This window comes from Plecotus auritus, assembly GCF_963455305.1.
Source record: "Plecotus auritus genome assembly, chromosome: 1".
Lineage (NCBI taxonomy): Eukaryota > Metazoa > Chordata > Mammalia > Chiroptera > Vespertilionidae > Plecotus > Plecotus auritus.
The window spans coordinates 121,908,585-122,052,289 of NC_137770.1; the positions used below are offsets into that span (position 1 = coordinate 121,908,585).

Sequence of the window (143,705 nt, forward strand, 5' to 3'; positions counted from 1 at the left end):
CTAGATTTAGGTATAGGGCAGCTGCCATCAACCACTTCTCTGTTGCCTGGGTCTCAGTCTTAGCTGGGCCAAGTCTCTTGTTTGTAACTGGGTCTCAGTCTTAGCTGGGCCAAATCTGCTTGTTGCCTGGGTCCAATCTGAGCTGGGCATGGGAAGCACGAAGCAGCCATGGGGCAGGAGACCTTCCTCAGAAGGGGCGAGTGTTCAAGCCCCTGTAATGTTGGGGGGGGTGAGGATCTGTGCCACACCTCTGTTGACCCCCAAGTTTTCTCCTGATGGCCCCCTGCGACTGTGCCTGTCTTAGGTTGCCCCTCCCTTGAGGAGTCTTACCCGTCATTGACTAACCAGCCATCCTCCGGGGCCAAGCAGGGTGATGTAAGGTTCAGTTCTGTTTCCTTGGTAGCCTATGCCCCTATGGCCTCCATGCCCAGCACCTGCCTTAGGATCCCCCCACTGGTGGGGGGCCCCGGCATAGATCATATATCTTGGGAAACCCAGGTTTCTTCTCCATGGAGGGCCCAGCTCACACCATTGTGCGAGAGACAGATCTATGGTACCATCCAACATGAGGTTTCAACCTCAAAATGAATTGAAAACTCAAGCAACAGCTGTGGGCAATTGAATTGTGAGAAGAGGGTTCCTTTTGACAAAAAGGGCCAATATAGAATGCTCAAGTACCTTCCCAAGGGGCCTTTCACACAGTGGAAGGAATTGAATCCTTTCATGTCCCTTTTAAATTGCTGCCAAACATTAAAAAAAATTTAGACTTTTAAGTTTGTTTGGATTAATTGTACAATATGCTGTTTGTAAAATATCAAAAATTATAATGACATTGTAGAATAATACCATGCAATTTCAAGTATATTAGATGTTTTAAAAGGATTTCTTTTAAGAAGAGGGAATAATTTTCTTGTATTACTCTGGGCCCTTGGAGCTTTACAAGAATCATCTCTGTTAAGGCCTTGAAATTTTAACATGGAAAAAAAAATCAAACAAATATTTATATTCATATATGATTAACTAGTTTTTGCATCCGCCATTCATATGCAAACTTGTTATCTACTTCCTGCTGGTTACTTGCCTCAGGGCAGGAATTTCAAAAGGGGCTGCTTAAAACGCCTTGGGAAACTAGCTTTAATTTGTCTCCCAGTTCATCTTTGCCATCTTTAAAGCTAAAATCTCTAGGGTTTTTATTCTGTACACAGAAAAGTGTCAAGCCCAGCTCAAAAACTATGCGCACTCGTTTTTAAACTGGCCTTTTCGCTTTACATGAGCACAGAAATCCCCGATGCATTTATGAATTTGTAAAAACTTTAATTCATTAGCTGGAAAAAGGAAAGATGGCGAATATGAGGCCTCTTATGGTGGCTTTCTTGGGGAGTGGTGTCTATATTGGATCGCCACGTGTCTCTCCCTTCCCCTACATCCTGCTTACTTTAGGGGAAGTTTTTGCAACAGATCTGGCCACATTTTTTCATGCTTAAAAGACAGATCTCAAATTTTTTCTTTATAACTAACACCCAATTTTGCCAAGATCAGAATCTTCCTGCGGATTATTTTATGAATTTTAAAGAAAACTTTTAAGTAATCTCATTGCAGGAGAGCAGATAGCTTTGCCCTCTCCTGCCACCTTTAAACTTCTCTGCACCAGAGGCTGTTGGCTGAGCTGAGATTATCACCCGAGGTGTGATATTCAGCTTCTTGAATAGTGGGATGAGTTGTTTTCCAGGTCTATGGTGGTGACGTACTGCTCACTCTGGCACCCAGATGGGGTTAGAAGCACCTTTTGGGAAAATACAAACGTGCCCTCTTCCCCACATCATTACTGGATCTGGCCCTTTCCACTGTCCTGTTTGTAAATCCTTCCATTGTGCCATACCAGCAGATGCTACGGCACCAGGAGTTTGATGCCTCTCGGCTGCTGTGTGACCTTCCTCGTCACAATTTAAAAAATTTAAAGTGTAAAGGGCATGATTTAACTGATTCTGTGGAGTAGGATTATACCTCTCTCCCCCTTTGTTTTTGTAATTGAGTTTTTAACGTTCGATTAGCTCTTTCTACAATTGCCTGTCCCTGAGGATTATAGGGAATTCCTGTTTTATGCACAATTCCGTATTGCTTACAAAACTTCTGAAAGGAGGAACTAGCATATGCAGGTCCATTATCTGTTTTTATCTCTAGGGGCCATCCCATTACTGGAAAAGCTGCTAGGCAGTGGTTAATTACATGCTTTGCACTTTCCCCTGTTTGGGGAGTAGCAAAAATGAAACGTGAGCATGTGTCTATGGAAACATGGACCCACCGAAATCTGCCAAATTCAGGCACATGAGTAACATCCATTTGCCAGATTTGATTAGGTTTAAGTCCTCGGGGGTTTACCCCTAATGCTGGTACAGGGAGGAAGATAACACACTGAGGGCATTGCTTGACAATTTGTCGAGCCTGCTCTCGAGAAATATGGAATTCCTTGCGCAAGGCAGAGGCATTTTGATGATGCAGGGCATGCGAGGCCTGTGCCATGGAATATGGGGTGATCTCCTCTACTGAGGCAACGAGACGATCTACTTCCTCATTACCTGCAGCCAAAGGACCTGGAAGGCCAGAATGGGATCTAATATGGCCAATAAAACATGGGAATTGCTGTTTTTGAATAACTCTTTGCAAGGTGATAAACAGATGGAATAGCTCTTCAGAGTTTGTATGCCCAACCGTAGCAGTTTCAATAATTGTAGCCATTCCGACTACATAAGCACTGTCACTGTAGATATTGACAGGTTCAGAGGCAAAGTTTTCTAAAGCATAAATTAAAGCTTGGATTTCTACTCGTTGAGCAGAGGAATAATTTGTCTGAATTACTTTAGAACTCTTTACACTATAAAATCCTGCTTTCCCTGAGCTGGATCCATCAGTGAAGACGGTTAGTGCTTGGGGAAGAGGTTGCTGCTTAACTATTTTTGGAAATATAAAAGTTGTGACAGACAGAAACTGCAAAATCTTATTAGCAGGATAATGACTTCCAATTTGACCAGGATAATTAGCAAGAGCTGTTTGCCAATTAATAGAGTATTGCCATAGCCAACTTTGCTGTGCTGTGGTAAACGGCACTATAATGAGGGAAGGTTCTTGCCCTACCAATTGAACTAGTCTGTGCTGTACTTTTGCTATGAGCTGAGAAACCAAATCATGGAAAGGCGTTAATACTTTGGCTGGAGAATGAGCCAGGTGAAGCCATTCTATTACACCTGGGTCCTGCCAAATGACTCCCGTGGGAGTGTGAGTAGTAGGGAAAATCAATACCTGAAGGGGTTTAGTTAAATCTACTCTTGCAAGCTGAGCAGCTTCAAGGGCAGCTTCAACTTTGGTTAAAGCAATACCAGCTTCTGCAGTTAATTGTCTAGGAGAAGATGGTGAGGAATCTCCTCGAAGAATACTATACAAAGGAGCTAAATCTGCAGTAGTCAATTTTAATGATGGACGAACCCAATTAATGTTCCCAAGTAATTTTTGAAAATCAAAGTTACCAATGAATCCGTCCGAATTTGTAAGCGTTGAGGACGCACAGTACGTCCTTCAATTAAACTACCTAGATATTGAAAAGGAGAACTTTTCTGTACCTTTTCTGGTCCGATACACAGTCCCAGAGTTAAGAGAGAGTGTTGTAAATCTGCAAAAACTTTATGAAGAGTGTCCACATTCTCATGAGCCAACAAGATATCATCCATATAATGGATGATGTATGCTTGGGGGTGCTGCCGTCTTATGGGGCGGATAGCTGCATCTACAAAATCCTGGCATAACGTAGGACTGTTAGCCATTCCCTGCAGCAGCACTTTCCAGCAGTATCTCTTTGCTGGCTCTTTAAAGTTTATTGTAGGGACACTAAATGCAAATCGTTTACAGTCATCTGGATGCAAAGGGATAGTGAAAAAACAATCCTTTAAATCTAGAATGAGTAGCTCATAATTAAGAGGAATAGCAGTAGGTGAGGGCAGCCCCGACTGAAGGGGGCCCATAACCTCCATGGTCTTATTTATTGCTCGGAGATCTTGTAAAAGTCTCCATCCACCTGATTTTTTCTTAATTATAAAAATAGGTGTATTCCAAGGACTATAAGTAGGTTCAATATGACCAGCTTCAAGCTGTTCTTGTACTAGAAGTTGTGCTGCTCTCCAGTTAAGGGCCATTGATCAACCCAAACAGGGTCGTTAGAGAGCCATGTAATCTTTGCAGCAGTCTTCTGGGTTGGAGAGATGACCAAGGCCCCTAATGAAAAAGCTGCGGCTCACTGTATCCTAACCCTCTTCCCCCTGGCTGGGTAGACGTAGGGATAGGGGATAGGCTGCCTTGCCACCTTTTGCCTGATCCTTTAAAGGGATAACATCCTTGATTTAACGTTTGAGTTGTAACCACAGCATTGGGACTCATTAGTAATACTCCCATTTGCTCTAAAACGTCCCTTCCCCAGAGGTTAATAGGTAAATGATCAAGCACATAAGGTGTAAAATATCCCGTATTTCCTTCTAAATCTTCCCATTTGATAAGCTGCGCACTCTGTTGAGGCTGAGAGACTTGGCCAATGCCTTGTAGATTGGCAGTAGCTGTATTAAGAGGCCATGCAGGGGGCCAGTGCCTGGAGGCAATCATGGAAACATCTGCCCCGGTATCTATTGTTCCTCCGTAAAATTTCCCATTTAATTTTAACTCTAGCTCTGGGAGCCCTTGTTTAACTAGCTGTGCCCAGTACATTTGATTAGAGGATCCAAATCCTCTTTCTCCCCGAAGCTCTGTGGAGAGAAGTTTCCCAGCCGTACAATAGGGCAAGATTACAATCTGGGCTATCCTAGTTTCTGGAGAAATTTGAATTATGGTACTTGTTATCTGTGCTATAACTTTAATTTCACCAGTATAGTCTTGATCTATCACACCTGGTAAAACTTGAAATCCTTTCATAGATAAGCTACTTCTTCCTAAAATAAGTACCATGGTGCCCTTAGGTAATGGTCCATAAATCCCTGTAGAGATTGCTTGTGGACCCATATCGGGAGTTAGTACATATTTGGCGGTGGGACAGAGGTCCAATCCTATACTTCCTGGGGTGGCGCGGTAGAGTTCCCTGATAGTGGACCAGTTGTAGGCAGGCCGGTATGGTACGACAGTGCCCCCACTGTTTGGCGGGGCCGGGGCAGGCTCCATTTGCCGTTAACCTGATGTGGGTCAAGAGGCTGGCCATCAATGCCTCTCTGGGAGAGGCAGTTATTGGCCCAGTGTCTTCCCCTGCCTCAGCGAGGACAAAACCCCAACTGCGGAGCAGGGAGACTAGGAGCTGAACTTCCTTGTCCCCCTGAGGCAACCTGTTGCCAGCAATTCTTTGCAATATGGCCTGGCCTTCCGCAGTGAAACAAGTCCGTTTTTCTTTGCTCCCTGAATGGTCCCTTTGCAGAGACTCCTTCAATGTAGCAGCCAAAGTCACTCCCTGAACATAGGATGGCCCAATATCAGCACCAATACGGATGAACTCAGAAATTGACCCCCTTTTTCTGTATGGGCGTAGAGCCTCCTGACATGTTCTATTGGCATTCTCAAAAGCCAGTTGCTTCACTAACAGGGATCCCGTATTGGAATCTCCAACCACTCTGTCTACTGCCTGAAGCAACCGTGCCACAAAGTCCAGATAGGGATCCTCTGGGCCCTGTATAATTTTTGTAACGTCCATGCTTTTTTCTCCCTTAGTGGGCAACTCCCTCCAAGCCTTAGGGCCACAAATATTTATCTGCTGATAAGCTTGCAAAGGGAACATCATCTGAGCCTGTAAGCTGCTACATGTTCCAGTTCCTCTTAACATTTCAAGAGTGATAGGCACACCTTGTTGTTGATTTTTAGCTGCCTGTTTTTCACTAATTTCAGTCCAATTGGATTTCCACAGTAAATACTCTCCAGGGGAAAGACATGCCTTAGCCAATGTTTGCCAGTCTTGAGGAGGCAGAGCTTCACTAATTACAGTGTCAATCAAGCTCAAGACAAATGGAAAAGTGGGGCCATACGTGGAGACAGAGGTTTTAAACTCCTTGAGGGTTTTAAAAGGAATGGCCTCGTGCACTCTCAGTATCTTCCCTGGGTTGGTAGGGTCTGGCCTTTCTAGGATCGGATACATTGAAAATCCTGTAACATCCTCTCCAGCTCGTCTTTGCCTCCTATAAGGTCAGCTGTAAAGGGGATAGTACCGGCGGCACAGCAGTTGTAGTTACTTTCATATTTGGCTGTGTGCCAGTTTCTGGCCGTAAAGGCCGGGGGGTTAGGGTCGTTTTTTCAAAACTGTGAGCAAGATCTTCCTCATCATCTAAATCATCTCGCTCATGGTAATGTTTGTATCTCCTTTTCTCAATCTCTGGCTTCCGCTCATATTTAGGAGGTAAATACTTGTTAGGCCGACTCTTAAGAGCAGCGGCAGGAGTGGCAGCGGGTGAAGGGGGGGGGGGGGAAGGTGAGGGTAAGAAAAAGGAGGTGGAGGAGGAGGAGGAGGAAGAATCTCCTTTCCGAGACTCTGAATTACCCATGTTTATACCCGGTTATTCAAGTGAATTCACAATTCACAACACACAATACACTTCCCAAAAACTTACCTTAATCTGCGCGCACGTCGTGGAAGTGACCCCCTCGCCTATTTTCCCTCCGTACTCAGGTCCCTGTTCGGGCGTCAAATGTGGTGCGGTGTTTCTTCCTTTTCCGCGTCCCACACGGAAAGGGAGAAAGACAGGTTCCTGAGGGGAGGAGCTGGGGATTAAGAAATTAGAGAAAGAAAGAGACAAGAGACAGAAATAGATTCAAGCTGGGTGCCGGGTGGCTTCCTGTCCTCTGATACAGAGACAGTCACACTCACCTCAGACAAAAGGGATTTTATGATCAAAAGGAGTTTCGGGTGTGCCCAAATCCTATTCATCAGGATCTGAGTAAGCTCCTTATTTTGGGTGGGTCAAGGTCCTTTTTGTTCCTCATTCCAAGTACGTGGGTACTGATAACAGGATTCTGCCAGTGCCCTTGGGCTCAGCTGATAAGAATTAAAAAAGTATCCATGTGCCTTCCCAGACAGCTCTCTACATCAACCTACAGTTTTCAACTTGAATCTAATTCTACTATCAGGGTCTCCCAAGGATTTCAAAAAGGCCAGTCCTTTTTTTTGTGTGTGTAAACCTCCTTCCAGCTCCTGGGGGCTTCCCTTGCACCAACCTCACCCCAGTCATCAGGCAGACTAGTAACTGGTCAGTACAGATGGTCTTATGCAAAACCCTGTTGTCATTGTGTTACAGCCAATGAATGTATCAATAAGCCTGATTCTATCCCATCTCTGATATATCCAAAGATATTTTCTAACAGTGTCTTCTGTAGCGGACTGGTGTTTGTCCACTAGTCTGAATGGGCCAATTAGGTGTCTGGGAGACCAATTCTCAAAATGACCCCCAGAACACCTGCAGCTATTGGCAAGGAGAAACTAATATTAACTGGAAATTCCTTTACCAGATTCCCACAGCACACAGAGCCCCCACAGGGCCATGGGACCCACTCCTAAAGGGGGATCTCTCTCCCCTAACTGCAAGGGAGACACCTACTGGGGTCTAACCCTACGAGATTGTTGTTTAATAATATATCCCAGCAAAGGTATACCCCTCATGGATTACTCTTCCTTTGTGGACAACCCCAAAATAGCCTACATTATGATAGCAGACCTTATACCAAGTTCTATCAGCCATTACCTGCTCTAGCCTACTCGTGTGTCATCAACACATAATTTCAAGGCCAGCACACTTTAGATTTTCTTGGCCTCAAGGGATTTCCGTCACTGCTCATAACGCCACTCATCTTCAAATAAAAGGGCCATTGGTTTCATTGTAGCTGGCACAGGGGAAGCCGTCAGCCTAGCAGCCCCATAGGGAGGATTTGCCTATCATGAAGCCACCTTAAGAAATTTAACAGATAGTATAACTGCCCTAGAAAGAAGTACTAGTGTCTGCATTCTTTTATTTAATTCTTGCAATTATTTACTCTGTGAGTTACCAATTACTGTCATACTTACTACCTTGCAGATGGAGAAATAGAGTAGGTAGAGGTTAGGTAGCTTGCCCTCAAAAACTTACAACAATTTTTCTTGCTAACTTTGTGCTAGATAACAGATTAGACCTCAATTACCTACTAGCAGCAGAAGGACTGGGAGCAGTCATAAGCACAACTCTTCAAGTCAAGTAGAGGAAGACATCAAAAAAAATTTATGACCAGGCCCCCTGGCTTCATAACTTTGGAAAGGGGAACCCTTCTGCTAGCTCAATATGGGATTCTGTAAAGTCTGCTCTCCTCTCCATTACCTGGTTTTTATCTCTCCTTGCTCCTCTAGTAGTTATAGTTCTCCTCCTCATCTTTGAACCATGTCTTTTTTTTTTTTTTTTTTACCATTTATTTATTTTTAAATCCTCACCCAAGGCTATTTTTCCATTGATCTTTCAAAGAGAGTGGAAGAGAGAGGGAAAGACAGAGAGAAACATCCATGTTAAAGAAACACATTGATTGGTACCTCCTGCACGAGTCCAGAACAGGGCCTGGATCAAGGAGAAGTCTGCAACCGAGGTACGTGCCCTTGACCAGAATTGGACCCGGGACCCTTTGGTTCACAGGCCGATGCTCTATCCACTGAGCCAAACTGGCTAGGGCTGAACCATGTCTTTTTAATCTTCTTGTCAAAATTTTCACCTCTAGGATACAATTCCAAGATGATGATGCTTCAGGGATTCTGGCCCATCCCTACTTTAGAAGAATCAGCTAACAGCCTCTCTATTCCAGTCTCAGATTCCATTCCCTTATCTCCCTTAGACCAGGCAAGGAAAGACTTCCATACTCTATGCAGGCAGGAACCATGACCCTTGTCGCTAGGAAGCAGTTACTGAAAACAGACCCTCCTCCTTCATCACCCCTAAAAGACTTCAGGGATGGAAGTCTCTGAGGGGTAAATGAAGCAGGTTAGTAAGAAGCTAGGAAAATTCCCTGACAAGTGAAATTGGGAAACTGAGACAGATAGCTGAACAAACTGGTCAAGCAATTTACAGCCACTATCTTCCCTAACCAAGTACACTTAGGATCAAATGGTTTACACATTCCAAACCATGCTAGGGCAGACCCTCCTGGTCCCAGTCCCTCTTTAGTGGCATTCTTTGGAGGTAAAACTGACCAGAGAATGACCCTGATCCCTCTTTACACTCATTTTGATGAATCAGCATATTGAAAGGCACACCTGGAAAGCTGATGAATATTCTATTGCAGGGGTGGGCAAACTTTTTGACTCGAGGGCCACAATGGGTTCTTAAACTGGACCTGAGGGCCGGAACAAAAGCATGGATGGAGTGTTTGTGTGAACTAATATAAATTCAAAGTAAACATCATTACATAAAAGGGTACGGTCTTTTTTTTTATTTATTTCAATAGTTTTATTCAATTCAAACATTTTAAGAAGAAGAATGTAAACACTAATTATTATAATTTGAAACTTCAAAAAATGGAGGAATCATAGCACAATAACATACCTTATATTGAAGATGGCAAAGGCAAAATAAAATTGCCTAACAAAGGAAAGGTACAAAAGCCTTTCAAATTAAAATTAAATATAATAAAATAATTTAAAACTAAAACAAATAGAAAAGAACAAAATGTGTAAACAGTAAATTAAACATTTTCTTTAGTGCAACTTCCAAATTATGCCCGGGACGTAGATGTAGATGGCAATGTAGACTGGGTTGAAAGGTCTTTGGTCTTTAAAACATCAACTTCAGTGGGAACAGTGTTGTTGGTCTCCTTTTTAGCTAATGCTCTGGTACTGTGCTCTCCAGGGGCGTGTCTCCCTACATCACCACGATAACGTGTCTACACATTCCCAGGGTGATGTCGGGGGACGCGTCCACGGGCATTACGAGGAGCTTCTGGAAGATTGAGAGGTTGTTCCTTCTACTGAATGGGCGGATATAAATCCGCCCACTCAGAAGAAGGAGCTGCGGCCGTGTTTCCCCGACGTTGCCGTGTTAACACTGCTGCTGGTGAAGGAGCGGAGGGGAGAGCAAGAGAACCCTCCACTCGCTGAAACCGGTTTGGCTCAGTGGATAGAGCATCTGCCTGCGGACTGAAGGGTCCCGGGTTCGATTCCGGTCAAGGGCATGTACCTTGGTTGCGGGCACATCCCCAGTGGGAGGTGTGCAGGAGGCAGCTGATCAATGTTTCTAGCTCTCTATCCCTCTCCCTTCCTCACTGTAAAATATCAATAAAATATATTTAAAAAAAAAAAAAGAGAGAGAACTCTCCGCTCTTTTGGCTCCGCGGGCCGGATAGAATAGCCGAACGGGCCGGATCCGGCCCGCGGGCCGTAGTTTGCCCACGGCTGTTCTATTGAGATCTTTCCAAGACCAACCCTAAAATTCCCACTTTTAAAAAACAGATAAAACCCCTCAAGGTAAAGGAAGCCACCATGTGCTTTCTCTAGAGCATGCCTGAACCACAGCCAGGGGTGAACCTGAGGAGGGGCAGTGAAGGATTAAAGAAGACAGACAAGAGAATACAGTTGGAACCAGGTGGGATCACTGTGCCTGGATGAGGAAACAGTGACACAGCCTGTAAGCCAAAATTTTATTTTATAGTCAGATCACACAAAGCAAAACAAGGGGAGTGGTCAACATGTTTACAATGTTCTTGTGAGTTTCAAATCTATTTCATTACTTAAGCCTTGTTTTGGCAGTACTTGCTGCACCTCCCACAGTCCATTAGCTACCTAGAAACAAGGGAGGACTATAAGTTCAAGCTTAATTGTGTTAGGAGGGCTCTGCCCTCCAAGCTGGGACTTATATGTGGCTCTGCCACAGGTCATTCCGAGGATTGACCCTATAGCTGCTCCCTACACATGTGCACACCCCTCTTTTCCTCAGATGTGTATTTTTGCTCTCTTTCTTCTAAAGTCTAAGGGTCTGGACAAAGCTTGCAACCAGGGAAATAGCAGGCAGTGGCAGCTCGTCCTGGGCTTACACTTTGAACCTGTTTCTAAGGACCCTTCTTTTGTCTAACTTTTCGGTGAGCTGAAAAGCAGCTCCACCTAAGCTCATTCCTTGCCTCTTTTATCTTAAGCTTTTCCTTTGTTACACTGTCCCCAGCTTTAATAAATGTACTCTCCAAATCACCTAGACTCTAATTACAAAATCATTCCTGCATGAAGTCAAGAAGCCACACATTCCAGACCATGCTAGGGTAGATACACCTCAATCCTTGTCCCTTTCCAGTGACAAGGTTACAACCCTAACCTTGGTATTGTTCAAGGGTCAACTGTATGAAATTGCAGGTATTAGACTCTATATCCTACAAAACAGCACTTTCATATGGCTCAACCAACTATCTAATTTCATCCTCATCACAGCAGCCCCATTAAATAGGTATATTTTTCCCCACTTTACAGATGAGGAAACCGAGATTCAGAAATGAGGTTGAATAGTCAATGAATACTGAAACCAAGCTTTGAACCTGGTTGATCCTTCTTGTGGAAAACTATAAGAATTTGAGCCAAGATTTTATTTTCATTTTTTTAATCCTCAGCTCCTTTATAGGTAATGAACTACTTTTCTCTTGCTGCTTTTAAGATTCTCTCTGTCTTTAAAGAAAACTTTAGGCATACCAACATTCACATCATAAGGATGCTGGAAGAAGAAGAGATTGAGCAAGAAATTAAAAATCTATTTGAAAAAATAATGACAGACAACTTCCCTAACTTGGTAAAGGCAATAGACATATAAGTCCAGAAAGTGCTAAGAGTCCCAAACAAGACACAAAGAGGCCCATACAAGACATATCATAGTTAAAATGCAAAAGGTTAAAGACAAAGAATCTTAAAAGCAGCAAAAGAAAAGCAGTTTGTTACCTGTAAAGGAGTTCCCATAAGACTGTCAGCTGACTTCTCAACAGAAACTGCAGACCAGAAAGGAGTGGCAAGAAATATTCAAAGTGATAAATAGCAAAGACCTACAACCAAGATTACTCTACCCACCAAAGCTATCATTTAGAATCAAAGGTCAGATAAAAAGTTTCCCAGACAAGAAAAAGCTGAAGTTCATCACCACCAAACTAGTATTACATGAAATGTTAAAGGGTATTCTTTAAGAAGAAGAAAAAACAAAGATCAAAAATATGAACAATAGCCCTAGCTGGTTTGGCTCAATGGATAGAGCATCGGCCTGCAGACTGAAGGGTCCCAGGTTCAATTCCAGCCAAGAGCACATGCCTGGGTTTTGGGCTCGATCCCTAGTAGGGGGCATGCAGGAGGCAGCAAATCAATGATTCTCTCTTATCATTGATGTTTCTATCTCTCTCTCCCTCTCCCTTCCTCTCTAAAATCAATAAAATATATTTTTTTAAAAAAGATAAGAAATATGAACAATAAAATGGCAATAAATACATATCTATCAATGGTTAAATATAAAAATCAAAATAAACAAGCAAAACAGAAACAAACTCAGAGATACAGAGGATATTTTGATGATCACCAGATGGGAGGGGGGTTTCAGGGATTGGTGAAAAGGGTGAAAAAATGAAGAAGTACAAATTTGTTGTTACAGAACAGTCATGGGGATGTAAAGTACAGCATAGAGAATATAGTCAATAATCCTAATAAAGAGGGGATATGCAAATTGACCATCAAGCCATCACAAAGATGGCGGCGCCCATAGCCACAAGATGGCGGCGCCCAGTCCCCTCAGCCCCGCCAGAGTCCCCCAGTCCTTTCAGCCCTGCCCAGGGGGGTGGCAGGTGCAAGGAGTGGCTGGACCCACAGTCCTTTCAGCCCAGCCAGGGGAGGGGGGTGCGGCAGGCACACAGTGTGGCTGGACCCGCCCTCAGCCCCCCAGCTGCCCAGGGCCGGCCTGAGGTGCAGGCAAGCCTCGGATGGTGGCTGTCCAGCCACCCAGGGCCACCTGAGGCTCAGGTAACCAGGGCCCACTGAGGCTTGCACTGCCGGCAGTGGCAGCAGCAGAGGTGTGATGGGGGTGTCACCTTCCCCTGATCACTGGGTCGCCTCCTGACCCTGAGGGCTCCTGGACTGTGTGAGGGGACAAGCTGGACTGAGGGACCCCTCCTCCAGTGCATTAATTTGTATGCACCAAGCCTCTAGTCTATATATATAAAAGGCTAAGCGACTATCCAATCGCCTGGTAGGTATGATGCGCACTGGTCACCAGGGGGCAGATGCTCAATGCATGAGCTGCCAAGCTGTGGTGACTTGGCAGTGGTGGTTCTTGGGTGACACACCCTGGAACCAGAGAGGAAGGAACCCAATTCCTCGCAGGGCCCCACGATTCCACCTTCAGCCGTGGGTTATGTTGTTGCTGGGGCACTGTCGGCCCTAATCTGGTTTACTGCACACTTGCGTTTGCGTTCCACACTTTGCAGAGTGCCCTCTCGCAGTCCGGGACCCCTCTCGGAGAGCTGGTTTTGGCCCAATCCTGCAGGCCAGGTGAAGGACCCTACCTGCTAGAGGAACCCCGCTCACTCTGCAGATGCCCTTCGAGCTGCAGCACCACTCCAAGTGTGCCTGGCCGGGGAGGGACCAAGGGAGGTTGGCTCTAGGGAGTGTCCTACCAGTCTAGCCCATTCCCATCCGGCCCCACAGGCCACCTTCTAATTAATTTCCTTTCAATGTGCATGAATTCTTGCACCAGGGCCACAAATATTCTATTAACAGTGAATGGTGTCAGGGGGTGCAAGATTTAATAAGCGATCATTTAGTAAATTATGTAATGTCTAATCACTGGGTTGCAAAATAATATTGAATGTCAACTGTAATAGAAAAACTTTTAAATGATTAAAAAACATTTACAGTGAATAGTAATGGTACGCAGGCAACAAGATAACAAGGAGGAATTTCATGGTCTCCTGTTCTAGTGGTCTTGTGCTCTGTTGTCAGCTGTGTCTCTGAGGGGTTATGGAAAAGGAAATTACTCTGACAATTCAAGGGTATGTTATCCCAGATGCGTAAGTATAATGGACAGGGCTCACTTAAGGTAAAGCTTGACCTTCCATGACCTACCTAGTTAGGAGTTCTCAATCAGACCATCCTGTGTGGTTACTTTGGGTCACTGAGTATTTCAGGCCTGCCAAGTAGCCCCCTGACCTTGTCCCTTCTACTACGTCCCGCCCTTTTCTCCACAAACCCACTGTCGGAATAGACGGTCAGAGTGCTTTACAGCACAACACCACAGCTGCCAGGGGAGTAAATGTATTAAACTTAAGAATTAAAAAACTGAGAGAAACCAAAATGGCGGCATAGGTAAACACCTAAACGGCTGCCTCGCACAACAATTTCAAAACTACAACTAAAAGACAAAACGGTCATCATCCAGAACCACAGGAAAGCTGGCTGAATGGAAATTCTACAACTAGAAGGGAAGAGAAAAGCACATTGAGACTCAGAGGAGCTGCAAAAAGCTGAGATAGGGAGACGAGAGCGCGGAGAGGACTGGTGGCTGAGTGCGCTGCTGGCTTTCTCAAGCGGGAGGGAGATGGAAGCCCCCAACTGCACTGAACTCCAGTTCCAGGCAAGACTCTGGGAACCCAGACTCATTCGGGGGGAATCTGGACTGTCAGGAAAAGAGAAAAGCACACTGAGACTCAGGGGAGCTGCGGAAGGCAGAGGTCCGGAGACACAAGCGCGCAGAGAAGACTGACTGCTGAGTGCACAGCTGGCTTTCTCAAGCGGGAGGGAGACGGAAGCTCCCGATTGCGCTGAACTCCAGTTCCGGGCGAGACTCTGGGAACCCAGACTCATTCGGGGAGAAACTGGACTGTCTGGCAGCAGGAGAAACTCGAGGGCGGCTTTCTCCCAGAGGTGCTTGCAGCGATTACCGAGGGACACTGAGACCCAGGGGCCTCATAGGGCAAGGCTGACGGGAAGCCATTGCTGTCTGCTCCACCCTGAGACTCCGCCCCATCCAAGCTGAGCACAGAGGCTTTTGCAATTTAGCAATTCTTCTCTCATAAGGGTGTCTCCAGCACAGAAGTTCTCCCAGCGTAGACACAGCTGATCCTCACAGCCAATTGGCCTAGAGGTCAATTCCTCACAGTGATACCAACAACAATCAAGGCTTAACTACAACAAGACTGTGCACACAGCCCACAAAGGGGTGCACCAAGAGTGTCCACCTCAGGTAACTGGGGAGGCTGAGCCACTGGGCCCTATAGGACACCTAGCACACAAAGCTACTCTACCAACTCAGGGAAGCAGTGAAAATGCGGAGACAAAGAAACATCACAAATGAAAGAAATGGAGGAAAGCAAATGACTGGATATAGAGTTCAAAACCACGGTTGTAAGGTTTTTCAAGAATTTCCTAGAAAAGGCTGATAAATTTAGCGAGACCCTTGAGGATATGAAAAAGGAACAACTAGAAATTAAACATACACTGACTAAAATAAAAAATATTATACAGAGACCTAACAGCAGACTAGAGGACCGCAAGAATCAAGTCAAAGATTTGAAATACAAAGAAGCAAAACACACTCAACCGGAAAAGCAAAAAGAAAAAATAATCCAAAAATTTGAAGATAGTGTAAGGAGTCTCTGGGACAACTTCAAGCGTACCAACATCCGAATTATGGGGGTACCATAAGAAGAGAGAAGCAAGATACTAAAAACCTATTTGAAGAAATAATGCCAAAAAACTTCCCCATTGGTGAAAGAAATAGACTTACAAGTCCAGGAAGCGCACAGAACCCCAAACAAAAGGAACCCAAAGAGGACCACACCCAGACACATCATAATTAAAATGCCAAGAGCAAAACACGAAGAGAGAATATTAAAAGCAGCAAGAGAAAAACAGTTAATTACCTACAAGGGAGCACCCATACGACTGTCAGCTGACTTCTCAACAGAAACTATGCAGGCCAGACGGGAGTGGCAAGAAATTTTCAATGTGATGAATAGCAAGAACCTACAACCAAGATTACTCTACCCAGCAAAGCTATCATTCAGAATTGAAGGGCAGATAAAGAGCTTCACAGATAAGAAAAAGCTGAAGGAGTTCATCACCACCAAACCAGTATTATATGAAATGCTGAAAGGTATTCTTAAAGAAGAGGAAGAAGAAAAAAGTAAAGAGAAAAATTATGAACAACAAATACATATCTATCAACAAGCGAACCTAAAAATCAAGTGAATTAAAAACCTGAGGAGCAGAATAATCTGGTGAATATAATAGAATCAGGGGCATAGAAAGGGAGTGGACTGATAATTCTCAGGGGGAAAGGGGTATGAGGGGTTCATGAAGAGAATGGACAAAAATCATACACCTTTGGATGAGGACAGTGGGGGGGAGGTAAGGGCAGAAGGTGGGGTGGGAAAGGGGTGGAGGGGAGCTATGGGGGGAAAAAGGAGAAATAATTGTAATAATCTGAATAAAGATTTATTTAAAAAAAAAAAAAAGAAATATTCCAAGTGATGAATAGCAAGAACCTACAACAAAGATTACCTAGCAAAGCTATCATTCAGAATTGAAGGGCAGATAAAGAGCTTCACAGATAAGAAAAAGCTAAAGGAGTTCATCACCGCCAAACCACTATTATATGAAATGCTGAAAGGTATTCTTTAAGAAGAGGAAGAAGAAAAAGGTAAAAATAAAAATTATGAACAACAAATACATATCTATCAATAAGTGAATCTAAAAATAAAGTGAATAAAAAATCTGATGAACAGAATAAACTGGTGAATATAATAGAATCAGGGGCATAGAAAGGGAGTGGACTGACAATTCTCAGGGGGAAAGGGGTGTGGGGGGTGCGGGAAGAGACTGGAGAAAAATCGAACACCTATGGATGAGGACAGTGGGAGGGAGGTAAGGGCAGAGAGTGGGGTGGGAACCAGGTGGAGGGGAGCTATGGGGGGGGGGGAAGAGGAACAATTATAATAATCTGAACAATAAAGATTTATTAAATTTAAAAAAAAAGACTTAAAAACCTGAGGTGTTTGACTTCCATTACAAACCAGAGATCCTTGGAATCAGCAGGGCCTCAGAAGGCCCTTCTCAATCTCCATCTGCCTGCCTGTCTTCCAATGCCCAGATGCAGCTGCGGACTGCGTGCCCTGTTCACTCCTCCCAACCGCACGGGGCGCCAAATGCCAACGTCTCTTTTGGAGGGCCCTCCGCGCACCCGCAGAGCCCCTCTTGTTTCTTCACGCACCCACCTTATAGTTAGGGACCACCCACACCCCCTCCCAATTGCACCCCCTTCCCCACCACCCACCCAACCTGCCAGCACTGCGCAGGCTCCGCGAGCCAAGCGTTCGCAGCAGCTGCGCGCCTAGGGGGCAGGCCGCGTGGTGGTTGGTCCGGAGCGGGCCACGTGGCCACGGTATCGCCGTGTGCGCATGCGCCCGTGACGGAACGACAGGGCGTGTGGGGGGGAGGGAAGCGCGACCTCGCCCGCCCGGCCCGGCCCCCGCCCCTCGCTCTGCCGCTCCGCCCCCGCGGGGCGTCCCGGGCCGCTCGTCCCCTCTGTGGCAGCCGCGCGCGGCCCGGGGTCGCCGTGAGTACTCGCGAGGCCGACCTGTGAAGCGGCTTCCATGGGGAGGGGCAGGGCGGCCGGGACGCGTGAAGGGTGCGGGGCCCGCCCCGCCGGCTGGGGAAGATGAAGTGAGGGGCTTGAATCGGGGGGCTCTGAGGGGCTCTCCTAGGCTTCACAGGCTTCGCTCCAGGCCGGGCGGCGGGCAGCACAGTTCGGGCATAGACCTTCTTCCCCCGGGAAGCAGGAGTCCTTGGGGCCTCTGGAGGAGCCCGGAGACTCCCCCAAGGGAGGCCTCCGGGCCTGTCCTGTAAGTGCGGTGGCGGCTAGTGTTTTGGGGGCAGACCCCGTTTTCTCCCTCCACGGGGTACACCCGAGATAGCGTTGTTCTGCGAGAACCGCCCTCTGTGGGTTCTCCTCCGCACTCTTTGTTCGGTGGCCTCGTCTTTCTGAGAAAAGAGCACTCGATATGGAGCAGAGTTACCTCCTTTCCCAAGACGACAAAGCTGGGAGTCAACCCCAGAGTTTAAACGTTGAGATTTTTGACTAGATGAAGTTGTCACACCGAGAGCCCCTGTGGACCAGGGAAAGACCTTGGTGATCCAAACTGAGGTTTACTTACATTTGGTCTGTTACCAAGAAAATTCATAAAGCATTCTATGTTAGCTGCCATCATCCAAACTACACTGAGCTGAAGGACGCCCTTCTCTGGACACTGTTCACACACATTTGGCCCAGCTTCTTTTGAAAAGGGTCCCTCCTTTACCTCATTTAGAGAAGTAAGGTCTTTCTTGCTTAACTCATTATGAGCCCTTTAAATTAGTTAAAATCACATCATGTAAAGATAGATATAATTAAGACCTGTCAAATATGCTTAAGTTTCGGTTCCTCTATGCAAGTTGCTTGACCTCCCTACACCTGTAGTCTACGTATAACACGAAAGCTTTGAAATAGGTCATCTCTCAGGTTTATTCTTGAAAAATGTCTCTGAGTCTGAATTTCATGACTCACCACTCCAATTCCCCCACTCTTCGCCCTTTAAACCCATTTTCCATCTCTTGAGAGGAATGGGCATTGACAGTAGAAAGTGGCAAGTATCTTTCACTGAAACAGCCTGGTTTGGAAAAGCTGGTAGTTTCTGAATTATTTCTTCCCTGGACAAGAAAAATCCTCTCTGAACTACTTTTTTCTCCTTGTGTTAACAGCAGAAACCAAGCAACAACAGCCCTTGGAGAGAGGCTGTTTCTTGACTTCTACAGTGACAGAGACCTGGAGGAAGTTAGTACTTCTGACTCACTCTGCCAACATCCTACCACCCAGCCCAAGACAGCCTAGGCTGGACATTAGTGCCTCCTTTGTTCCTCTGTGATCATCCAGATTAGCATCTGACTGTTTATTTTCAAGTCTCACAAACCCAGCCCCCAGATCTTCATATTCTGGCTCTCAGCTGCACTTTAAGGTGAATGGAGTCTTGCTTTTTAAAATCATTTTTGAATGATTTTGTCTATGTTTAGGTGCATTTAGGTGCTTAGATGTATTTGCCCTTTGACTTAAGTATCCAGCAGACAGTTGATTCATTCATTCATTTAATAAATATGTGTTGAGAATCTGGCAATAGAGGCAGTGAAAACAGTCAAAGCCTATGCCACCATAGACCTTACTTTGTGGTGGAAGATAAACACAATAAACAAACATTTTGTATGTCAAAGCATGATAAGTGCTGTGAAACAAAATAAAGCAGGGAAGGGGGATAGAGTGTGCAAGTATGTTTGTGTTGGGGTTTTGCTGTTTTATATAGGATGGTCAAGGTGACCTTAGAGTAGAGATCTGAAAGAGTGAAGGAGCAAGCCATGTAGACATATGGCTGAAAAGCATTCCAAGAAGTGGGGACAGCAGGGGACTGTGGTGGGAATATGGTTGGTATGTTTGAAGAATAACAAGGATACATTTGTGGAGTTTCAGGGATAATCTTCCTGTTTACCTTTAGAGTTGACTTTTTAGGGAGAGCCCCTGCAAGAGTCCAAGAATAGCCTCTGATTTTTTTTTTTTTAAGACATTGAGAGTACAAGAAGCCCTCATGTACCTGTCACCTAGCTTCATCCATAATTGGCATTTGCCATTCTTATTTCATCTATCCCTCTCCTTTTTTGTACTAGAGTGGTATTTTTTTTTTAATTATATTTTATTGATTTTTTACAGAGAGGAAGAGAGAGGGATAGAGAGTTAGAAACATCGATGAGAGAGAAACATCGATCAGCTGCCTCCTGCACACCCCCTACTGGGGACGTGCCCGCAACCAAGGTACATGCCCTAGACCGGAATCGAACCTGGGACCCTTCAGTCCGCAGGCTGACGCTCTATCCACTGAGCCAAACCGGTTTCGGCTAGAGTGGTATTTTAAAGCAGATCTCAGAAATCAGGCTATTTCATCTTCAAGAACCTCACTTTCAATTTCCTTTTGCATATTGTCTTTTTATTTTTATTTTTTTATTGTCTAAAGTTTTATATATGTCTCCTTTTTCCCCAGTTGACCCCCTCTCCCAGCCATCCCCACCCCGGGCAAGCCCCCACTGCCCCAGTGTCTGTGTCCATTGGTTATGATGCATATTGTTTTTGATGGGTCAGGCAGTGTTGGCTGGGGGACTGCTATGCTGTTTGTGTTGGCTTTGTGCCTTAGGTCGCCATAATGGGTCAGTTACCAGGCTTAAGTTGGTATCTGAGGAAAACACCACAGGTCCTTGGAACACAAGGATTTAGAACAGTAATTCTCAAATTTTATGCACCAGAATAACTTGGAGGGCGTGTTAAAAAACAAATTACTGGCCCTAGCTGGTTTGGCTCAGTGGATAGAGCGTCCGCCTGTGGATGGAAGGTTCCTGGGTTCAATTCCAATCAAGGGCACATGCCTGGGCTGTGGGCTCGATCCCCAGTAGGAGGTGTGCAAAAGGCAGCCAATCAGTAATTCTCTCTCATCATTGATGTTTCTATCTCTCCCTCTCCCTTCCTCTCTGAAATAAAAATATAGTTTTAAAAAAAACAAACAAACACAGATTACTGGCCCCTCCACCTCTGGGGTTTCTAATTCAGTAGATCTCAGTAGGGTTCCTTGGATTTGCATTTTTAACAAGTTCCCTGGTTGTACTGATGCTACAGATCCACAAAGCCCATTCAAAAACCTCTGATCTAGAAACCAAGAAGGTTCAACAGAACCATATTAGAAAACAAGAAGCCCTCTGTTTAAGGTTGGAGTGGGTGAGACATACAAGCAAAGCCAGAAAGGCCCAGATAGTGCTTCTCACTTTTTTGAAAGGACTATGGGTTCATGTTTTTCTGAGCATTTATTGGGATCATTATTGCATTTTGGTTTGGGAAAAGGTTCCAAGATGAGTCCAGGGCATTATTTTGGCCATAACAGCTCAGACTGTGCCTACTAGAGGGTATTCAGTATTATTGAGGAATTTTTAAATTAGCTATGATTGTCATATAAAGGTTTCTAGTGATACTGATGTGTAATAAGAGATAATGATGACTTGTAGAAATAATTGGGGGTAAAAAATTCCCAAACAATATGATTCTGATATGGAAGTTGGTACTGTGAAATATGGAAGTTGGTACTGTGAAAAATGTCCCAAATGAACTGATGTAATAGAGTAGCGTAAGCATCTGGTTGCCACCATCACTTTTGGCTTCAGGATTGGTACAGAGTTATGAACTAGAGCAGGAACTTTCTCCACTCCCAATTCTCCAGCTTAAATAGAACAGTAATGTCTTATATTTCTATAGGGTTTTCAGGGTTCATTATCTATAAAGAACTTGTGTGTACAAGTGTATGCACATGCATGCAAGTATGCCTCAATGTGTAAGTGTCTGTACATATCTATAATAATAAAAGGGTAATATGCTAATTAGATCTGACGTCATTCAGGATGTCCTGGACGAAGCTGGGGTGGAGAGAAGCAGCCCGGGTCCCGGGTGCCGGAAGGAAGCAGGTGCCGGCAGCCGGGGGAAGGAAGGCCTACTCTTGTACGGATTTTCGTGCATTGGGCCTCTAGTGTATAATAAATGTGTATCCATAAACGTGTGGCTGTGTATATACACCAGCTTTTATCTGGCGATGAAACCAATTGTTGTCTACTTTCTACAGGACAGTGACTTGTTACCACCACAGCAGCAGAGCCTACCATCCCCAGCAGATCTCCAGTCAGCCTCTGACATCACTCCCCTCCCTTGTCTCCCTTTTTGACCTCCTAAATGCCCATCTCGTTGGCCTGGGTTCAGCTGGTGGTATGGAGGGGTGCTGCCTAGCACTGACGGAGTGTGTGTGACCCATTGACCCAATGGTGAGGACTGACTGCCCACCTCTGCAACTGATAATCCAGGGGATAGATGGGACAAAGTACAGACCTCATCTTTTCTGGTGTTTCCTTCCCATCCCTTTGGAAGGTAGACTGGTTCTTTGAAATTAAAGGACGGAGACGAGGCATGGACCCAATATTACTTGATGTGTGTATAGGTGGATTTTCTTGGGAAAGAAAAAGATAGAAAGGGAGTTATGAGACAAGAGAGTTTAGGTATGCTTTGGAGCTGCCTTGGGTCGCTAGATGATTCTAGAGGAGGCTAGCTTACACTAGAACCTAGATATGCCTAGGAACCAACCCTGACATTGAATTCTTTTGCATCCTTCCCCCCCTCTGGCTGCCAGACCCTCAATCATACCTGACACTTAAGAAGGTCAAAATTCCCTATTGTTTTTCTCCATCCTACCAAATGAGAGCTAGGCCATGGTTATGACCAGATTCAGGAGAAGACTTAGATGCTCGCAAAGGATGAGGTAGAGGGAATAAAGGGATTAGTGACTCAATTATGCTATCCCAAGGGGCCTTCTCCCATTCTTTGTGGGGATCTATTTCCCACTCTGTCACCCCTCTCTGTTCCATGGGGTAACAGGGATCAATAAAGGGTTATATGCTTCTTTCTCATTACTAGGACATCAAAGGACAGTTTTGGAATGATGATGATTCGGAGGGAGATAATGAATCAGAGGAATTTCTCTATGGAGTTCAGGTGAGATTTCAGCGCCTAACATCCATGTTGGGTAGTGGAAATGTGCTTCTCTGGATATATCAGGAGTGAGAGAGGTTATTCTGGACCAGAGATACAATGTTGGTGTGGTTTGTGCATTATCTTGTCAGAGCTGATATATCCTTGGTCTTGCCTGGGACTCATACATTTCCTAGAGTAAACTACATCCTCTCTACATGGAGACTACCCAAATGTTCTTTTTTGTTGTTAATCCTCACCCAAGGATATTTTTCCATTGATTTTTAGAGAGAGAGGGAGGGAGGGAAGAGGGGAGAAAGAGAGAGAGGGAAGTATCGGTTGCCTCCTATATGGGCCGACTGGGGATTGGACCTGCAACCCAGGTATGTGCCCTTGACCTGGAATCAAACCCATGACCCTTCAGTATGTGGGCTGACTCTAACGACTGAGGAACACCCGCTAGAGCTACCCACATGTTCTTTGGAAATAATTATTTTATGACTTCCCTCACTAGCTAGTGGGATCATTTCAATCATTATGGGAAAATTTTGTTAAAAATTACCCTGCCAGCCCTAACCGGTTTGGCTCAGTGGATAGAGCATCAGCCTGCGTACTGAAAGGTCTCAGGTTCAATTCCAGTCAAGGGCATGTACCTTTGTTGCGGGCACACCCCAAGTAGGAGGTGTGCAGGAGGCGGCTAATTGATGTTTCTCTCTCATTGATGTTTCTAACTGTATTCCTCTCTGTAAAAAAATAAATTATATATATATATATATATATATATATATATATATATATATATATTTTTTTTTTTTTTTTTTTTTTTTTTTAATTACCCTGCCAGTGCCCTGGCCAGGTGGCTCAATTGGTTGGAGTTGTCTCATGCACCAAGAGATTGCGGTTCAATTCCTGGTCAGGGCACATGCCTAGGTTGTGATTTGATCCCCTGTTAGGGTGCATGCTAGAGGCAACCAATCAATGTTTCTTTCTCTCACAATGTTTTTCTTACTCTCTCTCAAAAAAAAAAAAATCAGTAAAAATATATTCTTGGGTGAGGATTACAAAAAAAAAAAAAAGTACCTACCAATGATTGCTTAATGCCATCACTACCCAAGGCATGATCTTGAGCAGGAATGTTGGACTCTTCAGATAGAACCAATCTGAGTTAAATTCTGTACTCTTCAGTCTGTTCTGAGTTTTCATAGAAGGAACACCTAAGTATTCTGGTCAAGGTGTGAGAGGAAAAGCTGAGACTTAAGGATGTGAATTCCTTAAGCAAAGCCTGCAGTTGTCTATTGAAACTTCTTATACTGGTGATGGAGGGAGACTGGTCTGTCAATGAAATCCCCAGCTAGGGCTGCCACCAAAAGCCCCTTTGTATACATAGCTTTTTGCTTATATGTACTGCTACTGTTTAATTTTTCTGCTCCTGGTGTTTCTTCATTTTATTTTTCACCTCTCTCTTTACCCCTTTGTCTTCCTCCCTACCCACTTCTGTTTTTGCTACTGACTCAGGGGAGCTGTGCAGCTGACCTATATCGACACCCACAGCTTGATGCAGACATTGAAGCCGTGAAGGAGATCTACAGTGAGAACTCTGTATCCGTCAGGTGGGATTCCACTTCAGAGATGGCAGTGGACAAGCCACTTCTTTCTGAGCTGTTAAAAGGATGGAGATTTTCTATGGTATGGTAGGGGATCTGTGGACATTGATAAATTATGAGCTTAGTGATCGTGAGAGTTGCTCAGAGTATTTAACCTTGGCTGACGGTTAAGTAAGGAAGTGTAGCCACTTTTCTTAGACATTCCCTCTTATCCTAGACCCCTCTAGACTGATAATTTCAACTTGGAGGTAAGAAAGGCTTCTGGCCTGGAGAAGGCTCTGATTATTAGGTGGCTTGAGGCTGTAGCTAAGAGCCCAGGTACAGAGATACCTTCTACAATCCCTCTCCCCTGGCCCTGGCTCAGTTCTCCTTCCACCTCAGTCTCTGTTCCCTTCTTTCTCCCTTAATGAGTCTCACCTGTGATCACCTGTATCTCTGTAGAGAATATGGAACTATTGATGACGTGGACATTGACCTCCATATCAACATCAGCTTCCTTGATGTAAGTGGTGCTAATACCTGCCAACAACATATCTAGCTGGACTTAATGGATTTTGTCATGTAGCCCAGGAGTCTTATTCCTGAGTGCTATATTTGGAGCATGTATTTTCCATCCCTGTCTTTTTGAACATCAGTACACAGAGGTGTGTACTGTAATGTGCATGTGTGTGTCGCATAGGAAAAATTTCAGGTCTATTTCTCTCTGTTGCTAAACTGGAAACTGTTTTTCTTACTCTCCTGTTCTTTTTTATTTACTTATTTATTTTGGTGCTGTGACTTGAGTACAACCTTATTTTTTAGGAGGAAGTTTCTACAGCCTGGAAGGTCCTCCGGACAGAACCTATTGTGTTGAGGCTGCGATTTTCTCTTTCTCAGTACCTTGATGGACCAGGTAAAGGCAGTGACTTTGAGCAAGTATGAACTAATCCAAAGTCCTAAATTAAGAGAAACGAGAAAAACTAGGAATAAGGCCCTTGGGCATAATCTGCAGGCTATTGGTAGGGGCTTTTCAGCCTCCTCTCACTCGTGTCTTCATTCCCTGTCAACTGATAGTAAACTCTCCAATCCTTCTTGGTTATTGAAATTGTTTTCTTTGGTTCCCAGGTATTATTTATTCTTCCCCTTCCCCTCAACTTCCTCACAGAAGTTGAGGATATTTGAAATTGGTCAGTCAGCTCCCAGACTATACCCTTTGCTGCAAATGTTTATCTTCTCCACCATTATTGTTTAGAGTATCGGTTAGAATCTGAGTAAACTAGTCCACTGAACTGGGGCTTTGGACTCCCAGGAGTATAGAGACATATACATACTAGGAGCTTTCTCTTCTCTTTGCAGAACCATCAATTGAGGTTTTCCAGCCATCGAATAAGGAAGGATTTGGGCTGGGTCTTCAGTTGAAAAAGTAAGAACTTTGATCTTTCTGGTTATAGACACAGGTGGGTGGACAGGCAGATGGAATGTTTGTCCATCCTTGGGTGGAATGTTTTCTTCCAAAATGTCTTTCTGAGATATGCCCAAAAAAGACTAAAATAAATTTAGGGTGCCAAATTTATGGTTAGGCAGAGGAGCCTGTGGTTCTGGGGTGTCTGGCCTTGAGACATCTTAAAGGTAAAAAGATAGGTTCATTAGTATTTAGTATTTAAGCAAAAGTACAAACCTGGATTTAGAGCCATTCTCTTCACATTTCCTCGTGTAGTTTTCTCAAAGTGGGGTCTAGAAGCTCAGACAGATTTAATTTATTTAATGTGTTGAGCACCTTGCTAAGTATTTGGTATACAAAGAGATTTGAGCTACAGAGTCTACCCTCAGTCAATTCCAAATAGAGTCCAGTGAAGATACGTGTTCTAATACAAGTGAATACATAAGTTTTAGAAAGAACACAGAGGAAGGAGTGACTCAATCTGGTGGCAGGAGGAGGACTATGAATGAATGAAAGGGAGATGAATAATGGTTTTCAAGGATAGATAAGAGATGCCTATGTAAACAGACTCTAAGAGTAAAAAACATTTGCTAGGGCACAGTAACATGAGGCAGCATGTATGTAGGAAGCTTCAGGCAGTTAATATTGCTAGTGAAATGCAAGGGAAGAGTGGCAGGAACTGAAGCCAGAGAAGCAGGAAAGGGTCCAAATCAGAGAGGATCATGGGCTTTTATGTGGTCGGGAGTATTACAGGGTTTTAGGCAGAGAAAGGACATAATTGATTTAACTTTAAAAACACTGTTCTGGTAGCACTGGGCAAAATAGGTAGGAGGGGTGAGACAAGAGATCAGAACTAGTTTATTAGGAGGCTTTTATAGAAGTCCAGACATGAGATGATGAGGGCCTGAACCAAAGTGTGACTGCAGGTAAGAATAGAGATGAGAGACAGACTGGAGAGATTTATGAGGTATAGAATCAATAAGACTTGCCTTTTGGCTCTCTGAGCAGCATCATTGCAGTCAGCAAGAACAAGTGCCTTATGAAGGGCAGCAAAAAGGGAGCAAAGAAGAAAGTGGTTGATCCATTTTCTAAGAAGGATAGGTGTGATATGAAAGCACCAGCTATGTTCAATATAAGAAATATTGGAAAAACACTAGTCAGCAGAAGTCAAGGAACCTGGAGGGTTGTGGGGTTTTTTGGTTTTTTTTTTCTGTAACTTTTTAAAGATATATTTTATTGATTTCAGAGAGGAAGGGAGAGGGAAAGAGAGAAACATCAATGATGAGAAAGAACCATTGATCGGCTGACTCCCACACGCCCCCTACTGGGGGTCAAGCCCACAACCCAGGCATGTGCCCTTGACCGGAATCGAACCCGGGACTTTTCAGTCCACAGGCCAATGCTCTATCCACTGAGCCAAACCAGCCACGGAAAGGGGGTTGTGTCTTTGAAGCAAGCCTAGCTGATCTGCAGAATGATGAAATTGCACTTAGAAAATTCAAGTTAATAATTGAGGATGTTCAGGGCAAAACTGCTTGACTAATTTCCATGAATCTTACCTGTGACAAAATGTGCTCCAGGGTCAAAAAATAACAGACCATGATTGAAGCTCTTGTTGATGTCAAGACTACTGATGCTTATTTACTTTGTCTATTCTGTGTTGGTTTACTAAAAAAAAAGAAAAAATTCAACAATCAGATTCGGAAGACCTCTTATGCTCAGCATCAACAGGTCCACCAAATCAAGAAGAAAGTTATAATTGCGACCTGAGAGGTGCAAATGGCTTGAGAGAGGTGGTCAATAAACTGATCCCAGATAGCAGTGGAAAAAGACAGAGACAAGGCTTGCCAATCTATTTACCTGCTCCATGATGTCTTTGCTAGTAAAGTCAAAATGCTGGAGAAGCCCAAGATTGAATTGGGAAAACTCATTGAGCTTCCTGGTGAAGGTAACAGTTCTGGAAAAGCAACTGGGGATGAGACAGGTGCTAAAATTAAACAAGCTGATGGATATGAGCCCCCAGTCCAAGAATCTGGTTAAAATTCAGACATTTAATGGTGACAAATAAAAAATTCTATTTGTGATATATTTTTTTAATCAGTAAGACTTGAAGATTGATTTGGATATATTGTATGTGGTCATAAGCCAAGGAATAGTGGAAAGTTACTCATAGGTTTGCATCCCAGATGTCTGGGTAAATTGTAATACCACCAGTTTAAATAGGGATTTAAAAAAGAGGAGCAGGTTTGTGGAGTGAGGATAAATAATTAGTTCCATTTTAAACATGTTGTTTAAAGGTAACCTTGGGATATTTAAGTGGCTATGCTTAGTAGATACATATGTAGATTTGGTACTTATAGGAGAGGTTAGGATTGAAGATATATATCAGTCTATGGGTGGAGATTACAACCAGTGTAGAATTGGAGATTGCTAGAGGAGAGCATGATGGAGTGAAAAGATCAAGGGCAAAACACCCTTTAACATCCAGACAAAATACCCAAGAAATTAGCAGGATAAGCAGAAGAATAAGAAACACAGAAGGTAGGTCAGAGAAGTTGGAGAAGAATGGGAAGAGAATGGTGTCACAGAAGGCAAAGATAAGAGTTTCTACAAGGAAGGCAAGGTGGAAGAGAGGATAAGTAAGAGAACTTAGAAGTTTCTGTTGGATTTAGCATCAAGATGGGAGCAGTTGTGGTGGAGTGGTGAAGGTAGAATATATTGATAAGTGAGTAGTTAGAAATGAAGTAGAAACAATAAGTATAGATTGAGAAATTTGCAATAGGATAGGAGGGAAAGAGGGAGAGGTAGCTAGGTAGCTAGACTGAGGGGCAGAAACTTGAAACTTTTTGTAGACTGGGAAAGAAATTGGTAATAGAGGGGGATGATTGATGGATCAAGGTCCCTAAAGAGAAAAAGGGGCTGAGATCTGGAGCACAAATAGAGGCATTGATCCTTAATGTAGGATTACCTTGTCTCCAAAGAATGGAGGTATTGTGGTAAGGGTGAAAATGGAAATAGATTTGGTAGTTAGGTTGGAAAATTAAGAGAGCTGATATTTGAGGAGAAACCAAGATGGCGGCATAGGTAAGCACCTAAACTGCTGCCTCGCACAACAATTTCAAAATTACAACTAAAAGACAGAATGGACACCATCCAGAACCACAGGAAAGTTGGCTGATTGAAAATTCTACAACTAGAAGGAAAGAGAAAAGCTCACAGATAATTGGAGGTACGGCAAAGGGTCTTTGTGCATGCAGAGAGGAAAGGCGGCTGAGAGCCTGGCTGACTTTCTCTGGCGGAAGGGGGAAGGAAGCCCCCGACCGCAGTGAACCCCAGTTCTGACTGCACTGAACCCCAGTTCTGAGCGAGCCCCTGGGGACCCACGCTCTTATGGGGGGAATCTGGACTCTCGGGCGGAGACTCGGGAGCCAGGGAAGGCAGAGGTCTGAAGGCGTGCGCGTGCGCCCAAGGGCAAGGCTGACTGGAAGCCAAGACTGTCTGCTCCGCCCTGAGACTCCACCCCATCCAAGCTGAGCACAGAGGCTATTGCAATTTGGCAAGTCTAATCCTATAAGGCTGTCTCCAGCATCGAACTTCTCCCAGCATAGACACAGCTGATCCTTACAGCCAACTGGCCTGGAGGTCAATTCCAGTGATACCAACAACAATCAAGACTTAATTACAACAAGGATGTACACACAGTCCACAAAGGGGTGCACCAAGAGTGTCCACCTCAGGTTAACTGGGGAGGCCGACCCACTGGGCCATATTGGAAACCTAGCACACAAATCTACCCTACCAACTCAGGGAATCAGTGAAAATGCGGCGTCAAAGAAACAGATCACAAACGAAAGAAATGGAGGAAAACAAACGACTGGATATAGAATTCAAAACCACGGTTATAAGGCTTTTCAAGAATATCCTAGAAAAGGCCGATAAATATAACGAGACCCTCGAGGATATGAAAAAGGACCAACTAGAAATTAAACATACACTGACTGAAATAAAAAATATTATACAGAGACCCAAAAACAGACTAGAGGAACACAGGAATCAAGTCAAAGAATTGAAATACAAAGAAGCAAAAATCACTCAACTGAAAAAGCAAAAAGCAAAAAAAAATCCAAAAAGTTGAAGATAGTGTAAGAAGACTCTGGGACAATTCAAGCGTACCAACATCAGAATTATGGGGGTTCCAGAAGAAGAGAGAGAGCAAGATACTGAAAACCTATTGGAAGAAATAATGACAGAAAACTTCCCCCACCTGGTGAAAGAAATAGACTTACAAGTCCAGGAAGTGCACAGAACCCCAAACAAAAGGAATCCAAAGAGGACCATACCAAGACACATCATAATTAAAATGCCAAGAGCAAAAGACAAAGAGAGAATATTAAAAGCAGCAAGAGAAAAACAGTTAATTACCTACAAGGGAGCACCCATACGACTGTCAGCTGATTTCTCAACTGAAACTATGCAGGCCAGAAAGGAGTGGCCAGTAAATTCAAAGTGATGAGTAGCAAGAACCTACAACCAAGATTACTCTACCCAGCAAAGCTATCACTCAGAATTGAAGGGCAGATAAAGAGCTTCACAGATAAGAAAAAGCTAAAGGAGTTCATCACCGCCAAACCACTATTATATGAAATGCTGAAAGGTATTCTTTAAGAAGAGGAAGAAGAAGAAAAAGGTAAAGATAAAAATTATGAACAACAAATACATATCTATCAACAAGTGAACCTAAAAATCAACTGAATTAAAAACCTGAGGAACAGAATAATCTGGTGAATATAATAGAATCAGGGGCATAGAAAGGGAGTGGACTGATAATTCTCAGGGGGAAAGGGGTATGGGGGGGTTTCAGGAAGAGACTGGACAAAAATCATACACCCATGGATGAGGACAGTGTGGGGGAGGTAAGGGCAGAAGGTGGGGTGGGAAAGGGGTGGAGGGGAGCTATGGGGGGGGAAAGGAGAAACAATTGTAATAATCTGAATAAAGATTTATTAAAAAAATAAATAAGCTGATATTTGGTGGCTTCTATTTTTCTCTAGAAAGAAGGGAGGTCATTTGTTGTAGGTGAAGTTAGTTGCTTAAAGAAGGTGATAAGGATTTAAGATAATAGCTTAGAGCAGCGATTTTCAACCTTTTTCATCTCAATGCACACACTAATTACTAAAATTCTGCGGCACACCAAAAAGTATATTTTTTACTAATCTGACAAAAAAAAGTATAATTTTGATTAATTCAAACCAGATGGCTATTGTTGTGTTGAGTGTTGTCATTTTAAATTTGACAATCTAAGGAAAAAGAGGTCAGTGCCCCTGACTAAATAGTCAGGTATTGCATGTTTTAAAAATTCTTGCGGCATACCAGTGTTGAAAATCGCTGACTTAGAGTAATACTAGAGAGACTGATCAAGGGCAAACAAAAGGATTGACAAGACTAGCTGAGGGCCCAGCTCAAATTGAAAATCATAAATTTGGGGATGTAATTTTTTACCTGACAATGTCAGTACCTCTCATGTCCCTAGTTTTTTTCTTAACTATTCACAAGGCAGAGGGTAGTACTTACCTCTATACCACTGTTTCTGTTTCACTCTCAGTATATAGTCATTCTTGGCAACAAATTCCAAGGTTCACACCTTTTGTATGCTTACCTTTTGTATGCTTACCTCTAAAGGCAAAGCATCTCAGAATTTTTTGGGTTTATTAGACTAGGTAATGGGAGTGGGTGTTTACCCCCTAGGTAGGTAAAGAGGTACTTTAGGACAGTATATTTTCATGTGCTAAAGTTATATGGGGAGGGGATTCAGACACATTCCCCCACCACAACTACTTTTGCAGTACCTGGGTCTGAATTTTAGATTAGTTGCCTTTCATAGTCCTGTTTCTTGACCTATTCCCCTGCCTGAGCTTTCCTAAGCCCTTTTTCTTTAATTCCGTAGGATCCTGGGTATGTTCACATCCCAACAATGGAAACATCTCAGCAACGATTTCTTGAAAACCCAGCAGGAGAAGAGGCACAGTTGGTTCAAGGCAACTGGTACCATCAAGAAGTTCCGAGCTGGCCTCAGCATCTTCTCACCCATCCCCAAGTAAGTGCTTCCCTGGGAGCTAATCATCTCGAGTCACCTTAGTCTTGTCTAATCCCCCACCCCACCTTCCTGATTACCTAAATATATCCTGTCCTCTCCTTGGGTCCTCTGAATTCTGTACCTTTAACTACTAAAAGTATCCACATGTGCTCCTTGTCCTTCTACATCTGATTCCAATTTTTATACCTCACTCTTCATGTAAATCACAATACCTAACTGGTATGTATTTGGAAAAATATATGCTAATCTTTCCGTATTTATTTGACCCTTGTCCTTATTCCCTATCCTAAGGAGGCAGAGTCAGAGAGCAGACACCAACTCCTTGCTCTTATGCAAGGGTACATTGATTTATCAGTTATCTAATAAATAAAGCATCACCCCCTCCTGTGCTTTCTGATCTTCCCAAAGGCAAATACAGGCCCAGATTTGCAGCTTCCCAGGTACTGTTGTTGATAGTCAGGACATCAGGCTCTTTGGGATGAAACTAATTTTTGACTAGTACAGTATTTAGCACTTAATCATATGTATATACCAGTAAATACATACACACATAAACAAACACACACACACACACACACACACACACACACAGTGTGTAAGTGAAACGCATCCTTTCCAAGGGATCATTCCATACCTGGCCTAGATGCCATAGAATTATCTAGGTTTGGCCTCTGCCTAACCCTCCAAGTTCCAACCAGAAAAACACATAGATAATGACATAAAAATCAATTCAGATGTGTGATCTATTTACTTATTTTAACAGTTTTTAGATCCAGTAGAACTTTCCTCATATGTCCATCTTTGACTTAGGTTACTTCACTTACCCTGTTCTAGGACCCACTATCTCTAAACCTCTCCTAGGGCTCATACTGAATCCCCAGTTTAATCACTTCTTCTTGCTCTCTCTCCAGGTCTCCCAGTTTCCCTATTATACAGGACTCCATGCTGAAAGGCAAACTTGCTGTACCAGAGCTTCGGGTTGGGCGCCTCATGAACCGTTCCATCTCCTGTACCATGAAGAACCCCAAAGTGGAAGTGTTTGGCTACTCTCCCAGCCCCCAGGCAGGTCTCCTGTGCCCCCAGCACTTGGGCTTCCCTCCCCCAGCACGGACCTCTCCTTTGGTACATGAGCTGGGGCGGGTTTGACTTGGGTATCAGGAGGGTGGGAGTGGAATTGTGGGAGTATAGCTTCTTAAAATGGGATGGAAGAATGGTTTTCCAAGCATCATAAATCAAACCTGGGCATGTGCCGTGACTGGATGGAATGGAACACATTTTTTAATAGCTGAAAACTTATTTATATCTAAGCTATTGAGCAGAAAGTCTAGGGTTGGGTATCCCAATGAAATATTTTATGATTTTATTAGGTATGGTTAAGACTTGATAGCTGCTGTACTAACGTATTCCACCAACCTTGAAGAAGGTTAAGGATGGGTCAGCTCTTTTTTTTTTTTTTAAACCCTAATTATGAGATCTTTATTTCTTTTTTTTTTTTTATTGTTTGAAGTATTACAAATAGTAGTACATATGTCTCCTTTTTTTTTTCCCCATTGACCTCCCCCCGGCCTCCCCTACCCCCCAGTACATGCCTTTACCTGCCCCCTCCCCAGTGTCTTGTATCCATTGGTTATGCTTATATGCATGCGTACAAGTCCTTCGGTTGATCTCTTATAGCACACCCCCAGCTCTCTCCTTTTTTTTTATTGATTTCAGAGGAAGAGAAAGGGAAAGAGAGATGGGAATATCAATGATGAGAGAGAATCATTGATCGGCTGCCTCCTGCATGCCCCATAGTGCAGATTGGGCCCACAACCTGGGCATGTGCCCTGACCAGGAATTGAACCAAGACCTCTTGGTTTATAGGTCAAAGCTTAAACACTGAGCCAGACCAACTGGCTAGGCCAGCTCTTTTTAAGAACCTTTCGCAAAAATGTCTAAATGTGTCTCCAGCTTTGGAATTACTTAAGCTGACTGGAGCTAGGGCTTAGCTACTTTAGGAGAATCCTAAGTGAGGGCGTGAGTGATGTCTACACAGGTGCCAGTTTTATAGGATGCTCATGGGGTCTGTCTTTTTACTCTTACCAGGTCAGTGGTCACTGCAAGAACATCCCCACTCTGGAATATGGATTCCTTGTCCAGGTAAATCAAGCCCAAAGTTTCATTCCAAAGCGTTTTCCCTGTTGTCTGATCCATCTGATCCCCTAACATCTCCTAGCTCCTCAGTCCATTAAATATTTCCTGAGTTACTCCCAGAACTATACTAAGTATTATGTGGATAAGAGAAAAGAAGATATAGTTCCATCCTCAAGAAGCTTAGAGCATTACTGGAAAGACTATTTACAGACCATTTACAATCAAGTGCCAAATTGTGCACTGCAGATTTTAAATGCCTAGGTCTCAAGATGAGAAAGTAATTGACACTAATTTCCTTAAGATCCCTAACATTCTTGCTCAAGTGGTCTTCAATTTTCCTTGTAGTTCTCTTTCACTGCTCAGCCATTACTGGTCATTTCTTCTTTTTTAAATCTTTTTATTCCTGTACATGCTTTCACTTTTACATCCCTGTTACCTTTGTTCGTGTCATTTCTTACACTGGATTTCCTCTATATCTGCAGTCAAGACTCAGTTTCATCTTTTCCATAAAATCTTCTCCATCACTCCAATTATATTAATTAATTAGTTGAAAGTGATGTCTCTTTTTGAGCTCTAATGATGCTTTTTGTTTTTTAATGGCACCTATATGTCACATACCATATGCTGCCTTGAATTGTAATTTGTATACATACCATATTTCCCCTATTGGAGTATAGGTTCTGAGAAGACAATCTTTTATATTATTGCACTAGAGGTCCAGTGCATGAAATTCGTGCACTCAGGGAGTGGGGGGGAGTAGGCCTAAGCTGTCAGTTGGACATCCTTAGCACTGCCGCAAAGGTGGGAGAGGCTCCCGCCACCACTGTGAGCCCGGCTTCTAGCTGAGCGGCTCTCCTGTGGGAGTGCACTGACCACCAGGGGCCAGCTCCTGCGTTGAGTGTCTGCCCCCTGGTGGTCAGTGCACATCATAGTGACTGGTCGTTCTGCTATTGGGCCGAAACTGGCTCTCCGACATCCCCTGAGGGGTCCTGGATTGTGAGAGGGCGCAGGCCAGGCTGAGGGACCCCACTGGTGCAGGATCAGGGCTGGGGAGGGATGCAGGAGGTTGGCCAGCCGGGGAGGGGCCGCAGGAGGACTCCAGGGCGTGTCTTGCCCGTCTCGTCCAGTCCTGACTGGCCGGACTCCAGCAGCAAGCTCACCTACCAGTCAGAGCACCTGCCCCCTAGTGGTCAGTGCACATCATAGCAAGCAGTTGAGCGGCCTTAGCATATCTTTAGCATATTATGTTTTGATTGGTTGAATGGCTGACTGGACAACTGGACACTTAGCATATTAGGCTTTTATTATATAGGATAATCAAGGAGACTTTTACTTGACCTGGAGACATAATAGGCATTCAGTATATTTGAGTGAATATAAGCCCTTGCATGTCCCTTTACCAGCCCCAAAGTATATGAAATGGGAATAACTTTATTTATACACAAAATGTACCTGGTTGAAAAGCCATGTTAAGACAGAATGTTTTAAAAAATACTTTAGGATATTGTATTCTGGATCTATTCTCCCTTTCCAGTGCAGAGTTGTATCTGTGGTGTGACCAGTGGATAGGCTGATTGTTCTAGGTAGCTGAAATGGCTTCTCAGGATCCCCTGCCATCAGATAATCTGTAATTACTACAACTAATGTTAATAGTTTTATTAATAGTTTAAAAGATACTTTCATAGAAATCATCTCATCACTCTTAATACCTCTATGAGGGGAGTAATGTTCCACTTTAGAAATCAAGGCCTACATTAACTGACTTGCCTGAAGTTATATGTGGTATTAAGTAGTGAAGAGGGAAATCTTAACCCAGGTCTCCTTCCAGGGTGGTCTTTTTTTTTACTTTTAATATATAGTCTTAGCTCTGGAGTTAGGCCGTTAGTTTAACTAAGTGCAGGGCCCAGGAAAAGATTCTTTTCTAGATACAGGACTGGGAGGAAGGAGAGTAGCTGGAAAAGAAGTTCAAAATAGTTCCCATATCTGTGTCTGTGCTTCCAAAAGATTTAATAGAATCTCTTCTCTCCCCAGATCATGAAGTATGCAGAGCAGAGAATTCCAACATTGAATGAGTACTGTGTGGTGTGTGATGAGCAGCATGTCTTTCAGAATGGGTCCATGCTCAAGGTATAAACCCTTGCTCTGTGACCCTCTTCCTTGGACCCTTAGTCAAGACCCTTTTCCTCCTCATCTCTCCTTTCTTCCTGGTACTATGGTAAAGGTGGAATTCTGTCCTTACTCCCTGAGGCTCTAAAAATAATTGTTTCTCTCAAAAAATAAATGTCAGCAGTCCTACTAGGAAAGATGAGGCAATGTGAATATTTTCGAAGATATAATCTCCACCCAACATTTAAAAGGTAGGTATCAGATATTGACCAAGATAATTGGGTATGATACTGTCCTTAGGGACTCCAAATCTAGGTGATTAGACAGACACTTCACTATCAGTGTATAGAAGAGATATGAGCAGTGTTGTGAAGCTCGAAGAGAGAGCATCTAACTCCCTAGGGAGGTTATGGAAGGCTTTGTATAAGAGACAGCATTAATTTTCAAACTTATCAGTAAGTTTGACACAGTGGGCCCCAAACTCCTGCCTCATTATAGAGTTGTCTGAAGTCAGGATTGTCTTTTTCTCCCTACAATACTTTTTTACTGCACCTCCCCTACCACCATTGTGTGTTTTAATATGTCCATTTAGCCAGCCGTCTGTACTCGTGAACTGTGTGTTTTCTCCTTCTACACACTGGGAGTCATGTCTGGAGCTGCAGAGGAGGTGGCCACTGGAGCAGAGGTATCCCTCATCATTGATGTTTCTATCTCTCTCTCCCTCTCCCTTCCTCTCTGAAATCAATAAAAAATATATTAAAAAAAAAAAAAAGGCTGGGGAACCTAGCAATTTCATTCCTTAGAACTTAACCTCTGGAAATGCTTTCATATGTAAGGATATTCATGATAGTATTATTTGTAATAATAAAAAAAAAAAAAAAAAGGATACGACTCCCATCTATAGAGCATCCAGTTAAATTATGGTATGTCCTGACAGTGGAAATACGATATTCAGCTATTATTTATGGATAGAAAATTATAACATATAAGGAAACACATCAGTATATATAGTATAATTTTTTTTTAATTGCCTATATAATAAAATAACTATTTCCATAGGAAAAATATCTGGAAGGATGTACATAAAACTTAGCAGTTTACCTGTGAGGAATGAGATTTGTTTGGGGATGAATTTTATCTTTAATCACTTTTTTAAAAATGGATTTTTAGAGGTGGGGAGAGAGAAAGAGTAAGAAACATTGATTTGTTGTTCCACTTATTTATGCACTCATTAGTTGATTCTTGTATGTGCTCTCATTGGGGATCAAACCGGCAACCTTGGTGTATTGAGTCAACACTCTAAGCAACTGAGCTATTCTGCCAGGGTTTTTTAATCACTTTCTAAATCATTGTTACTTGAAATTTTATGAGTTTATATTATATAATGAAAAACCATAAACATACTTGCTTTTAAAAAGAAGAGCAGAGAAAAATGCTGAAATTCCAAAAGGTAGACTTAGTCTGGATACTACGTGTCTTCTAGAACTGAAAAATCATTTGGCTTCTACTGACCCCTTTCTCTTTTTTCCCCTAAGGTGGTGGATCTGCTGGTGGCCATGTGTAGGGCAGCTTTGGAGTCCCCTAGAAAAAGCATCATCTTTGAGCCTTATCCCTCTGTTGTGGACCCCACTGATCCCAAGACTTTGGCCTTTAACCCTAAGGTATAGTTGCTTGGGAAGAAAGTCAGGGCTAAGGAACAGAAACAGTAGAAGATAGTGGAGACTATGGGCTGTCATTCTAGTTACACAGCATCTTAGAGTAAGGATCAGAAGAAATGAAAGACTTGTTTCTTGGGAACTCTTGACCCCTAAGTTTTAGCTGTTTTAGTGAATAAATAACTGACTTTGTCAGAAGAAGGAGAGAAGAATTAATATTAATTATGGCATGAAAGGGAAGAATAAAGACTTTGGAGCCAGGCAGACTTGGATTCCACTTGAGACTCTGCTGTTCCCTAGCTGAGTGGTGTTAGACAAGTCAGTTAACCTTAATGAACCTCAATTTCCTTATCTGTAAAAAGGGGGTAATATCTACCTTGCTGATTGTTATAAAAATGAGGGATAATATGTAAAATATTGCATTGGATAGAGTTCTCCAGAGAATCATAACCAATAGAAGATTTATTATAAGGAATTGACTCATATAAATATGAAGGCTCAGAAGTCCCAGGATTAGCAGTCAGCAGACTAGAGACTCAGGAGAGCCAATTATTTAAGTTCCAATGCTAAGGTAGCAATTTCCAGATCCAAGTCCAAAGATAGGAAAAGACCACTGTCCCAGCTTCAAGAAGTCAGACAGGAGAAACCTCCTGCTTGGCCTTTTTGTTCCATTCAGACCTTACACTGATTGCATGAGGCCCACACAAATTAGGGAGGGCAATATGCTTTACTTAGTCTACTGATTCAAGGGTTAATCTCATCTAGAAACCCTATCACAGACCCTCCCCGAAATAATGTTTGACCAAATGTTTGGGCATTCCTTGGCCCAGTGAAATTGACACTATTAACGATTGACACAATCATTATAGTACCTGACTATTACTCATTGTTATATGTCACACACTATACCACGTTCTTTACATATATTATTTCAGAACATCTAGGTTAGGGTAGTGGAAATGTTTATCTTTATTTATTCACAGGATTACTGGGCTTCTAAGAGGTTAAGTAACTAACCCTATTACTCTCAGTTGGTAGAGAGAACTAGCATGTGATACCAGAACTATCTGACATTAAATCTGTTTTCTTTCCATGATGTACTACCCTTTCCCTAGGGCCTAAACTTTTTTTTGTATATCTGGTCCTGCTTTTTTTCACATCTTGACTCTCCATTTTTCTTCATTTCATTTTTCTCTTCCCATTGATCCCCCACAGAAGAAGAATTATGAACGACTTCAGAAAGCTCTGGATAGTGTGATGTCCATCCGGGAGATGACCCAGGTATTCCACCCTTTGCCTGTCCCTTGCCCTCTGCCTGTGCCACAAGTGTTGTATTCTGTTTGGAATTCATGGAAGTGGAGTGAAGACTTAGAGATGCTACTCAGATTCCTCACAGTGTTTACTTTAGTCTTCCCTCCTGTTCTGTTTTGTTTTATTAACTATGTTACTACTCTTCTTTCTTACTCTTAATGTCTCCCTCAACCTTTGCTTTTGCTGCTAATTCCTTAACAGGTTGTTCATATTTAATGTTTATTTTTTCATAATTCTTAGGGAATTAGGTAAGGGAAAGACCTCTGCCCAGGGTTGGGAGGTTTAGAAGGGGTTCTTGGAGGTAAGGAACTAGACCCAGGGACCTCCATCTTCTATCCTTCTAGGGGTGGGGCAGCCACATGGAGCAGTGACAATCCTTTGACTCAAGGCTGTCCCTCACCAGACTTCCCCACCCCTGGTCTGCAATCTCTGCATGAATAGACATTCATTTGTGCTCATTTACAGGTGGGCCTCTTAGCAAATCCTTTATATCACAGTTTATATTAATACATAAGATACACCAACAAGGGATGATTTGCTTGTCAGAAGAACTCTTTGCTTTATGTAAAGTTTTACCACAGGATTCCTTAGCCTATTCTTTCTGACATTGACTTCATTTATTTTTTATTTACAATCAACTTTGTAGGGTGGTAGGAATTGCATAAAATGAGGGAGACCCACCTACATGTTGTTTTGTAAGCATCTTCATTCATTTTCATATTTATTTATGAATCTTCCCAATCTGTCTTGGTTCCTTGTGGGTGGGAACCCATCTCTTCTTGCCTTTGTATGGCCTTCGTTACCTACCTTGCCCTGGGCCCTGATAGTCATCTGTGGAAAGTGGGAGGGCTCCCACTGCTCCTGGAAGTTAACCTTATGGCTCTTGTTTTATAGGGATCATACCTAGAAATCAAGAAGCAGATGGACAAGCTGGATCCCCTGGCCCATCCTCTCCTGCAGTGGTATGGATAGAATGGTTCATCCTTCCCAGAGTGGGGCAGGGACATGGTATTAGACGTGTAGCCTACACCTTCTCTTAGAGACAATTTCAGCTTCCTTCCTGAGGTTATATATATATAACTAGAGGCCTGGTGCACGAAATTTGTGCACAGGGGGGGTCCCCTCAGCTCAGCCTGCACCCTTTCCAATCTGGGATCCCTTGGGGGATGTCCGACTGCCGGCACGATCCTGGGGAGCGGGCCTAAACCGGCAGTTGGACATCCCTCTCACAATCCTGGACCGCTGACTCCTAATCACTCACCTGCCTGCCTGCCTGGTCACCCCTTACTTCCCCCCCCCACCAGCCTGGTCACCCCTAACTGTCCCTCCCCCTGGTCTGGTTGCCCCTCACTGTCCCCCCTGCCAGCCTAGTCGCCCCCAACTGTCCCTCCTGCCAGCCTGGTTGCCCCCAACTGCAAACCTCCCCCCCGCCCCGCCTGCCTGGTTGCCCCTAACTGCCCCCCCCACCGGCCTGGTCTCCCCTTACTGCCCCCATGCCGGCCTGGTTGCCCCTCACAGCCCCCCGACCGGCCTGGTCGCCCCATGCAGCCTGCTGTTCAGTCGTTTGGTCGTCCCTTTCTAACCCACCCCTCCCCCCGCCCACCTGGTCGTAGGCAGCCATCTTGTGAGGGTTAATTTGCATATTACCTCTTCGTTCTATAAGATGGCTGCTTTTTCTTGTGGTTTTATTGACACCAGGCTTTGACAAGAACTCAGATCCTATAGAGAACCCACAAATTCTGAGATGTCTCAACTTCTTTTTAGGGGTTTCTTATTTCTCAGTAGGTTTTTGAGTGCCCCTTGCATATAGGAATTAACACCTTTCACGTCAGATAACTTCAGTTCACCCTTCTATTCCCTTTTCCTGTTTGAAGGTCTTCCCCATTGACGTAGACTGTCCAGAGCCTTTCAGCAAAGATTCTGACCATTCTCTACAGCAAAGATTCTGACCATTCTCAACCCCCACCCTCCCTCTCTGATTTATTTATTTATTTATTTATTATTTTTTCATTGTTGACAGTATTACAGATGTCCTCCTTTCTCCCTCCTAGTCCCTCTTTACCCAGCCCCTGTCTCTCATCACACTATTGTCTGTTCTTTGGTTAACCTCTTCCAGTCTCCTTCTTCCCTCCCCCACACCCTCACCTCCAAAATATGTCAGTCTGTACCATGCATCCACGCCTTTAGACATATTTTGTTTGTCAGTTTATTTTGTTGATTAGATTCCACATATAAGTAAGATCATGTGATATTTGTCTTTCTCTGACTGGCTTATTTCACTTAGCATAATAATCTCCAGGTTCACCCATGCTGTCGCAAAGGGTAAGAGATTCCTTCTTTTTTACAGCTGCATAATATTCCATTGTGTAAATATACCACAGCTTTTTTATAGACTCATCTACTGCTGGGCTGTTTCCAGATCTTAGCTATTGTAAATAATGCCACTATGAACATAAGATGCATATATTCTTTCTGGTTGGTGTTTCAGGAGTCTTAGGACATATTCCCTAAAGTGGAATTACTGGGTTAAATGGCAGTCCATTTTTAATTTTTTTGAGGAAACGTCAGACTGTTTTCCACAGTGGCTACACCAGTCTGCGTTACCACCAGCAGTGTACTAGGGTTCCTTTTTCTTCATAGCCTCACCAGCATTTGTTGTTTGTTGATTTATTGAAGGTAGCCATTCTGGCAGATATGAAGTGATACCTCATTGTAGTTTTAATTTGCATTTCTCTGATGATTAGTGACGTTGAGCATTTTTTCATATGTCTATTGGCCATCTGAATGTCCTCTTTGGAGAAGTATCTATTCAGGTCCTTTGCCTATTTAAAAAATATATTTTTTTATTGATTTTAGAGAGTGAGAGGAAGGGAGAAGGATAGAGAGATGAGAGAGACACATTGATTGACTGCCTCCTGCATGCACATCCCCCTCTCCCCCTTCCCCGCCACCCTACTCCCAGCCCGGGGATCGAGCCTGAAACCCAGGCATGTGCCCTAACCAGGGATTGAACTGGTTCCTCTCGGTTTATGGGTCAATGTTGAACCACTGAGCCATACCAGCCAGGCCTTTGCCCATTTTTTAATTGAATAGTTTGTCTTCCTGGTGTTGAGTTGTATGAGTTGTTTATATATTTTGGAAATTAACCCCTAATCAGATGTATCATTGGGGAATGTTCTCTCATACAGTGGGTTCCCTTTTCCATTTTGTTGATGGTTCCCTCCCTGATCTTGATTCCTGTTCTGTTTTCTTGACATGGCTTTTCCCTTTCTTCTTAGTCAGCCTTAGACATCAGTAGTTTCTCAATGCAGCATGCTCCCTCTTTAACATGAGGAATGACCAGGCATAGATCCTCCAGAATGGCATCATAAGTACATGGGTGAAGCACAAAAAAACTAAACCATCCACTATAGGAGATAATGCTCCTTTGCTGATCCCTCAGTGTTTTATGCCTTTGTTCTCTCTTGTCCTCTGAGTCCAGCCTACATATAGCCTAGTCTATCCTTGAATCCTCATGAAGTTTGTTCTAGTTTCGTCTGCTTCTTCTCCTGCCCAAGTAGTAATATTCTATCCATTCTTCACCATCCCCAAGAGCCTTCAGGCTTCCTCTGAGTTCAAGTGGGATGGTCCTGAGCTCAGTTCTGAGTTTCTAAATCCCAAGAATAATTCACCACCATTCTAATACAGACTGCTCTCTAATTTATTTAGCTGACCTCTTGTTCTCTTCCTTTTGTTCTATTCTTTTCTCTCCCTAGATGTAGCAGCTTACCTCCCAACCCTCTCTTTCATCTGTTACTTAACTATCAGTAACTAGCTTTTTTTTTTACATTTTTATATGCAAGCATTACTACCGAAGGGAATATCCAGATGGTGGCCGGGGTATTTCACACAATTCAGACAACCCTTGCTTGTTCTCCCAAGGGCACAGCAAGGCTGCTGCTTTGTTCACAATGGCCTAACCACACACTTACTCTGTCATTTTCCTTATTTCTCTCTTTTGTTCTAGGATCATCTCTAGTAACAGGTCACACATTGTCAAACTACCTCTCAGCAGGGTAAGTGACCTTTTTCCCTCTAAACTTAAATATCTGATGAGAGGCAGGGAGGGGCCTCCATTACCAGCCAACTACATTGGTCCTAGATTTTCCTGATTGTCTCTCCCCATCAATAATAGTCTTTGGGCCTAAGCATATTTCCTTTATTTGGGGTCATTGTAAGCCTTATTTGCTCCCTATCCCCAACCCTTCTCTCCCTGATCTCCATTTCTGCTCTGTTTTTCTAACCCACCCCCACCCTGGCAGCAGCTGAAGTTCATGCACACCTCACACCAGTTCCTCCTGCTGAGCAGCCCTCCTGCCAAGGAGGCACGGTTCCGGACTGCCAAGAAGCTCTATGGCAGCACTTTTGCCTTCCAGTAAGAGGGGGGTGGTGGGGAAAGCAGAGGGCAACAAATGTAAGGTGATGGGAGAGTTCATTTGAGATTAATGAGTTTGTGTTACCTATGTTCATCACCAGTCAACAATTAGTTATATTGTGGTAGATTCTGTAGAACAAGCATGTCAAACTCAGCCCGCAGGCCGCAAGTGGCCCACAACGAATATTTTTGCAGCCCAACCAATATAACGGTATGTCAGAAATATTTTAATAAAAATTTCGTAACCTGATTTTTACAATATCCTGTTATACATAATTATTAATAATGAACTACAACGTTCTCTAATAACTGATTACTATAGTCATGTTGCATTCATTTCCCTTACGCACCTTGCACAGGCGCACCATTTCTCTCCACTAATACTAGCAACAAAAATTTTAGCAACTGATTGCCATGTCATTAGTCTTTTACTGACTTGTTTGGTGTGCACAACAGGAAATATTTCTCTTTCGGAGAACAAGAAAAATAGGTTTGTTTTATGCTTAATTTGTGCAGTTATTCAGTGTCTGGTAAATTAATGTTCAAGAAAAAAATATTTTTATTAAAATGTTCTATTATTTTATGTTAACGATTACTCATTTATTTCAGACCTTTATATTCAGCATGTCTCTATCAAAATAAACCTATGTTTCTATGAAAAATGAAACTTTTGTTTTTTGCGGCCCATAAACTTAAACCTTTTTATTTGGCCCATGTTAGCCTTTGAGTTTGACATGCTTGCTGTAGAAGATAGAAAGATAGCATATGATATGGTCTTTACTCTCAAGCTATTTATGATGTAGTTGAGGAGAAATGGCATTTGTATATAAAAGGGTGGTTGAAAAAACAGATTAGAGGGATTAGATTTGAAAACTACTTTGAGGAAATCATAATTGTGGGAGAAAAGAGAGAAAGAAAGAGCCATATTAAAGGTAATGCAAAGGGAGTGGTGGTACCCTTTTCCCAGAGTACACCTGAATTCAGGACTGGAAGCCATATTTGCATTCAGTGATAAGTTTGTTGAGTTTGAGAAGAATTCAATTTGAAATATAGGGGAATAGGCCATTGAAAATACTGAATCAGCAGTTGAGGATTTAGAATGCAACTAGCTAAAGCATGGAAGAGATGATGGGACTGGAAATTAAGATATAAGAGGTTAGTCACACACATCCATCTGCATGCCTGTGACTATGTCCATATGCATGCCCATCACTAAGTATATGTGTCCATCTTCATGTCCTGTGTGGGTGAGAGTGGGTGGGAATGGTATTCTTGAAAGTACTCCTGGGAACCTCATACTGTGAAGAGATATGCATTCTACCCTGCCTTACAGTGGGTCCCACATTGAGAATTGGCATTCGATCCTGCGCAATGGGCTGGTGAATGCATCCTACACCAAACTGCAGGTGAGGCTGTGCCCCTTTTTTCTTTTTCTCCACCCCCTGTTTTCTGCCCCACTCGGTTTTGGGAAAGTCTGCCCTAGAGTACTCAGTTGTTTTTGCCTCAGCATTCTTAAATCTAGTCTGCGTGTGGCTTCCCTAGGGAGGAAGTTGGAACTGTATGTATAGAATGAATGTAGCTTTTATATATTTTACCTCCAATGTTTTTCGGTGGTTTGGCAAATGGGAATGTAGCTGTAGGCAGGAGTATGAATTGCTGATTGCAGCCATTAGATGAATTATCCTATTAGAACTTTTCAATATATGTGACTATTCATTCAGAGTTGTATAGTATCACCAGAGAATTAAATTTCTCCTATGCTCATGGGTGTGGGGTGGCTCTTGATGTACCACTGAAATAAGCATTTTCAGAAGCCCCTATGGGAGAATGAGATATGGTAAAAGGCTTTATTGGCGGGAAGCTACGTTCCTCAGGTTCCAAAGTCCCATGCTCCTTAAAGCAGTCCTGAAAGAGTGCAGCTGGGGTTCCAGTAGAGCCAAAAGGAGGGCCAGTGTCCAAAGTGTTCGTTCCATGTTGAAGCTGGGTCCAGTGCATTTAGTCCAGATTCAGTCCATTAAGCCATTGTGTGGGTCCCACATGGCCATGAGCCACGTGAGTGCAGGGTAGCTCGCCCCTGAAACAGGATAGCCAGGAGCCCAGCTGTGTGTGAGAGAGAGGCTCCTTTATTCAGAAGCTTAAATATTCAGGTATAGTGCTGCAGTGGCCACACGCATTCTGGCCACTGATTCGCTCCCCAGTGTGACTGACAGGTAGGTATCTTCCCACATCACTCAGACCTTACTGCGCATTAGTCCAAACTGCCTTTGTTCACTCCCTTCCCACATCTCTCTTGGGGAACAGGCTTGGAGAGTGTTAAATTAGCAAAGCTGTATAAATGACATGCCTATATTACCTAGTCTTCCCTTTACTCCTTTTCTGTTAAATAATAACCCGGTTATTATAATGGTATCAATAGGAGACTTATTTCTTCGCCCTGAGAGACCCCAAGGAACAGTTATTGCCCTCTTCCTGGCTATCTGTTCTGTAGTTCTTTTTTTTTTTGGAATCTGCATATATACCAATACCTGGGGATAGGAACATGGATTCTGAGGGACTGACTCAGTGGCTATGCTATTTCTCACTCTCCAAGGCTTCAATATTTATTATTTCATAGACAAAGGGGTTAACCTGCAACCGATGTTCAGCCAATCGGCATTTTAAGAGTAGGTGCCTAGATCCATCTGAATGAGTGATAATGGAGGGAAGAGAGGGCTGGCTAAGCCTTGTGGCCTCTAATATTCAGTCATGGGAGGGCCTAGGCTCATATTGCTCATCCTGGTGTTTCCCTGCAAGCTGCATGGAGCAGCCTATGGCAAAGGCATCTACCTGAGCCCCATCTCCAGTATTTCCTTTGGATACTCAGGTAAGAAATACTTTCTGGCCACCTTGACTTTATTTATACTGCACCCATTTTGTGAATACACCATCTATGCTGTCTCCTCCTCTTCTACCATAGATACTTGGTCTATGTCAGCTCCTTCTTCAGTCATGGATACAAACTCTGTCTTTCTCAGTTTTCTCTCATTAGAAATTTGGATTCTTCCTTTTTTCATGGGAATATGGCACTGGGAACCGGTGAGGAAATAATTGGGAAATGAAACTAGGCTTTTGGTAGACAACATTTTTGGTGTTAGCACTAGCCCGTCATCATAAATTGTGTATGTGCACATGTGCATGTGTGTTTACCTGTAAATACACTTGAAGGCTTGAGTCCCTTTTATTGGCTTACATTTCTGGAGACATTGTTCTCCCTGTCAACTATCTTTTCAACAATGTATAATTACACACTACACTATCAGTCACATTGAATGTAAGAGAAAGCATTTCATTCCAAAGATAAGGCATGAGTGAGGTCCAAAATCTGATTAGGAGATGAGTCTAGTTTTGTCCTGCTCAGAAAATGATTCTGACTTAAAACTCTCTGTGTTCCAGGTTCATGTCTTCATTCCTTTTCTGTTTTCTTTTGTTCTTATTCTGTATAGTTTCTGTATAAAAGAGAGCCACCGCCGAAACCGGTTTGGCTCAGTGGATAGAGCGTCGGCCTGCGGACTGAAAGGTCCCGGGTTCGATTCCGGTCAAGGGCATGTACCTTGGTTGCAGGCACATCCCCAGTGGGAGCTGTGCAAGAGGCAGCTGATCGATGTTTCTCTCTCATCGATGTTTCTAGCTCTCTATCCCTCTCCCTTCCTCTCTGTGAAATATCAATAAAATATATTTTTAAAAACGTGTTTAAAAGAGAGCCACCATGTAGTTGTATGTCTACCATATGAAGGAGACAGTGCTAGAGTCTTTATAGATTATCATTTAGTATTCTCCAGTAATTATAACTGTTAAAAATATTAGAAACTTGCTCAATAGGTGCAGAACTAAAAAAGTCTCTAACAACACAATAAACTAAAAAAGTAGAAAAAAAAAAAAAGAGAATACAGGTAAGAACTGAAATTAACCAAATAAAAATAGGTACAATAGATAGAACCAAACAAGCAAAAGTTGATTCTTTTTAAGAACTAAAAAAAAAAAAAAAAAAAAAAAATACCAAACAGGTACAGCTGGTTAGAGTGAAGAAAAAGAGCACAGATAACTAAAAAAGGGAACATAACTACAGATGTAGCAAAATTTAAGAAGCTAATGGGACAATTTTTTCAACTTTATGTCAGTACTTTGAAAACGTTGACAAAATGTATAAATTCTTAGAAAAGTATCACTAAAAAATGATTCGATAAGAAATAGAAAGCATAAATAGTCCTAAAACTGTAAAAGACATTGAAATGGTAATTTAAAATTTTATACCACACTCCACACTGCCCCTCCCCCCCCCCCCACACACACACACACAAAACCCAAAAAACCTACCTAGCTCAGATAGTTTTCAAGTCAGTCTAAACTTTCAAGGAACAAATTATTACACAATTTTACACAGAATCATCCAGAGAATGAAAACATGGATTTATGAGTCATAAAAGATTGGTAAATTTGACTTTATTAAAACTAACAACTTCTGTTTATCAGAAGACATCTTTAAAAAGTGAGAAGATGCCCTAGCCGATTTGGCTCAGTGGCTAGAGCGTTGGCCTGCGGACTGAAAGGCCCCAGGTTCAATTCCGGTTAAGGGCACATGCCCGGGTTGTGAGCTTGATCCCCAGTAAGGGGGTGTGCAAGAGGCAGCCAATCAATGATTCTCTCTCATCATTGATGTTTCTATCTCTCTCTCCCTCTCCCTTCCTCTCTGATACCAATGAAAATATATATATATTGCCCTAACCGGTTTGGCTCAGTGGATAGAGCGTCATTCTGCAGACTCAAGGGTCCCAGGTTCGATTCTGGTCAAGGGCATGTACCTTGGTTGTGGGCACATCCCCAATAGGGGGTGTGCAGGAGGCAGCTGATGGATGTTTCTAACTCTCTATCCCTCTCCTTTCCTCTCTGTAAAAAATCAATAAAATATATTTTTTTTAAAAAGAAAAAATATATATATTTTTTTAAATATATTTTATTGATATTTTACAGAAAGGAAGGGAGAGGGATAGAGAGCTAGAAACATCGATGAGATAGAAACATCGATCAGCTGCCTCCTGCACACCTCCCACTGGGGATGTGCCCGCAACCAAGGTACATGCCCTTGACCGGAATCGAACCCGGGACCCTTCAGTCCGCAGGCCGACGCTCTATCCACTGAGCCAAACCGGTTTCAGCAGAAAATATATATATTTTTAAAAAGATGCAAGATGGCCACATAGGTATATGTACTCACCTTCTCCCACAACCATGTCAAAATTACAACTAAAGTACATCATTCAAAACCACCTGTAATTGAGCTGAATGGAAGTCTTACAACTATGAAATTGAAGAAGCCACATTAAGACTGGTAGGGCAGAGACATGGAAGGGCTGGTCCCACACCCATGTGTGGCGCATAAAAATCAGGAGAGATCTCGGTGGTGTAGGCCTGCCCTGAGGAGTGAGGGGCCCCAGTCCCACACCAGACCTCCCCACTGAGGGTTTCAGTGCCAGCAAGAGAAGTCCCAGTAACTTCTAGCTGTAAAAACTAGTATGGCTTGAGGCTGAGGAAGGCTGACACTGCTGGAGTCCCAGGGAGTTTCTCTTAAAAGGGACTGCACATGGACTTACTAGGACTCACTATTTCTGAGCTCCAGCATGAGGGAGCAGCTTGAAAGGCACCAGAGATATATGAGGAGAAATTGCATTGTTTGGCATCAAGGTGAGAGCTGGAGGGACAGCTCTCTCCCAGACAGAAGTGTTGGCAGAAGCCATTCTTTGATGAGCCTTTCCCCCACAGAGCTATCAGGTGCCTTATCTGAAACTCTACCAACCTACTTTACACTGTTTGCCCACCCTAGTGATTCCCTGAGGCCCTTACCACCCAACTTTTGCGCCCACCCAAGCTGTTTCCAGTGGCTTTACCATAGGAGTAGCCTGTCTTGACTGGTGCTTCAGATTTCCCTAAAATCTCTCAAACAAGCAGCTTCTAGCATCAATGAGCCCTTTACTTCTCATTAAGTGACCCTAGGCCTGGTACTAACAGCAGCCAGCCTTGCCTGGGCACCTCTAAGCCCAGCACAAGAAACAGCCATCTGCAGGTCGCTTTGTAGCTTATGCCTGGTGGCCCTTGGCAGAACGCAGGTAATGGCTGGCCTTGACCTGCAACTCCTAGGAGATCCCAAAGCCAATACACCCAGTGGATAGCTTCAGGCAACACTGAAGCACCACCACTCAAATACCTCCACAAGTGATACACTGAAGTGGTGGAATCAGCGGGTACCAGACCCCTGCTGAAGCAAGTCTTGCACTGTGTGGTGGGCTCTAGCACAGCTGATCTACCAAGGTGATTAGAAGTTGGTGGTCAGCTGATCAGCATGAGTAAATCCTTTCCATTGACATGCCAACAGCAATCAAGACTCAATTACAACAGAAGGGTTTACAGCCCACATGCGGGGGGAGGGGGGCGGGACGGTACACCTGTAGTGCCAAACTTGTGTGATCAGGAAGGCTGTGCTGCTGGATTCCACAGGTCACCAACTACATTAGGCTATGCTACCATGCCTAGGAGACATAGCAGCTCTACCTAATACACAGAAACAAGTACAAGGAGGCAACCAAAATGAAGAGACAAACATCCCACATGAAAGAATGGAACAAAACTCAAGAAAAAAATAAAATGGAGACAAGCAATCAACTAGATTCAGAGTTCAAAACACTGGTTATAAGGAAGCTGAGGAAACTTAGTGAGAACCTCAGCAGCATTAATAAAAATAAAAAAACCTAATTGAAATAAAGAATAATTTACAGGGAATCAACAGTAGAGTAGGTGAAGCCAAAAATCAAATCATCGAGAGAAGGAATAATGGCGGCGGAATAGACAGACGTGTTCCGAGCCTTGTCCCGGAGCAGAAAGAAAGAACAGCTGAGGGTCGCACAAGGAGTGTTTGTTGGCTGGTTGGGAGACAGCTGAATTCCAGAAGGAGGTGGGGGACTGCTAAACGGGGTTCCCCTGACCTGGCAGCACCAACTGAGGCTGGGTCCCCTCCCGGAGCTGCGGGGTTGGACGCGGAGTCTGCGCCATCTTGATCCGGAAAGTGGAGCTTATCGGAAGCCTGAGAATCCACAACTGCGGCACCCAAGGAACAGCTGCGAGCCCCAGAACAACGCTCCCCAACTGGCGCAAACACACGGGTTCAGAGGAGCTCTACACTCCACCACGGAAAGGTCAGATTTCGCCTGGGATAAGGAGAGAGAGAACTACATAACCAGACACCCAGAGAAGAGAGACCATGGGGAGACAAAGAAGCAGCCCGCATATGAAAGAAAAGCAGGCAGCACCAGAAAAGGAAGTAAACGAAATGGAGGCAAGCAACCTTCCAGAAAAAGAATTCAGAGAAATGGTCATAAGGTGGCTGAAAAGAATGGAAGACAAATTCGACAATATGAGCAAGAACCAAGAGGAAATGAAGAAGAACCAAGAAGAAATGAAAAATGACATCGCTGCTGTAAAGAACTCAATAGAAAGCATCAAGAGTAGACTAGAAGAAGCAGAGGACCGCATCAGTGAGCTAGAAGACAAGATGGAAAAAAAATACACAAGTAGAGCAACTTCTAGAAAAAAAAAAATTAAAAGGCAGGAGGAGAGTCTAAGGGAACTTTGGGACAACACGAAACAAAACAACATCCGCATAATAGGGGTTCCAGAAGGAAAGGAAGCTGAGCAAGGAATAGAAAACCTCTTTGAGCCAAAACCGGTTTGGCTCAGTGGATAGAGTGTCGGCCTGCGGACTGGGAGGTCCCGGGTTCGATTCCGGTCAAGGGCATGTAACTTGGTTGCGGGCACATCCCCAGTAGGGGGTGTGCAAGAGGCAGCTGATCGATGTTTCTCATCGATGTTTCTGACTATCCCTCTTCCTTCCTCTCTGTAAAAAATCAATAAAATATATTTAAAAAAAGAAAACCTCTTTGAAGAAATAATGACAGAAAATTTCCCTGATATAGGGAAGAAAAAACCCACACAAATCCAAGAAGCTCACAGAGTCCCAAGCAAAATGAACCCCAAAAGACCGACGCCAAGGCACATTATAATTAAATTGGCAAACACCAACGACAAAGTAAGAATCTTAAAAGCAGCAAGAGAGAGACAGAAAGTTACATACAAAGGAACCCCCATCAGACTAGCAACTGATTTCTCAACAGAAACTCATCAGGCCAGAAGGGAATGGAATGAAATATACAAAGTCATGAAAGGAAGGGTCTGAATCCAATAATACTGTACCCAGCAAGGCTGTCAATCAAAATTGAAGGTGAAATCAGGAGCTTCACAGACAAAAAAGGACTAAGGGAATTTATTACCACCAAACCAGCAATGCAAGAAATGCTAAAGGGTCTGCTGTAAAAAAAAAAAAGAAAGAAAGAAAGAAAGAAACAGGAAGCGAAGAAGTAACACAGGGGTAAAGAATAGGAATGGCGACAAATAAGTACCTATCAATAATAACTTTAAATGTAAATGGATTAAATGCCCCAATCAAAAGACATAGGGTAACAGATTGGATAAGAAAACACGACCCATATATCTGCTGTCTACAAGAAACCCACCTCAGAAAAAAAGACGCACACAGACTGAGGGTGAAGGGATGGAAAAAGGTTTTCCAGGCAAATGGAACTGAAAAAAAGCTGGGGTAGCAATACTTATTTCTGACAAATTAGATCTCAAACTGAAGGACATAACAAGAGATAAGGAAGGCCATTTCATAATACTAAAGGGAGCAATCCAACAAGAAGAAATAACTCTGGTAAACATATATGCACCCAATACAGGAGCACCCAAATACATAAAAAAAACTCCTGGAGGATGTCAAGGGAGAGATTGACAGCAATACAATCATAGTAGGAGACTTTAATACCCCACTATCACCATTGGACAAATCCTCTAAACAAAAAATCAGCAAAGAAACATCAATCCTAAATGACTCACTAGACCAGATGGAATTAATTGACATCTTCAGAACATTTCACCCCAAAGCCACAGAATATACATTCTTCTCAAGTGCACATGGGTCATTTTCAAAGATAGACCATATGTTGGGACATAGGCAAAGTCTCTTCAAATTCAAGAAGATAGAAATCATATCAAGCATCTTCTCAGACCACAGTGGCATAAAACTGGAAATCAACTACAATAAAAACAACCCAAAGAAATCAAACAACATGGAGACTTAACAGCATGCTATTAAACCATGACTGGGTTACCAGAGAGATCAAAGAAGAAATAAACATCATGACAACAAATGACAATGAAAACACTACAATCCAAAATCTATGGGACACAGCGAAAGCAGTCTTGAGAGGGAAGTTCATAGCTCTACAAGCTTACTGCAAAAAACAAGAAACAGGGGTAATAAATTACCTAACCCAACAACTCAAAGAGTTAGAAAAAGAGCAACAAGAAAAGCCCAGTGTAAGCAGAAGGAAGGAAATAATAAAGATCAGAGCAGAGATAAACGACATAGAGACCAAAGAAACAATACAAAAGATCAACAAAACCAAGAGCTGGTTCTTTGAAAGGATAAACAAGATTGATGAACCTCTAGCCAGGCTCACCAAGAAGCAAAGAGAGAGGACCCAAATAAGATCAGAAATGAAAGAGGTGAAATAACAACAGATCCCGCCGAAATACAAAGGATTGTTAAAAAATACTACGAACAACTCTATTCCAACAAACTGGACAACCTGGAGGAAATGGACATATTCCTAGAAAAATATAACCTTCCAAAACTCAATCAGGAAGAATCTAAACAGCTCAACATGCCAGTAACTATAGAAGAAATTGAAGCAGTCATCAAAGAGCTTCCGGCAAACAAAAGCCCGGGGCCAGACGGCTTCACAGGAGAGTTCTACCAAACATTCAAGGAAGAACTAAAACCTATCCTCCTCAGACTATTCCAAAAAATTCAAGAGGAAGGAACACTTCCAAGCTCCTTCTATGAAGCCAGCATCACCCTAATACCAAAACCAGATAAAGACAACACAATGAAGGAGAATTACAGGCCAATATCCCTCATGAATGTAGATGCCAAAATCCTCAATAAAATTCTAGCAAATAGGATCCAGCAGTACATCAGAAAGATCATACACCATGACCAAGTAGGGTTTATCCCAGGAATGCAAGGATGGTTCAATATCCGCAAATCAATAAATGTGATACATCACATAAACAAATTGAGAGATAAAAATCACATAGTCATATCAATTGATGCAGAAAAAGCATTTGACAAAATCCAACACCCTTTCTTGATAAAAACTCTCAACAAGGTGGGAATAGAAGGATCATACCTCAACATAATAAAAGCTATATATGATAAACCCACAGCTAACATCATACTCAATGGGCAAAAACTAAAACCATTTCCCCTAAGAACAGGAACAAGACAGGGATGCCCACTCTCACCACTCCTGTTTGACATAGTACTGGAAGTATTAGCCATTGCAATTAGACAAGAAGAAGAAATAAAAGGCATCCAAATTGGAAAAGAAGAAGTAAAGCTGTCCTTATTTGCAGATGACATGATATTGTACATAAAAAACCCGAAAGACTCCATCAAAAAACTAACCGACTTAATAAATGAATTCGGCAATGTAGCAGGATACAAAATTAACACCAAGAAATCTATGGCATTTCTATACACCAACAATGAACTTACAGAAAGAGAGACTAAAAAAGCAATCCCATTTTCCATCGCACCAAAAAAATTAAGATACTTAGGAATAAACCTAACCAAGGAGGTAAAAGACCTATATGTGGAAAACTACAGGACACTGAAAAAGAGATAGAGGAAGATGTAAACAGATGGAAGAACATACCATGTTCATGGATTGGTAGAATCAACATCATTAAAATGTCCATACTACCCAAAGCAATCTATAGATTCAATGCACTCCCCATTAAAATACCAACGGCGTATTTCACAGACCTAGAAAGAACTCTCCAAAAATTCATCTGGAATAAAAACAGACCCCGAATAGCCACAGCAATCCTGAGAAAGAAGAATAAAGTAGGAGGGATCTCAATACCAGATTTCAAGCTGTATTACAAAGCCACTGTCCTCAAAACAGCCTGGTACTGGCACAAGAACAGACATATAGATCAATGGAACAGAATAGAGAATACAGATATCGACCCAAACCAATATGCGCATTTAATATTTGACAAAGGAGGCATGAGCATACAATGGAGTCAAGACAGTCTCTTTAATAAATGGTGTTGGGAAAATTGGACAGATACATGCAAAAAAATGAAAGTAGATCACCAACTTACACCATACACAAAAATAAACTCAAAGTGGGTACAGGACTTAAATATAAGACGGGAAACCATAAAAATACTAGAGGAATCCACAGGCAGCAAAATCTCAGACATATGCCAAAAGAACTTTTTCAGTGATACTGCCCCTAGGGCAATGGAAGCCAAACAGAAAATAAACAAATGGGACTACATCAAAATAAAAAGCTTTTGCACAGCAAAAGAAACCATCAACAAAACAACAAGAAACCCCACTGTATGGGAGAACATATTTGCAAATGGTATCACTGATAAAGGTTTAATTTCCAACATCTACAGGCAGCTTATACAACTTAATAAAAGGAAGATAAAGGATCCAATAAAAAAATGGGCAACGGACCTAAATAGAATCTTTTCGAAAGAAGACAGAAGGAAGGCCAAGAGACACATGAAAACATGCTCAAAGTCACTAATTATCCGAGAGATGCAAATCAAAACAATGCGATACCATCTCACACCTGTCAGAATGGCTATCATCAACAAATCAACAAACGACAAGTGTTGGCGAGGATGCGGAGAAAAAGGAACCCTCGTGCACTGCTGGTGGGAATGCAGACTGGTGCAGCCACTGTGGAGAACAGTATGGAGTTTCCTCAAAAAACTGAAAATGGAACTCCCATTTGACCCAGTAATCCCACTCCTAGGAATATATCCTAAGAAACCAGAAACACCAATCAGAAAGGATATATGCACCCCTATGTTCATAGCAGCACAATTTACAATAGCTAAGATTTGGAAACAGCCTAGGTGCCCATCAGCAGATGACTGGATCAGAAAACTATGGTACATCTACACAATGGAATACTATGCTGCCGTAAAAAAGAAGGAATTACTACCATTTGTAGGCACTTGGATGGAATTAGAGAACATTATGCTAAGTGAAATAAGCCAGTCAATGAAAGAAAAATACCACATGATCCCACTCATTTGGGGATAATGAAAAACATTATAAACTGATGAACAAAAAGATAGTTACAGAGGCAGTAAAGCATCAAACAGACTGTCAAATTACAGTGGTAAGGTTAGGGAGAGGTGGGGGAAATAAGAGATCAACTGAAGGACTTGTATGCATGCATATAAGAGTAACCAACGGATGCAAAACATTGGGGGGTGAGGGCATGTATGGGAGTGGGGTGGGGGTGGGGGGCAATGGTAAGATATGTACACATATAATACCTTAATAAAAATTTGAAAAAAAAATCAAATCATCGACTTGGAATATAAGGAAGCAAGAAAAAAAAATCAGAACAAGAAAAAAGAACCCCCCCCCCCAAAATGAGGGTAGTGTAAGGAGTCTCTGGGACAACTTCAAGCATACCAACGTTTGCATCATGGGGGTGCTGGAAGGAGAAGAGAAAGCAAGAAATTTGAAAAAATAATTACAGAAAACTTATATTGGTGAAGGAGCCCTAACCGGTTTGGCTCAGTGGATAGAGCGTCAGCCTGCAGACTGAAGGGTCCCAGGTTCTATTCCGGTCAAGGGCATGTACCTTGGTTGCGGGCACATCTCCAGTGGGAGGTGTGCAGGGGGCAGCTGATCGATGTTTCTCTCTCATCGATGTTTCTAACTATCTCTCTCCCTTCCTCTCTGTAAAAAATCAATAAAATATATTTTTTAAAAAAAATTGGTGAAGGAAACAGACATGAAGTCCAGGGATTGCAGAGTTCCAAACAAAATGAACCCAAAGATATCCACAGCAAGACACGCTATAATTAAAATGCAAAAGGTTAAAGACAATCTTAAGAGCAGTAAGAGAAAAGCAGTTACCTACAGGAGAGCTCCCATAAGACTGACTGTCAGCTGGTTTTTCAAAAGAAACTTTGCAACCCAGCCGGCATGGCTTAGTGGTTGAGCATTGACCTATGAACCAGGAAGTCATGGTTCAATTCCTGGTCAGAACACATGCCCGGATTGCAGGCTCAATCCCCAGTAGGGTGCATGCAGGAGGAAGCCAATTGATGTTTCTTTCATTGGTTTCTCTCTTTACCTCTCCCTCTCTCAAATCAATAAAGATACATTTTTTAAAAGAAAACGTTTTTTAAAAAGAAACTTTGCAGGCCAGAAAGGAGTGGCAAGAAATATTCAAAGTGATGAAAAGCAAGGACCTACAACCAACATTACTCTATCCTGTAAAGCTGTCATTTAGAATTGATGGACATATAAAGAGCTACCAGCCAAGAAAAACTAAAGGAGTTCATCACCACCAAACCAGTCTTACATGAAATGTTAAAGGGTCTTCTTTAAGAAGAAAAAAAGATAAAAATATGAACAATAAAATGGTGATAAATACATATCAACAATTGAAACTACAAATAAAATGAACAAGCAATAGAACAGCCTCATAGATACAGATAATTTTTTGTTAGTTGCCAGATGGGAGGAGGGTTTGTGAGAATGGCAAAAAAGGTGAAGTGATTAAGAAGTACAAATCTGTTGTTACAGAATAGTCATGGGGATGTAAAGTACAGCATAGGGAATCCTATCTAATAAAAGAGTAATATGGAAATTGACCATCACTCCAACACAAGATGGCCAGCAGGGGAGGGCAGTTGGGAGGGATCAGGACAGCAGAGGGGGGGACCAGGCTTGCAAGGGAGGGCAGTTGGGGGCGATCAAGCCTGCAGGGGAGGGCAGTTAGGGGTGACCAGGCCTGCAGGGGAGGGCAGTTGGGGGCGACCAGACCTGCAGGGAAGGGCAGTTAGGGGCAATCAGGCTGGCAGGGGAGCAGTTAGGCATCAATCAGGCTGGCAGGGGAGTGGTTAGGGGGTGATCAGGATGGCAGGCAGAAGCGGTTATGGGCAATCAGGAAGGCAGGCAGGCAAGCAGTTGGGAGCCAGCAGTCCTGGATTGTGAGATGGATGTCCGACTGCCCGTTTAGGCCCAATCCTGGTAGGATTGGGCCTAAACGGGCAGTCAGACATCCTTTGAGGGGTCCCAGATTGGAGAGGGTACAGGCTGGGCTGAGAGACACCACCCCACCCCCACCCCCGTGCGTGAATTTTGTGAACCAGGCCTCTAGTCTATACTAATAAAAGGGTAACATGCTAATTAGACCAGATAAACTGGACATCCTTATGGACAAAGCCACAGCAGCTACTAGGGCCGAGGAGGACCGGCAGCCACGACGGCCAGGAGTGGCAGCAGCAGTGGGGTGGTGGGGGTGGCACCTTCCCCTGATTGGTCTAGTCGCCTCCCGCAGAGGGAGGCCAGCATGGGGAGCGGGCCTAAGCCATCAGTAGGACATCCCCTGAGGGCTCCCGGACTGTGAGGGGGCAGGCTGGGCTGAGGGTCACCCCCCACCCCAGTGCATGAATTTTCGTGCACTGGGCCTCTAGTATAGTCAGTAATATTCTAATAACTAGGTGTGGTGCTGGATGGGTTTAGGATTTATTGGGGTGATTACTAGTTAAGTTATGTAATGTCTGGTCACTGGGGTGTACACCTGAAAGTAAAGGTGTATGTCAACTGTAATTGAAAATGAAAATGATTTAAAAAATAAGCAGATGACATGAACAGGTATGTCACTGAAGAAATGACAAAAAAATGTGAAAAGCTGCTCAGCCACTATTAAGTAAAATCAAGACCAAATGACTTACCATTTTAACACCCAAATGGATTAGCAAAAATTAAGAAATCTGATAATACCTCTGATTGTACCAGAGTTATTGGTCATCACGATTTCTTTTATTGCTTATCCTATATAATAAAAGGGTAATATGCAAATGACCAAACAGTGGAAGGACAGGTCGCTATGACACGCACGGAACACCAGGGGGCAGACGCTCCACGCAGGAGCTGCCCCCTGGTGGTCAGTGTGCTCCCACAGGGAGAGTGCTGCTCAGCCACAAGCTGTGCTGGTGGCTGGTGAACACAGCGGCCTGCCTCCAGCAGCACTAAGGATATCCAACTGCTGCTTAGGCTCCAGCTAAGGCTCCTCGCGGGGACCAGGCCTAAGTCATTAGTCGGACATCCCCCAAGGGCTCCCGGACTGCAAAAGGGTGTAGGTCAGGCTGAGGGGGACCCCCTCCCCAGTGCATGACTGTCATGCACTGGGCTTCTAGTGGGGATATAAATTAGTATGACCCCAGCCGAAACCGGTTTGGCTCAGTGGATAGAGCGTCGGCCTGCGGACTGAAAGGTCCCGGGTTTGATTCCGGTCAAGGGCATGTACCTTGGTTGCGGGCACATCCCCAGTGGGAGGTGTGCAGGAGGCAGCTGATCGATGTTTCTCTCTCATCGATGTTTCTAGCTCTCTATCCCTGTCCCTTCTTCTCTGTGAAATATCAATAAAATATATTAAAAAAAAAAATTAGTATGACCCTTAGTTGTTAAATTTGGTGATAATTTAAAGCTGAGAAATTTTATCCCATTGACCCAGCATTTTCATTCCTGTGTATGTGCATCCAAAGATGTGTACAAAAATGTTCAAAGCAATACTGTTTGCAACAGCAAATCTTGGAAATAACCCAAATTAGGAGAATGCATGCATTTTAATACATACTCATGATTGACTCTTCAGCAATGAGAATGAATGAACAGTGGCATTCAACATCATGGAAAGATCTTAGTAATAAGTTGAGGGGGAAAAAGGCAAGCCCAAAAGACTATGCTACCTTTTTTTTATGTTCAAAAGCAAATAAAATTAAACATTAGGCATGTGCGTGTATGTTTCTGTGTGTGATAAAACTAAAGAAATTTCAGGATGGTGGTTACCTCCCAAAGGGGATGCAGGTAGTTGGGTTAGGATAGCAGCACATAGATGTAAGTCATTGGTAATGTTTTAGTTGTTAGATTTAGTTCTTAGGTTGGATCTGAAGATATTCATTGTCCTATCCTATATAACAAAAGGTTAATATGCAAATCGATCGAATGGTGGAACAACTGGCCGCTATGACACACACTGATCACCAGGGGGCAGATGCTCAATGCAGAAGCTGCCTTCTGGTGGTCAGTGTGCTCCCACAGGGGGAGCGTCACTCAGCCAGAAGCTGGGCTCATGGCTGGCGAGCACAGCGGCAGTGGCGGGAGCCTCTCCTGCCTCTGCAGCAGTGCTAAGGACCCCTCGGGGGATGTCCGACTGACGGCTCAGGCTGCTCCCTGGCAGGCGGACATATCCCAAGGGATCCCAGACTGCGAGAGGGTGCGGGCCGGGCTGAGGGACCCCTTCCTCCCCCGGACCTCTAGTTAAATATGTAACAGTGTGTCATGAACCAAATATTAGGATTAATCCGCACAGGGTAAGTTCCCAATAAGTATTTGTTAAATGCGTACATGGATCTCATTCTGTGTGCCTGGTGTCTAAAGTAGGGTGGGGTTGGGGTATTCTTTTTGGCTTATTTGTCTAGGTTCCTCAATTTTTATCTTTATCACAGCCTGAGCTTGCCTCTAATTAAGCTCTTATTATTTTCCAAATAGTGAAATTCTCCTGGTTCTCAGTGCCCACAAGATTCTTTCTTCCTATCTATTTTCTCCCTATTCTCTCCCTCTGTTGCTGGCCTCTGCTTACCACTAAGTACCTGAATGCCATTAGTTTTCAGATGGAGCCAGGTCTTTACCGACTTCTTCTCTTTCTCATCACTTTACTGATTACTTAAAAACATCATATGATACCATCCTTCTCAAAAAGGTCAATTGACTATATATACAAAATACCATAGGATTTTAGTATTAGAGTTGTAGGTCATCTTGTCCAATCTCTATTATTATTTAGATAAGAATGCTGAAACTCGGAGATATTAAGTGACTTTGCAGTCATACAGCTGAGTAGCAGAGCTAAGACAGGAATCCAGATCTCCTAACTTTTGGGACAGTGTTCTAACCATTATATTAGACTGACAGGGTAGGCTTTGCTTGAATGACTGACTCCATGAGGGCCCCATAGATATTTGAGCCTATATAACAGTGGGTGGAATGTATGCAAGTGTCCAACTTAATGTAGTTAACTCTAGAATTTGATCAACTTTATCTTATTGCATGTTTCCTTCCACCCTATTTTGCTCTGCTTTTCTTTGTTCTTAGGGTAGGATCCTTAGCCAGCAGCATTGGGTGCCTTCTGGGAGCAGTATAGTGAGCATCGCTTTGACTAGCAGAGCCTTCAATGACTTGGCCAGAATATGCACATTAAAATGAGGACCAGTGAGAAAGGACATAGTAAACTCCATCTATTTAGTCCTGTTTAGAGACTTGGAATAAGTATATACGCCAGACATAGAACATACAGGGATTATTCTAGCCATCATGTTCTTAAGGTCTGGTCTTGGGAAACTGACTGAAGATCACTGGGGCAGTATGGACAGGACAGTGTGCAACAGGATTGGGATGGGACAGGATTTACATTATAAGGACCATCTCTAAGAACAGCCATAGAAATCAAATTGTTCTTTTCTATCCTCTGGGGCAGTGGTCGGCAAACTCATTAGTCAACAGAGCCAAATATCAACAGTACAACAATTGAAATTTCTTTTGAGAGCCAAAAACCGACTTCTGCACATGGGCCACGAAGTTTCAATCGCACTGTACATGCGCGCCTGCACGTGGTATTTTGTGGAAGAGCCACACTCATGGGGCCAAAGAGCCGCATGTGGCTCGTGAGCCTCGGTTTGCCGACCACTGCTCTGGGGTATAACCTAAATAAGAATTACACTCAGAATCTTGCACTGAAATACCCAGGCTAAGAAGTCATGTTTAGATGCAGAGCTAAACCTAGTTCAGGCTAATGGAGAAGGTGGAAATGCGTAGTGAGTGTCTGTAAGAGGAAGAAATTAGCCATTAAAGTCTTGAAGCTCTCCTGGCCCTGAATTGAATATTCGGGCCACAATTCTATCATAGGACTTTAGTGTGAGTGCGTGATGAATTTACAGCCTGATCAGTAAAGAATGTTGTCCAGTGGTTATCATTCCCACAGCAGCACCATGGCTATCACAAGACCAAAAATTGAAGCAGAGTGGAGTTAGTAATAATAGAAAGTTCCAGGGTGGAATGTTTGATAAGGGAATGGTTGATAAGGGCTCTGCTTACGGCCTGTAATGATAGCATAATTCTCTATCTTCCTCTCAGTCTCATACACACACACACACACACACACACACACACACACACACACACACGAGAGTCTGTGATAAGGCTGCCTTGTGTTAAAGCTGAGCATAGAGATTGAAGTCCTAATCACAGGCAAGAAGAGTTGGGAGCAGGAGCACACAAGCACTGTTTTGTATCTAAGAAAAATCCAAAATGAGTCCATAAATGGTTATAAATAGGATTATTCATTGGTAGGTAAGGATGGTGAAAGATTTATGGATTTAGATAGGGTGGAAACGAGGGAATTGGCACCACTTCCTAAAGTGTGGGGACTTTCTGAAGGAAGCATGATTCTTCAAGTTGTTTGCCATTGTGATTATCTGGAAAATCAGTTATTCCTTAACTGCTATGCTTTCTCCCTTTTCTCTTGAAAGACTCTGGTCACAGTGTTTTATCTAACTTTGAGATTAGAACAGATCTGACTTGCTCTGCTTGCTTCCTCTCTACACATTTCACTCAGCCTGACATTTGATCTGAAGTGCTGATGTCACCACTGTCTTGGGGACCTCATTCATCTCATTTCATGTGTTACTCCCCTATCATAGAACCCTTCAGTGATTCCCTGATGTTCTCAGGATGAACTCTAGTTGCCTTAACATGGCTACAAGGCCTGCTTGAACTGATCCTAGCTCACCTCTTAGACATCATCTCTTGCCATTCCTCTGCCATTGACTATACTCTGTACAAACTAAGGCATACTGATTTTTTCACTCCAAACCTTCTATATCCTATTACCTCTGCCCAGAACATTGCCCCCTCTTCATATAAATTCCTCATCCTAGAGTTCTCACCCTAGCTATCACCAGGAAGCCTTCTTCAGACCTCTAGGCGAGGTTCCTTCTCTGCCTCTGACTTACACAGTGCTCTCTATTGTCCCCATCACAACACTTGGCATATTGTTTTGTAATTACCTGTTCTTTGCAGTACTCTCGACCAGACTAAATTTTGTGAGGAAAGATGTCTTGTTTGTTTTATTCACTGCTGTATTTCCAAGTGTCTAGCTCAGTGCCTGACAGTAGGCACTTGAGTAAATGTTTGATTAAGGAATGGGTGAATTAACTGGTTTTGTTGTTCTATGACAGGAATGGGAAAAGGACAGCACAGGATGCCCTCCAAGGATGAGCTGGTCCAGAGATATAACAGGATGAATACTATCCCCCAGGTATTAATACTTGGCCCTGTTCCAGTGAGTCAGTACACTTCTCCTGGGATAAGTTTCAGTTACAGAGATGGATGGGAAAACAATGGTGGGGGTGGTGGGTAGTTTGAAGATCATTTGAAGGAATCAGGTACATTCTAAGATGAACATGCTTCCAGTCATAAGTGGCTTTAGTCATAACTATGAAAACAGAGACTGAGTTTATGAAAAAATGCAGTGACATGTTATTGTAAAGATGGAAGCTGTGGACTCATCCAGACTGGTTGTTGTTGTTTTTTTTGCGGGGGGAGGGTGGCTGGAAGCCCAGGATATCCCTGATCCCACCCATCATCAGCAAACCAGCCTCTATAACAGTCCACCTGGCCCTGCTCTCTTTCTCTTCCAGACCCGATCCATTCAGTCAAGGTTCCTGCAGAGTCGGAATCTAAACTGTATAGCACTTTGTGAAGGTAAGTAGCTCAACCAGTCCCTGTTTTTCTAGGTCCCCAACCTAGTATATATACACTTTATATTTTTATTGATTTCAGAGAGGAAGGGAGAGGGAGAGAGATAGAAACATAAATGATGAGAGAGAATCATTGATTGGCTGCCTCCTGCATGTCCCACACTGGGGATTGAGGCCACAACTTGGGCATGTGCCCTGTCTGGGAATCGAATCATGACCTCCTGGTTCATAGATCAACGCTCAACCACTGAGTCACACTGCTGGGCCCAACCTTTCTTTTTGGTGCAACTAATGGTGCATGATCGAGCCAAGGGTGATGTTGAAGCATCATGTCTTCCCTTCCCTGCCTGGACTCTGACCTAAGCATTATATATATATAACTTCTGACCCCCTCTTCTCAGTCATTACATCTAAAGACCTCCAGAAGCATGGGAACATCTGGGTGTGCCCTGTGTCTGACCATGTCTGCACACGGTTCTTCTTTGTGTAAGTCTAGGAGGGTACCTTGGGGATTACTCTGAGGAGAGAGGGTGGGGGTGTGCTGTCGTGTGACTACTGTTATCTTAGACTTGCCCCTGGTTACCTGAGTGCAGCTGGCACTGGGACTTTCCCCTTGGAGGTTGGGGATGCCTATATATCTGGGTCTGTTTAGAGGAAACCAGGTAAGTTGAATCTCTTCCACCCTAAGGAGAACCAAGAAAGTGTTTTTATTTATAGGATGGTCCACCTCCAAATACAGTTCCCCTGGTTGACATTATTTCTAGTATTGTTCTCTCTCTTATGCTCACACTTGCCCTTTCTTTGGCAGATATGAGGATGGTCAGGTGGGCGATGCCAACATTAATACTCAGGACCCCAAGATACAGAAGGAAATCATGCGTGTGATCGGAACTCAGGTTTATACAAACTGAGGGGGCCCAGCCCTCGTACCACCCCTGTTCCCCCAGGATCCATCTGCCCTTATTAAAGGGCTCAGGAGCAGCTAGTGAGGCTGCCCTGAGGAACCAGGGGGCAGGAAAAGGACAGAAGAGGCGGCCTTCATAGTGGAGATTGACCTAGGAACCACTCCACATTTGGATGGCCCAGACTGACCCCCTATCCCTGATATTCCCAGTTGATTTCACCCTGTTTGTAAATAAAACAATAAAATGGAAGGTGCTGTGGACTGGATATGATCACTGTGGTCTGACTGGCCTTGGCCCAGCACCAGCCCCAAGCCCCCAAGGGTTGGGGGGGAGGGGGCGGGAAGAGTGGAATATCATGAGGGTTGGGATTATTTAAATTAGGTGGAGTCAAAGCTGAGTTCATCTAGTGTAGAGTACTACAGATCTGTCAACATTTTAATCAATTAGATAAAGAAGGGAAATGAACAGTTATGCAGATTACACAAACTAAGACAGATAATAGAATACAATAACACTGATCAACTGTTCCTCACGTTTTAAAAGGACCATTAAGGCCAAAGCAGCTCAGATTTCCTTCCTCTGGAAATTAGGTCACATTAGGACCTCTGCTTTCTGCACAAAACCTATCCATTTTCCCTTGGTTTGTATCTCAGGCTGGGGCCTTATTGTCTTCCTCCTCCCAGGTACTTCTTTGGGATAGGGAAGTAGGGGAGAGCCGGCAGTTGGGTTTGTCTCTAACTTGAAATCTATAAAAAGATCCTAAGGAAATGCAACCTCCCATAATGAAATAAAATTCAGATTATCCAAGGCCAGCCAGCAAGGTGAGGGAAAACTGCTGTTTCTAGATCTAATTTTTCAGTGAAATCCATCTCCCTGTTGAAATTCCCACTGATAACCTCTACTAGCCTTTGTGCTCCATGTACCTACAACACTTAGTTGTAAGAGACAGGTTGGACATTGATAAATAGTTTGAAATATTAATGAAGAAAAACAGGAATATAAGCACAGAAAAATTTTTTTTTAAGTAGCATTTAAACAAGCATTTTCAAGTACAAGCATACCTTGGAGGTACTGTGGGTTTGATTCCAGGCCATTGCAGCAAAGCAGCTGTTGCAATAAAGCAAGGCATAATCTTTTTGCTGATGGAGGATATTGCCTTCAATTTGTAATAAAAAGGTAACATCTGTGAAGTGCAATAAAACTAGGTCTGCCTCCCAATAAATTCAATTAATAATTTTTTAAAATGAGGTCTACCTGTATAGGCTTTTGTGGTTGTTGTTGTTATAGCTTCTTGATTTACAAATCCAGTGCTAGATCAGCTATTTTCTTTCATTACCTTCACCCTACTTTGGAGATACCCTTCTTTGCCTGGGTTCCTTACCTGCTTTGTAGTTCCTGACTTGCCTTCACTTGGAAGTACCATTCTTAAGGTCCAAACCTCCTTCTCCCCCCAGGAACTATTTCTTGACCCGTTCTTGATCAAGACTACTATATTCTGACTCTACAAGTCTTCTAAGGCTCTCTCCCCTTTCTGGTTTCAGGTCTAGCAGAAACTGTCTTCACTAAGTAAATGACCCCATCAGGGAGCCCACCCTAATTAACATTCCTGCCTCCTGGGATGACCCTTGCAGCTTATCCGTACAGTATCAGAGACAGCTAACATCTTAGTTTTTACTAGGTAGGTGCTAGGCGTTATCCTAAACACTTTAATAATTTGCTAACACTGGCTTACTTACTATGTGCTTGGCATTATAAGCTCTTTACATGTATTGACTAATATAATTCTCTCAAGAAGCCTATAAAGTAGGTGCCATTATCCCCATTTTGTAGATGAGAAAATAGAGGCACAGAAGATAGTGATTTGCCCATGTTGCACAGCTATTGACGGACAAGCAACCTGACTCCAAAACTGCTGTTCTGGTTTTATACTAGATAGCCTTTCAAATTTTACAAATGTTTTCATTTAATCCTGACAACAAAAGGTGGAAGAGAGGTTTTCTCTAGAGATCTTAATGTGTCTAATTCTCATAGCTAGTTAGTGGCAATGCAGGGTCTTTAATCAGATCTGCCCAACTCCAGAATCTAAGCTGTTAACCATTCTTTTACACTCCCTGAGGTTCTCAAACTGCTCCCACTGGTATTCCAGCAACTGCACCTAGGTGCTTGTCTACTCAAATGGCATAACAACATTTTTTGCTCTATTTTCAAGCATTTCTTTTTGAAAAAAATATTTTTTATTGATTTCAAAGAGGAAATAAGAGGGAGAGAGAAAGAGAGAAAAAACATTGACGAGAGAAAATAATCAATTGGCTGCCTCCCACACACCCCCTACTGGGGATCGAGCCCGAAACCTCTGGCATGTGCCCTGACCAGAATTGAACTGTGACCTCCTGGTTCATAGTTTGATGCTCAACTACTGAGCCACACTGGCTGGGCTATAAGCATTTCTTATTTTTCTTGACAGAGCAAGCACTAGTAAATGATGAAATGAGAAGTAATGAACAGATAGGGTATGTTACCTGAGAAATGCAAATACCTAAGCTAGTCTCATGGGTGTCTGGCTTTTTTAAAATGTGCATGATGATCCTTTTTTTTTTTTTGGCCAAAAAATTATAATGAAATTAAGTACAGCAAGTCCTCAAATAACATGTCTTTATGATGTTGATGAGATACCATAGGAACTTAACTGTTTTTTTTACAACAATTAGCCTGTGATAAAATTGGTCTACTTGCATGCTAGACCTTAAAGTCACAGAAAGCTACTGATAACATTAAGTGAAGACTTACTGTATCCCATTTTAGTGTTTGAAAGCCATACATAATCATAGCTAAAAAAAATTTAAAACCTGTATGGTATAAAATAAATCTGATTAAAACCCTATAACAAGAATGCCTTTATTGCAGGGGAACTTGCTAAATGTGGCCATGAGTTTCTAGAGTGGAATCCTCCCACAGCCTGGAGGAGGAGTTCGGGGAATATTGCCCCTTCCCCCACCCACACCTGGCTACCTTGGAGGAGGGGGGTGTGAAACCCAGGTTTGAGCAAGACATTGTCCTTCACAAAGGCCAAGGCTATTACTAATACTGCACAGAGAGGTTGACAGTGGCCTCCTACCTTTCATATAGTCCTGGGTTCAAGCAGCCCTACTTCATGAGACCTGGATATGCTTCGTTAGGGATAGGGCCCAGGGCCAGGAAAAGAACTATTTTCCTCAATCAATTCCAGGTGGAGAGTAGATGGTTGTGATTACTGGACTGAGAACTCAAAAACCCTAGGAGCTTAACTTTCTCTTTCCCTCTCATGATGATTTTCCATCCGTGTAGGGTTTGGCCATGACTCAGTTTGTGGTGAGGATGTAGCCATCCACAGGGGAGGAGCCTCCTGCTTGATTCTGCCTTTCATTCTAGCCTGTGGGGAGAGGAAGGGAAGAGTCTGGTGCTGAGTCATAACTGGGTTACTTACCAGCTCTCACAGGATGAATTCTGAGCTGGAGGTTAGGAAAATGTCTCAGCTCTGGCCCCAATTTAGGAGTGATGGGAAGGAATTCATGGTCACAGAATTCTCCCAGAGCCCTCTTCCCAAAAAGGGTGGGAATAAAGTAGGCTTAATTCATTATGTTTTTGTTGTTTATAATATATTTTTATTGGTTTCAGAGAGGAAGGGAGGAGAGAGAAATAGAAACATCAATGATGAGAGAGAATCATCGATGGGCTGCCTCTGCACACACCCCACACTGGGGATCGAGCCCACAATCTGGGCATGTTCCCAGACTAGGGATCGAACCGTGACCTCCTGGTTTATAGGTTGACGCTCAACCACTGAGCAATCCCGGCCGGGCTTAATTCATTTGAAAGGGCATCATTCTCTCTGGAGTATAGGACTTTTCATATATATTTCAGGACCCCCTGCAATGAGGCCAAATATACCACCCTAAATTAAAGCTTGTCTACCAAAATTATTTTATCTAGTAGAGGGACCAAAGTCTCCTTAATCCTAGCTGTCATTTTTGGGCTAAGTGGGTCAGGTTAGCTGGTAGCCAGTGAGTAGGGAGGTGGAGACTGGAAGTGTAACTGGACAATCAGTGGGTCTGTGCTGCCTGTTACTACTTGAGCCAATTAAGCAGAGACAGGGTTGAATCATGTATGAGTGTTTATTACAATACTGCCGGCAGTGTGGGAGAGCAGCAGGTCATCCACAAAAATCTGCTCTGCAGCCCCCCATAAGCCAGCTGCTTATATAGGGTAGGACAAAGATTATATGGGGAAGTAGGGAGTACAGGCATGGGGAAGTAGGAGGCTGGGGTGGGACTCCATTGGTTGGGCAACAAGGTTGTTAATCTTTCCATGATAATAGGCAGTTCCTGAATGAGAATGGTTCCAAGGTTGATTCCCAGGTCCTAGGGGCATATAACTCCCAGCCAGGTCAGAATGTCCCTTCTTTAACCAACACAAGGCAATCATGGTTAAGGGAGCATGATTAATATTTCCCATAACCATAGCTAGTCCCCAGTATTCTATCTTTGCCCCTAACAGAAGCAAGGTGCCAAGGAAAAGGCAGACTTTGGTTGATTTGCAACAGAACTTCCTGGGGAAGGGGGCATTTGATCCATTGTTCACTGATGCCTTTCTTGGTCGGTCCTCCAAATCTTGATTACTTTTGGGAGATGGGATCTGCTTATATTTGCATCTTAGGGAGCCTGAGTTCTGGCTACACTTGTAGGGAAAAGGGCCTCCAAGGGAGTGGTTTGGTGGACAGGTTAACCTGCCCTAAGGAGGCTTGTCCTATGAGCCCTAGCAGTCCTGGACCAGAAAAAAGATTGCTGGTGGTTACTTCAGCTGACAGGGTCATGTTGGCTGAAGCAGTATTTCTGCTTCTTCCCTCTTGCTTCTAAGTGCTGATGGGGCATTTCTTCAAGGGGGTACCAGATATATGATTGCATTCAGAAAACGTTCTTTACTGTTTCTTTCCCCTGGAATGGCCTTCGTATACCCATTTCTGTCCTGACTAACCCTCCATCTCTTCCTCCATGAAACCTTCTCTTTCACAGACAACCTGTTCTCTCTTTATCCTTAACTCCAAAAGGCCAACTTTCTCTTCCATCTAGGATTTTCTGGAGGGAACTCTGGAATTAAGATTTTGTGCTACCCTGGTGGGCCTGAAGAGATCTTGGGAGTCTGAAGGAAGACATAGAATAAATGTAAATGTCTACTTGGTCTGGCTCTGGAAAGGGCACATAAAATCCAAAGTTAAAACACTTCTGCTTTAAACCTGACATTCAGGGCCTATAGGCTGCTCTGGAAATCTGTATTGTACTGAGAGAGAAATAATATTGCTGTTTCGGGTAGAGGCCAACAGATCACATAATGGTAAAGCCTGTAACTAGGGCCAAAGCTCATCTTTGGGCTCCAAGATTGGATCTAGTATCGTTTGCTGACACACCTACCCCACCAGGAACTCCAAATGGCCTTTGAGACTTAAACCATTAAACTCCAGATTATGCCCTAACCGGTTTGGCTCAGTGGATAGAGCGTCGGCCTGCGGACTCAAGGGTCCCAGGTTCGATTCCGGTCAAGGGCATGTACCTTGGTTGCGGGCACATCCCCAGTGGGGAGTGTGCAGGAGGCAGCTGATCCATGTTTCTCTCTTGTCGATGTTTCTAACTCTCTATCTCTCTCCCTTCCTCTCTGTAAAAAATCAATAAAATATATATTAAACTCCAGATTATGTGGTTCTGTGGCCCAGAACCCAAACAGGCAACAGCAATCTATATCTCATTTACAACCCAGGCCAGTGAATCTAGTGGCTACCCCTCCCATCCTGCTAGATCAAGGAGCACAGTGGAAGGACTGGCTCTAGGGAGAGGGGCCTGGCCTCCAGGAGAGTCTGTCTTTCCTCAGCTTTCCAGTTTCCTGTAATCCTGGGATTACTTGTTGCTGGGTTGATAGAAGATTCAGGAGGATGGCCAATAGAAAAGCACACTGAGTTATTTGGATTCAGAAAGATGTCCTGGCACCAGTCAAAGAACAACCCTCCCGAACAAGTCAATTCCCAAAGAAAGAGGATGCCTTGTGCTGACATTATCTGATCAAACCCCATCCTATGAAGCAGGAATTGTCTTCAGTTTACTTTTTAAAAAAATTTTCTTTTCTTTTTTTAATTTAAATTCTTTATTGTTTAAAGTAGCAGTTGCCAACTGCTGGTCCGCCGACCACTGGTGGTTCGTGAGGTCCGAAAGGTTGATGACCGCTGGTTTAAAATATTACAGGAATCTCCTTTTTCCCCCATTGACCTCTCCCCGGCCGCTCCCAACCCCCAGCACATGTCCTCACCCCCCTACTGCCTGTCCATTGTTCAGTTTACTTTTTTTAAAAAATATATTTTATTGATTTTTTATTTTTTTTTTATTTATTTTTTTTTTATAGTTTATTGAATTTTTTACAGAGAGGAAGAGAGAGGGATAGAGAGTTAGAAACATCGATGAGAGAGAAACATCGATCAGCTGCCTCTTGCACACCTCCCACTGGGGATGTGCCCACAACCAAGGTATGTGCCCCCAACCGGAATCGAACCCGGGACCCTTCAGTCCGCAGGCCAACGCTATATCCACTGAGCCAAACCGGTTTCGGCTATTTTATTGATTTTTTACAGAGAGGAAGGGAGAGGGACAGAGAGTCAAAAACATCAATGAGAAAAAAAAAAAAAAAAAACATCAATGAGAGAGAAACATCAATCAGCCGCCTCCCGCACACCCCTTACCGGGGATGTGCCTGCATCCAAAACACATGCCCCTGACCGGAATCGAACCCGGGACCCTTCAGTCCGCAGGCCGATGCTCCATCCACTGAGCCAAACAGGTCAGGGCTCAGTTTACTTTTAAGGAACTGGACTCTTACACATTAAATTCCAGGATATAGTCATAGGGCTAGTGAATGAAATTGAAACTAAGATATGACGACGAAACACAAGCTTCTATACTATGCTGCTTTTCAGCAAAATGACGATCAACTTAAACTCAATGTGACAAATTTTTCTCTATGCATCTAATGTGAGCAAGGATATTCTGGATTTATCTCTGCCAGAGTCATGGACAGCATTTTTATAACTGATGGATGATCAACATCTATAACCAATAGTTTGCAACCTGCCAAAACCGGTTTGTCTCAGTGGATAGAGCGTCGGCCTGCGGACTGAGGGGTCCCGGGTTCGATTCCGGTCAAGGGCATGTACATTAGTTGCAGGCACATCCCCAGTGGGAGGTGTGCAGGAGGCGGCTGATCGATGTTTCTAGCTCTCTATCCCTCTTCCTTCCTCTCTGTAAAATATCAATAAAATATATTTAGAAAAAAAAAAAGTTTAAAAAAAATAGTTTGCAACCAACTCTCTAGTTTAATAAATGTGTATTTCAATCTTGGAAATACAGTCAAACTTCGGTTCTTGAACATCTTTAATCTCAACCAAGTTGTTCACAGCAAAAATGTCTCGGTTGTTGAACCAAACTTCTGTTTTGGTTTTTGACCTGACAACCTTTTCTTGCTGATACCTCAGCAAGACAGCATCTGTCTGGACAAAGGAGAGAATGCTTTTGTTGCTGGAGAAATTTTGTTGCTAGCACAATTTTAAAACATAAGGAGGCCATCAAGAGTGCTAATGTTGCTAAGGGTGTGAAAGAAACAATGACCATATGCAATTGAAGACGTAGAAAAACTGTTATAGATTTGGAAAAACACTTTTTAAAATTATTTTTGTTGATTTCAGAGAGGAAGGGAGAGGGAGAGAGAGATAGAAAAATCAATGATGAGAAACATTGATTGGCTGCCTCCTGCACGTCCCCAACTGGGGATGGAGCCCCAAACCAGGAACTGAACCTCGGACCCTTCAGTCCCCAGTCCAACGCTCTATCCACTGAGCCAAACCAGCCAGTGCTAGAAAAACATTTTTATCCAAAAGCAGACTGACAGCATTTCAAAGGCAGTGATATACGAGCAAACAAAGATGCTGCATGCTGAAAGACACCCCTGGAACATGTGCTGAAAGAACTTCATTTAAAGCTAGTAGGGGGAGGTTTGATAAATTTAAGAAAAGAAGTGTTTATTTATAGATTAAACACTATATAAGAAAGGTTAAAAACAGGGAATCATTTGTGGGTCTGGAAAGGGTTAATTCAAGTTGCATTATTTCTGATGGGAAAAAATGATTTGGTTTTCGAACACATCACTTCTTGAACAGCCTTCCAGAACGAATTATATTCAAGAACCAAGGTCCCACTGTATATCTAGACTTAGAACTTCAAAATGCAACATAGTACAACATTGACCAGATCACTATCCCCCATATCTCCAGTGCTGTCCACCACTGTACTTATCTAAGGAGCCAAAGAGGGCCATTTATGCCATTCCTCTTTCTCTGAATAGGGAAGAATATGATTCTCCTGGTAGGGCATGGCCTTTTCAACAACTTCATGTGCTCTCACCACTTCAATAAACAAGCATTTACTTCCTGTCTTCAACTAAAGGACCCAAATATGCTCACAGAAGAAATTAAAAGATTTTATCCCAAACAGAAATTTACTTTTGGGTTCACTTTTTCCTTCCAGCTTATCTGAGTTAACGGAAAGCAGAATGAAGGCCTGTGATTCAGCTGCAGGCAGTGTCTGCCTGAGCAGGTCACACCCATTGGTCTTAATTTTCCAGGAAAAGCAAAGAACCTAAAAGAAGAGTCTTTTAAACGATTTTTAATGAAGCAACATTGTATCTGCTCTCAAAACTTCGCTGAATAAAGGCAAGGGTTTACATTTGTTTCACTGATACAACTTCTATTATCACTGGTTGGTAGCTAATTACTGAGAAACTGGAAAATGCCTTGGAGAAAATGTAAAAAACAATATTGATATAAATATTGAAAACAGAAGTGCTGACTCCAGCAAAGATCATTGACTTTCATATTCTGACTTAGTATTTCCTGATGGTCAGTTCTGCACTAATATTAATACCTTCTATAGGATTTCTACTCTCAGGGATTTCAGCCCTACTAAAGTATTCACATGGCCCCAATTTGTCCTTCCTAACCCTAAGAACAGAAGGGCCTTGCGCTCGCGCTCCAAGTACATTGCACCCTCCCCAGTTCTCCCTACCCCCACTCCCGAGTCCGAGCGCCCCAAAGGAGGGCCCAACCTCCAACCAGCCACGGATCTCCAACTCTCCCCACCTTCTGATCCCATCTCAGGCTCCCTAACCTCCTCTTCAGCTCAGTCCCCGAGGTGTGCATTAGGGTGGGCATCCGGAGGGGTGGGGCGGCGCTGAGGGAATGCTGCCGGGGGACCCCTAAATCTGGGTACCGCCCCAATAGGCCAGGGCATCAGGGTGGCCTGGACCGAGGTCAGGGGAGGAGCCCTCCTCTAACGCGTTAATGGGCGGCAACAGGTGGCCAGGCGCCCGAGGGACTGGGGGTGGGGGGGGGAGGTCTGCGGGGCTCCGAGGGCGGATCCTGCCGCCTCTTCGCTTCCTCATTGGCCTCCACCGAGCGTCACCGTGAGTCAATGTAGGGTGTCCTTCCGCCACAGAATATAGTCCTCCCCTAAAGGGCAACCTGCAGCCCCGTTCCGGCCTTGCGGCACTTCCTTCTGAAGTGACTGCTCCCTGTGAGCACGTAGAAGGGCGGGCCGGGCAAGCGGGAAGCCAGGATTGGGTCGGGGGCGGGGCGGCGGAAGGATTGCGGCGGCCCTACTGTCGGGATAACCTTGAGGTGGAGACAGTAGAGTCCGCAGAGCAGTGACGCCTCCGGAGCCTCCGAACGTCCCAGCAGTAGCTCCAGCCGGACCACGCTAGAGGTGAGCGGGAGCAGAGGTTGCGCCATGCGTGCCCACCTGGACCCCGTCGGCCCGGCTAGTGCGGATTCCTGGCACCCATTCTACGGCGGCGTTGGATCCTGGGCATCTTGGACCTGGTTGGGTTGGGGGCGTGGAGAAGCTGCTCGCACCCAGGGCCTGTTCTTCAAAGCAAAGCCACCAGCTCCCGTTTCTTCCAAAGTCAGATGGGTCAGCCAGCCCCTTTCCTGCCTCAATCCCTACTCTAATTCTGGCCCCATCTTCGCCTACCCACTTTCCCTCCTAATCTGCTCCCCTCTTCCTCTCCCCCTCCCGCTCCCTTGCTCGCCTCCTCCCCTTTCCCCTTAATACGATTCCTTTCGCCTCCTCATCTTCAACCTGCCCGTTACCCCTTCATTCTGATGCTTTCCTTGTAACCTCTCCATGAAGGTCCTCTAGCTCCCATCCCCCCGTTCTTCCCCACTCAGGTCCTTGTGCCCTCTGCATACCCACCCCTACCCCATTCATGCTCCGCTTCTCGCCCCTCCCCTCCATTCCGGTTACGTCTGCTCCTCCGCATCTCTGTTCTGCGTGCCGCGCGGTCCTCGCCCCTCCCACTCCGTTCTGGTCACGTCCGTCTACTCCCCGCCCCCATCTCTGTCCAGTCCCTTCTCCATCACGCATCCGTCTCGGGCTCTCCTGGAGCCCCGGGCGCATGGCCCGGTCACCGCCTGAAGTGCAGGTTCTGCGATGGGCAGGTTTGGCCCGGGTGCGGCCGGGATGCAGCGGTGGCCCGGGTTATGTAACCTGTGACCTTCCCCGCCTCAGGAGAATAAAGGGTGGATGCTCCTGGGACGCCCCAGATTCGATGGGGGTGGCCGCGGCGCTGCGAACGCCCGCGAGAGCGTCGCGGAGCTCGATCCCGCCGCGGTGAGGCTGCACGTAGCGGCCGGCGTCTGGGACCCGCTCAGCGGCCCGACTCGGGTTACCGCCAAGCCTCACCTGCAGCTCATTCTGCCGCGCAGGCGGCGCGGAGGCCACGCCTTTGCTTCCCGTTGCTTAACAGATGCTCCCCGATTGTGTAACGCTGGGTGGGATAGAGTAGGTGTGGGCTTGGCACCACGGACCGCGTTCACTCAATAAAAACTGTGTGTGATAGGAGTTGTTTGGGGGAAAGGGATGACTAGATCGGTCATAGACCACAGTGTTCACAATCTTTTTAAAAAAATACATATTATATTGATTTTTTTACAGAGGAAGGGAGAGAGTTAGAAACATCTATCAGCTGCCTCCTGCACACCTTCCACTGGGGATGTGCCCGCAACCAAGGTACATGACCTTGACCAGAATCGAACCTGGGACCGTTCAGTCCGCAGGCCTACGCTCTATCTACTGAGCCAAACAGGCTAGGGCCAGTGTTCAGAATCTTACTAGAGAAGTTATCACTGGTTAGTGTGGTGAGGAAGGTACGCCTTTCCTGCTTGGGGAAAGGGGTGGCGGGTGCCAGGAGGCCTCACAAGGTGGCATCACACTGAGTTTGAATAAGTAGGAAAGCACCTTATGGTCTGAAGGTTATTTAAAGGCAAGGTCATGGAAAGGTACCCTTGGCTTCTTATGCATGTCTTCAAAACAGGATATTAGTCCTCTCTAGTACCAGAGAGCCTGATGGATAGAGGCATTGGGAAGTTGTCAGCAGGCTTTTAAGAGTAGGTTTGACTCATTAACATACTGATAAAAATAATGAAAGGAATTCGGCCTCAGGAGCTCAGTTTTTCCCTGTGGAAACCTGGAGTAACATTTTTCTCCTGATTGTTGGAAAGACTGGTTTTTAGACACACACACATCACGTTGAACAGTCAGTGCAGTGTCTAATCTATGATGAGATCTCAAAAAGAAATGCCTCCAAATGTATACTTTTTAGTCACTGAACAAATTAATACATAATTGGGCATGAAGGCTCATCTTTATGCCATCCCCATACACAGTTCATAGTTATCCTTGGGAGTCTCTAAATGCCAGATATCTCCTCAGGGATCCTGGTACAGTGTTTACAAAGTAACTAACGGCGTTACTTTGAAACTCTCCATTTGCAACTTGTTTTTTGGTCTCCTGAGAATAAGGACCTCTAGACAAAAAGGCAAGGGGGTGGGGGATTTCAGTCTTTAATGTTTGGCTATAATAAACAAATTTGCAACCCCAAGACTGAAATCTTTACCGTCTACTCCCATCTGCCTAGATTCTAGGAATTGCCCAGCCAGCTAGTAAGTGTGAAATTAGGATGGCAGTAGCCCCCTCCTGGCTGTACTGGAGGTGTGGCCACTCCCTAGTGTAATAGGAGGGCCTAGGTCAGGACTCCCACTCTGTAGCATTGTTAGCAAATAATTTGACCTCTGGTTATTCAAGGATGCTGCTGGGAATACAGTGGGGCTGTTCAGAAGGTCTGGTATGTTAACAGCATCTTTGGGGGTGGGGCGGGGAGGCTCTTCCGGGAAGATGACTCAACCTTTCAATTTAACTGCTTTTGAGAGAATTCTCTTCGTTGGGTGAGTGGAAAACTATATTGTGATCTTTGCAGGTTTAAAAAGTCCCCTCTCCCCTTTCAGTGAGTCAAATAATGAAACATGCATTTCCTAGTTAAAAATATCTCAGCTAAGTGAAAAATGGTTGGTCCAGGTCCCCAGGCTCAGTACTGTTCTAAGAGCAGAAGTGCAGTGCAGTAGACACCTATACCCAGTTTGTGCATCTGCATTCCAGAGCCTTCTGTGGTGGGTGTGGCAACCTCATGAGATAAGGGTTGTAGTAGACATGAATAAGACGTGGAAGAATGTCCTTGAACTCATTTCTGAGTTAACTGGATTTGAGCCAGAAGATAAGGACCTTAGTCTCTTCCTGTCTATTACAGCCGCTCTCATTTTAATCACTGCATTAGAAGTAAATTTAGTGTTGAATTTACAGTTTAACCAAGAGCATTAGTGGGTCTTTAAGAAATGTACCCTCAGTGATTTGGCAAATTGGGTAGCTGTGACTCCAAACAGCTAGCACGTTATGGGAGTTATTTCTGTGCCTTGAATGTTGGGACATGGATGTGGAGTCGTAGGAAAAACCATTTCATTTTTTAAAACTGTTTATTTCTTAATGTTGAGGCAATGGAAGAAATGAGGAAATGGTTGTGAGTTGGAAGGTAGAAAAAATGCCACTCTTGCATTAAAAACTCATACTAGCCCTAGCTGGTTTGGCTCAGTGGATAGAGCGTAGGCCTGAGGACTGAAGGGTCCCAGGTTCGATTCCAGCCAAGGGCACATGCTGGGTTGCAGGCTCAATCCCCAGTAGGGGGCATGCAGGAGGCAGCCGATCAATGATTCTCTCTCATCATTGATGTTTCTGTCTACCTCTTCCTCTCTGAAATCAATAAAAATATATTTTAAAAAAAAACCCTCATACTACATAAGTTTTAATCTATTTTGCTTCAGCTTTTATGAAGACATGCCAAGAGGTGTTATTCTGACCCAGAGCTAAGGCTGAGATCAAGGTGGGGAAAGTGACTCATTTGATACTATTGTTATTTCTGAATCATTTTGAGGATCCACATTGAAATCCAATTGACTGGCACACCACAAGAATGTGAGCAGAGTTTTCTTACAATCTTGTGAGATGTATAAGTGATTTATTTGGTAAAAGGTCTTATAGTACCTTGAGTCATCACTTTAAGCATCACATTCTGGTACAGATTGGGATAGAGCTAAATGAAGACCATTCTTAATGCCACTATACATTCTCCGAGAGGCAACCTTAGACTAAATAAATGAATAGTCTGCTTCTTCGGAACTTTGTCAAAGAAGCTTTTTGGGGAAAGGTGAGCCAAAGTGGGTGGTTGGTGGTACAGTGCAGCCTGGGCTGGGCCACTGAGCAGTGCTGCTCCACCCCTGCAGAGGTTTGTGCCAGTCTGCACGTAGGAGAGCGAGACTGCAGTACCTCTGGTGGCCTCTGAGACTAACCTCCCCCACTTCTCACCACAGGCAAAGCTCTGGCGCTCTAAGCCTCTTTCCTGATGTCAGAAAGCTGTATTTGGAAGTCAGGCAGGGGCTGTGGTGGGGAGATGCCAGGACCCCACTGTGATAGGGCAGTGAGGTTGCTGGTCATAGCATTTCTGAGTATGAGACAGGTTAGCTGATACAGTCCAAAAATTTTTCTGAAAGAAGCCCCATCCCTTCTAAACATCTTTAATTAACCTACAGAGAAATAATATTTCTTTCACTTTAAGACTACGGGTGTCTCTCCTGTCTCAGGTATGAGTCAGCTGAGTCAGTTTGGTATGAGACAAAATGGTGCACATTTTGGAGAAGCTCTGGAGTTTTGATCTAGGTAAAATGTAGGGAGGTAAAGACTTGATATCTAATATCCCTCTTTTATTATTTTAGAGAGCAGACTAACAAAAGTTACCCATCAGGTGGTATCAAATGTTGGCGAAGGGGTGGTAAGGCAAGAGCTGACATACTGGTTATTGTAAATGGTTATAACCACTTTGGAGAGCAATTCAGCAATATTTAGTAAAGTAGAAAATAAGCATACCCTGTGGCCCAGGAATTTTATTTCTAGGTATTTAGAAGCTCACACCTGCACAATGAAACATATACCAGGAAAGTTACAGTATTGAAAGCTGGGGAAAATTGGCATAATGGGGGTGGGGGGAAATGGCCAACCAGTAAGGGAATATATAAATAAAGCATCTAGCTGTGCAGTGGGCAGGTGTAGTAGTTCACATGAATTTATTAGATCTATATATTAACTGGATAGATGTTAAATGTCCTGAATGAAAGAGCAAGTGTGATGATATTTGTACAGTATACTATTTAGGGCATTTTAGAGAACAATATTACAGGGCTCGGTATAGCTATGGACACACTTAAATGAACTAGAAGGATAAAAAATGTGTGATATTGGTTGGTGTCAATGTTTTTGATGGGGTGTGGAAGAGCTGAAGGGACCTGGGGATGGAGAAGAATAAACTATAAAATTGTAATTGTTTTTTTAAATTCTAAAAAGAAATTTGGCTAAATGTTAATGGTCAGTTCTGGGTGGCAGATATACAGATGTTAATATTTCTTTAGTTCAAAACAAAAAAGAAGTAAACCTACTAAGGTCATTGTAGGAAGACCAGTCATACTAACTAGGTCAGTGCTCTTGGCCAGCTGGCACTGCCCTCCTTTTTCTCCCTCCAGTTATGATGCAGGTCGGCTCCTCCTCTAAATGCTGCAGCCACCACCCAGCCTGGTTGTACCTGACTTGGAAGAGCCTAAACCAAAATATGAATCCCATGCCTGGAAGCACTGCTCATTACCTTAAGCCTAGTAGGAAGCACCGTAACACAGCACAGCAAAGCTTCACTCAAACTTCCTCCTTTGGGCGGAAACAAGTTCTCTGCTCTGAGCATGTGCAGTCAAACCAAGAAATCCTTGGCATCTGCGGACATGGAGGTTTCCCTGACTTAGGACTTCCTGCCCTGGAGTTGACTGTTCCATTTGGGGTTGGGCCCTTTTGTGTCCTATTCCACACTCTAGTTTGAAAAATGACCTTAGGCTCCTGCTTATAAGGTTTAAGTCACTTTGTTCTAGCCCTGAATAAATAAAAGCAAGGGAATTTTACTTGAACCCACAGGTGGGTTCATTTTGTGTAACCAGGTAAACTAGACTGCTTTCTGTTATGGGCCTGCTGAGGGTAGCACAGACTTCTGTTTCACATCTCTTAGTTACAAATTGCTTACCCTCCATAATCCACTCTATATGCAAATACACTGTCGTTACTCTAACTGTACATCAGGATGCATGCCCATTCACTCCAGACTCTAGGTTCTGTGGCTGGCCCAGCACCCATTTGGATCTTCTTGCTGCCATAGTCAGATGAGGGCCATCCTTGGGAGTTATAGTTCTCTGCTCCATCATCTGGGGAGAGAGCTAGGGAGCAGGCTGGCCTGAAGCCTTGTCCAGGATATTGTGATGTAAACTTTGCAATGAATGCTGATCTTCTGAAAATTTGGGAATTGAAAGGCCTTCATGCTGGCTTAGAGACTTGGAGGCCCAAGTGGGAAATTGATGTGAGAGTGAGGAAGACAGTTGTAGGCATCAGGCGTCATCATTATTGGGTTAGTCTGTGTGGTGAGATTGGCATTAAAGCAAAATTGATGCAGAAATTCCTGGCTGGTTAAAAATTGGCATATGCACGTATAAGTTCATAGGCCAGGCTGTTTACTAGGGCAGAATGATCTGGGCCTTTGTGAGCCATAGAATTGGTGGAGTGAAGTGTGAATCTTTCCCAAAACAGCTTGCCAACAGTATAGGCTCTAAGAAGTAGCATGTTGGGTTTTTTTTTATGAATCCCCCAACTCCCTGCTGGTTTCTGAAGAGTGGAACAAATGATACTATAGCTTTAGAGAGTCAGGAGCCACTTGATAAGAAAGGAAAGGTGGAAATAGGAGCACCTGGAGCTGAGCTGATTGCCTGCTCTTTCCTGTCAGCCTGTCCTGAGGCCTCTGATGGTGCCTTGTTTCCAACACAAGAGAAATGGCTCTGCGGAAGATCCTGCTACAGGGGCTCAGGCTCAAGAATAAAGCTCCTGTACCTGGGCACGGCGTTTGCCACCATCAGTGGATACACCAGGCTTCCACTGCTGCCAGGAGGTTGGCTCTGCATGTCTGTGCCTCCCAAGGAGGAGGATGCAGTAGTGAGTCAGCCTGACAGGGCTGGGCGGCATGTCCTGGCAGGCACTGTCCAGGCGGCCAGCATGAGGAGGGGAGCTCTTCCCAGAGGCAGGCCCTGAGAAACCAGGGCTATGGCTTTCCAGAAAGTGTTTTAGGCAGAATTCTAGGTGGTTGGTGGGATTGGCAGCTTGTGCTCTGGAGAAGAGGTTCCTGGAGGTCCTTGGAGACAGGAGAGACTGGTTAGTTGGTGAGCCAGGGATAAGACATGAGGTCTCTGGTTTGGTAGAAGCCTTTAAGGACATGCTGAGATCTTGTAGGAGTCTGTACTGACTTGCTGACAAGCAAGGTTTTTTTTTTATTGCTGGTATGTATTGCCACTCAAATACCAAATAAGTTTTTTTAGTTATTTTTGTGAACAAATATAACTGGGTGAACATAAGATCAGAACTTGTAAACCTTGATTTAATTTGAGATGGTGAAATAGGGTTAGTGTTTGAGCCCCATATAATTGTATCTGCTAATAGCATTTCCTGGTCCTGGAGGCAGGTCTTCTGTACCAGAACACCATTGTAACAAAGATTTTGCTATGAAGCCTGAGGACAGACTAAACAGGAAAAGAAGTTTTCTGGATTTGGTCACATAACTAACAGTTTTTGGCATTGAATTTTTCTATGAACTATATTATTAATATTTTTATTTTATTTGCTTTGAGGTTCTGAATGCATCAGGTTGACTTTTTTTTTTAATATGTTTTTATTGATTTCAGAGAGGAAGGGAGAGATAGAAACATCAATGATGAGAGAGAATCATTGATCAGTTGCCTCCTGCATGTCCCCTCCTGGGGATCGGACCTGCAATCCGGTATGTGCCCTGACAGGGAATCGAACCATGACCTCCTGGTTCATAGGTCAATGCTCAACCCCTGAGCCACGCTGGCGGGGCGGGGTTGACCTTGTTAAGCCAGTGAAACTGTCCAATTGTGACCTAGGGCCTAAGATGCGTTATCTTACCTGCCACACTTAAACAGAGTATTCCTGAAGTGTATAAAACAGCAATTGCTTAATAGAACTGGGAGATTCATATTTGTGTTTTGTTTTTGTTATATCCTATATAATAAAGAGGTAATATGCAAAATGACCATCACACCCTCACACAAGATGGCCGCCCCCATGTGGTCACAAGATGGTCGGTAGGGGAGGGCAGTTGTGGGCGATTGGGCTGGCAGGGGAGTGGTTAGGGGGTGATCAGGCTGGCAGGCAGAAGCAGTTAGGGACAATCAAGCAGGCAGGCAGGCGAGCGGTTGGGAGCCAGCAGTCCCAGATTGTGAGAGGGATGTCCGAGGGTTCCCAGATTGGAGAGGGTGCAGGCTGGGCTGAGGGACACGCCCCCCCCCCCATGCACGAATTTCATGCACTGGGCCTCTAGTGTGTGTGTATATATATCCTATATAATAAAGAGGTAATATGCAAATTAACCATATGCCATTGCACAAGATGGCTGTCCCCATGTGGTCACAAGATGGCCAGCAGGGGGAGGGCAGGTCAGGGGGACCAGGCTGGCAGGGGAGGGCAGTTGGGGGCGATCGGGCCGGCAGGGGAGTGGTTAGGGGGTGATCAGACTGGCAGGCAGAAGCAGTTGGGGCAATCAAGCAGGCAGGCAGGCAGGCGAGTGGTTGGGAGCCAGCAGTCCCGGATTGTAAGAGGGATCCCAGATTGAAGAAGGTGCAGGCTGGGCTGAGGGACAACCCCCCCTCCCCCGCACGAACTTCATGCACTGGGCCTCTAGTACGTGTGTGTGTGTGTGTGTGTGTGTGTGTGTGTGTGTGTGTGTGTGTTGATTTCAGAGAGGGAGAGGGAGAGAGAGAAATATGAGTGATAGGAGAGAATCATTAATCGACTGCCTCCTGCATGGCCCTTACTGGGGATCAAGCCTGCAATCCAGGCATGTGCCCTTGACTGGAATCGAACCTGGGACCCTTCAGTCCCCAGGCTGATGCTCTATCCACTGAGCCAAACCAGCCAGGGCATCATATTTGTTTTTAATTTCAACACTTTTACCAGGATGCTTGTAAATACATTGTTTTTAGAAGAGATATATTTATAAATTTTTCTTATTGTAAAAGTTTTTCATATTAGTAAATTCATTAGTAAAGACAAGAAAAATTTTGCTGTACTCCTATCACCCTGACAACATACTGTTAATATTTGAGTAGCTATCCTTCTAGTCCTTTTATGTATGTTTAATTTAGTGTCCATTCCACCTGAAAAGAGGGAAGAGGAATCAGGTTTTTGTATAGTAGTAAAAGATTTTACCAGGAAAGAAATCGCCCCCAACTCCCCTCCCCTGCCAGACATCTTGTGTTAGGGTAGGGGATAAAGCATTATAGAGGGGCCAGTAAGAACTTTAACCTGTGAATTTTCTGTTATTGGTTTCTTGACATTTTCTTGGGAAGCTTGTGTTTTCTTTGTAACATAGCTGAATCTCTAGGAGCAGGTACCACCAGGATACCTGGTTATTAAAGTAATTTTTCCATAACCCCAAAGAGCTTTAGTTATACTCAGCTTTCACCTTAATCCTTGTACAGCTCCACAGGGAAAACCTTACTCAGCTCTGAGCAGTCTTTGCAAGTGGGGCCAAGGAGCTACCCTGGGCCAAAAAAAGAGCATTATGTCACCGGAAGCCCAAGCCAAGAAAACATGAGGTATGACCAATAATCAGTGGCCCCAGCCAGATCTTTGCAAGGAGACCCTAATGTCTCAGGTCTAGTGAAGAGCCTGCTGATGCTTTTAAAGAAGAGTGGGGTTAGTTACTCCAACCCAGTCATTCAGACCTTATTTTGTTCATGACACAGTCTTTGGGTTGGATGGCTCTCTCTACTTGGAGGCCCCAACGAGACCTTTGTGTCCCAGTTGGCTCCGTATGCCACCTGCAGCATACATCTCCTCAGTCATGTTCCCTTAACAGCCATACTTATTTAAGCCTGGCTGGGTGTTCTGAAGGCATGCAAGCCCTGCTTCAACTGTGATTGCAAGTACAGGGACCTTGGCTGTCCATAAATCAGAAGTTCCTCAGATTTGGCATGGGAGAGTAGAGGTACAACTTTGATTTTGACAGAGAGGCATTAAGACACACGAAAAGGTATTCAACAGACACTGGGATATGTCCAAGTGCTTAAAGGTACAGAACCAAATAGGTCATGGAGGAGAGGGTTGACATTGATTTTTGGGGACCTGGTAAGTATTAGGGAGTTATTAGGAAATGCACATTGAAAAGGAACAGTGAGTTTGCTATGTGGAATAGTTAGCCGCTATCTTGTTTTTTATTTTAAAAGTTTTAGATTCTATATTTGAAGACTTATAGCCATCAGTTTTTAACAGCTGACAAAAGATTTGCTCACAACTGGTTACAAAGCTTTTGGGGCTTTTACCGGATTTCTTGAAGATGGCAAAGATGAGTTTAGTTGCATGCTCTCTGGATCCACCCAGAGAGGCCACAAAGTCAGGGATGGAGGAAGAGAAGTAGTAAGGTTATATGTATTGGGAGTGTGTGGGGGTATTTGAAGCCCTGAGACTGAGGAGGTGGGACAGGGCTAAAAAGGGATTTGTTCCTGAGCCTGGACTGAAGCATTTAAGCTTGAGGGCTTTAGAAGGAATGGCCCTTGGTCTGAGAACTGGAGGAAAGGGACAGCCTACTGATGAGGAGTGTCAAGCTTCTGCTGCATCCTTGCCTAACAATTCTTCAGAGCACTGGCCACAAGCTTCTCACTTCTTTGTCTCAAATCAGCTAACTGGCTGAGTGAGTTTAGTTAAAAGTTAGTAATGCAGAAAAGCAAAGGTCAGGACAGTTGTCAGGATTGTAACGTTGGCTGGTTAATTACCTGGAACAGATGGTCTTTGTTACTGGGAGTGGTGTGCTTGTCAGACTTCAAAGGGGAATCAGGATGGTGCATCAGAAAATCAGTTGGGAAAAAGATTTTTTTTTTAAATATATTTTATTGATATTTTACAGAGAGGAAGGGAGAGGGATAGAGAGCTAGAAACATCGATGAGAGAGAAACATCGATCAGCTGCCTCCTGCACACCTCCCACTGGGGATGTGCCCGCAACCAAGGTACATGCCCTTGACCGGAATCGAACCTGGGACCCTTCAGTCCGCAGGCCGACGCTCTATCCACTGAGCCAAACCGGTTTCAGCTGGGAAAAAGATTTGACAAGCAACTTTAATCTCCTCTTGTTGCAAATATAGCTCATTTTAGAACTAGACTAGAGCCATTGTGGTTATCCTTGGTTTTATGCAAATTGCTTTGCATATCCTAAAGTCCTGAGCAAAAGTAGATGTGGTTTTTAGGTACATACTCCTGGGACAAAAGATTTTGCATTCAGAATTCCGGTGGGACTTTGCTTCGTGTCCGGGGATTGGTTTTTATTGCCCATCAGTGGGCTGGGTCCTACTCAGGCGAGTCGAATGAATTTATATGGTGCTTTGGGTGAGTGAAAATCTAGGACTCCGGTGCTAGGAGGACTGCCTGAGTGGTGGTTGTCTTTAGAACTAGGAACATCACTTGGGGTTTGGGTGGGGATTGTTAAGAGGCAATGTGAATGCCCCACCCATCGCAGATATTTGTAGCTTTGAGACAACTTTTCATACAAAGATCTGATTTACTGAGGCTCTAAACTAGGAGTCAGTTGTTTATATCACTGGAAGGTGGTTACAATTTTCTTTTGAGTAAGCTCCTTCTGGGCATGTAAAATGATAATATTTATAGGATTATCAGGAAAGCTGTCCAGGTAGAAACTAGGCCAGTGTGAGGGAGGTCTGCTTAGACTGGATGTCTGGGAATTACATGCATTGGGTCTGAGGTTTTAACTTGCTCATGGTTCCGTGAGCCCTTTGCCTGACTTGAGGAATACCTGCATGGTCAGAGTATGCAGGGCTCCCTGTGGCTTGTGCACAAAACGTGCATATTGAGTTAATGTGTAAGCAGGAAACGGCCTCCTGTGCCAAGCAGTGTAGAACATCCCAGGCTTCTCAAACTCATCACGCTCTTCAATTCCCCTGGACCCAGGACCTCAGAAGCCATGTCGAAGCCCCATAGTGATGTCGGGACTGCCTTCATTCAGACGCAGCAGCTGCATGCAGCCATGGCTGACACGTTTCTGGAGCACATGTGCCGCCTGGACATTGATTCGCCGCCCATCACAGCCCGGAACACTGGCATCATTTGTACCATCGGTGAGTGGGTGTATCCCTCCTCTAAAACAAGGCTTCATGTGAAATGATCTTTTCTCCTAAAAAGAATAAATGTAGCAAACCTGGGTGGTGAGTGAGATTCTACACAGATTCTTGTGGGAACTCAGATCATAGGAAGCTGCAATAAAGAATTAGTATGCTTTGTTTCTGCTAACAGTAAAATTAAGAAGGTATCTCCCTTCTAGTATCTCTGTAGGATCATCTCCAAGACCAAGGATAGATCTTCTTGTCATTCTCTGTGCAACCAAGATTCTGTGGTTGGACATCTAGCTTCAGGGAGAGCAACACATTAAGAGTTCTTTAATCCTAAGCAAGTTTCAAGTATTAATCCTTTGAATAATTAAGACTTAAGTCTTTAAAACTTTGTTTACTAGGCCCTGCTTCCCGATCGGTGGAGATGTTGAAGGAGATGATTAAGTCTGGAATGAATGTGGCTCGCATGAACTTTTCTCATGGAACTCACGAGGTGAGCCTTGGCTGGGCAGTTTGGCCACTGAGATGGCTTGTAAGATGCAGTGTTTATCTGGCACCAGTGGACCAGGCAAGAACGAGGCTGGGGTTTACAGCCAGTGGGAAAATGGCCTTCACTAGCCTATTCCTTCTCTCCTTTTCCCCTCTCCTGCCATCTCAACTGGCCATGTCGCCTTAAACAAAGACTTTTGTCAATGGCCATGGTTCTCCCACATACCTGGGCTACCATTAGTCCTCACAAAGGAAAGTGGAAGGATTCTATTGGAACCCTCCCTGAGCCATTAAGTGTCCTGGCCACAGGGCTTGACACTCCCACACAGGGTTTCTGTACTAGCTCATAATGCAGAAGGTCACCCTGCATGTTGATTCTGGCCTATTTTAGACCAAGATAATTGGGCAGGTCCAGGAGAAGGGTTTCCACTATGGCAAGTTAAGGACTGAGTTTAAAGCAGTAGCAGGTGCCCCGTTAGCACAGTAGGTAGTGCATCCGTCTCACAAAGCACTAACACTGTCTGGCATTTAATTCCCCACTTCATCAGCATTGTGTTCCCAATCTCTCCCTTCCCAAGGGTTCAAGTCCTAACACTTTCCCAGGAAGCTGGTTGGATTGTATTAGTGCTGGGGTTGTTTATAAGCTGACTTGACCTGTGGACACTGGCCTTACCAGGGACCAGGTGGCAGCTATTGGGAACTCCTCCATTCCTGCTTCTACTCCCAAGGTCAGAATGCCTTTTTAAAGCCTCCAGGCTCAACCATAGGTCCTGGGATTTCACACTGGCATTGATAGAAGAGTAATGGATGAGGCAAACTTTCCCTGGTCTTTTGTTGTTGTTGTTGTTGTTGTTGTTGTTAATCCTCACCTGAGGATATTTTTCCATTGATTTTTGGGAGAGTAGAAGAGAGAGGGAAAGACAGAGAGAAACATCGACTGGTTGCCTCCTGCATGAGCCCCGACCAGGGTCTGGGCCGGGGAGGAGCCTGCAACCAAGGTACATGCCCTTGACCTGATGGACTTTGGTCCACAGGCTGACACTCTACCCACTGAGCCAAACCGACTAGGGCCAAACTTTCCCCACTCTTGACTTCTGTACTTCCTATTCAGAATAAAGAGAATGCTACCCTATATGGTCAGGGGGTGAGGGGCTGCCCTCTGGTATTTGGAAGTTGGTGTTAAGTTTAGACTAAAATTAAACTCTCAGGAAGAGCAATCCAAGAGGTGAATTCCTCCTCTCTGGAAACATGAGACTTCATCATAGGTTCCCAACCCATTTTCCATAAACAGCCTATGGCCTGGCAGGTAGCCGGCCTCCAAATGTCATGGGGACCTGACCAAGTTCAGAACTGCTCAGCAGGCACCTCTGGCAGTTAAAACACACCATGACATTCCCTAATTTTTCAAAGGTTGGGGTCCTCCACAGGAGTCACCAGGAATTATTTAGCCCAAAAAGAGAGCTAAAGACATTAGTGAAAATGGGTTCACTATTGATCCCTGCTGCTGGATCAGGGATTCAGGGTCTCCTGTGTGCAGGGGAGGGAGCAGAAATAGAGTTTAAGATGTTGACCTTTAACTGAGCTTTGTGGCCTCTTCCATCCAGTAAAATAAAACCACACAGCCCTGAAATGGCCAGGGCAAGTGCTGTCTGTTGCACCTGCTGGATGGGGGCTGGCTCTAGGATTTAACTTAAAGAGACATTTGGAGGTAATCTGTGCTTTAACTCTTATTCACAGATTAGAATTGAAATTAAAAAAAAAAAACACCAAGTCCCTCATGCAGGTTTATTTTCGGTTTTTGGCCAGGATGAGGTTGTCCCTGGGATCTGGACTTTGGAAACTGATCTGAAATTGTTCTAATCCTATATAATAAAGAGCAAATATGCTAATGGTCATTATACCGTGAGGCATAATGACCGATCACCAGGAGGGCAGGGCAGCAAGCTTCTAGCAGCGAGCTATGAGCTGGGGAGAGCTACAGGAGGGCAGGGCAGCGAGCTACCTGCAGTGGAGAGCTATGAGCAGCGGTGGGTCGGCAGGCCAGCTGAGGCAAGCAGCAGCAAGATACTCGCGCACGAATTCGTGCTCAGGGTTACTAGTATTATATAACTAGAGACCCAGTGCATGAACATTTGTACACTAGGGGTCAGGGGGGAGGGGCCTCAGCCCAGGCTGCACCCTTTCAAAGTCCAGGAGCCCTCGGGGGATGTCGAACTGATGGCAGGGAGCCCTAAGCTGTAATCTGGCCTCCCTCTGCGGCCGGCCCTGCCTCCCATTGCCACCCTGCACCCCATCGCTGCCCTGCCGCCGCCACCACCACCACCACCACCACCACCACCACCACCACCACCACCACCACCACCACCGGTTGCCTTTCTCTGCAGGAAGTGACCAAAGGTGACTGGTGGGCTGGCCCTGCCCCCATCGCTGCCCTGCCACTGCCACTGGTGGCCTGCCTCTGCAGGAGGCTAGGGCGACGGTGCCTGCCAGCAAGCAACTGGCCCCGCCCCCCCATCACACCACTGCTGCTGGTCATGCCCCCGCTCCCCGATTACCATCCTCTTCCTCTGCCCACTGGCATCTGCCTTGGCTGGCCTGGTGCCACCTGCTTGCTGGCCCTGCCCCCCTGCCAGCTGGCCGTTTGGTCAATTTGCATATTAGGCTTTTATTATATAGGATGTAATGTAAACAAGTTATACTTTTACTGTACATCATGGCTCTTGACTAGCAACTGGGGCTCTTAACATTTTAAGTACTCTTCTAAGCAGAACATTGAAATTGCTTTTTCTCCCTCACTCTGACAGAGGAATATCCACTGTCTGCATTTCATTTCTTCACAGCTTTACCACAGTATTTCTAGCCCCCACTTTTATCACTTCACATGGGCAAGATGTGTTGTTACTGAACATGTGGTCCCATAATGCCATTTTGGCCAGAAATACTGACTTGACCAACCTAAATTTAGACTTTTCCACAAGGGCAGCATTGAGTGACGCAATTCTTTACCAATTCGTAACATCCAACAAAGCCACAGCCACAGTGTAAGACTTCAGTACGCCTACCAAAAAATGACCAACTTAGTGGATTTGGTAATATAATACCTGATTATCTAATTGGTATGTGTATATGATTTTGTCTACAAGACATAAATGCATGTTTATTTAAAAACACTGATGTGGGCTGGCATGGCTCTGTTGTTGAATGTCGACCTATAAACCAGGAGGTTGTGGTTCGATTCCTGCTCAGGGCACATGCCCAGGTTGCGGACTGAATCCCCAGTGTGGGGGGCAATCAGGAGGCAGCTGATTGATGATGCCCTCTCATCATTAAATGTTTCTATCTCTCCCTCTCCCTTCCTCTGAATCAGTAAAAATATTTTTTCAAAACAAAAGAAATATGCTAATAATTAAAAAATATATTAGGCCACCAAAAAAAACTAAAGTTTCATAAAGTAGAAATTATATAAACCACATTCTCTGGCTTATCTTTTTATGGAAATTGAGAATAAAGTCTAATATAGTAATCAGAAAACTTGTAAACTTAAATCCACTGTCAGAAAGCAAGAGTCTGAAAGTAAGTGAAATAAATACTTATTTAATACAAAATACTAGGGGGAAAACCTAAAATAACTTTAAAAGGCTGAAAGAAAGGAATTGACTTAAAAGTATAGTTTAATGAAGTAGAAAATAAATTTGACAAATTGAGCCACGAGCTGATTCTTTGGGGCAAAAAAAGAAAAAGTGAAAACCAGTAAAGCAAAAACTGGAAAGCCTGGTCAAGATTGAGGATACATAGAAAAGGAACTGTTTCCTATTGAAATGAAATTGAGTATTTCCCAAGAAGTAGAAAATATTAACAGACTAGCAGCCTTCAGAAAATGAAAAAATGATTGTAAGATTTCCCTCTGCTCAGAACACCAGGCCCAAATGATTTTGATGGTTGAATTGTATCTCTCCATCAGGAAGAGTTAAATCCTTTGTTATTCTGTTCCAGTGCATAGATAAGTGTAGAAATATTGCCAACATGTTCTTTAAAACCCTGATGCTAAAATGAGACAAGGACAATAGCAAAACCAGACAGGTTAGTACTAAAGGTTAGTACACTAGACCAGTCTCACTTAGAAAGATGCAGAAAACATAAATAAAATTTAACAGTCTAAATCCAGTAGTATATTAAAATCATGACCCTGACCAAGTAAATTTTATTCTAGACACACAGTTCACATTGTGATTAAAGTGTGATCAGTGAGTAGAAGATGATAATATGTAACATTCATTAAATAATTACTGTGCTCATTTCTGTTATAAGTACTTCATGTATTCTCTTACATCAATTCTGAAGAAAATGTATTTGACAGTATTCAACACCCATTTCTTTAAATTATTTCTGTATTCTATTCTGTACTATTTTATTGCAAGTCAGCAATAGAAATTTTCATAACTTACAATAAGGACCTCTACCTCAAAAAAGCCAATGGTCCTCATTATAAAGTACGCCTGAATTAGAAGCTGAGGATTTTCAGACACAAGCTTTAGGCAACACCATGCTTGGAGATTAAGCTCTGGTTTAGCTCTTCTCTCTGGCCTCCTACTTGCAGGAGCTGCTCTCCTGGGCAGTGGTGGTTAAAGGACAAGGCCCACACAGTGCTCAGTGGGGTGCTTCTATTATCAGCAATGTCATATTGATTACACTTTTTAAGAACTTTTGACATCTTAGCTTTGAGTCAAATGGTAATAGCAAATGGAAAGAAAAAGGGCTTAAGAAAGAAGATTGGCCCAGCCGGAGTGGCTCAGTGGTTGAGTGTCAACCTATGAACCAGGAGGTCACAGTTCGATTCCTGGTCAGGGCATGTGCCTGGGTTGTGGGCTCAATCCCCAGTGTGGGATGTGCAGGAGGCAACTGACCAACGATTCTTTCTCATCATTGATGTTTCTATCTCCTTTTCCCTCTCCCTTTCTCTGATATCAATAAGGAAGGAAGGAAGGAAGGAAGGAAGGAAGGAAGGAAGGAAGGAAGGAAGGAAGGAAGGGAGGAAGGGAGGAAGGGAGGAAGGAAGAAGATTGAAGTCAGGATTGTTGCAAGGGAGAAATGAAAATTGCAAAGGGCATTTAGTTCAGAGAAAAGCATATTTCCATCTTTCCCTATTCCACTTCATTCTCTAGAAAGTAATTGTGAAAATAGGCCTGCATGACCTTAGGAATAGGCCGCCTTTTATTTAGCTTGGGCCACTGTTACTTAAGTAAATAACTTTAGGTTTGAATTGTAGCTGGAATCAATAGAGGAAAAGCTCAGAATTACCAAATCTACTCAGCATCTGATTGACAGACCAGTATTATCCAAACAAGCCTGGACCTTTTACTCCTATTTTCTGCTTTATTTGATGAGTTCTGAGACAGAGAGAACCATTGAGGGGACACAGGCTTTCTCTCCCCCACCCCCCCGCCGCCCCCAAATTATTGGGAAGAAGGAAAGACATTTTAGTACATAAACCTTACAATCAACCAGGCCAAAGATACATGATGCCAATAATAGTTGCAAAGTTCCTCTTTGTTTTTGAAATACAACAGAAAATACCAAATATAAGAAATGGAAAAAGTGTTGCAAATGCTTCTGAGGAGTAGAACTAGAGGTATAAGAGGAAGTACTCTTTTTTTTTCTTTTTTTAATAATTCTTTATTGTTGAAAGTATTAACATATGTCCCCTTTTATCCCCATTGATCCCATCCAGCACCCCCCCCCAACCCCCGGCCTTAAGCACCCTATTGTCTGTGTCCATGAGTTATGCATATATGCATACAAGTTCTTTGGTTGATTACCTCCCCCACCCCCACCCTGCCCCTTCCCCCGCCTTCCCTCTGAGATTCCGAATTCTGTTCCATGCTGGATCCACTCCCTTCATCAGTTTATTTTGTTACTTAGATTACACATATGAGTGAGATCATGTGATACTTGTCTTTCTCCAACTGACTTATTTCACTTAGCATAATACTCTCCAGGTCCCTCCATGCTGTCTCAAAGGGTAAGAGATTCTTCTTTGTTACTCCTGCATAGTATTCCATGGTATAAATGTACCACAGCTATTTTATCCACTCATCTGCTGATGGGCACTTGGGCTATTTCCAGATCTTAGCTATTATAAATTAGGGACACAGGCTTCTTTTTTTTTTTTTTTAATATATTTTATTGATATTTTACAGAGAGGAAGGGAGAGGGATAGAGAGCTAGAAACATTGATCAGCTGCCTCCTGCACACCTCCCACTGGGGATGTGCCCGCAACCAAGGTACATGCCCTTGACCGGAATCGAACCCGGGACCCTTCAGTCCGCAGGCTGACACTCTATCCACTGAGCCAAACCGGTTTCGGTGGGACACAGGCTTCTTTATGTTGAGACATGTTTACACCCATGCCTTTGATGGTTTTTTGTGGCAATACTCTGAAAAGTTTCTAAGATTTACCCTTCAAGTGAATGAGTGCTGTGGTAGAAGTGGTGGAAGCCAAGGAGCTTGAAATAAGCAGGGTGGGTACTCAGTGCACGGATGGCACTGAGACCAGACCAGCAGTCGCCAACCGGTAGTCCTTGGAACACTGGTGGTCCGTGAGGTCTGAAAGGTTGGCGACCGCTGGACTAGACAATGGTGGAGGAGGCCTAGAACATCCACAGGTCTTTCTTGAGTGATCAGCATCAGCTCCAGTGCTAGATCCTGACCTAGCATGTGGGAGGACGCTTATCATTTCCCCTCCTTTCTCCCAGTACCATGCAGAGACCATCAAGAATGTGCGCACAGCCACTGAAAGCTTTGCTTCTGATCCCATTCTTTACCGGCCAGTTGCTGTGGCCCTGGACACTAAAGGACCTGAGATCCGAACTGGGCTCATCAAGGGCGTGAGTATCTTGGGGAGAGGTGAGAGGGAAGGTGCAGGAGTCGGTGCCCAGAGATGTCCTCAGCTGTCTCTGCTGTCCTGGAAGCCACATTCCTCAGAGTTTAGGAGTATAAATGAAGGTTGTATTCATCGCTGTAACGATGTTGATTTAATCTACTTGGCTAAGAAACGATACTAAAAAAGGAACCCTTTTTACTCTAAAAAAATTACTTTCAAATCTCTACCTTTGGGGAGCAATTTGTCTCTTTTCCCCTGTCATTAAATAGCATAACTAGAACATTGTAGGCATTGCTGGGGTTATTTCTTTGAAATATACTAAGTTAGGCAATATGATTAGTCCTCAAGGAAAAATCTTTACTGTTACTTCTACACAAGATTTGAGCATTGTTCCCTGGAGGAAAGCATTTCTTTCCCTGCCAAAAGGGCCTGCGTGGCCTCTGAAGTTTAGACTTGGAGCTTACTCTCTTGTCTGCAGAGCGGCACCGCGGAGGTGGAGCTGAAGAAAGGGGCCACTCTCAAGATCACTCTGGATAATGCCTACATGGAAAAGTGTGACGAAAACACCCTGTGGCTGGACTATAAGAATATTTGCAAGGTGGTGGAAGTGGGCAGCAAGATCTATGTGGATGATGGACTTATTTCTCTGCAGGTGAAGGAGAAAGGTATGTTTAAAACCGGCTTCCATCTCTAAATTTCGTTGCTTTGCCTCCCCACCTACTCCATTTCACATAGGTGCTGACTTCCTGATAACAGAAGAGAGGTAGCTTATTTGGCTGACAGCAAGATTGAGTCTGTATTCCCTGGAATTCCCTTTATAATATCTTCTTATCTTCAAAAGAAGACTTGAGTCCTGCTTAATCATGCTCTTGGGGAGTATATAAGATTTCTTTTTATGCATCCTCACTGCTTTGAGCTTCCTGCTTCTTTCCTCCATCCATCAATGTGATATTTACAGGACTCCAGTGTTTCTGGGAATGATAGCTCATTTAAGTGCCAGGCACTATTCTAAGCATTTTACATGATAATATGTTTAAACTTTAAGACAACCTTTTGAGGAGGTATTATTCCTATTTAACATGTGAGGAAACTGAGGCACAGAGAGGTTAATTGACTTGCCCAAGGTTACACAGTCAGTGGAATTGGGATTTGAACTCTGGCAGTATGACTCCAGCTGCCCATGATGTGTTGCTTCCCAGTTCATTGTACTGGGGACAGAGGCAGCGGCTTTTCGTTTCTCCCCTTCCTGTTGAGGACACGTGCCCTCGTTGCCCTGCCTCCCCACCTACTCCATTTTACACAGGTGCTGACTTCCTGATAACAGAAGTGGAGAACGGTGGCGCTTTGGGCAGCAAGAAGGGTGTGAACCTCCCTGGGGCTGCAGTGGACCTGCCTGCCGTGTCAGAAAAGGACATCCAGGATCTGAGGTTTGGGGTGGAGCAGAATGTAGATATGGTGTTCGCATCTTTCATTCGCAAGGCATCTGATGTCCATGAGGTCAGGAAGGTCCTGGGAGAAAAAGGAAAGAATATCAAGATAATCAGCAAAATCGAAAATCATGAAGGAGTTCGGAGGTAAGTCCCACCATCTGTCCCCAGCTTCTTCTGCCCCAGCTCAGCTCTCTGAGGAAACAGGTGTATCCTCTGAGTACCTGGCTGCCTGTGCATCAGAACGCAGACTTAGCTTGTTCCAGACCCACCGAACCAGAATACCTGCAGGGGAGAAGTGGAAGATGTTGATACAATATTTTATAAAAGCTTTCCTGGTGATTGGAATGCCAGCATCATGTTATTGTTCCAGAGACCGAGGGATCAGCCTTGGAGAGGACAGGGTCACTGCTCACGGGATCAGGAGCCATCGTGCTATATGCCTAACCAGGAGTACTACCTGTGTTTGCTGGAATGTGGGGGCCACCCGGAGGAAAGGCAGCAGGCTCTTAAGAAAGGGCCATGTGGAAGGAAGCTCAGGGCCTGGAGCTGATACTGAAGATTATAGCTTCCTAGTCTTCACTTAGAAAGCAGCTGGCTCGGTGACCGGGCTAGCTCTGGCATGATATCAGCTTCCTGGAGTGGGGCATGTGGTTCTCCTCTAGGCCTAGATTGTCCCAGCTCAGCTCACAACCTCCCCAGTGCCCACCAACTAGAGCCAAATGATTGTGGCCAGCGTGGTAACATCTTTTCTTCGTTTCATACTAAAAACAACTCAATGCAGCTAAAACCCTAGACCTACTCGTGGATTAGGCATGTGCTTGTGGAGGATGGAAGGAGCAGCCCTACCCACTGCTGTGACCTTGTGGTCCTTGACTTTGTGTAGATGTCCTTTGTATTAGGCAGTTTGGGGTCCTCCCTCTGCCATCCGGATAAGCCAGCTGACCTTGGACCCAGGCCAGGCAGAGCCATATGTCCTCTTACCCTTCAGCAAGTTGGAGTGGGGGCAGCCTCAAGGAGCAGCCCTCGGGCTCCTTGGCTGGAAGAGGCCATGGACCTTTGTGTTTGGAGCTTTTCGCAGGCCTTAGGTTTCCTTTCTGCCTTGGGAGTGTAGATAGCAGAGAGACCTCAGGAGGGGCTACATAAGATGCAGATGGAAAAGAAATGAGCCCGTGGGACTTGAGAGGAAACCTCACCCCCTCCCCTGTCCCTAATGAAGTAGCCATACTAGTACTGAAGAAACCCAGCAGGCTAAACTGTTGGGCCACTCTAGGGAATGAGGTAGCTGGAACTCCCACCTCCATGCATCAATGATGACATTATGGGTGGCGGTTCTGCAAGGACAGCTAAGGCAGAGGATCCCAGGAAAAGTTCCTTTGCATTACCATACCGGTGACCCCTGTTCCACATAACCTCTCTCTTTCCACCTTTCCATCAGGTTTGATGAGATCCTGGAAGCCAGTGATGGGATCATGGTGGCTCGTGGTGATCTAGGCATTGAGATCCCTACAGAGAAGGTCTTCCTTGCTCAAAAGATGATGATCGGGCGGTGCAACCGAGCTGGGAAGCCTGTCATCTGTGCCACGCAGGCATGTGCCTCTTCTCACTACAGATACTTTCACTGTTTCTTCCACAGACCCTTCCCCACGTCACAAACACATACACACATACATTCCTTTCCCCCTGTGCACCTACACAAAGCCATACTCTGTGTACATACACACTCTCCAGGGAGTCAGCTTGCAGTCATTCATCTCTGAAGACAGCCCAGGCCATGTCTCACTAATGCTCTGTCTCCTCCCAGATGCTGGAAAGCATGATCAAGAAGCCCCGTCCCACACGGGCTGAGGGCAGTGATGTGGCCAATGCAGTCCTGGATGGAGCTGACTGCATCATGCTGTCTGGAGAGACGGCCAAAGGGGACTACCCCCTGGAGGCTGTGCGCATGCAGCACCTGGTGAGTTCTTGGGGCCTGCCTCTCTCCCAAGCTCAGGCTCGGGCTGGGATGGAGGCAGCTCTTATACAGAGCCATGCCTTTTATTTAGGCTTCTGCACCACGTTTTTTATTATCCTTCAAATCGCAACATGAGTGAGGGGGTGTGTGTGTCTTGTTTTTTTCTGTTCTGCCTTCCCTCCCACAGCCCCCCTCCTATTTCCCTCTGTTTTGGAGTTTTCTCCTTCATCAGACATAGCACAATCACTCTGGCTTCTTCCCTTGGCTCAAGTATCGAGATACTTGTACCTCTTCCTCTGGACAGCCCAGAGGACCTAGTACCTCTGCCCTACTCTGGAAAAGGCCAAGGCCTCCTGCTCCTAGCCATCCTCTTTGTTTGGCATCCATTTGATTCCCTACCTGTCCCACAGACAGGGGCCTCCTCCACAGGGGCCTATACTGGAGACTGTTGTCCACACTGAGTTGACTGTGAGCTGGCCTTGCATGGTGCCTGCAGCTGGACCTGCTGTGCTGAGCGGTTGCACTCACCTCAGACTAAAAAGTGAGGTTAAGTGACAGGCGACAGGTTCCCAAATAGAGACTGGTGGAAGGATGGCTGATCCTGCCTGGTCCTGAGTGAGAGCATCTGGTAGAGTCTTGGAGGTGACTCTTCCCCCTCTTCTTTCCGCCCCCCGCCCCCTGTCCAGGGAGATAACTAGCTTTTCAAGGCTTTTCTGCTCTGCATGTCCCACTGCTTGGTTGTGTGTCACGGCTTGTCTGCTCCTGCTCTAGAACTTACTGAAGCGTTAACGTAGGAACCAGCTATCAGGGTTACAATGCCTGAGAAAATGAATGCTACAAATTAACTTGCCCACAATAGTCTTAGGTCAGTGTTTATAATGTGTAGCTCAGTGAATTTGTATCTTATCCTGAAATGTGTTTTCTTTAACTTCCTACTTCCTTTCAATCAACAAAGGACCCCATGCCCTTTGTGCAACACCTCCTCTCCTGCATTCCCCAAAAAGAACCTCTGGACTAGGTATCTTCCTTTCCTCCATTCTCTGTGTCCAATTATTAGGTTTAACTAGCTTCCAGAGAAGATGTCATTTATAATTTCATACCTTTTCAGTGGTGAACTGAAACGTCTTAACAAAAGTTGTCCTTTGGGCTGTCTTCAGCTTCCTTCATGGATTTCCCCATGAGGAAATCCTGTCCCTGGCATGTCTGTGTACCTTGGCCCTGGCGAGTATGCACCCCGTTTGTGAGACAAGCTTGCTGTTCTGATCCTCGGGTACCCTGAGCCATTCTCTCTCCCAGGAGACAGTGGGCCTTGAACCAGTGACCTCTGGAGTGGCTGCTGGTGTATTTATGGACCTCTCCACACATTACCAGTCTCTGATTTCCTTGCTTAAATGTATGGCCTCAGGTACAAGAGTGACCTGATTTACTGAACCATGAAACATGTAGGGACTTTAATGTGTCTCAAGGCCTTATCTGTAAAATGAACCAGATGGGATATGTTTAATTATAGACTTAGCATTAAATATTCACTGTAATTATTAAATGTTTGGTAAGTCCCTGTGTAGACTGATGTAATCTTCATAGCCTCTGTGAGATATAGAAGTCACCCAATTTATAGATGAGGATTACATGGTAATATAAAGCCTGAGTTTGAACCAATATCTGACTTCAAAGCCAGTGTTCTGTCCTGCACCATAACACTGTAATCTCACAGGAGGTAAGGCCAGGTCTCCACATGGGCTTGACTGGGGTCAGAGACTAAGAATCAGGCTCTGGGCTCTCACTTCATGTTCATTTTTTCCAGACCCCAATCTTTCCTATAACATATGGACACCTTAGAGAAAACTGCAGGGCTCGGATTGCATGGCCCTGCTCAAAAGATAAGTTATGGGGTCCAGGCCAGGTGGTGCTGGCCTGTCCTTTCCATGTCCCTAGTTAACACTGGCTGACAGCTTCTCTTAACTGTTAACTGCTTTCTCCTGTGTCTTAACTGATGCAGTAAATGGCCTGTAACTAAGGGCCAGGCAGTACCGGGTATGGTTCAGTTCCTGTTTCTGTTCTTCTCCCCTGTCCTTTGGGCTGCATGCATTCCATTCTTGAAGAGAGAAAACTAGTGAATCCTGCCACTTATCTGTCAAATTAATGAGATGATATTACTGATTCTTCCCTCACCCATTATTCTCTAAGCTGTTGGCTATTGCATTATAATCCTCTAAAGCTTAAATTTTCTAATTTTTAGTGTTATCTGAACAGGTGGTCTGTAAATAACTCAGTGGCATTCTCATGACTTTCAATTAGATTTTAATCAGATGTCTTGTTCAACTTTCCCCCACAGGCATCTGTCTCCACATGGCTGTTCGGTCATCCTGACAAATTTGCGTTTTCTCCCCTCCTGCTTAGAACGCAGTTAAGCCTCATGGCTTTCACTCATGTGTTTCCATGGGAGGCCATTGGAACACCCCTGTGCCCCATGCCACACCAAGCACTCCATGTGTGCATGGAAACTGGGCAGGAAGCCCTGGAGAACTAGACAGCCATGTGAGGAGGGAGGGCCTGTTTTCTTCGTGTAAGCTGTGTCATGAGGCAGTGTGATCAAGTCCTGCCAGGGAGTGGCCTGGGCTCGGTCTGGACATGTTTCCATGCTAAGGTACTGGAGCCTGCCACCATATTGTCTCCCTTCACCCCCATCCCCAATCAAAATTCCTTCCAGAATGGAAGGACCAGTTTCCCCTTTGATGGAGGGAAAGCAGCAGCAGTTGAGGCTGGAAATTCTTCACATATCCCTGAACTGACTTGTATCACCCTGCCTCGTTGCATCTGCCTGAAGGACAGATTTAGCCAATTAACCTAAGGTTACCTTCTCTTCTGATTAATTCCCCATTCTGTCTTTCCATGTTGTTGTCTCTCATATTTTTTCCCTCCTCCTTCCTTTTCCTCGCCTCCCTTCTCCCCTAAACCTTACAGATAGCTCGTGAGGCTGAGGCAGCCATGTTCCACCGCCAGCTGTTTGAAGAACTTGTGCGAGCCTCAAGTCACTCCACTGATCTTATGGAAGCCATGGCCATGGGCAGCGTGGAGGCTTCTTATAAGTGTTTAGCAGCAGCTTTGATAGTTCTGACGGAGTCTGGCAGGTAGGGCCCTAAAGGCAGGTAACTCTTTAGGATAATCAGCCTCTTGATCTAGCTGCTCTAGAAAACAGCCAGGGCCCAGCCCTGCACCTAGGGCCTGGGCTCAGAGCCTCTTTTTTTCATCTGCAGGAAGCTAGTCAAGGGAGCTCAGAGCAGGGCAGAACCAAAGGGCCTGTAGCTCGGTAGGCACAGGTGGTGTCACAGGCACCTGGTGAAGGACTGGTTCCTGCGAGTCTTGTTCTTGGTCAGCTCAGAACCTGCAGTGATTGGGTTCCTCTTGGCCTTTGTACCCAGGGATGTGTCCCTCACCAGCTGTCTGTGCAACTCTTCCCTTCCCTCTCCCATTGTGACACAGCTCTGACAAAGCTCTGTCCCCCTCTCGTTCCTCTGGACGGATGTTGCTCCCTTAGATTGCCCGTGAGGCAGAGGCCGCCATCTACCACTTGCAATTATTTGAGGAACTCCGCCGCCTGGCGCCCATTACCAGCGACCCCACAGAAGCCACCGCCGTGGGCGCCGTGGAGGCCTCCTTCAAGTGCTGCAGTGGGGCCATAATCGTCCTCACCAAGTCTGGCAGGTAGGAGGTGGCAGCAGCTCCCTGGGAATGCCCTGCTCAGTGGCACCTTTCCTTGGGGGTCCTGGGAGCAGTGCGTTGAACAATGCTCAGATGACACTGAGCCAAGGTAAGACCCTGCTGCCTGCCACCTGGACCCTGCAGGGAAGGAGCTCCCTCAGCCCCCAGGCCAAGATCCAGGAACGAGCAGAGCCCCCCTGGGCTCAGAGGACTCTAGGTAGCACTCAAAAGGCATGGGGGACCATTTGGCTTCAAAGCAAGTTTACACCATCAAGACTTCACTGCTTAACTACAGATAGACTGACAACAATTAATTACTTGGTATTTAAAGGCTGGTCTTCTAAAATAGTAGTAGACCTCCAGCTTTGCTTCTTTCAGTTATTGTATACTCTTTAAAAGCTCGGTTTGGAAAATTAGTGCTGTTCACTGACGTGCCCTTTGGTTGGTGCATGAGCCCCTCTCTGTCTTTGAACTCCGAAAACAAGTGATTTCTGGCCCAGGGAAGGTCACCATGTTGTCATGCAGCCAAGCTGGGGCCTGTTTGGCCATGGACTTAGGATCCCTGGGACAGTCTTGGGGTATGCTCCTCGTCCCTGCCCACAGGACAGCTTGGGTTTCCTGGAAGAGGAGCAGACAGGCAGTCCCCGTGCACTGAGAAGCAGCAGGAGGGGCTACCCAGACACTAGATCTATGCAGGTTCCTTCAGCAGAGAGTTCCGGGTAATCAGCCCCAACCGCTGGGGTTGACATTTATGAAAAGGTCCAACCTTTGCTATCTGGCTATTTTTAGCTCCTGTCTTCTTGGATTTCACTCTCAGCCTGTCCTGATTTCAGCAACTGCTTCCCTTTGAAAGTCTTGTAGAGGCCAGGCAGGCCTTAAGCTGGGCATTCTCTGCTGTAATATGGTGTAAGTTTCCTTGACACCTGTTGAGTGTCCTCATAGCTTGCCTTCTGGGGCCCAGTCACTCCTGCACACTCTTCTCCAACTCCTGAGACACATCTGCAACTGCAAGTATACAGGAAGTACCCAACACTGGGGCTTCAGAGGGGCCCCTACCTTCCAGAGGAACCTGCCCAAGCAGAGCCTCCCACACCAGCACTTCCAGTCCTGGTCTTGCCCTCACTTAGATACTCAGGTTTGACTCAATCTTTAGAGCTCAGTTGCTGGAACTGTTTCAGGACCTGGAGACCTGGGGGCCACATGGGGTCTCAGAGGGCCTAGCAGTATGGAAGGCAGCTTGTGTTGTAGATTCCCAGGGGGTTGGTAGGCTCTGTTCCTGTTCTTTGCAGATGTCAAGAGTTAGGTGCTGTTCACCTGCTGCTTGGCTTGTAGGAGTTACTGGCATCTAGAGAAATGGGTGCTGGTGAGCTTGGGTGAGGGCTGCCTCCCTGTGCCAGAATGGAAAAGTTCGGAGGGGGCATTCAGCCAACTATGGGCCACGTGAGGAAAGCGGGTGAAACTGATCATTCTGGGTCAGGAGAATTTCTGGGCCTATGAGGAGGGGTGGAGGGCAAATGGGTCTCACAACTATGAAGAGGAGTTACATGCTGTGGAAGATACAGGAAGAGGGGCTGCCCCAGCCATGGGAATTCCCACAGGGACCCAGGGGGTAGATATTTAAGTGGCCAAAGCCTCAGGCTGGCATAGTGAGTTGGATTAGAAGATGAACTGTTGAAGCCTCTGAGGGGCTTCCTGGGAGGTTTCTGGAACATTATTTAATAGTATCTTCTTCCTGTCCTTCATCCCCTCTCAGGTCTGCTCACCAGGTGGCCAGATACCGCCCCCGTGCTCCCATCATTGCTGTGACTCGTAATCACCAGACAGCTCGCCAGGCCCACCTATACCGAGGCATCTTCCCTGTGGTGTGTAAGGACCCAGTGCAGGAGGCCTGGGCTGAGGATGTGGACCTCCGGGTGACCTTGGCCATGAATGTTGGTGCGTAACTGGGAGCAAGGGCTAGAGCCTGTGGTGGAGGTGCTTGCACACTGAGCTCTCTGGGATGCTATGGAAAGGGAACATGCAGACCTTAGGGTGCAAGAGACCACTCTGATTCCTCCATCCCCATCCTTGAAGTGTTGGGCTGAGCCCAGGAAGGAAGAAGGCCTTTGAGTTGTGGGGCTGAACAGTCTAGTTTGTCTCCTCACTCTTCCAATCTAGGGCCCAAAGCCAAAGGACCTAGATAAGCAGGATTGTCCATTCTTTGGCATCTGCTCGTTATTGGGTTTTCTGTGTGTGTGTATGTGTTTAATAAAATTGGCCAGAGCTCCTGCACTGTGGGGTGGCACACACACAGATTATGTACTGATGTGGCCTTTGTCCCAGTGTAAGTGTAGGGTGCCATTGAATGAGAGGAAGCAGCTAGCTCTAACCTTGGGTCTCCATCCTCCAGTGTATAAAATGAGTGATGTCCAAGGTCCCTGCCAAGTCTGCCATCTGAATGATAGGGAAATCTCAGGACTGCCCTCATCCCCTTTACCTGGTTTTGAATCTGGGGCCACCTTGTGGTATAAAGAAGTAATAGTCAGCCAGCCCTGCTTGCTATCTCTGGGAGTGGGGAAATGTCCCAAGTTCATACCTGCCTGACTTGACATTTAATCACCCACATCTCTTCCTTTAGGCAAAGCCCGAGGCTTCTTCAAGAAGGGAGATGTGGTCATTGTGCTGACCGGGTGGCGTCCTGGCTCTGGCTTCACCAACACCATGCGTGTAGTGCCTGTGCCATGATGGGCCCCAGAACCCCTCCTCCAGCCCCTGTCCCATCCCCTCCCCCAACCCATCCCTTAGGCCAGCGATGCTTGCAGTGCTCACTTGGGGCTGTAGTGTGGCACCCATGAACTGGGGCTCCAGGGAAGAAGATTAAGGCCTTTGTAAAGCGTGGCTATTTTTAAGGCCCTGCTCAGGTGAGGTATAGTCCAGAGCCAGGCTGCCCATCTTACAGTCCTACCCAAGAAAGACAGACGGGTGCAGGACTGGAGGCTCCGAAGCCGAACATAGAGGGCAATAGCTCCTGCTTCTCCTCTGTGCACTCCATTCAGTTCCTGTAGAAATGGACACTCAGAGAACTCCCAAGCCTGGCCTGGGTCAGAAGATAGCTGGCTAGAGAGGGCAGTGGTTCCAGTTTCAGCACTCTGTCTGGCCCTGGCCTTCACTTGCTTCTTCAATCCCCTCAGCCTTCCCCCCTCGCATCTTGTGCACTGTGCACCTCTGTTCCTACACTCCACTCAGCTGTCACTGCAGACAAGCTCCATCCTCCACCTTCATTATCCCCACTACTGCAGATGCCTCTAGGCCTGTTGCTGTACAGCCTACCTGTATGTCAATAAACAGCAGCTGAAGCACCTGGTGCCTCTTTTTTCTGAAAGGGGTGGTGGTGATCCCTGCCCGCTGAGTAGGGCAAAAGAGCATGAGCCTCGTTCTCCTGGTGGGGACTTCCGAACAGCTCAGGCCACCTGTCATCCAGTCCATCTCCACAGTGCAGAGTTGCATAGTGAATTGGATTAGAAGGTGAACCATTAGTAGCTGACTTGCATAGGTTACCCCCTTTAGGCGGCTGTGTAAAAGCTCCTGAAGCCCTGGCTGGTGTGGTTCAGTTGGTTGAAATTTTTGTCCTGTTCACTGGTGTCATGGGCTTGATTCTAATCCGGGCCCATACCCAGGTTTTGGTATCCATCCCGATTGGGAAGCAAGTAATGTTTCTCTCTAAAATCAATACCCAAAACTGCAGCTGGGGAAATATTTTTAAAAATCCTCACCCAAGGATATGTCTTTATTGATTTTTAGAGCGAGAAAGCGAAACATTGATCAGTTGCCTCCCCTACAACCTGGTTATGTTCCCTGACGAATCAAACCTGTGACCCTTTGGTGCAAGCAAGGGACAGTGCTCCAGTCAACTGAGCCACGGCCCGGGCTGCTGCTGGGGAACTTATAATGGCTAGTTTGAATCAGATGAGAAGGCAGTGACCAGGGCCCCTTCCTCCTGTTCTGGTGGGTAAACTGGAGTGGTCCTTGCCCTGCCCTCCCCTTAGGCCTTCATGCAGTAGAGGCCCCTGATGGGAGCTGTAGGATGAGACCTGGCTCCTGAGACAGCTTCTGCTCCAGAGTTCCCAGAACAGTTTCAAACCTGGGCTCTGTTAGTGCCCCTTCCGTCTTCCTATGCCCTCCCTTCATGATACACAGCTGGGTAAAGGAGGTGGGAGAGGTTTGGGAATGGGATCAAATCCACTTGCACCTTTCCCCGTCTCCTGACGACTCCCAAGGACTAAGCTCTACCTGGAGATAGGAGGGAAGGGGCCTGGGTTTGATCCCATTCTCAAGGCCCAGTTCCTTGTCATCATCCCATTAACACCACCAATCTCAGCTCTTCTGCTTGTGCTTCCCCACTCTTGATTTCCTGGCCATCTTCAGTCCTTCCCAGACTTCTCCAAAAGTTTTTTGCCTGGGCCACAGTGAAGTTTCCAACTCTGGGCAAAGAGCATGGCAGCATTTAGCTCCTGGTTTGACTTATTTTCACCATTGCCTCTAGTATTCCCTACTCAGACCCTCAATAATCTGGTGTGGAGAGAAATGGAAAGCTACCCTGGAGTTCTGTGTTGGGAGGGTTTATTTAGAGGAGGGCTGGAATTGGTTGCTGCAGAGCTCCGAGAAGAGACTCAAGGCTGAAGAAGAACCTGGAGGGGACACAAGGCCCTTGCTGTGCACGGATGGAGGTTCAGACCCTGGAAGGGGTGTGGAGATCTGTGCCCCACCTTGAGTCTGGAGAGGGAGAAGGACTGGCCAATGGGCAGGGCCCGTCCGGTGAGGGCAGCCAATGGGCAGGAGGAAGTAGGCCCTCCCGGCTGCTAGGGCGAGGACGGCCTGTGTTAGTCGGGCCACTGGGTCTCCTGGCTGAGGCGCATCTATGACTGCTCTGAGCAGGGGCGAGACAAGGGGCGGCTGGCAGGTAAGGGACTGCAACCCGCCTGCCTGGTTCAGGCGAGGGGCGGGGTGGGGCCCGATGCGCCTGGGTGCCTTCTGCCCCGATGGTAGGCACTTCCCGCCTGCCAAAATGCAGGCTCAGCTCAAGAGCTGCGCTTCTCAGGTTTCGGGGTGTTCAAAGCTAGGCACATTGTCCCGGCTATTGTGCTCCACGCATGGGGATGAGGGACATCCCGGCAGCAGAGGGCACCCTCCTTGGGATATCTCCGTAGTCCACCACCACCACCCTCTGCCAGCATTCCTGTTCGTTCGTTCCTTCGTTCATTCTCCAGCCCTGACTGTTCCCCACCCAAAGGCTGATGTTTCCCTACTGATCCGGGGTGGGGGTGTCAGCTTTTCTGCCCTCCCAGTTGGGTCTGCAATCTGGCCGCAATTGTATCAGGCCCACGGCTGCCCAGGAGACAGCGTGGAGCTGTCCTGGCACGAGTGGGCCACACCCGTGCATCAGGCCCGTCCTTGTGGGGCGGGCTGGGGCCAGTCTCAGCCTCAAGATTTGATCCAAAGTCGCCCTGGAAGGAAGGAAATTCTTGCACCTGGGGAAGGGGCAGGGAGGCAGGGCAGGTGGAAGGTGGTGTTTCATGTGACATCAAGAATTGTGGCCTCTGCCCCTGAGGTCATGGGACTTTTGGGGGGGGCGGGGGTGGGGGAAGAGGGGAATATTTGGTGAAGACAGAACCAGTGGGTGAGGCTGTAAAATCCTGCCCTTGCTGTAAGTTCCCAGGTGCCACAGTCTGAGCTCTGGAGGGCAGCCTGGCACCCCTAGTCAGCTAGCACTGGGGCAATTGGCATGCCCCCTCCACAGTCCTCTGATCACATTGGCTGGAGTCCAGTCCCGTCCATGTTGGCAGGCACACTCAGATGTGAGGCTGCAGTTTGACAGGACCAGTAAAGCAGTGAGCAGCTCTAGAGCAAATAGGCAGTCTAGAGGGTGAACCCGAAAGAGGCTGGCACTGAGCTTCCAGGAGTTTCTGCTGGGAGCAAATCAAAATTCTCCTTCCTGATTTGCCTTTGGGAGAATGTTCTGAATAGCCTCGAGGGGACAGCCAGGCCCTATGTCTTGATGTTACTGGTTGCTTTCAAATTAAAAAAAAAAATTTTAGCTCAGGCAAGTCCTCAAAGCCTTTGTGCAGACCAGAAAGACCTTTGTGCCAATTCATCCATCTAGGATGCCCCCGAGGTTGAGGTTGCCAGTACTCAAGGTGGCTTTATGCCAGCCAGCCTTCCTGAAGCTCTTCCACTTACCTGCTTGGGTGACTCCACCCAGGCCTTAACCTGGTTGAGCCGTGGCTTTGGCCCTTGAATGCCACATACCATATTTATCAGACCAGACCAACATGAAGAGCCTCATTCAGGGAATCAGAAGTGAGTTCTCAGCCTATTACTGTTCCTATTTTGCTGTGACTTGAAAACAAGTCAGGTTTTTCTTTCTGGGCCTGCTTTGCCCATTTACACCTCCAGATGGCTCTGAAGTCTAGCTCCTTTCAGAGCAAAGACTTCCAGAGTTGTAGGGAGAGAGAGAGGTGAGTAGAGGGTGTCACCTCTACCCTCTAGGTAAGGCAATTGGACTGTAGACCCCCTAAAGCCCTTCTCCATCCAGTCAATCAGCATGTTTTTCTTTATTTCTGAAGGCATTTCATTTCTTTTTATTTACAACTAGAGGCCCGGTGCGTGAAAATTCATGCACTGGAGGGGGGGTCCCTCAGCTCGGCCTGCCCCCTCTTATAGTCCGGGAGCCCTCAGGGGCAGGAGGCAACCCAGCGATCAGGGGAACACGACGCCCCCATCACACCTCTGCTGTTGCCACTGCCAGCAGCTGAAGCCTTGGCCAGCCCTGGTTACCTGAGCCTCGGGCGGCCCTGGGCGGCTGGACAGCCGCCATCCAAGTCACAGGCAAGCCTCAGTGTTGGCTGGGCAGCCACCATCGAGGCTTGCCTGCATCTCAGACTGGCCCTGGGTGGCTGGGAGGCTGAGGGGACTGGGGGACTCTGGAGGCAGACATGTGACTGCTGCCCTGGCGGGGCTGAGAGGACTGGGCGCCACCATCTTTGAGGACCTGGCAGTCAATTAGCATATTCCCTCCTTATTGGCTGTGGGTGCCACCATCTTTGTGAGGACATGATGGTCAATTAGCATATTCCCTCTTTATTAGATAGGATTTCTTCTTTACTGTAACTACTTAGGGAAAGCCCATGAATTTGAGAACAGTACAGCATTCCACTTTGGTGCCCAGTGTCTGAGTCCAGACACCAGGAAATCATTTGTTTTTCCTTTCTGAGAAGTGAAAATCATTCTTTGGCATGAAGTCAATCTTGGCCACTATGCTGCTATTCACCCTGGCTGCAATTCACTTGGGCTGCAGGGCATCAATTTGTCACCACCTGTTCTCTATCACCAACCTTTGAAGCTTTGATGAATTCCCTACTTGTTTACTAATGTAGGAAAGAAAGGGGGATGGGGGAGAGAAGAAGTCCCTGGCATGGAACTTCCTGTGTAATTCAGAAGGAATTGAGTCCCCAAGGAGGACCTGCCTGCTACAGCACAGATGCCAGAAGGAAGGGGTTGTTTTCCACAATATAAACCTTCCATTTCTTTCTTTTTTTTTGCAATTTATTTGTTGAAATAGGATTATTTGTCCTGTACCATTTCCCAGTTTGCTGGTGTTGTTTAAATATTCCTCTGACTCTTGTATTACCTTTAAATAGTTGGTCTAGATGTTGCTCAAATTCAAGAGGTACTGAGCACTTGAGGAAGAACATTAGGAAGCACATCTGGTTATTTCTCTTTAGAGGATGTCAGCAGCCATTGATGATTATCTTATTTAAATCCGTTATTTCATTAGGGATTGTAAAATGGTATTGCTCTAATTCTATCACTCTTTCATCATTAATTGGCTTGAATCTTTCCATAAAAAGAAATATTTCCTCTTTCAACTATTTGTTTACCCTGAGGTATAGCTAGTACTAGAAAGGCAGAATTAAAAATGTAACTTTTTCTTTTTATTTACAATTTTTCAAAATAATAAAATGGGTCCCTAATATCCACCAAAGGTGACCAATGTGTCATTTTTGTTTAAACACATTTGATGCATTTCAATTCATTGTAGACACCGTTCTTATTGATACTCTTTGTCCCGTTTTCAAAGGCTCCTGAATCTTTGTGCCATAACCTAAGTCTTTGATGGCTTCCTTGCTTTCTGGTATGATTAGGTATTTTATGCTCATTTGTGCATTTCCTGCCCCAAATATGGAATCAGCCATTTCTCCAAGGAGTGTAGGTTCCTTTTAGTGGGAAATGGTATTTAGAGACCACAATCGAAGCACCAATGGTATTTATTGCTAGCTGAGTAATTTTTTTAAATAATCAGTTTTGGAATTTATATTTTAAATCCTTTTTGTTGCTGATCAAATTAGAGTTTTATTTCCTATAATTTTGGTAGTCTTAGGTTACATTAAAAATCTAATAAAAGTGGAATGCTCTCTTTCCAGATACATACCTCTTTGTTCAGATATAACAATTTTGCCCAAAATTTCTGGAGTTCCCAGGCCCACCCTGAAACTCTTGCTTGGACTCTGGAGTCTCTTAGACTGTCAACTGTGGTCCATAAAGATGGAGGGCTTTGGAGGACTGCTGGCAATAACCAGTTGGCTCCATGTAAAAGCAGCAGTAGGAAAGCTATGGGGTCTTTCAATAGCACTCAGGAGAAGAGAGGTTATGTGGTTATAGCCCAGACTCTGCAGTGGTCACACCAACAATGAAAGGAACATGATGACATAGGTTTGTTCCTTGAGTTAGGCTTATTTGGGTGTTGGAAAGAACTTTTTAGTAATCAGGGCTACAGTGATATACGTGATGGGTGATATTCACATGTAGGCACATACTTTGAAACTCCTTGTGCCCAATTAGAACTCCACCATTTTTTCATCCACTTGAATATTTATTTAGTTCCTTTATATGGATAACAGTGAACAACTTTTTTTCTTTTCCTTTAAGTCATTCGCAGATGTAGTCACTGTGACATAACAATAGGAAAAACATGCGCTTTCAGAAAGAGCTGGACACAAATCCTTGCTCCAATAATTAATGCTGAGCCAAAACTGGTTTGGCTCTGTGGATAGAGCGTCGGCCTGCGGACTGGAGGGTCCCGGGTTCGATTCCGGTCAAGGGCATGTACCTTGGTTGCGGGCACATCCCCAGTGGGAGGTGTGCAGGAGGCAGCTGATCGATGTTTCTCTCTCATCGATGTTTCTAACTCTCTGTCCCTCTCCCTTCCTCTCTGTGAAATATCAATAAAATATATTTAAAAAAAATAAATAAATAATTAATGCTGAGCTACTACTGGATCTGAGCCTCTCTTTCTTCATCTATACCATCACATCTGGTTCACTTAAAGGTTCTCAGGTTGTGTAATAGCCTGGTCACCAAAAGTTAGTTTCCCTTCAGTGCCTCCAGCTTTGAGAATCTGAGACCTAGACTCTGATAATTTAGCTCCAGCTCTAAGAAAAACTTAACATTTTACCATTTCAATGTGCAAAGTTCATTTTAATACACTTTTTATTTTTGAGGTAATTGTAGATTTATATAAAATTGTATAAAATAATACAGAGATCTCATGTATCTTTCACTCAATTTCTCCAAATGGTAACTGCATGGCAGTAGCACAATAACAACCAGAAAAATTAACATTGATATAACCCATCAACCTTGTTCAGATTACACCAGTTTTCCATGCACTGGTTCTCTGGTGTGTGTGTGTGTGTGTGTGTTATACAGTTTAATTATATGTGAAGATTTGGCAAAGTTTATTTATTTGTTTTTTAATCAATTTTTATTGATTTCAGAGAGAAAGGTAGAGGGAGAGAGAGAGAGAGAAACATCAATGATGAGAAAGAACCATTGATTGTCTGCCTTGAGCCTGCAACACAGGCATGTGCCCTGACGGGGAATTGAACCATGATTTCCTGGTTCATAACTCAACCACTGAGCTATGCCAGGCAGGCTCAAAGTTTATTTTTAAAATCAATGTCATTTTTCTGTTGGATTCTGAGGGTTTCCATGTAGGAAGAATGAGGTTTTAGGAATTTGGAATTATAGAGGTATCTATTAGTTAATATTGCTGTGCCCTAGGAATAAGTTTTTGTGTTGTTGTTTGTTTGTTTTGCTATATCCTCCTTCTTCCTTTGAATTCTTAGTTCCAAATGAAATTGTTTGTTGTGATAAGAAAAATCAAGCAAGTACTAGTATACGGAAAAGTCTAAAGAAGAAAATAAAAAAACACCTAAATCCCAATTCATGAAGAAATATATTGTTAGAATTTTGTGAGCATCCTTCCTACATCTATTTTATTATACACTAGAGGCCTGGTGCACTAAATTAGTGCACTGGAGGGGTGTCTCTCAGCCCAGCCTATACCCTCTCCAATCTGGGATCCCTCTCACAATCCAGGACTGCTGGCTCCCAACTGCTCACCTGCCTGTTGCCCCTAACTGCTTCTGCCTGTCAGCCTGATTGCCCCCTAACTGCTCCCCTGCTGGCCTGATTGATGCCTAACTGCTCCCCTGGTGGCCCGATCACCCCCAACTGCCCTCCCCTGCCAGCCTGGTTGCCCCCAACTGTCCTCCCCTGCAGGCCATCTTGTGGTGGCCATCTTGTGGTGGCCATCTTGTAATGACATGGGGCAGCCATCTTGTGACAACATGGGGTGGCCATCTTGTGATGATGCAAGAGTGAAACGCCACCTAGGCTTTTATTAGTATAGATGCTGTTCTATATAATGCTTTTTTCAATGTTATATAATGCTATCTGTCCATGTTAATAGACCTGTTTTTTTTTTTTAAATAAATTTTTATTGTTCAGATTATTACAGTTGTTTCTCTTTTTTCCCCCATAGCTCCCCTCCACCCGGTTCCCACCCCACCCTCTGCCCTTACCCTCCCCTCCAAGTCCTCATCCCTAGGTGTACGATTTTTGTCCAGTCTCTTCCCACACACCCCACACCCCTTTCCCTCCAAGAATTGTCAGTTCACTCCCCTTCTATGCCCCTGATTCTATTATATTCACCAGTTTATTCTGTTCATCAGATTTTTTATTCACTTGATTTTTATATTCACTTGTTGATAGATATGTATTTGTTGTTCATAATTTTTATCTTTACCTTTTTCTTCTTCTTCCTCTTCTTAAAGAATACCTTTCAGCATTTCACATAATACTGGTTTGGCAGTGATGAACTCCTTTAGCTTTTTCTTATCTGTGAAGCTCTTTATCTAACCTTCAATTCTGAATGATAGCTTTGCTGGGTAGAGTAATCTTGGTTGTAGGTTCTTGCTATTCATCACTTTGAATATTTCTTGCCACTCCCATCTGGCCTGCATAGTTTCAGTTGAGAAATCAGCTGACAATCGTATGGGAGCTCCCTTGTAGGTAACTAACTGTTTTTCTCTTGCTGCTTTTAATGTTCTCTCTTTGTCTTTTGCTCTTGGCATTTTAATTATGATGTGTCTTGGTGTGGTCCTCTTGGATTCCTTTTGTTTAGGTTCTCTGTGCTTCCTGGACTTGTAAGTCTATTTCTTTCACCAGGTGGGGGAAGTTTTCGGTCATTATTTCTTTAAATAGGTTTTCAGTATCTTGCTCTCTGTCTTCTTCTGGCACCCCCATAATTCAGATGTTGGTACGCTTGAAGTTGTCCCAGAGGCTCCTTACACAATCTTCATATTTTTGGATTCTTTTTTCTTTTTGCTTTCCTGGTTGAGTGTTTTTTGCTTCTTTGTATTTCAATTCTTTGACTTGATTCTTGCAATCCTCTAGTCTGCTGTTGGATCTCTGTATATTATTTTTTATTTCAGTCAGTCTGTGTATGCGTAACTTCTAGTTGGTCCTTTTTCATATCCTTGAGGGTCTCGCTAAATTTATTGGCCTTTTCTAGGAAATTCTTGAAAAACCTTATAACCGTGGTTTTGAACTCTATATCCAGTCATTTGCTTTCCTCCATTTCTTTCGTTTGTGATCTGTTTCTTTGTCTCTGCATTTTTGCTGCTTCCCTGAGTTGATAGAGTGGCTTTGTGTGCTAGGTGTCCTATAGGGCCCAGTGGCTCAGCCTCCCCAGTTACCTGAGGTGGACACTCTTGGTGCACCCCTTTGTGGGCTGTGTGCACAGTCTTGTTGTAGTTAAGCCTTGATTGTTGTTGGTATCACTGGGAGGAATTGACTTCCAGGCCAATTGGCTGTGAGGATCAGCTGTGTCTACACTGGGAGAACTTCTGTGCTGGAGACCTCCTTATGAGACAAGACTTGCAAAAGCCTCTGTGCTCAGCTTGGATGGGGAAGAGTCTCAGGGTGGAGCAGACAGCAATGGCTTCCCATCAGCCCTGCCCTAATAGGCCCCTGTGTCTCAGTGTCCCACGGTAATTGCTGCAAGCACCTCTGAGAGAAAGCCGCCCTCGAGTTTCGCCCATTGCCAGACAGTCCAGTTTCTCCCCGAATGAGTCTGGGTCCCCAGAGTCTCACCCAGAACTGGAGTTCAGAGAAGTCGGGAGCTTTTGTCTCCCTCCTGATTGAGAAACCCAGCCACATACTCAGTTTCCAGCCCTCTCCGCGCATGCACCTCTGTACCTCTGCCTTCTGCAGTTCCTGTGAGTCTCAGTGTGCTTTTCTCTTTCCTTCTAGTTGTAGACTTTCCACTCAGCCAGCCTTCCTGTGGTTCTGGATGATGTCCATTTTGTCTTTTAGTTGTAGTTTTGAAATTGTTGTGTGAGGCAGCAGTTTAGGTGTTTACCTATGCCGCCATCTTGATTTCTCAGACCTGTTTTTAATAAATTTTAATAAATAACTTGATACATATTATTTTTAAAAATATATTTTATTGATTTTTTACAGAGAGGAAGGGAAAGGGATAGAGAGTTAGAAACACCGATGAGAGAGAAACATCGATCAGCTTCCTCCTGCACACCCCTTACTGGGAATATGCCCACAACCAAGGTACATGCCCTTGACCAGAATCAAACCTGGGACCCTTCAGTCACAGGCCGATGCTCTATTCACTGAGCCAAACCAGTTAGGGCAATACATATTATTTTAATAGTTACATAGCCATCTATTCTATGAATAAACCATAATTTTTATACCTTATTTTTTTCTCTTCTAACTACACTTCAGTGAACATTCTTGTGCATTTAAATGTGTCCAATTATTTTCTAAGAATAAATTGTTAGAAATGGAATTTATGATCTGAAGTTATCTACATATAAAATGTATCTACCCTTCTCATACTGCCCTAAACACAACAGAATGTGAGACTGTCCATTCACCAACATGCTGATCAACTGTAGGTATTATTGGAGTTGGTGCGCAGACTGGCAACAGTAGCTAGATCATAACAAACAGCTGCCATTTCCAACCACTTCCTGTGAGCCATGCACGTAAGCATTTAATGTCAATCAACTCGTGAGGCCGTTAAGGCACAGAGGACAGGAGGAGCTTACCTAAGGTCATGGTAAAAAGTAGTAGTGTCAGGGATTCCAAAATGGCTGTGGGGTAAATGGAAGCTACATTGACACTCTCCCAGCACCAAACTGGAAATAAAACTAAATTACAGAAGAACCATCCTGAAAAATCAACAGAGAACTAGCTAGGCAGAACCCTGATAACCAAGGATGGAAAGTAGAGACTACACAGAAACTGGTAGGAAGTGCAGAAGTATGAAAGGGCTGACGGGGCTCCCAAAGAAATCATCTGTAGTCCTGACAGGATAGCTCAGTGGTGATGGGTTCCCACTGAGAACTCCGGTTTAAACCACAAACTGGGCTCCCCAGCCCAGAGAACCAGAACTGAGAAAGGTGCCCACAGAACATCTGGCTGTGAAAAGCAGCAGGGTTGCTGTCAGCCAGCAAGAGATGGCTGGAAATGCAGGAACCCTCTTAAAGGGCCAATGTACAAAATTTCATGTGCAGCCACTCACCTTGGGGGCCAACAGAGGGAGGGCAGAGTGGACTGGAGCTATGTGAGGAGAGTTCAGGGTTGGGGGATCTGGGTTGGAGCTCAGAGGGCAGCCACCCCGGTTTCCTGTGCTGAGTTATTCCCTCATGTTGTGGAGAACATCTTTCTCCCACAGACCTTTCTAATCCAGGTAGTTTTTGCCTGGGGGGAAGGCAGTTGTCCCACCCCGTTGGAAAACCCATCAGCCTACCCTGTGGTTGATAGCCTGAGGATAATCAAGGCTGATAACAATCAGACTGCAGGCAGAGGAGGATCTCTGGAGGCTCTTAGTTTTTGCCTGATCTCTTTCTGGGCCTGGGGCTAGGAAAAGCAGACCCTGGTGCACATATTAGTGCTTTCCAAAGGCACCCAGTCCCAGCAGAGGGAGCCACAAGCTGTGTGTTGCTGATAGCTCCAAACAGAGTACTCAGGACCAGTCGCAAACAGGGTCTGACATTTTCTGGCACTACAGATTGGAAGTCATGGCAGATCTACCTACAGACATAAACCCAAAAAGGCAGCCAAAATAAGGAGACAAACAAACAAAAACAAGCCCGAAATGAAAGAACAAGAGAATTCTCCAGAAGAAGAACTAGATAAAATAAAGGTAAGAAATTTATCAGACATAGAGTTCAGAATAATGATGGTAAAGATGCTTAACAGCATGAAAAAAGATATAGTAACCATAAAGAATGACATGGCACTAATAAAGAACACAGTGGAAGGAATACATAGCAGATTAGGAAAATCCAAGGATTGGATCAGTGAATTAGAAGGCAGGGTAGAAAAAAAAATCAATCAGAGAACCAAAAAGAAAAAAAAACAAATAATAAAAAAAAAGGAGGACAGCTTAAGGGAGCTGTCCTCATGAAACATAGGTGTGCCAGAAGGGGAAGACAGTGAGCAGGAGATAGAGAACATGTTTAAAGAAATAATGGCAGAAAACTTCCTTAACCTGGTGAAGGAGGCACAGAGAGTCCCGAGCAAGAAATACCAAAACAGGCCCACACCCAGACACATCATAATTAAAATGCCAAAAATTAAAGACAAAGAGAAAATCTTAAAGGCAGAAATAGAAAAGCAATGTGCTACCTACAAAGGAGCTCCCATACTGCTGTTAGCTGATTTCTCATCAGAAACTCTACAGGTCAGAAGGGAATGGCGTGAAGTATTCAAGGTAATGAAAAGCAAGGATCTGAGACCAAGATCACTATATCCAGCAATGTTATCATTCAAAATAGATAGTGAAATAAAGACCCAGACCCCCCCCCCAAAAAAAAAGAGGCTAAAGGAGTTTATCACCACTAAAGGGACTGCTACAAAAAAAAGAAATATATATAGAGAGAAACATAGGTATAAAGAATTAAATTGGTGCCTGGCCATCATGGCTCAGTGGTTGAGTATCAACCTATGAACCAGAGGTTACAGTTTGATTCCCGGTCAGGGCATATGCCCAGATTGCAGGATTGATCCCCAGTGTGGGGCATGCTCAAAGTCACTAATTATCCAAGGGATGCAAATCAAAACGACAATGTGGTACCATCTCACACGTGTCAGAATAGCTATCATCAACAAATCAACAAATGACAAGTGCTGGCGAGGATGCGGAGAAAAAGGAACCCTCGTGCACTGCTGGTGGGAATGCAGACTGGTGCAGCCACTGTGGAGAACAGTATGGAGTTTCCTCAAAAAACTAAAAATGGAACTCCCATTTGACCCAGTGATCGCACTTCTAGGAATATATCCCAAGAAACTAGAAACACCAATCAGAAAGGATATATGCACCCCTATGTTCATAGAGGCACAATTCACCATAGCTAAGATTTGGAAACAGCCTAAATGCCCATCGATGTACTGTGGTACATCGATACAATGGAATACTATGCTGAGGTAAAAAAGAAGGAATTCTTACCATTTGCAATAACATGGATGGAACTGGAGAGCATTATGCTAAGTGAAATAAGCCAGTCAGAGAAAGATAAATATCACATGATCTCACTCATTTATGGAATATAATGAACAACATAACTGATGAACAAAAACAGATCCAGAGACAGAGAAGCATCGATCAGACCATCAAACCTCAGAGGGAAGGTAGGGAAGGGTGGGGGTAAGGGGAAGAGATCAACCAAAGGACTTGTATGCATGCATATAAGCCTAACCAATGGACACAGACAACAGGGGGGTTAGGGCATGAGTGGGGGGTGGGGGGACATGGGGGGATAAGGACACACATGTAATACCTTAATCAATAAAGAAAAAAAAGAGTAGGCCTTCCTTCCCCAGGCTGCCGGCACTGGCTTCCCTATGGCACCTGGGATCTGGAAGGTCATCTGGTCTAATTAGCATATTATGCTTTTATCACTATAGACTAGAGGCCTGGTGCACGAAATTTGTGCATTCGGGGGGGGGGCGGGTCCTCAGCCTGGCCTGTGCCCTCTCGCAGTCCAGGAGCCCTCGGTGGATGTCCAACTGATGGCTTAGGCCCAGTCCCCACGGGAGAGGCTCCTGCCACCACCTCTGCACTTGCCAGCAGTGAGCCCAGCTCAGGGCCTCTGGCTGAGCGGCATTCACCCTGTGGGAGTGCACTGACCACCAGGGGCAGCTCCTGCATTGAGTGTCTGCCCCTGGTGGTCAGTGCATGACATAGCAACCGGTCATTCTGCTACTTGGTCGATTTGCATATTAGCCTTTTATTATATAGGATTACATATTACTTTAATGTCTCATTTCCCAATATATGACAGTCACTTTTTAAAATATGTTTAGGCTACCTGGGTGGTGTTTCTCAGTGGTTGAGCATCAACCTATGAACCAGGAAGTCACAGTTCGATTCCTGGTCAGGGCACATGCCCAAGTTGTAGGCTAGATCACCAGTGTGGGGGATGCAGGAGGAAGCCGATCAATGATTCTCTCTCATCATTGATGTTTCTATCTTTCTCTCCCTCTCCCTTCCTCTCTAAAATTAACAATAAAAATATGTTAAAATATGTTTAGGCTTTTGGTATTACCCAAACAATTTAAATATTTGTAGAAAAAATAAACACCTACTTTTTCAATAGTTTATCAGTATTACTACTGAGTCCACAAACTATGAGAATAACAAAAGACCTACTCTTTTACTTCCTCTTAAATCCCAATTATTGAATCATAAATGGTACTCCATTTGAGATGATATTTTATGCAGAATATTTGGTGAATTATATTGAATTGTTAATATGATTTCTTCAGAGTTCTTTTTTTTTAAGAAGGCACATGTGGTTGATGCCTGCTGTATTTTTTTTAAAAAGTTTTATTTTTATTGATTTCAGAGAGGAAGGGAGAACATCAATGATGAGAGAGAATCATTGATCGGCTGCCTCCTGCAGACCCCCTACTGTGGTTGGAGCCTGTAACCTGGGCATGTGCCCTGACCAGGAATCGAACCTGGGACCCTTCAGTCTGTAGGCCAATACTCTATCCACTGAGCCACACCGGCCAGGGCCAGAGTTCTTAATCAGGATAAATCCTCTTTCATTTTTCAGGGTTACTGAGCTGTAGAATTAAATCTTGATGTCACTATTTATCTTCAGATGGTAATATGACATAATGGAGATTAGCATGGACTCTGAAAGTTGAGGAACCCAAGCTCAAATAATAAGTGACTTTCAGTGCTTTCTAGAAAACACTTATATTTAACTCCACCTGTGCATGAAACGTAAATGTAGAGATCAAACTTGTTTACATATGTAACACCCAATATAAGATATAGAATCTTTTTCAAGACTTTAGAAGTTTCCTTCATCCCCCTTTCTGACTACTACACTCAGAATTCCTTAATTTTCTGACCTTTATAATCATTGATAGTACCATCAGTTCATGAAATTTGTATCAGTGGATTTATATGATGCATTCTCATTTGTGTCTCACTTCTTTTGCTCAACATAATATCTATGATTAACCCATATTATTCTTCATATCAGGATTTTATTCTTTTTTTTTGTAGGTGTGTAGTATTCTATTATTTGAATTTACTACCATTCTTCCATTTTCCTGTAGGCAGATTTGTAAGTTGTTTCTAATTTTAAAATATTATGAATAAAGGTACGCTAAACATCCTTTCACATAAGATTCTGAGGACCTATATGCTCATGTCTTTTGGATATATAAAAGCAGTAAATTTAATGACTCATGCTGTAGGCATATGTTTAGTTTTAGTAGATACAGTTTTGCATCCTTTTATCCAAGTTATACAACTACCTGCAGTGAATGAGAGTTCCAGTTCCTGCAGATACTTGCCAATAATTAATATTATAAACCCATTTAATTTTAGCTATCCTGGTTAGTAAGTAATGGAGGAATAAACTTGAGTTTACCTGGATAGATGATATTGAATATATTTCATATATTTTTTGAGATTTGGATATTATTCTTTATCAATTCTTGTTTACATTTGTGTTTTCTCTTTCCTGAGGTGCCTTGATTTTCCCCATATTGCTGAAGGATATTTTCAATGGAAATAAGACTCTGTTGACATTTCTTTTATTTTTAGACTTTATGGTTTCTAATGGAAAACCTATTGTCATGAGAATTACTTTTTCCTTATAGATAAAGTGTTATTTGTCATTCAGAACTTTCAAGATTTTTTTCTTTGTTTTTATTTTTATTTTTCAGAAGTTTGACTATGATGTGGGTGTTTATATCTTTGGGTTTATCTCATTTTGTATTTGCTCACCTTCTTAAAATTGAGGATTTTTGTCTTTTGACCAATTGGAAGAGTTTTCAGCCATTATTTCTTCAAGTACTCTTTCAGATCTATCTCCTTTGATTTCTTCCTAGACTCCAAATGTTACAGATTTATTTATTGTTGTTGTTGTTGTTGTTGTTGTTGTTGTTGTTATGACTCCACCGGTTCCTGTGGTTCTGATCTTTTTCTGTTGTTGTTTTCAAGCCCATGTTGTCCTTATTCTCATTGGTTATTTTTATTGTTATATTTCTAGTTCCCTGAGTGTTTCCTCTGTTCCATCCATTCTGCTTTTAGCCTATTCACTGAGTTATTTATTTCAGTTATTATAACTATAATTTTCATTTGGTTCTTCTTTATAGCTTCATTTTCTTTGCTGAGACTTTCTACTTACTTACCATAGCTTTCTTTTTTTTCCCATTTAAGAGTGTTCAAAATCACTCATGTAAAGATTGTTTTGATGGCTGCTTTAAACTTATTCTCAAATAACTCTGTCATCTCTACTTTCTCAGTGTTAGTATCTATTATTTTTTTATTCAGTTTTATATCTTTCTGCTTCTTTCTATGAATAATTTGATAATTGAAACCTAGAAATTTTGAGAATTATGAAACTCTGGATCTTTTTCAACCCTGTTTTACCTGGCTTTGCTTTGATACTGCTCTGGTAAGGGAAGGGTGAGATGCTATATAAGCTGTTATGCTGTATTCTTCATCTTTTCAAGAAGAGACCAGAAGTCCAGATTCCCCACTTGGCCCAAGGTTTGTAGTGTGTGTGTTGGGGGAGGGGGATGGATATTCATTATTGTTTGAGATGGTGGGAGTTCTGGCTCCCTGCTATTCTTCTGCCAATATCTCCCCATGTGGAGGGACTAGGTCTGCCTTGTTTTTATTTCTTACTGTTTACACCTACATGACCCAGGATTGACTTCCGCCCAGACTGACTCCTGCCTGGTGCAGGAGGGGACCAGGACTGACTCCCACCCGGACTGACTTCTGCCCGGGATTGGCTCCCACCTGGCACAGCCGGGACCTGGTACTGACTCCCACCCGGCACGGCAACCCAGCACTGACTTCCGATCTGGTCGAGCCTTCGGTCGTAACAGTCATTACAACCTTGGCTCTTTCTTACATAGATTACTAGAGGCCCGGTGCACGAAATTCATGCATGGGGGTGTGTGTCCCTCAGCCCAGCCTGCACCCTCTCCAATCTGGGACATCCTTCTCACAATCCAGGACTGCTGGCTCCCAACCGCTCGCCTGCCTGGCTGCCTGATTGCCCCTAACCGCTTCTGCCTGCCAGCCTCATCACCCCCTAACCACTCCCCTGCCAACCTGATCAATGCCTAACTGCTCCCCTGACAGCCCGATTGCCCCTAACTGCCCTCGCCTGCTGGCCTGGTCACCCCTAACTGCCCTCCCCTGCCAGCCTGGTTACCCCCCCCCAACTGCCCTCCCCTGCAGGCCTGATTGCCCACAACTGCCCTCCCCTGCAGGCCATCTTGTGGCGGCCATCTTGTGTCCACATGGGGGCAGCCATCTTGTGTGTGTTGGAGTGACAGCAATTTGCATATTACTCTTTTATTAGATAGGATTATAGATACCAAGTTCTGTGAAATGGAGTTGTTGGGTCAAAGGATTTGCATTTCTTTTTTCTTTTCTTTTTTTTTCAAATATATTTTATTGATTTTTTACAGAGAGGAAGGGAGAGGGATAGAGAGTTAGAAACATCGATCAGCTGCCTCCTGCACACTCCCTACTGGGGATGTGCCCGCAACCAAGGTACATGCCCTTGACTGGAATAGAACCTGGGACCCTTGAGTCCACAGGCCAACGCTCTATCCACTGAGCCAAACCGGTTAGGGCAGGATTTGCATTTCTTAAGTCATAGATATATGTCAGAAAGGTTAACTTAGCTTTCACTCTCATCGTGAGGTATAAAGAATGCTTATTTTCCACATTCCTGGTAATGTTGAGCACTATAATTTTTAAATGTTTATGAACAAGATAGGTAAGAGAGAGATTTCTTTTGTAACTGGCCTGTTCATATTCTTAATCACTTTTCTATTAGTTTACCTTTTCCTTTTGCCTTGGATGAGCTCATTAAATATTAAAAAGTACCAATTCAGCCCTAGCCAGTTTGCCTCAGTGGATAGAGTGTTGGCCTGTGGACTGAAGGGTCCCAGGTTCAATTCTGGTCAAGGGCATATGCCCAGGTTGTGAGCTCAATCCCCAGTAGGGGGCGTGCAGAAGGCAACCAATCAATGATTCTCTCTCATCATTGATGTTTCTATCTCTCTCTCCCTCTCCCTTCCTCTCTGAAATCAATAATAAAAATAAAAAGTACCAATTCATTATTTGATGTACAAAGGTTTTTAATTTTTATGTGATTCTGGGTTTCATATTTTTATGTGTTCTGGGTTTTATATTTTGCTTAAACATTTCCTGATATTTTAATAATTTCCTCCATTTTATTTTAGTTTTTTATTAATTTAGAAAATATTTGGATTTTTAATCTACCTTGAATTTATTTTGTGACTGGTGTTTGGTAGCCAATTGTCCCAATACCATTTATTGGACAATCCATTCTTCTCTTTCTTATTTGAAATATGTTCTTAATTATATACTAATAGGTCATGTTCTGGAGTTATGTTCTATCGGTCTATTAATCTTTACTAAACTAGTAAATACTGTGTTACATTAATTGATTTGGCTTTGTCATTTGTTCTAACATATGGTAGGGCAAAGTCCTTGAATTAAATTTGAGATAAATTTGCTTCTTTAAAACTTTGAATCTTCCCACTCAAGAACAGAGTTTATCTCTTCATTTATTCAAGTCTCCTTTTATGTCATTTAAAAAATGTTTGCAATTTTCCTCTCATATTTCTTTACATTTCAAATGTTTATTCTTGGGTATCTTATGTGTGTTGTTGACATATAAGAATAATTATCCCAAATATATTTTACAACTGTTTATTGCAGGTCTACAGAGAAACTACTGTTGTTGTTGTTTTTTTTAAAATATATTTTATTGATATTTTACAGAGAGGAAGGGAGAGGGAGAGAGAGTTAGAAACATTGATGAGAGAGAAACATCGATCAGCTGCCTCCTGCACACCCCCCACTGGGGATGTGCTCGCAACCAAGGTACATGTCCTTGACCGGAATCGAACCCGGGACCCCTCAGTCCGCAGGCCAACGCTCTATCCACTGAGCCAAACCAGCTAGGACTTTGTTGTTGTTTTTTAAGAGAAAGAGGAAGCAGAAGAGGGGAGGGAGAGAGAGAGAGAGAGAGAGAGAGAGAGAGAGAGAGAGAGAGAGAGAGAGAGACATTGATGGGTTGCCTGGGACCTGGAACGGGGCCCACAATCTGGGTATGTTCTCTGACCAAGAATCCAACCCGCCACCTTCGGGTGCACAGGATCACACTTTTAGCAAATGAGCCACACCAGGCAGGGTGAAACTACTGATTTTCATGCTATTCTTGTAACCAAATAATAATTAGTTCCATAAGAGGTCATTATGTTTCTATTCCAATCACAGCTCTGCCTAGCCCAGTGCCTAAGTATAAGAATATCTGGTCCAGTTTCTTACGTTTTTTTTCAATTGATTATAGTATGTCCTCTGAATAATCCTACCATCTTTCAAATAAATAAGAGTCTTTTTAATATTTCTTTTTCTTGCCTTTGTGCGATGTCTAGAACCTTCAGGACAATGTTGAATAATGGTGGCAAGAGCAGGCGTTTCTAGGGAGTTTCCATTATTTGGACAATCAGGGCTTCTCCCTGGAGGAAAAGGTCCCAGCAAGCTCCTTAAATCTAGGTCATCGCTCAGGAATGTGAACCCTTAGCTGGAGTACAGCTTGAGGCGGCAGAGCTGGCCAGGCCTCCTTCTGGCGCCTCAAATCCGGCCCCTTGTCGGTTTGGTGCTTGGCACCCACGCAAGAGGGGTTCCATGGTGGGGTGGGGGCTTCCTTTGCAGGGAGGCCAAGAGGTGCGGGCGTGTGGATGCACCTTCCACAGGTCCCCAGGCTGCACACAGCTTTTACTCCCATGCCTAGGGACCCACCAGCCCCATCGACAGGCGGACGAGGTCTCTGGCGCCCGGGCCTGGGCGGGCTGACTGCTGCGCTGGAATTCTGGGCGTGGCTGCCCGCTCAGGGCAGAAAATGGGCTTGTGGTTTGAGGGCTTGGCAGAGAGGCTGGGGTGGATTAGCGTCAGGGGAGAATGGCTGGGGACGGTGGACCAAGCTGTGAGGCTGAGCGCAAAAACAGTACCTTCTTCCTCCCTGATCCCAAACACCCCTCAAGGAGTCAGGAGAGGAACAGACAATCCCTCCTCCTGCTCAGGCTCCAGTATCTCTGTGGTCTTTCCTGGGAGGAAAGCAGAATCCAAGGCTGGTGTGGTGCTGAGCCGGTGGTGACCTGAGTTTTCAGCTGTGCTCAGCAGCATCCTTACTTGTGCCCACAGGCCTGTCCTCACAGTCCATCCCTGGGCTGCGGTCGCAGGCGGGGAAGGGGGAAGGAGGGGCAGGCCTTTGGCACCAGAGTCTGGATTATGCCTGCCTTCTCCCTGCCTCTCAGTAAACTGCACTGCCTCCCCATTCCTCCTTTTTGAAACACTCCTTGGGCTTTCATAACAACCTATACACCTGACTCTCTTTCTATTTCGGGCCCCTCTTTCCTACTAGTAAGCTACTTGCAGAACTCCTCCACCTCCGCCACACAGTCTGTGTTGTGGTTCTTGAGAGCCCAGACTTCTCTCCCCAACCCCTACTCCTGGAGATACTGTTGGCCCTACATCCTCTGGCTTCACATCCCTCTATTCAGTCAACCAGGGATCGAAAATATTCTTGGGAGGGGTGGCGGTGGGGCGGGGAATAACAGAAAATTCCACTATGAATCCCCGTGAACGAGTGATATATAGGCAAACCTTGCTGAAGCCTATATAGGTGACATACAGTACTACACCTTTTTATTTATTTATTTATTTAAATATATTTTATTGGTTTTTACAGAGAGGAAGGGAGAGGGATAGATAGCTAGAAACACTGATGAGAGAGAAACATCAATCAGCTGCCTCCTGCACACCCCCTACTAGGGATGTGCCTGCAACCAAGGTACATGTCCTTGACTGGAACCAAACCTGGGATTCTTCAGTCCACAGGCCAACGCTCTATCCACTGAGCCAAACCAGTTAGGGCAACACCTTTTTATTTAAAGGATTTGAACATCCTGGAACTTTGGTATATACGGGGACATGGAAGGAGATGGGACTGGATCCAATCCCCTTGTGTATACCAAAGGACAACTGTATAATTTACATACCATAAAATTCACCCTTTTAGAGTGTACAATGCGTTGGCTTTTAATATATTCACAAAGTTGTGCCACCATCATCACTAATTCCTGACCAGTTTCATCACCCCAAAAGCAACCCTATGCCCATCAGTCACTTTCCATATTCCCCTCTCCTCAGCCTCTGGCAACTACTAATCTACTTTCTGTCTCTATGTGATTGTCAATTCTTGATATTTCCTGTAATGGAAGCATAAAATATGTAATCTTTTGTGATTGGCTTCTTTTACTTAGCATAATGTTTTCAAGGTTCATTCATGTTGTAGCATGTATCAGTACTTCATATCTTTTTGTGGTGAATAATATTCCACTGTATATATACCACAGTTTATCCATTCATCAGTTGATGGGTTTGGGGTTTATATTTTGGGGCTATTATGATGATTACAATACTACTAATGGCCTGGTGCACGAAATTCATGCACATTAAAAGGGGATTAATTAGAGGAAATATTTTAATATTGCTATTTGCCCTTTCTCTATAATAAAAGTGTCAGAGATGAAAGGAAATTAGTAAAATGTATATGAAAATCTTCCTCCTGTCAGAGTCTGGGGCGTGCCGCGGGACCCAGAGTCAAGTCCCCGTCCATCCACAGTGCCTCAAAATCACGTGAGACCCATCCCCAGCCAGCCCCATCCCCATTGGGCGAGATCCAGACCCGGCCAGCCCCACCCTTGTCAAGCCCCACCAGGCAGGGGCCACAGCCTCTGGTCCCCTGGTCCGGTGCCAGGCGGGAGGGCTCAGCCTCAGGTTCCCCGTCAAGCCCCGCTGGGTGGGGGTGCAGCCTCAGGTCCCCTCAGCATAACCTCAGATCATAGTCTCCTAGTGGGTGTGAAGCAGTATCTCATTGTGATTTTGAGATGTTGAGCATCTTTTCATTATTGGTCTTTGATATCTTCTTTGGAAAAACATTTACTCAAGTATTTGCCCATTTTAGTTGGATTATTTGTCTTTTTATTGTTCAATTTTAAGAATCCCTTTTAAAAAAGTTTTAAATTGTGGTTAAGAAAATGCATAGTAACTAGTGCTGGTGAGCATGTGGAGAAAGGGAACCCTAGTTCACTGCTGGTGGGAATGCAAACCTGTGCAGCCATTATGGAAAACAGTATGGAGTTTCCTCAAAAAATTAAAAATGGAACTGACATTTGACCCAGCGATCCCATTTCTGGGAATATATCCTAAAAACCCCAAAACACCAATGAGAAAGAATATATGCACCCCTATGAAAATAGCATTGTTATTTACAATAGCTATTATTTGGAAACAGCCCAAGTGCTCATCAGTAGATGAGTGGATAAAAAAGATGTGGCCCCAGCCAGCATGGCTCAGTGGTCAAGCATTAACCTATGAACCAAAAGGTTACCGTTTGATTACTGGCCAGGGTATATGCTCGGGTTGCGGGCTTGATCCCTGGTGAAGAGTGTGCAGGAGGCAGCCGATCAATGATTCTCTCTTATCATTGATGTTTCTCTTTCTCCCTCCCTCTCTGAAATCAAGTATATAAAAAATATATATTTTAAAGCTGTGGGACATTTATATAATGAAATACTGTGCAGCTATAAAAGAGAGGGATTTCTTACCCTTTGGGACAGCATGGATGGATGGATGGACCTGGAGACTATTATGCTAAGTGAAATAAGCCAAACTGAGAAAGACAAATATCACATGATCTCACTTATTTGTGGAATCTAATGAACAAAATGAATTGACCTGTAAAATAAAACCTGAAGCATGAAGGCATGGAACAGACTGACATACCTCCATGTGGGAATGGGGGGACAAGGAGAGATAAACCAAAGAACTTATATACTTATTAGAGGCCTGGTGCATGAAATTTGTGCAGGGAGGGGGGTGTCCCTCAGCCCAGCCTGCACCCTCTCCAATCCGGGACATCCCTCTCTCAATCCAGGACCACTGACTCCTAACCTCTCACCTGCCTGCCTGCCTAATGCCCCCAACGGCCCTCCCCTGCCCCCAACAGCCCTCCCCTGCAGGCCTGGTTGCCCCCAATGGCCCTCCCTTGATGCCCTGGTCGCCCCTAACAGCCCTCCCCTATTGGCCTGATTGCTCCCAACTGTCCATCCCTGCCAGCCTGATCTCACCCCTAACCCCCTGCCAGCCTGATCTCACCCCTAACTGCTCTCCCCTGCTGGCCTGATTGCCCCTAACTGCCTCTGCCTTGGCCCCCACCACCATGGCTTTGTCCGGAAGGAAGTCGGACGTCTGGAAGATGGCCGGTTGATCTGGTCTAATTAGCATATTACCCTTTTATTAGTATAGATATGCATAGCCCATGGACACAGGGTGGTGAAGACCTGCAGGGGTGAGTAGGGGCTGAACAGAAGGGGAGTAAATAGGGAGAGGAGGGGGGAAATGGGAGACATCTGTAATACTATCAACAATATAAGTAAGTAAGTAAGTAAATAAATAAATAAAATTGATGAAAAACGAAAAAAGAAAAGCATATAACATGAAAATTACCATTGCAACCATTTCTAAGTTCACTGGTACAGTTCAGTAGTAGCAAGTATATTCATATTGTTGTGCAACCCATTTCCAGAACATTTGATCTTGCAAAACTGAAACTCTATATCCTCTAAATAACTTTACGTATTCCCCTTCTCCATTATACTTTCTGTTTCTATGAATTTGACTACTCTAGATTTCTTCAGAGAAGTGGTATCATTCAGTGTTTGTCCTTTTGTGACTGGCTTATTTCACTTAGTATAATATCTTCAAGGTTATAAGAGTTCTTTGTATGTTCTGGATACCAGTTTCTTATGATATATATGATCTGTAATTATTTCCTCCCATCTGTGGGTTTTCTTTTCACTTACTTGATGGTAATAGCACAAAAGTTTCTAATTTTGATGACATTTAATTTATTTATTTTTTCTTCTGTTTCTTGTGGTTTTGGTGTCATATCTTAAGAGACCATTGTGTAATCAAAGGTCACAAAGATTTACACCTATGTTTTTTTTTCTAAGAGTTTAATAGTTTTAGTTCTGATATTTTTTAAGAAAAAATTTCTGTATATGGTGTGAGATAGGGGTCCAACTTGGTTATTTTGCCTGTGCATATCCAGTTGTTCTAACATTTTTTAAAAATATATTTTTATTTATTTCAGAGAGTAAGGAAGAGGAAGAGAGAGACAGAAACATCAATGATGAGAGAGAACTATTGATTGGCTGCTTCCTGCACGCCTCCTACTAGGGATTGAGCCTGAAACCTGGGCATGTGCCCTGATCACTGGGAATTGAACCTGGGACCCTTCAGGCTGCAGGCCGACACTCCATTCACTGAGCCAAACCGGCTAGGGCTGATCCAGCATATTTTTTGAAAATACTATTCTTTCCCTCACTGAGCTGGTCTTGGCACCCTTGTTGATAGCATCTCTTCTTTATGTACCCACTTTCCCTGGGGAAGCTTCCTAGAGTCTGTACTACCATGGGGCAATAACTCAGAAAGTTTTCCCTCCAGCTGAACCTTTCTTCTGAGCGTTTTACCCATATATAACCGACATCTCCACTTAAATGTTTCTCACACATGTTCAAGATTGAACTCATGGTTCTTTCCTTCAAAGACTTTCTTATACATTTTCCTCTGTTTTGTCTCAGCAAAAGTAGTATCCTACTTAATTAAATCAGAAATTAAGAGTCATATTTTATATTTTTCCTTTACCCCCTACATTTAATTGATCACCAACTAAGTTTCTCTGCCAGGGTCTCCATCTATCTCTTTCATCTCTCTGTTCCTTACTGGGTTTGAGTGCTTTGATAGAGGCCACCAACAGGGATCACCATTTGGAAATATATATCTTGAATCCATCTCTGGCCCTCCATCTTCACTGCCACCAAGTCTGAGACATTATTTCTCTGCTGGAATACAGTCTCTTAACTGATCTGTCTCCATGTAAAAAGTTAAACAAACAAACAAAAAAGGAGACAGTAACAGGGTGGACGCCCATGTAGCCATTACCCAGGTGCAATAACCACAAATGTAAAGTTGTTTCTATTTCATCAATATTCATCCTCTACTCCACTTGCCCGGCCTCCTTTGGATTACTTTGAAGCAAATCTATGTATCAGAGCTCTCTCTATAACATACAAAGTTGACAGTGTATTTCCCTATTTAAATCCCTTCATTGGTTTGCCATTGCTTTTAAGAGAATGATGAAAACCTTACTGGGGCCCACAGGGCCTGCATGATTTAGCCCTGCCAACCTCTCCAGACTCATTGCTCACCACTTCACTATTCACTTCAAGACACAAAGGCTCAAATGCCACACACCTCTGGCCACAGGACCTTTGCACATCATAACCTCATAACCTCTCTACAATGACTCCTCTCCAACTCCTTCCAACCACCTTCAACCCCACCTGATTAGCACCCATTGACTATCAGCGCAAATGCTGCTGCTTCTTCAGAGACATCTTCCCAGCTCCGCATGGCTGAGGTAGGACTCCCTGATATAGGTCCTCCTAGGACACTGCACGTTTCCTTTATAAAACATATTTCACAGTTATAATTATGTATTGATTTATGTAAATATTAGTCATGTCTGCCTCTCCCACCAGGCGTTTGGGGATAGTAGCTGGCCTTACCCCTCTTAGCATACACAACACTTACACAGAGCTGAGAGAATAGCAGGCCTTCAGCTGGTATTTATAGGAGGAAGGCGGAGAAGCTGGCAGCCCTTGGAGGACTGTGCTCTGCCAGCCACTCCTGCGAAAGGGGTTCTTCTGACCACGGAGGGCCAGTGGCCATTTGTAGTCCACACAGTGCTGGGCTCTGCTTTGTGTTTCCCTCAGGCATTTGCTTTCCCTCCTGGGCTGAGTTTCTTGCCTTGTTGCAGAGGAGTAACTGAGGCCCAGAAAGAGCGAGTGGCTTCCCCAAGGCCTGTCAGCAGTGTGAGGTAACTTCCAGGCCTGCCTCCCTGTCTTCCTGCCTCCACACTCGGGCTCTTCAGGACACTGAGGCCCCTTCAATCTTCCTGATCACTGAGAAGAGCCTAGTGGGTCCACAAGGTCAGAATGATTCTGAGGTCACTTGGTGGTTGGAGCGGAGTGCGCTGGATGGACAGAGCGCGCTGGATGGACAGAGCTGACTTGTCCCAAGAGTAGCCACACCACCTGGCAGCCTGGAGTGAGGGTGTCTGAGCGACTGAGGCTGTCTGCGGGCCCTCTTTCCAGCAGGCCAGACAGAGGGTGGCCACTGGAGTACAGGCGTGCTCTGTTTCTTAATGAATGCAAGTTTGTTTTTAGACCCTAATGACCAGCTTCTTGTCTGAAAACAGCCAGGCCCCAAGTGGCCTGCCAAGAAAAAGGCTCTGTGACCAGGTCCAGGGGTGCCAACTCAAACAGAAGCTGCTATAGGAACAGGCAGGTCTCTCTCTGCAGATCCAGTTGCCTGCTCCATGGTGTGGCCTGGGCCTCCTAGGAAATCCTGGATATTCCCAGAAGCAAAGTTCCTGGGTTTCAGCCTTTCAGCTGTTTATCCTATGTCTCCCTGGTAACTGTTTTCACTCTGTAGGCCTTTGAGCTCTGGCCAGGAAGGGGTCAGCAATCGTTGGCCTCAACTCTCTGATGGAGGGAGAAGAGAGAGAGGGTGGCATCCTGACCATGGCTGGGCTTGAGCTGAGGGAGTGTCTCTGGGCTCAAGATGGGTGGGAAGCAGTCACTGGGTGCAGCCCAGATATACAGAGGGCCCTGTTCCCAGCCGCTCTCTCTTGCTATAGTCCCAGGGGAAAGATTCAGTTGTGCAAGACATGTATGGAGCTTTGTGGGTGCAGTTCAGAGCCTAGTGGTGCCTCCATCCCTGCTTCCCCTGGGGAGCTGCACCTCTAGGCACCCTTCAAAGGACATGATGTACTTGGGCCAACTAGGCTCTCAGTGGTCCTGGCAGGGGGAGTGAGGTTCAATGGGCAAGGCTGTGAGAACTGGCCCCTCCCTAGGACTGGGCCATGACTTCTCAGATCCTCATAGCAACCCTGAAGATCTATAGGTCAAGGAGGAGCAAACTCAGAAGGAGGTGACTGGGGACCACCCAGAGGGTCAGGGGAAGCCAGAAGCGAACTTGAGTGGGTTGCTCTCACTCCGGGTCTTATGTTTGTGTCCTAAAGCCCTACTGCTGCTGAACAAACACAGAGGAGCCTTTTATTAGGAGGCATTTGTTTATTCATTGAACCGTTATTGAGCACTTACTGTATGCTTGAAGCTGTGTGAGGCCCTGGGGCAACAGATGAATACAGAGTCTAGTGGGAGACAGCCACATAAACAGGCAATGCAGCAAAGGAAGATACCTGAGCGTACAGGGTGTAGACGCTGGCAGGGAGAGTCTGCTTTTCCTCAGATACAGGTCAGCCAGGCTTCAGGGAGGAGAGGTACTGGGGGATGTGAACGAGAGGGATTCCATCTTGGACAGGATCAGGTTAGCAAAGCAGGGCCCAGGCAGAGCTGGGAGGGGCACCTCGTTAGCACACTTCCCTAGTGCAGAGGAAGCCTAAGCCAGAGCATTTGCTCCTGAATTCTGTCTACGTGAGGACTGGGCCTTTTTTGGTGTGCTGAGAGAGCCAGGCCTGGGTGGAAGGTGAGGAAGCAGGGGAAATGGGAATTAGGGCCCTTTAACCAGGACTGGTCCAGTCAGCCAAGCAGCGAAGGGGCTTGGCTGAGCAGCTCTAAGATCCACTTGGAGCCCTGGGCAGTGGGCAGTGTTTTGGCTGCCGCGAGTGGGAGATGGGGCCAGCCTTGCTCTTGCCGTGCCTGCTCCACTGGATGGGAGAACCTAGGATTTTTGAGATCCCTGTAGGTAGAAGGAGTTCTTGTTAGCACCAGAGCTCAAAGGGGTCCTTGTTCTGGATGGATCCAGCCACCCACAGAGAGCTGGGCCAGCCCACATCTGCTCCTGAGCAACTAGCCCTCCCAGTTTGTTTGGCTCTTTGAGTAAAGAAGATAAAAGCTTGGGAGAGGGGGTCTGATTTAGGCAATCCCATTCCCCAGAGGGTACCTGCATATTCATCTCAGCCCAAGAGACCTCCTTCTGTCTCCCCCAATCCTCTTCTACTGGGGCTTTTGGGGAGAGCTGGGCCTGGCTCTGCTGACAGAGAAAACTGTAAGAGAGGGCAGAATTCCAGGGCACTCGAGTACTCCTGGCTCTGTGCCACATTAGAAAGAGTATACAGTTTCAGCCAGACTGGATTTTGAATTTAAGCTCCATTACTTTCTAGTTATGTAGTCAGGAGCAAGATGCTTTACCTCTCTAGGCCTCAGTTTCCTCATTTGCATAATGGGGATGATGCCATTTCCCTTGTAGAACTAGAGCAGAATGAGGATGAGAGGAGATCATGAGCCAGATCTGGTCTCCTCCCTTCTCCCAGGGGCTCCTTGGGCTCAGAGGCCTTGACTTAGTTTGAGTATTCAGGGAGAGTCCACTCCCCTTTCTGGCCCTGAAGCCTTGTGGGGGGTATGGTATGACCCAAGCTTGGATGTCAGACACACCTCCATGGAGTCCTGGACCTGCCAATGACTGTGTGTGGGCAAGTCATTGAACCCAGCTGAGCCTCCATTCTCCACCCTGCCTAAAAGACATCACATGTGTGCCTTGGTTTGTCATCTTTGGGCAAACCAGGTGTGGGGTTTTCTTGTCTGGCTGTAAGTGCTAGGGCACTGGAAGCAGAATTTAAGGTCAATGGGCAACCACAGGGAGTGGACTGTCTTTGCTGCCCCTAGCCTGGGGGCTTGGCCCATGGCCCCCTGCTCCTCTCTGCTCCCATTTCCCACACTCCAGACCCAGTCTCTGGTGCACCCAGAGATTCTGCTCCAGCACACCTGTTCACTGCTTCTGGCTTCACAGCTCTACATCTCATATTTCCCAGTTAGGACTCATTAGAAATGGAATCTGATGGGCCCACTCATCTCTTTCCTCTACAGAGGCTGTTGGTCAGCTTGTGATGGCTTTGCTTGGGCCTGGAGCATACCTGTGGCTCTGTCGGCTGTGGCCCGGGTCCTTCGGTACAACATGATGTCTTGGGAAGCAGGCCCTCTGGCACTCCACATCTCCCTCATTTCAAAGTGCCACAGGTAGTAAAGGGAAACCAAGCACCTTCCTGGCCCAGGTATTCTCAGACCAGCTCCTGAGAAGTATGTCTGTGACTATGCTGAGCACCTCCCATCCCTGAGTCTTTTGCCAGAGTTAATGAGTAGGACAGCTGGATCGGGACTGAGCATGTAGCCCCAAACTCCCTGATCCTCACCCCTTCCACTTAGTATGGAATTCAATTGTGAAATTTCCTCCCTTTTCTAGTCAGCAGAAAGGGCAAAGCAGTTGTCCTAGATACGGAATATCCGCTTAGAAAATAAAAAGCAAGGTGCAGCTTCTGTGCCAGTGTGTAAGTGCAGCTCCTGTGTAAGAAATATTAGGATTATATTTTTGCAAAAGAAGGAGATTACCTTTAACTTCAAGGTTCAGTGTACTGATGATCAGCCTGACTCTATCCCCTGAATTCCAGTTTCCCTTTGGCAGCAGTCTGGGCTGTGTGTCAGGACTGTGGCCCCTCAGGAAGGGCACAGTGTGGCTCAGAGCTGGCCTTGGACACATGGGAAAGCTGCTGGTCTTCTTACTTTCTTGGCACAACTTAGTAAATGGGCTCTGTGACCTTAACAGATGAAGGAAATCTCCATTAACAATGTGATTCCTATCTTGCCAAGGATGTTCCTGGAATTCCAGGGCCCTGGATCCAGAGCCCAGGTAGGAGGATTGGCCCTGGAGACCAGAAAGCACAAAGAAAGGATGGGTGAGGCAGGGTTCATCCAGTGGTTTCATAATGCTGGGTGAGGGTTGAAAATCACCTTAGAGCCTTTAAACGTCTAAAGCTGAACATATGCCTACCTTATGACCCAGCAATTCCAATCCCAAGTGTTTACCCATAGAAATGAATACCGTGTCCACAAGACAGGTACTGGAATGTTCATAGAAGCACTTCTGGAACGGGAAACTGCCCAGGTGCCTATCAGCAGCAAAATGAATAAATCAATTATAGTATGTCCATAGAATGGAATTCTAAACACTAGTGAAAATGCAGTTTAAAACTACATGTAACACTGGTGAATCTCACAAATGCATTGCCAAGTAAAAGGAGGCACATAAAAAAAGCACATAAGATATGATTCTATTCAAAGAAAGTCCCCAGGAAGCAAAGGAGCCCCAGTGGCCAACATTCCTTCCAGAACAGATGTCCACTCAGGTCCTGACCCCAGTTGTCTATTCCATGGTCTCTGGGTCTGTACTGTCAGTTGCCTGCTGCTAAGATGTGTTTTTTTGTTTGGAAGAGGAGCTCCCTGGGTCCCAGGTCCCAGCTGGGGAGGGTGGAGCTGTGCCAGGACCTGGCTTTGATAAGAGCTGGCAGGACCCACAGGAGGCTCTAGTATCTCAGATGTCCATGGGAAGCCCTGGGGAGAGTGTGGGTGTCTCCCTGGAGCAGGAGACAGCAAAGAGGACCTGCCTATGACCACGAAGGCCCAGCTGGCTCAGGCTGCCAGGCCTAGCCAAGCTTTCTGCTTCATCATCAATCATGGCACTGCTTCTGCCAGAGGTGTGGAGGAGCACTGGAGGGAGGTTGGCCCTGATTGGGAAGGTTGGGGTGGGGGGCGGGGAGAAGGGGGCTGGGCAAGCTGGAGGAGTGCTGCCGGACAGACATGCCATAGCCCAGGAAAGTGCAGCCAGGGGAAAAATACAGTGGGCACAGCAGGGGCCCAGCTTGTGATTTCCCTAAATACATCAGCCCATCCTATCTGGGCCACTTTATCCTTTCCTATATGTTGTCTCTCTCTCACCTGAGTTCCCTCTTTGATCACATGGATTGAATGCCTGGTAGTGCTGGCCTAGGGCCAAGTAGGCACTCGCTGTGTCCTCTGGATAGGCATCCTGCCTTCAGACCAGGCTTAGCAGGGTGTAAGGGCCTAATTTGAGGACTTTTCCAACCTTTTCTATCCTTTTAATGTCCAAAATACTGGGCCTCCCCTGCTCCATCCCCCTCATGACAATAATGCTATTTTTTGTGTGGCTTTCATTGAAAAAATAAATATGAATTTGAGAAACCCTGATTTAAAAAATGTATCTATTTTTCTTGATTTCAGAGAGGAAGAGAGAGGGAGAAAGAAACATCAATGATGAGAATCATTGATCAGCTGCTTCTTGCATGCCCCTACTGGGATTGAGCCTGCAACCCAGGCATGTGCCCTGATCAGGAATTAAACCTCTTGATTCATAGGTCAATGCTCAACCACTGAGCAACACCGGCTGGGCTGATTTTTGTTTTTCCAATTAAAGTTTATTTTAATATTATTTTGTATTGGTTTTAGGTATATAACATAGTGGCTAGATACTCATATACTTTACAAAGTGTTATCCCTGCTATTTCCAGTACCCACCTGGCACCATACACACTTAAAACAATATTATTCACTATATTCTTTATACTATACTTTACATCCCCATGATTATTCTGTGACTGCCAATTTGTACTTATTTTTTTTAAATTTTGAGCTAATTTTATTTTTTATTTTTTTTAAATTTCTTTATTGATTAAGGTGTTACATATGTGTCCTTCTTCCCCCATTACCTCACCATCCCCCCAACACATGCCCTCACCCCCTGTTGTCTGTGTCCATTGGTTAGGCCCATATGCATGCATACAAGTCCTTTGGTTGATCTCTCCCCTTTACCCACACCCTTCCCTACCTTCCCTCCGAGGTTTGATGGTCTGATTGATGTTTCTCTGTCTCTGGAACTGTTTTTGTTCATCAGTTTATGTTGTTCATTATATTCCACAAATGAGTGAAATCATGTGATATTTATCTTTCTCTGCCTGGCTTATTGCACTTAGCATAATGCTCTCCAGTTCCATCCATGTAATTGCAAATGGTAGGAATTCCTTCTTTTTTAGCACAGCGTACTATTCCATTGTGTAGATGTACGACAGTTTTTTAATCCACTCATCTGCTGATGGGCACTTAGGCTGTTTCCAAATCTTAGCTATGATAAATTGTGCTGCTATGAACATAGGGGTGCATATATCCTTTCTGATTGATGTTTCTAGCTTCTTGGGATATATTCCTAGAAGTGGTATTACTGGGTCAAATGGGAGTTCCATTTTTAGTTTTTTGAGGAACCTCCATACTGTTCTCCACAGTGACTGCACCAGTCTGCATTCCCATCAGCAATGCATGAGGGTTCCTTTTTCTCCGAATCCTCGCCAACATTTGTCATTTATTGATTTGTTGATGATAGCCATTCTGACAGGTGTGAGATGGTACCACATTGTCGTTTTGATTTGCATCTCTCGGATAATTTGTGAGTTTGAGCATGTTTTCATATGTCTCTTGGCCTTCCTTCCATCTTCTTTTGAAAAATTTCTATTTAGGTCTGTTGTCCATTTCTTGATTGGATTGTTTATCTTCCTTTTGTTGAGTTGTATGAGTTCCCTGTAAATGTTGGAGATTAAACCCTTATCAGTGATAATATTGGCAAATATGTTCTCCCATGTAGTGGTCTTTTTTGTTGTTTTGTTGATTGTTTCTTTTGCTGTGCAAAAGCTTTTTATTTTGATGTAGTCCCATTTGTTTATTTTCTCTTTAGTTTCCATTGCCCTAGGAGCACTATCAGTGAAGAAATTGCTTGGGCACATGGCTGAGATTTTGCTGCCTGTGGATTCCTCTAGTATTTTTATGGTTTCCCGTCTTATGTTTAAATCCTTTATCCATTTTTTTTAAATAAATCTTTATTCAGATTATTACAATTATTTCTCCTTTTTTCCCCCATAGTTCCCCTCCAGCCATTTCCCACCCCACCTTCTGCCCTTACCTACCCCCCACTGTCCTCATCCATAGGTGTATGATTTTTGTCCAGTCTCTTTATGAACCCCCCCATACCCCTTTCCCCCTGAGAATTATCAGTCCACTCCCTTTCTATGCCCCTGATTCTATTGTATTCACCAGATTATTCTGTTCCTCAGGTTTTTAATTCACTTGATTTTTAGGTTCACTTGTTGATAGATATGTATTTGTTGTTCATAATTTTTATCTTTACTTTTTTCTTCTTCCTCTTCTTTAAGAATACCTTTCAGCATTTCATATAATACTGGTTTGGTGGTGATGAACTCCTTTAGCTTTTTCTTATCTGTGAAACTCTTTATCTGCCCTTCAATTCTGAATGATAGCTTTGCTGGGTAGAGTAATCTTGGTTGTAGGTTCTTGCTATTCATCACATTGAAAATTTCTTGCCACTCCCGTCTGGCCTGCATAGTTTCTGTTGAAAAGTCAGCTGACAGTCGTATGGGTGCTCCCTTGTAGGTAACTAACTGTTTTTCTCTTGCTGCTTTTAATATTCTCTCTTTGTCTTTTGCTCTTGGCATTTTAATTATGATGTGTCTTGGTGTAGTCCTCTTTGGATTCCTTTTGTTTGGGGTTCTGTGGGCTTCCTGGACTTGTAAGTCTATTTCTTTCACCAGGTGGGGGAAGTTTTCGGTCATTATTTCTTCAAATAGGTTTTCAGTATTTTGCTCTCTCTCTTCTTCTGGCGCCCCCATAATTCTGATGTTGGTACGCTTGAAGTTGTCCCAGAGTCTTCTTACATTATCTTCAACTTTTTGGATTTTTTTTTTTGCTTTTTGCTTTTTCGGTTGAGTGTTTTTTGCTTCTTTGTATTTCAATTCTTTGACTTGATTTTTGTGTTCCTCTTGTCTGTTTTTGGGTCTCTGTATAATATTTTTTATTTCAGTCAGTGTATGTTTAATTTCTAGTTGGTCCTTTTTCATCTCTTCGAGGGTCTCATTATATTTATCGGCCTTTTCTAGGATATTCTTAAAAAGCCTTATAACCGTGGTTTTGAATTCTATATCCAGTCGTTTGTTTTCCTCCATTTCTTTCGTTTGTGATCTGATTCTTTGACGCCGCATTTTCACTGCTTCCCTGAGTTGGTAGATTTGTGTGCTAGGTTTCCAATTTGGCCCAGTGGGTCTGCCTCCCCAGTTAACCTGAGGTGGACACTCTTGGTGCACACCTTTGTGGACTGTGTGTACAGCCTTGTTGTAATTAAGTCTTTATTGTTGTTGGTATCACTGGGAAGAATTGACCTCCAGGCCAGTTGGCTGTAAGGATCAGCTGTGTCTATGCTGGGAGAAGTCCGGTGCTGGAGACAGCCTTACAGGATTAGACTTGCCAAATTGCAATAGCCTCTGTGCTCAGCTTGGATGGGGTGGAGTCTCAGTCTTGGCTTCCCATCAGCCTTGCCCTTGCTAGCACGTGTGTGCCTTCAGTCCTCTGCCTTCCCGGCTCCCGATTCTCCACCCGAGAGTCCAGACTCCCCCCACAAGAGCGTGGGTCTCCGGGGGCTCGCCTGGAACTGGGGTTCACTGCAGTCAGAACTGGGGCTCACTTCAGTCAGAACTGGTGTTCGGTGCCGTCAGGAGCCTCTCACTCCCTTCCGCTAGGGAAAGCCTGTGGCAGCCTCCGCAGCCTTTGTGCGCACTGGCGCGAGCGGACTTTCAGTCTTCCGCCTTCCCCGGCTCCCGAGTCTCCGCCCGAGAGTCCAGACTCCCCCCACAAGAGCGTGGGTCCCCAGGGGCTCGCCCAGAATAGGTGTTCAGTGCAGTCAGAACTGGGGTTCAATGCGGTCGGGGGCTCCCTTCCCCCTTCCGCCAGAGAAAGCCAGCCAGGCACTCCGCCGCCCTTCCTCTCTGCGCGCACAAAGACCCTTTGCCGTACCTCCAATTCTCTGTGAGCTTTTCTCCTTCCTTCTAGTTGTAGAATTTTCACTCAGTCAGCTTTCCTGCGGTTCTGGATGGTGTCCGTTCTGTCTTTTAGTTGTAGTTTTGAAATTGTTGTGCGAGGCAGCAGTTTAGGTGTTTACCTATGCCGCCATCTTCCCTTTATCCATTTTGAGTTTATTTTTGTGTATGGTGTAAGCTGGTGGTCTAGTTTCATTTTTTTGCATGTATCTGTCCAATTTTCCCAACACCATTTATTGAAGAGACTGTCTTGACTCCATTTTATGTTCATGCCTCCTTTGTCAAATATTAATTGGGTATAGTGGTTTGGGTCAATTTCTGGGTTCTCTATTCTATTCCATTGATCTATATGTCTGTTCTTGTGCCAGTACCAGGCTGTTTTGAGGACAGTGGCTTTGTAATACAGCTTGAAATCTGGTATTGAGATCCCACCTACTTTGTTCTTCTTTCTCAGGATTGCTGCAGCTATTCAGGGTCTTTTTTTATTCCAGATGAATTTTTGGAGAGTTCGTTCTAGGTCTGTGAAATATGCCATTGATATTTTAATGGGGATTGCATTGAATCTATAGATTGCTTTGGGTAGAATGGACATTTTGATGATGTTGATTCTACCAATCCATGAACACGGTATGTTCTTTCATCTGTTTATATCTTCCTCTATCTCTTTTTTCAGTGTCCTGTAGTTTTTTGCATATAGGTCTTTTACCTCTTTAGTTAAGTTTATTCCTAGGTATCTTAATTTTTTTGGTGCGATGGTAAATGGGATTGCTTTTTTTTTTTTTTTTTTTAGATAGGATGATTTACCTTTATTTTTTTATTTTTTTATTTTTTTATTTTTAAATAAATCTTTATTTGGTTTATTACAATTATTTCTCCTTTTCCCCCCCATAACTCCCCTCCACCAATTTCCCACCCCACCTTCTGCCCTTACCTCCCCCCCACTGTCCTCATCCATAGGTGTATGATTTTTGTCCAGTCTCTTCATGAACCCCCCATACCTTTCCCCCTGAGAATTATCAGTCCACTCCCTTTCTATGCCCCTGATTCTATTATATTCACCAGATTATTCTGTCCCTCAGGTTTTTAATTCACTTGATTTTTAGGTTCACTTGTTGATAGATATGTATTTGTTGTTCATAATTTTTATCTTTACTTTTTTCTTCTTCCTCTTCTTTAAGAATACCTTTCAGCATTTCATATAATACTGGTTTGGTGGTGATGAACTCCTTTAGCTTTTTCTTGTCTGTGAAGCTCTTTATCTGCCCTTCAATTCTGAATGATAGCTTTGCTGGGTAGAGTAATCTTGGTTGTAGGTTCTTGCTATTCATCACATTGAAAATTTCTTGCCACTCCCGTCTGGCCTGCATAGTTTCTGTTGAAAAGTCAGCTGACAGTCGTATAGGTGCTCCCTTGTAGGTAACTAACTGTTTTTCTCTTGCTGCTTTTAATATTCTCTCTTTGTCTTTTGCTCTTGGCATTTTAATGATGATGTGTCTTGGTGTGGTCCTCTTTGGATTCCTTTTGTTTGGGGTTCCGTGGGCTTCCTGGACTTGTAAGTCTATTTCTTTCACCAGGTGGGGGAAGTTTTCGGTCATTATTTCTTCAAATAGGTTTTCAGTATCTTGCTCTCTCTCTTCTTCTGGCACCCCCATAATTCTGATGTTGGTACGCTTGAAGTTGTCCCAGAGTCTTCTTACATTATCTTCAACTTTTTGGATTTTTTTTTTTGCTTTTTGCTTTTTCGGTTGAGTGTTTTTTGCTTCTTTGTATTTCAATTCTTTGACTTGATTCTTGTGTTCCTCTAGTCTGTTTTTGGGTCTCTGTATAATATTTTTTATTTCAGTCAGTGTATGTTTAATTTCTAGTTGGTCCTTTTTCATATCTTCGAGGGTCTTGTTATATTTATCGGCCTTTTCTAGGATATTCTTAAAAAGCCTTATAACCGTGGTTTTGAATTCTATATCCAGTCGTTTGTTTTCCTCCATTTCTTTCGTTTGTGATCTGATTCTTTGACGCCGCATTTTCACTGCTTCCCTGAATTGGTAAGGTAGATTTGTGTGCTAGGTTTCCAATATGGCCCAATGGGTCTGCCTCCCCAGTTAACCTGAGGTGGACACTCTTGGTGCACCCCTTTGTGGACTGTGTGTACAGCCTTGTTGTAATTAAGTCTTTATTGTTATTGGTATCACTGGGAAGAATTGACCTCCAGGCCAGTTGGCTGTAAGGATCAGCTGCGTCTATGCTGGGAGAAGTTCAGTGCTGGAGACAGCCTTATAGGATTAGACTTGCGAAATTGCAATAGCCTCTGTGCTCAGCTTGGATGGGGTGGAGTCTCAGTCTTGGCTTCCCGTCAGCCTTGCCCTTGCGCGCACGTGCGTGCCTTCAGACCTCTGCCTTCCCGGCTCCTGAGTCTCTGCCTGAGAGTCCAGACTCCCCCCAAAAGAGCGTGGGTCCCCAGGGGCTCGCCTGGAACTGGGGTTCACTGCAGTCAGAACTGGGGCTCAGTGCATTCAGGAGCCTCTGACTCCCTTCCACTAGGGAAAGCCTGTGGCAACCTCCGCAGCCTTTGTGCGCACTGGTGCGCGCGCGCTTTCAGTCCTCCGCCTTCCCCGGCTCCCGAGTCTCCGCCCGAGAGTCCAGACACCCCCCGTAAAAGCGTGGGTCCCCAGGGGCTCGCCCGGAACTGGGGTTCAGTTTAGTCAGAACTGGGATTCAGTGCGGTCGGGGGCTTCCTTCCCCCTTCCGCCAGAGAGAGTCAGCCAGGCTCTCAGCCGCCCTTCCTCTCTGCGTGCACAAAGACCCTTTGCCGTACCTGCAATTCTCTGTGAGCTTTTCTCTTTCCTTCTAGTTGTAGAATTTTCACTCAGCCAGCTTTCCTGTGGTTCTGGATGGTGTCCGTTCTGTCTTGTAGTTGTAGTTTTGAAATTGTTGTGCGAGGCAGCAGTTTAGGTGTTTACCTATGCCGCCATCTTGGTTTCTTCCGGGATTGCTTTTTAAGGCTCTCTTTCTGTAAGTTCACTATTGGTGTATAGAAATGCCGTAGATTTCTTGGTGTTAATTTTGTATCCTGCTACCTTGCCGAATTCATTTATTAAGTCTAATAATTTTTGGATGGAGTCTTTAGGGTTTTCTATGTACAGTATCATGTCGTCTGTGAATAAGGACAGTTTTACTTCTTCTTTTCCAATTTGGATGCCTTTTATTCCTTCTTCTTGTCTGATAGCAATGGCTAGTACTATGTCGAACAGGAGTGGTGAGAGAGGGCATCCCTGTCTTGTTCCTGTTCTTAGGGGAAATGGTTTTAGTTTTTGTCCATTGAATGTGATGCTGGCTGTGGGTTTATCATCTATGGCTTTTATGATATTGAGGTATGATCCTTCTATTGCCCCCTTGCTGAGAGTTTTTATCAAGAAAGCGTGTTGGATTTTGTCAAATGCTTTTTCTGTGTCAATTGATATGACTATGTGATTTTTTCCCCCTCAATTTGTTTATGTGATGTATCACGTTTATTGATTTGCGGATATTGTACCTTCCTTGCATCCCTGCTATAAATCCTGCTTGGTCATGGTGTATGATCTTTCTGATGTACTGCTGGATCCGATTTGCTAGGATTTTGTTGAGTATTTTGGCATCAATGTTCATGAGGGATATTGGCCTGTAATTGTCTTTCATTGTGTTGTCTTTATCTCGTTTTGGTATTAGGGTGATGCTGGCTTCATAGAATGAGCTTGGAAGTGTTCCTTCCTCTTGAATTTTTTGGAATAGTCTGAGGAGGATAGGTTTTAGTTGTTCCTTGAATGTTTGGTATAACTCTCCTGTGAAGCTGTCTGGGCCTGGGCTTTTGTTTGCTGGACGCTTTTTGATGACTGCTTCAATTTCTTCCATAGTTATTGGCCTATTGAGATTTTTAGAATCTTCCTGATTGAGTTTTGGAAGATTGTATTTTTCTAGGAATATGTCCATTTCCTCCAGGTTGTCTAGTTTGTTGGAATAGAGTTGTTCATAATATTTTTTAACAATCCTTTGTATTTCTGTGGGTCTGTTATTATTTTGCCTCTATCATTTCTGATTTTGTTTATTTGAGTCCTGTCTCTTTGCTTCTTGGTGAGCCTGGCTATAGGTTCATCAATCTTGTTTATCCTTTCAAAGAACCAGCTCTTGGTTTCATTGATCTTTTGTATTTTTTTTGGTCTCTATGTCATTTATTTCTGCTCTAATCTTTATTATCTCCTTCCTTCTGCTCACTCTGGGCTTTTCTTGTTGCTCTCTTTCTAATTCTTTGAGTTGTAGCATTAGATGATTTACTACCATTTTTTCTTGTTTTTTGAGGTAGGCCTGGAGAGCTATAAACTTCCCTCTCAGGACTGCTTTCATTGTGTCCCATAGGTTTTGGATTGTTGTGTTTTTATTGTCATTAGTTTCCAGAATGTTTTTTTTTTTATTATTTTTTTATTGTATGTTTATTTTATTTTTTTACATTTTTTTAAATTGTTTGAAGTATTAAAAATAGTAGTACATATGTCTCTTTTTTTCCCCCATTGACCTCCCCCCACCCTCCCCTTCCCCACAGTACATGCCTTTACCTGCCCCCCCCCCCTCCAGAATGTTTTAATTTCTTCTTTGATCTCATTGGTAACCCAATCAATATTTAATAACATTCTATTCAGCTTCCAAGTGTTTGAGTGTTTTGGATTGTTTTTATTGTAGTTTATTTCTAATATTATGCCATTGTGGTCTGAGAAGATGGTTGGTATGATTTCAATCTTCTTGAATTTGGGAAGACTTTGCTTGTGACCCAGTATGTGGTCTATCTTTGAAAATGTCCCATGTGCACTTGAAAAGAATGTATATTCCACAGCTTTGGGGTGAAATGTTCTGAAGATGTGAATTAAGTCCATCTGATCTAGTGAGTCATTTAGGATTGTTGTTACTTTGCTGATTTTTTGTCTAGAGGATTTATCAAGTGATGTCAGTGGTGTATTAAATTCCCCTACTATGATTGTATTGTTGTCTATCTCTCTCTTGATATCTCCTAGGAGATTTTTTATGTATTTGGGTGCTCCTGCAGTGGGTGCATATATGTTTACCAGGGTTATATCCTCTTGTTGTATCGATCCCTTTAGTATTATGAAGTGCCCTTCCTTATCTCTTGTTATGGCCTTCATCTGAGGTCTATTTTGTCAGATACAAGTATTGCTACCCCAGCTTTTTTTTTTTTCATTTCCATTTGCCTGAAAGATATTTTTTCATCCCTTCACTTTCAGTCCGTGTGAGTCCCTTGTTCTGAGGTGGGTCTCTTGTAGACAGCATATATATGGGTCATGTTTTTTTATTTATTCAGCCACTCGGTGTCTTTTGATTGGAGCATTTAGTCTGTTTATGTTTAAAGTTATTATTGAAAGGTATTTGTTTGTAGCCATTTTTATTTTTTGAGGCTGTGTTCCTTCTTTTTTCTTCTTTTTTTTAAAATA

The 143,705-nt window shown here is 44.4% G+C and overlaps 2 protein-coding genes, 1 long non-coding RNA gene and 1 pseudogene across 14 annotated transcripts; 3 read left to right on the forward strand and 1 right to left on the reverse strand.

The window, feature by feature from the left end:
• The first annotated feature begins 17,431 nt into the window (after positions 1-17,431).
• Positions 17,432-64,528, forward strand: PARP6 (poly(ADP-ribose) polymerase family member 6). 6 transcript variants are annotated; one of them, XM_080669780.1, is made up of 24 exons: positions 17,432-17,579; positions 18,761-19,014; positions 21,700-21,895; positions 22,542-22,619; positions 24,111-24,205; positions 24,641-24,701; positions 25,001-25,091; positions 25,535-25,601; positions 31,564-31,713; positions 32,625-32,835; positions 33,799-33,852; positions 35,878-35,973; positions 36,545-36,637; positions 37,488-37,613; positions 38,823-38,888; positions 39,813-39,880; positions 42,925-42,973; positions 43,223-43,332; positions 44,666-44,738; positions 46,126-46,195; positions 62,833-62,912; positions 63,295-63,358; positions 63,756-63,840; positions 64,163-64,523. In XM_080669780.1, exons 3-24 carry the CDS (start codon positions 21,893-21,895, stop codon positions 64,263-64,265), a joined length of 1,893 nt encoding a protein of 630 aa, XP_080525906.1. In that variant the 5' UTR covers positions 17,432-17,579; positions 18,761-19,014; positions 21,700-21,892; the 3' UTR covers positions 64,266-64,523. The 6 variants fall into 6 exon arrangements, with proteins under 6 accessions (XP_080525906.1, XP_080525909.1, XP_080525905.1 ...); XM_080669783.1 differs by having other exon boundaries at positions 17,440-17,579; positions 32,625-32,775; XM_080669779.1 differs by having other exon boundaries at positions 17,443-17,579; positions 43,220-43,332; positions 64,163-64,528.
• On the forward strand, positions 26,641-27,687 carry LOC308249149 (40S ribosomal protein S3a-like; annotated as a pseudogene). The gene is made up of 2 exons: positions 26,641-26,805; positions 27,045-27,687. The product of its transcript is annotated as a 40S ribosomal protein S3a-like (transcript).
• Positions 64,529-72,975: 8,447 nt separating the features above from the next.
• Positions 72,976-74,704, reverse strand: LOC308257404. Its single transcript, XR_013961581.1, has 2 exons — positions 74,582-74,704; positions 72,976-74,199 (listed from the first exon to the last, which is right to left on the reverse strand). It is a non-coding gene; the product is annotated as an uncharacterized lncRNA (long non-coding RNA).
• On the forward strand, positions 73,813-103,770 carry PKM (pyruvate kinase M1/2). 6 transcript variants are annotated; one of them, XR_013961575.1, is made up of 12 exons: positions 73,854-74,086; positions 85,822-85,988; positions 86,381-86,472; positions 93,222-93,353; positions 93,828-94,014; positions 94,653-94,923; positions 96,215-96,365; positions 96,581-96,733; positions 99,695-99,861; positions 100,269-100,435; positions 102,186-102,367; positions 103,050-103,770. XR_013961575.1 is itself a non-coding variant. In XM_080686931.1 (11 exons), the coding sequence occupies exons 2-11, from the start codon at positions 85,835-85,837 to the stop codon at positions 103,154-103,156; spliced, it is 1,596 nt and encodes a 531-aa protein (XP_080543057.1). In that variant the 5' UTR covers positions 73,813-74,086; positions 85,822-85,834; the 3' UTR covers positions 103,157-103,770. The 6 variants fall into 6 exon arrangements, 4 of the variants coding, with proteins under 4 accessions (XP_080543057.1, XP_080543058.1, XP_080543055.1 ...); XR_013961576.1 differs by lacking the exon at positions 73,854-74,086 and adding an exon at positions 83,346-83,457; XM_080686931.1 differs by lacking the exon at positions 100,269-100,435 and having other exon boundaries at positions 73,813-74,086.
• The last annotated feature ends 39,935 nt before the right edge of the window (positions 103,771-143,705 follow it).

What these genes read in the sequence shown, in the direction of transcription:
- PKM (XM_080686929.1), top strand. An exon ending in TGGCATCATTTGTACCATCG is followed by an intron (nt 85,989 to 86,380) that starts GTGAGTGGGTGT and finishes TTTGTTTACTAG; the next exon opens with GCCCTGCTTCCCGATCGGTG. An exon ending in TTTCTCATGGAACTCACGAG is followed by an intron (nt 86,473 to 93,221) that starts GTGAGCCTTGGC and finishes CCTTTCTCCCAG; the next exon opens with TACCATGCAGAGACCATCAA.
- PARP6 (XM_080669779.1), top strand. An exon ending in TCAAACTACCTCTCAGCAGG is followed by an intron (nt 42,974 to 43,219) that starts GTAAGTGACCTT and finishes CCACCCTGGCAG; the next exon opens with CAGCTGAAGTTCATGCACAC. An exon ending in CATCCTACACCAAACTGCAG is followed by an intron (nt 44,739 to 46,125) that starts GTGAGGCTGTGC and finishes TTTCCCTGCAAG; the next exon opens with CTGCATGGAGCAGCCTATGG.